The sequence below is a fragment of the Parambassis ranga genome, chromosome 8 (assembly GCF_900634625.1).
Source record: "Parambassis ranga chromosome 8, fParRan2.1, whole genome shotgun sequence".
NCBI classification, from domain to species: Eukaryota; Metazoa; Chordata; class Actinopteri; family Ambassidae; genus Parambassis; species Parambassis ranga.
In genome coordinates this window covers 950,822-1,058,905 of record NC_041029.1, presented here as the reverse complement: position 1 = coordinate 1,058,905, position 108,084 = coordinate 950,822, and the positions used below count along the sequence as shown (strand labels likewise).

At 41.2% G+C, this 108,084-nt stretch overlaps 2 protein-coding genes across 2 annotated transcripts; one reads left to right on the top strand and one right to left on the bottom strand.

Moving 5' to 3' along the window:
* Positions 1-28,757: 28,757 nt before the first annotated feature.
* On the bottom strand, positions 28,758-64,081 carry baiap3 (BAI1 associated protein 3). The gene is made up of 34 exons (XM_028412109.1): positions 63,912-64,081; positions 54,119-54,264; positions 49,234-49,321; positions 47,295-47,378; positions 47,016-47,123; positions 46,543-46,602; positions 43,722-43,788; positions 43,310-43,523; positions 43,107-43,151; positions 41,618-41,695; positions 41,103-41,208; positions 40,915-41,022; positions 40,740-40,832; positions 39,630-39,733; positions 39,435-39,552; positions 39,136-39,260; positions 38,322-38,412; positions 36,549-36,605; positions 36,352-36,449; positions 36,188-36,239; positions 35,928-36,079; positions 35,702-35,825; positions 35,030-35,170; positions 34,819-34,914; positions 34,355-34,570; positions 34,208-34,276; positions 34,041-34,120; positions 31,907-32,015; positions 30,009-30,080; positions 29,845-29,928; positions 29,553-29,673; positions 29,347-29,470; positions 29,068-29,273; positions 28,758-28,897 (listed from the first exon to the last, which is right to left on the bottom strand). The coding sequence occupies exons 2-34, from the start codon at positions 54,253-54,255 to the stop codon at positions 28,794-28,796; spliced, it is 3,531 nt and encodes a 1,176-aa protein (XP_028267910.1). The 5' UTR covers positions 54,256-54,264; positions 63,912-64,081; the 3' UTR covers positions 28,758-28,793.
* A 4,421-nt stretch (positions 64,082-68,502) lies between these two features.
* usp31 (ubiquitin specific peptidase 31) lies at positions 68,503-84,388 on the top strand. Its single transcript, XM_028411623.1, has 16 exons — positions 68,503-69,692; positions 69,962-70,096; positions 70,473-70,567; positions 70,660-70,752; positions 71,657-71,792; positions 71,979-72,126; positions 72,206-72,386; positions 72,468-72,579; positions 72,692-72,786; positions 74,634-74,711; positions 75,982-76,111; positions 76,481-76,600; positions 78,048-78,273; positions 78,350-78,508; positions 78,593-78,745; positions 79,870-84,388. Exons 1-16 carry the CDS (start codon positions 69,168-69,170, stop codon positions 81,348-81,350), a joined length of 3,867 nt encoding a protein of 1,288 aa, XP_028267424.1. The 5' UTR covers positions 68,503-69,167; the 3' UTR covers positions 81,351-84,388.
* Positions 84,389-108,084: the final 23,696 nt, after the last annotated feature.

Below are 108,084 nucleotides of genomic sequence, written 5' to 3'. Positions count from 1 at the left end.
TTAAGTCTGTGGTGGAGATTATGGAGTGATGCAGACCAGGCACCGGCGTCCAGCGGCTCTCATTTTCAGAGGGCAGGGAGGAAGTGGATATGAGGGTGGAAGAGCTCCACTTATTCACTATCAAGTAAACATTTACAATTTTGACCGATAGGAAGAACTTATCTCATTAAGTAAATAAAAAAATGACAAAGCTGCCTAAAATGCATTACCATTACACACGCTCACACTGATGATAACAAACAAGTACAATGTTTTGCATATTGTACAGACATGTACAGCAAGAGGACAGACACAGCAACCTCAACAAACAAGTTCATAATGAAAGCATCAGTATGGAGCCCGTAGCTTGTTTTTGTTTTGATTCTGCACCACACTGAGACCTGTCATCCTGTCAGACAGCTTCCTGGAAAAAGGCTTCCCATGTGGCAAGATGTGTTTGTGTCATCAGGTTTGACTGGCAAAGGCTGTGTGTGTGTGTAAAGGCTTGGTCATGTGTGTCATTAAATGTTCTGCATCTAGAAATGTAAATATTAAACTGTGAACATAGATGATGGTACTGCTGCTGCAAAAAATACAACAGTGGAGCATGGATTAATATAACAGTACTAAGCCTGTCCCTTAAGCTGACTGTGTGTTTGCCTGCCTGGACAAATTATACTCTGGAAACATTTTTGATGACAATTTTTTTGTAGTCATCTGCCATCTGTCTGTGTCCTACCATTTTTCTCCAAAGATTCATTAACCTTTTGGGCTTTGTGAGCCAAATAATGTCATAACCAGCGGTGATATTTCTTTATCCTGGCTCATGCTCGTATTTATGCTGAAATGAACAGTATGACTTGGCAGACAAGGGCAAACTGCACATCTGCTAAAACTGGAGCAGCCCATTTTACTTTAGCAATCCTGGATGAGACATAATAGCCATAATGGATCGTTTTGGGGTCATATACACACACACACACAGGTTTTGACATTAAACTGACTTGGTTAGGTTTAGTCACTAAAAGTACTTTGTTAAAGTGTGGCACCATCAGTAAGTAGCTATCATAATATTGCATAGGGAGTATGGGACCACCGATGTTCTTGTATTGGAGTTGTTTAAGAAGGTGATGCAGCAGAGCTGAGGTGTGCAGACAGCTGCTTCCACCCGCTGCTCTGATGTTAGCTCGTCCCCCAGCAAAAGAACGAGCGCTGACCTCAGGTCAACCTTGTAATGTATCCTTTTCAATAACATCCACCTCAGCCATGTGCTTTAACAGTAGTTTTATGGCACGTTCCTCGGATTTTCTTTGTCTCTCAAGGGAAATTCATTTGTTGGCTTTTGTCACAGAGTAGGATTCCAAAACAGTTCAGCGTGCAATGAAGCTTTTTAGTGTAAATGAAACCAGACCACTACAGTGACCTTCATTAGGAATGTGAGTGATTAAATAGCTTCCTTAATGATTAGATCATCAGACTGATTTTTGCTGTCATGTACCATTTAAATGCACCCACTCACATCTTTATTGTGTGGCGTGCTTGTTTACAGTCATGCTTTTACAGTATACATTAGTGCATATTAAGGATATTATAGCATTGTGTAGCTAAAGCTGATCTGATGTTGCAGGAAGTTCTGCAACATCCAGAAAAGAAGTATTTTTTTATTAAATATTATGTATGCACATCACTTCCTTGTATATTCAGGTTGTTATTAGAGCTGCTGAATCTGGAAAGTCCATTCAAATCCTCTTGTACCTAATCTAGGTAGGAATGTATTGGGTTTAAACATGCTAATTGTATAACAGCCTTGCACCGTTTGTTTTTAGAAATAGGTGAACAACATAAAAATGTAAAATAACAGATAAAATATCCTACAATAGCCAGAGAGGAGTGTCCGTGCAGCAGGTGATCTGGCCTCCAGGACTCCTGCCTCATAGGCACCCGTGCTCCATTCTGCTGTGGCCACAAGCCAAGATTATTCTGGCTCCACCAGATGCAGCAGCGCCACTGGACGGGCACTGTCTGGCCCTGATGAGCAGATCTAACAGGGATTAGCGGGCTGTTGTGGTGGATCGGCAAGAACAGTGGGAGGCTGTCCACACACAGCTGTGTGTTTGTGTGTTTCATAATGCTCTGGCCTCTGGTCTGTCTCTGGCTTTGGCTCCAACCCTGAACCACCTTTCCCTCCCAGTGACCTCACAGTTCAGGGAGCTCTTGGACTGCAGACAGCAGGAACTCCTAAATTTCTGGAACGGCATGAAAGCTTTTAAAGAAACATGATTCTCCCTGAAGACTTGTGTGTGTGTGTGTGTGGGGGGGGGGTGCTCAGACAAACACTATCATCTGAAAGTGTTGCCGTTTCAGCAGCTAAAGTTCCTCAGGATTTATACTTTCCAAACATTTGACATAAAACAGTAAAAAATGCAGTAAAATATACAAAGCTGCTGTTGTGTACATACAATGTCTGATGAATAAAGAGTCAGTGAAATTCTGGGCTACAATTAGCTAATCTCCTCATACAGACAGAAATCCTGAAGCTGCTCTGAGCTGTTCCAGCCCTCCTGCTGGCACATTCATTGTTTCTGAGCAGGTAAAGGCCTGTGTGTTTATGTCCTTTCAGTGACTGTACTCATATTTCTGGCCCCCATAGCAGTCATTGTTAGCTGGTGACAGTCTCTATTTACAGAAAACAATCCCCACGGACAAAGAGTTAGTGAAAATGTCAGATGATAAATGTCTCATAGCAAAAAAAGCAGAATAAAAAACAGGCCTGGGTTAATATACAGTATATGAAATACAGCTCTGCATTTGTCATAGTCTTTGCAAGTGTTCGAAACAAGAACATTCCAAATGTCATCAAGGGAAGATTGGCTCACTATTGGAAGTCACTTCTCTCATCCGACAGGTTGTTGCTTTAATTTACATTTATGCTAACAGAACATAATTGCCTGACATATGACATTATGTTATGTTTATACTAACAGACATATGATTGTATTGCCCAACATCATCCAGACATTCGCCGATACTTCTGCAGTAAGTCTTGTTGGAGGTACAGCGTGGGTACAGGACTTTCACTAATGAGTCCAGAATTTGAATCCCCCGACACCAGGGGTTAAGTATTGTTAAGTATTGTTTTTGCCTATAGCTAAGTTTTGTTTTTTTTGTGGCTGGAGTTCAGCATACCAGCCTACTGGTTTGTCATTAAAAACAGGGTTAGGAGTTAGGTGAGGATACTATTGTGCTAATGGAGTTGCCGCTGGTGAGATATGCACACATGTTCCATTTTCAAGGACTGAAATATCAACCTCATGATATATTATCTTGGTGAGGACTTTCTACTATGATGTCTAATGGCCTGTGTGATTTTTATCAATCTTAAAAGACCATTGCATGACACACTATGCAACATGGATCTACTGTAATAAACTGTAGTACGACGTCAAGTTTGATGCGTGCACATTGTACGATGAACATTCCCTGAATCGCAGGTGATCACAGGTTAACAACATGTGAGGAGGAGGAGGAGGACATCGACGTGAGTGACAGGTCGTAGCAGTTGTCACTGTGAGACAGTCATCCAAAATTTCTGACACCCCTAGAATTTTATCTCGGCTTATCTTTGGTTGCAAGACGCTGACAATGGAACCTGTCTCACAGTGCGACGTAAGACCACCGTTTTAGAGCCACGACCAAAGATATCTCCACGATTCTTAGCGGATCATTCTTAGCCTAGCATGGACCTCTTGCCACACCTCTTCCTTGCCTTTCACAGGCACTGGCTCACATCTCACTGGTTGGTTGTTGGATAATTGTGATGCAGTGTGTGATGATGGCAGATGCTAATATTTTGGGGCCTATGTGCAATAGAAAAAACAGTAAACTGGGTAAAAACAAAACAAAAAAAGCACCAGACAGAAACAATAGCTTCTAGACAATGGTACAAATTGTCCCTCTAACTTGCTGTCATGCAATCACTCTAAGATAATATACAAAAACCCAGACAAACATGATCAAAGTAGTCTGAACTTATTTCTGATTTATGTTTTTGACAGTGTTTTTTCTTCTTCCTTCTTTTTACAAACACATTTCCTCAAAGACTTTCCCAATAAATTGGAAGGTGGAGCGGTCAGAAAAAAAAATTGCTGTCCTTCTAAACTTTTTCTAGAAGGCCTTGGTCTGCACAAAACCTTGCTAACAATTCTTTGGATTCAGTGTCTCCCTCTTCTCGCCCGTTCTGTGTGTGTGTCTGTGTGTTTGATGTCGTGGCTTGGCTGTCCTCTAAAGTGTTCCTTTCAGAGTGGTTACTTTGGGCCTCATTTTGACTCACTGGCTGTCTGCCTACACCCTGTGGTCTACCATCCACTACAACAACTGCCTGTGTGTGTATGTGTGTGAGCACTCTCATTCTTCGTGTGCACCAGTACTGTAAATTCCAGTCTCTCTTATATGCTCCACTTTCGATCTGCAAAATAGACTTGTTTAGTCTGGAGATGTAGGTGAACCATAAAGACGAGCCCCTGGCTGTCAGCCGAGCAACCAGCAACAGACCTTCAGTCAGCTAGTGTGTTTCATCCTCTCGTCTCCTCTCGTCATCCAGAAGCATATGGTATAATGCCGTTATCTCATAAGCCTATTAAAAGAATGTAAAAAACCTGCTCATTACTTTTTAATAACATCCATACCCTTTAATCACAGTCAGAGCTGCATTTGAGTGCAGAGCTTATCTGGTTAAGAGTGTACTTTTCATTCACTTAGTCAGATAATGTAGCTTTTCCTGCATTTCCATGTTCCTTCCAGGAACAGAAAGGCCTTTATGTGAGAGAGGTCATTTTAAGTTCTTTGTGACAGGTAGTCTTTAAGGTAGGCTGAAATAGTGACTATTTACTGGATTCATGTCTCTTTTTATTGCTAGGTTCACACATTGAGAAAACTGCAATTAAAACTATGGTTAAATAATTTATATTCCATGATCAACTACAATTTTATGTGTCCTCTTCCTAAATGAATTCTAATGAAACCAAATTAAAGTGCATTTTTGTAAACACAACACAAATGTCCACCACTTGGGTTTATGCCATGTTCAAACTGTGATGAATAGGATTTGACTGCATTAAAATAAAAGAAGAGAAAACCTTAGGGATGACAGAGCAATGCTCTTCTTCATTACTTTTGCAGGTTCTTGTTTGCATATTTTAAGCTTTTGTAGTGCCTGTACCCCAGCACATACAGTATATATATATTAATGATTTTCACATGAATTGAGATCTACACAGGCAGCACTCAAAAGGGGCTGTGCAACTGAAGTGCTCCTGGTGGGACTTGAAGTCACGCTGAGGACACAGTACAATGTAACACAGCCGAACATGATCAAACCAACCCAGCGGGATCCTGACTTTAGCATGCTAGAGTGCTAGAGGAAGTGTTAAAATGCTTATTCAAGACTCATTTTTGCAGATGTGTTCAGAAGTGCCAATGACTGCAGTACCACGAGTGGCCACTTGAAGCTGGCTCTAAAAGTGAATTGGTAAATGATTCATATCTTCTCATAACAAGGCAAGGATTGAAGTTTCATAAATCAAGTAATTCCTGCTGGGGCTAATTAACTTAGCCTCATCCACACTTAACCCTTATATATACTGTGGACTTTTATTCTAATGAACTTAAGACTAGTATTTTCAGACTGAATAACTTGCATATTTATGCCCCCTTATCTAAATCAGCAGCTGTAGTCATCTGAAATTCATGTAAAATATCAGACCAGGCTTCACTGAATGCTAACTTCCACAGCATTGTGACTTTGCAACTCTGAAAACAATGTTGGTTAGGAAAGTTTGGACATGCATGTTTTTCCCTCTTGTTCTTGTTTTAATACAATAGTTTGTGGGGTTTTTTTTGCCTCAGGTAAGTTGGTTACCTCTGAAGCCAATTCTAGAATGTGTGTGGACTTACTGGAAGAGAATCAGAGTGACAGGATCTCTTTGAACAGAGAACAAAGAGCCCATGGACCTCTGTGTTTATGACTCTGGAGTTTGTGCTGCGAGGCTGTGAAGAATTGAACTGGTGTGGATGTTTGTATAAGGTAACATAAGGCAGCAGGAGAGGAAATGCTAATAATCTTTATGGGCAATAAACAGGACATATATCTTTGGGCTGATAGATGCACGTGACCTTTGGAGTGATTTAGTTACACAGGGTAAGGTTGATGTCAAAAGGTCCTTTAGAGTTCCATCTTCCACTTTTCAGCCTCTCAGTGGTCCATTCAGGGTGCATCCAGGTGTCAGTGACATGTTGTAACTTTATCATCATGCTGGTATGTCCTAGTCATTGACCTGTGTGTGTAGAAACATTTAAATCTGTTGTGATCAAAGGTGAGGGCAAAGCAGGAGGCTCCTGCCACAGACCTTAATGGAGCAGAACACCCCAATGTTTTCCATTTTCTCCTTCAACGCCCAAAAGCTTTTTCTGCCACTACCAAACCTGATGAGATAGCACTGGGGCCTCTTCATCAGGGCACAGTGGCAGATGCCTGTGTGGTGCCTTTTTATGGCAATGGAAAATACTCAAACAATCATTTACAAGCAACTTAAGAACGCTTCCCATCAACTTCTGGAGTTCGCACAACTGTAGTGCATATTCGATTTTTCTACAGACAACATATTACATTTATTGTTAAATATAGAGCTTTACATGCAGTTCTTGTTGTAGCCTCTGGGAGCTGGCTGTAGGAAGATTAAATAAAATTGAATCCCCATATGCCTCTATGTCAAAATGTTAAGGCGCAAATGTGTTCACAGCCTGCTACACCCTGCTAGATAATTTCCCTGTTCACGTCAACTTTGTGTTACTTTAATTATAATTAATGATACATAATTATGGGAACGATCACTGAGTGACAGGCGGGTGTTGACTCCATTTATGCTCCACCTCTTTGCTGTTAGTTGGAATAATTGGGAGTTTTTCAAATGCTGTCATGATATTGTAAGCTCCTTCCACGCTCAAAACTGCTATATAGAAACCTATAGAAGGCATTACAAAAGGTCTGTCCATATTCATTCTTTTTTTTTGTTTTTTACAGCATATGGTTTCTAACTGTTTTTAGTGTTTTTTTAAATATTTCACACAACATGGAAATGCTGTGGTGATCACACAGAAAACAAAGAGCAGGCTGTTTCAATAAATTTAGAACTATATGCAAAATAACTGCAGTTCTTGAAGTGGCCACTTGAGGGTGGCTCCAAAAGTTTTTTACATAAACTCAATGTTAACAGCAGAAAAAAAGACGTTTAAAGCCTGTGTATCTTCAGCATTGTACATTCAATTATGATGAAGGGTAGAGACGTAGGCCTGAAACAAACTGTACGTTTTTTCACAGCCTCAGCAACCATTGTGGTAGAACGTGCAGTTTGCTTTTGAAGCTAGTGGTCCTGCCTTAACCAGCTGCTGTTACGATGCAAAAAATCAGCAGGGCCACACAAAAGCATTGTGGTCACTCTTCACCTGATGACAAAATTTATGTCACATGGACCCCTTTGATATATAATACTACCCTTTGCATTGTACAGTGATCTTTGGTACATGGAGGGGATTGTATGAAGTCCACATGTAGCATAATCAAAAAATGGTTTATGACTTCTTGTTGTGGTTATATGGCTCATGTTGAAACTTTAACACGAAATCAGGCAAAAACCACAGTTTCTAAGAGATTTATCTTTCTACACACTTGTGGTGTACCAAATACCAAAAAAACCAGTGGGGGGATCTGACTTCAAAATAAAGCCACATAAGAAGACCACATGTACATGTTGTATGCATGTAAGTGTATATATAGCAATAGCTCGAATAATGATGTCTACCACATAAACTGCATCAAGATACACCCCTGGGACCTGAAATAAGCTGCATTAGGGTACTAAAGACACACATAATATAAACATCTGCTGGGTGCTTGATGTCTACGTTGTCACACCACCTGTTCCAGCACAGACCAGAGAGAGATACAGACCTTGCATGCAGAGAGGTGTTAATTAAATCAGAATAAGGAAGATGGATTATTGTTCAAACATGAAGAAAAACAAATCATGTGTACTCATTAGAGACTAGGTGGACCAGCATTAGCTTTTGTACAAATTACACAATGCTGCTTGAACTCACATGAGGATAAAAAGGAAAAGAAAACAGTATCAGCTGCTCTGGCTTAGTTAGATGAAGGACTAAAACATCAGCAGGGCTGTAGGGAAATCTTTGGTTACCACGCCCCAAGCCACAATGACACAAATACCATAAAAACAGGAGGTTTATATTACATTTCACTATTGTGTTATGAACAGTTTAATATAGTGAAAACAGCATGCATGACAAATGGGTCAATCAGCCCTGCTAGTTTTTTGTCAATAATATGACGGTCTTCTGACCCTGATGACTAAAGACTGATGTTTTCCAGATTGTTTTTGTTTGTTACACATCAACAGCTATTTCCGAATATTCTGACGTGATTAAATGAGGTGAAAGCAGGAAGTTGCTGATCCCAACAAACTACCAGTGAAGCCAAATGCCAATTTTTGTTCAAAGACTTAGTTTTTGGTAATTAAGCAATCTATAGTCATTGTTATGTTTGGAACATAGCTTTGTACTAAGCTAAGCTGTCACACACAGACAAGGTAGTCCAATAGACTGCAACTAGACGGCGCTAGTACCATCACTGTTGCTGCTTGCAGCTACTCATAATCTAGATTGGCAAATATCATCCTAATCATGTAGTACATTGATGTTTGGAGAAAACGTGTGGTAGTGTCATGTTTTGCTGCATTTGGGTCAACAGCTTGCTGATTAAACATTGTATTTTGAGTCTAATGTTTTGGGTCATATTTATGCAGAAATGTAGAAAAGTGAAATGGGTTCACAAACCCTTAAGTACCATCTCATGTGCACGTTTGGCTAAGTTCCAGTTGTATCATTAATCACCAAAGAACCCCTTCAAGTGTCAGCTTTCAGTGTGAGGGGTGCTGGAGGACCACTCATTCATAGGACTCTCACCCTGGACTCTTGCAGTTGAATTCTGTTTCATTTTGTCCTGCTATGTTTTACTATTTTCCATACCTGTTTGGTTAGGTTTTGGTAGCAAATACTCTTAACACTAAACACTCTTACACACTTAGTAAAAAAAATGCTGTTTATAAATAAATGCATTACGTTTTAAGTCACTGTAGTTAATTAGGCTAATCACAATATGTCTGAATTTTATTGTCACAATATGACTAAAACTAAGCTATGACTAAAAAACAGTAGTTGGCTGTGGTGGCCAAACACACTTAGTGTGCTGTTTTCAGAGGGGTGCTGTCTGCATGGGGCTCTGTGCCTTCCCTCTCTCTGTCCAACCACACTGTGGGTCTTTCAGGCTCCCCTCTCAGGGCCCCTTTCCCTCCAAAGCCCTCATACTCTCCATTGTTCTTGTGGTTTGGTGCTTTGTTTGGGGGTCTTATCACCAGTGCAGACCCCTATCATGTGTATAAACATGCAATATCCAGTATGATATTAAGCAGAGCTAATGAATCTACAGGCCGTGTCATTACATATCACTGTGCTCTCTTTACTCCCAGGACATTCCCCACCCATTGCATGCCAGCAGCCCTATTTATTGGCCCTTTTAATGCATTGTGGGAGGTATGTGTGGAGGTAGAACCGGGGGTTGGCTGCCCTTGTCTGGGAGGTTTGTTTTATGGGAGGTCTGCATTCACCGCACTGGATTTTCTATTAGATGATTTTTCCCACACAGAACTGGATTCACTGCACTGTGGAAGCATACTCCATTGTTCTTCTGCTCTTCGTGGACACATTATTTATGTGTTTAAGGTGGTAGAGGGATGACTGTGTCAGCACAGTGAGGTTATACAGAGGTGGGAATCTATGTTTATAGTCCACACATAGAGGACCTCGGGTACGATCGCTGCACCACAAGGGTGTCATTACACAGTTTTTCTTACATCAGCCACATTTCCTTCACACCCAAAAACACATAACTGCAGTGCAAACAAAGAACATGTCTCTCTGTGCTAAAAATCATCACCACAAAGTTCTCCTGGATTTGTTTGGGTGCCATTTTGAACTTGAGTCACTCTGCAGCAGCAGAGCCAGGCTTCCAGCTTAACCAGCTTGTAGAAGAAAGCCTGAATAAACGCCTGGGCCTCACTGTGCTTTCAATCAGATAAGAGTAAGTCCAGGGAGCAGGCATGGACTTCCCTGAGCATTCCTTTCGCTGCTACACACAAGGCGGCTTTTGTCTTTGCTTCATATTTGTGGCCCATATTCTGGTAGCAGTTCAGGCTGCGTGCTGTTTATTAGATGTGGAAACCTTGTACCTAACTGGATCATACAGAAAGATGTTGTGATTAAAGCCCGAGTCCCCTGCATGATGTGGCATCAAAGGGCACAGAGGTTGCACAAAATCAGTTCTGCCTCTACACACTGCAGCAGAGTTTCCCCTCTGCAAAGTATTTTTGGTCAGGCTTGCACTTTAGGAACTTCATTCAAGTGGGGTAAGAAGGAGTTAATGTTCTTTACATAATGAGGAACAGTAGTATCATCGTTCCAGGGCATTTATAAATCTCTGTGTCTGGTTACATTAAATTCAAAGTGAGTATGCTACACTGACAGACAAAAAGATGATTTATATTATAGTGGTTCATGGGAAGTCCAAGCTTCTTTTATAGCCTCTAACAGAAGGATTAAATACATGCAGTGCTACAGAAGTGTGTCACACATTCGTTTTAGTTAAAATACAGCAAACAGTGGAGTTTGTGGTTAAAACAACATTTTGCAAGTGGAACTGTAGCAGGCAGTGTAAGGTGTTTTATAGCAGCAGTATGTAAAGGTCCTTACACCTTTACATACTGCTACCAAACTGTAAGATTTGTAGTGTAAAAACTACACTCAAAATGCAACAAAAATGCACTAGTGTACTTATGCCACGGCATGCCTACGCCATATGCTGTGGTTCTCTGGTTGTACACCAAATGCATCCACAGGCAGTTTATTCTGTGTCCGGTGGTACTGCTTCCCGGAAATCCGACACAAATCCACAGAGACCAGACAAATCTTTGTGTAAAGTAGAAAAAAAGATTTCGAGCGTAGACAGGCAGCACATTATAAGCTCTAAATAAATCAATCAATACAGTTGAAAAAAAAATGTTGATTTAAAACAAAAATCGATTGACTTCTTGAGTGTATAGGACCTGATCCCAGGGCTGACAAAACAGTATCTGCAGTAATGGTCAATTCTGCACAGCAGTGGTGAGCAGAATCAAGTATTCAGCATGTTAATATTTTCCTATAACAAATACATTATATTTTGCATGGATATCTGTCAAAGTTAGCATGCTAATCAGCTAGCGGCAGAGCAATGTGACATGAGCTCATTTTAAATTAATTGCTCTGGGATGGAAACCTCTTCCTGCTTTGAGTCTATATGACTCAAAAAGATGACCTCACATCCTTGTTTTAACTCTGCTGATTTCCATAATGTAAATCCTAAATGTGCAAAACATAGTTCTGCACAAGTGAAGGTCCCATGGAAGGTTGTTAATCACTATCGAAACATTTATATTAGCACACTTTGTGGAGCTGATGGATTCAAGGTCAGTGAAAAGCGTTTCCATCCCATTCATTTCTGATGTCATTATGTTGGCATTTGTTCCTCCAGAATTAGACCTACCATAAATAATACTTCATTACGTCTAGTGGCTTGTTTACAGGTGTTGGCTCAGTGCAGAGTTTGATGTATGGCTCTTCAAACTGGTTTACGCCGCGCTGTAATTCAGCCACGGCAGATATTTATATTCAAAATATAATAAAAAATATCAATAAAAACCTTTCTGAATGTGTGTGAACTTTAAATCAACAAGCACATTGATAATTGGAGGCTTTTTTAGAAAACAACGTAGATGTTGTTAGCTCCTGACAAGCTAGCTACCTGAATGACAGAGGATCAGAGATATATGGCCTATGTGCAGACACAGTGTTACAGCAGGGGGTTCCATGAACCCACCAATTTTAAAGAGAGCAGTGCATTCTGGGACAGGATTTTGCTGTTGTATAACAACCGAAGGGTGTTTCTAGGATTTGAGTGAAAGAGACGCTGCATGTGTGTGTGTGTGTGTGTGTCTGATCTGATATGTGTGAGTGTGTGGGTGGGTGAATAGACTTGATCAGATAAAGTACAGTCTGTCTGCTTATGGACTGATTTTCTGTGAGGTATTTGCCATAGAAGATTTGGGCGCTGTGCACACAACACTAGAGTGTGGTGGCAAAAGAAGTTAGTGTATGTATTTGAAATGGTCTGTGTAAAATGGAGCATTGTGTCTTTGTGTTTTAGAAGTACTGTCAGATAGTTTTAGATGACAGCGAGCGCTGCTGCCATGTTAGGGCTCAGCCATGTTGTTAGTGCAATCCAGTCAGGAGTATAGGATGAGACAATGCTGGTGTTGCCAAATAGAAGGCATCTGGATTGTGTTTCAGCCCGCTGGGGCCTGGTCCTCAGCAGATGGTGCTAGCCAAACAAGCAACACTGATTAGAACCAGAGGGGCGGCCCTCGCACTTATGTGCACTCATTTCATGCATGCCTGTCAAAAGACCAGTTATAATAAGAGATACCAAAGAGAGGAGAGTGCTTCTACGGGCTTCATTTATTGGTGAGAGCTCCTTCTGATTTTTCAAGGAGGGACCTTGAAGAATGCATGTGCAATGAATCCTTTTCATTTCTGCTTAGAACAGAGGCAAGTCATTAGTATGCATGTTACGAAAGCAATTTGGGACAGATGGTGTTGTGTAAACAGTTCATCTGAACCACTAAAACATCTTCATCAAGCCTGCCAGTAAGAACAAACAAGTACAAGGCGACAGCAGAGTGAGATGTCGCCTCACAGCAAGCTGGCACACACAGACTGAGTGCACCCTCGAATTACCAAGCATTAGCTCTGGATCCTTGGCAAAGAGAGGTGGGGGTCTACAGGTCTACTGGAATACAGCATGGCAGGATTCTTAAAAAAAAAATCACCACATGATGTGCACCTGATACAGAAACACTCTGCAGTGCTCAAACCCACAGTGGCCACAAAGTTTACTAGCTGTGTGGGAGCTGATGCGAGCAGACCGCAAGTGTTGGCAACTGACATGGTGGTCCCCGGGACTCCGATGCGACATCCATCAGGCTTAGAGCCCATGTTGAATGGAGGATTTGGCTAAAGCCTGGCTAGGTGTAGCACATGTTGGCATGTTCAGGGCCATATGGTTTACTTTGCAGTAAACTGTCGCCTTCAGTGGCATCTCTGTTTATTGGACACTCACAATTACTAGCTCCAGCCAATAATGGCTATGTAGTAACTGCAGATGATAAGGGATCAAATTAAAAATGAACAATACAATATTTACAATTATGATAAAAAATATTCAGAATTCTCAGATTAAACTTCCAAGCAGAATTCAGAGTAAAAAGCTAGAATTCTTGGTATTTTATTTTTTAAATACAATCATTCTGAGTTTGAAGTGAGTATTCAGAATGTAAAGTTCTTAGCTTCAAATTTGGAATTCTAATGTAAAATTCTGAGTTTTAATTAGAACTCTGAGTTCAAAATAAGAATTCTGAGTAAAAAGTTAGAATTCTAAATTGAAGTTAGACACAAGGATTGGGGGGGGGGGGGGGGGGGGTTCTGCCACATCCCTAATGTTGAGCTGATGATGTATATTTATCTTCAGATGACAGAGTTGGAGGAATGTTCCGCATACAACACAACTATATAAAGGATCTGTTTTCATGGGCTTTAGTTGTGTTTAGACTCATGTAGACTCATTATGTACATGTTTCAAAACAAACAAGCAAAGTTCTCCAGCTCAGCCACGTCTTAAAAGGAGTCAGTGAGTTGTCTTCTTAATTGCTCACCAACGGGCTCTGAAAGTTAATGTCAAGATCACAGGACACAGTGAACCAAAACATGGAACAGCTGAGCCAGTTGTGAAACACTGTGTGGTAGGACAGAATGATAGGATAACATTTTAACAGCTGCTCCTGTCCATGAAAAAAAAAAAAAACACACAACACAAGTTGAAAGCGCCAACACCCCCAATACCCGACCCCCCACCCCCACCCCCCTACAAAACAAAACAAAACACACACCCTTTCCCTTGTTGTACCAACCCCCTCTGCCACACATGAGAAGAGGGGCTGACATTATCCACTGTACCCACAGGCCACACACCTCTCCTCTGTGTTTCTCACCCTTTTTCTCTTTGGGAGAATTCTTGCAGTCCATTCCCACAGCCTTCATCTGAGGGTCCAGTCAGTACAGGACACAGAGCCTGATACAGCGGCACCTCCCACGCAGCCAGCTCTGAAGGTGGGAGGCAGATTCTTTTCATCTATATCACAACTTTATTCACTATATTCACGAAGCTACACACACACATTAATCTGTTTTTTAATCTGTTTACACTTCATCACACCAGCCTTACTCCACCATCCAATAAATCCACACAGTGAAAGAGGGCATGAGATCCTTCATGTGGACTGCCTGGACGTCTTCCAGGGAAACTCAATAGCTGGCACTGAAAAACACGAGCACCCTTTACAACATTCACATGTGTTTTCTGGAATATTTTCCGTAAGCAACAGAGAGACAGGAGAGGAAACACACTGTGTTGAGGTCTGCTTCAGTGGCCAAGTGTTTCTACATTAATCCAAACATGGGATTGGAAAAGGAGCTGGTACAGAAGGTGTTTCTTGTTGGACAAAGTTTAGGAAGTGTGAAAGTCTGCTGACCTTGAAATGAACCGAGGAGTTTTCAGCCACAGTGACTGGTCACATTCTCCTTCTTTCAGTGCTGGTGGCCATGGATACAGTCGTCTTTGTTAGTTTGCAGCCATCAAAGACTTCAAAGACGGAGCTGTGAACGCTTTGGTTTTTTGCGACTGACCACTTGACCCTCAGATGCCCCACTCGTGGAGCGCTGTGATAGGAAATGAACTGAAGATTACACCGAACACAATCAGTCAAGGGATAAAAAGGGGCTTCACACCAGAGGATATTAGCCTTTGTACCAAGAAAAGAAAAGAATACAGTGGCCACTCGGAGATAAATACTAGGGTGGTGGTCCTTCACATTCAATTAATACTGACTTTGTGTGGTATGGCAGCCACTTTGAAGGATTCAGACTGTTATTACTTGCCTCTGAAAAGGGCAGTGGTGACAAGAAATGAATAACAATCGGACTAAACAGCTGTGGTCAAAATGTCACCTGTAATGTCACTGATGCGATGTGTGCATGCTTTGATTAGCAGTGGATACAAATCTCTTCCTTTTGATGCAAACTTCACCTTCTTTGTGACCTCTGGATGTAATTAGAGGGGGATGTACTATATCTGTTACATCTCCCAGAAACAGAAAAGGTCTGCTGTGTGTAGTTGTAGTAAAAGCATAACTGTGTCACAGTGTATGACTAATGCCATGAAAAATAAATACAGTGCCGAAGGAAAAAAGTTCTGTTTCAAGTGTTTTATCAATGCCAGATTATTGGCTTGAATCCAAAAAACAGTTTTCCTCGGGGCATGCCATTTTGTTCAGCTGCATTGCCAAAGCAAACACTGTGGTGAAATATTCATTGCAACGATAATAATAAGGCAAGCACACAAGAAAAAACAGATAAGACTAAAAAATATGAAAAAACCCAAATTCTCTTCATGAAATGTCTCACCAATCGCAACTATTTTGCAATGACTTGCTGCTTGCCCTTATTTAAAAGTAACTGTAGAATCTTTTGTTGATACTCGTCTGGTTGTCACATGCTACATGTTCTGATTGGTTATTCAAATGTGTCCAGAAGCAGTATATTCCGCATCAGTTTGTACTACCTCCTGGAAATCGGCCATGACTCCTTGCCATATAAGATAAGATAAGATAAGACAAAACTTTATTAATCCCGAAGGAAATTCTTGTGCCAGAGGTATCAAGTTACATTGAATGCAGTTAAGTACAGAGTATAAGAGTATAAGTGTCACTATAATCCAAATCAGAGTACAGTACACAGTATGAGCACAATATATGATACATGGATACAGATATGGAGATGTAAGGTGCTAAGTAAACATAAATATAGACGTGGAGGGAATGACAGTGATGCCTGACATGATTATCTAGCACTTCTCCCTACAGAAAGGGGAGGAGTTATACAGTCTGATGGCCACTGGCAGGAAGGACCTCCTGTGGCGTTCTGTGCTGCTCCTCGTAGTCTCAGTCTACCGCTGAATGTGCTCCTGTAGGACAGCAGTGTGTCCTGCAGGGGGTGAGACGTGTTGTTACGAATACTGAGGAGTTTCCTCAGTATCCTCCTCTCTGTCACCTCCACCACAGACTCCAGCTCCACTCCCAGCACCGAGCCAGCCTTCCTAATGAGCTTGTTGAGTCTGTTGGTGTCGGCCGTCTTCATCCTGCTGCCCCAGCACACTACAGCGTAGAAGATGACGCTGGAGACCACCGAGTGGTAAAACATCTGCAGCATGGTCTGGCAGACGTTAAAGGATTTGAGTCTCCTCAGTAGATACAGACGACTCTGTCCCTTCCTGTATATTGCCTCTGCGTTTGTGGACCAGTCCAGTTTGTGGTCAATGTGGACACCCAGGTATTTGTAGCTGTCCACAATGTCCACGTTGGTACCTTTGATGCTGACCGGGTTTGGGAGTGTCTGGTGCTTCCTGAAGTCCACCACCAGCTCTTTTGTCTTTGTGACATTCAGCTGCAGGTGGTTCTGTCCGCACCACTCCACAAAGCTGTCCTCCACACTCATATACTCCGCCTCCCGACCTCTGCTGGTACAGCCCACAATGGCAGAGTCATCCGAGAACTTCTGCAGGTGGCAGGACTGTGAGCAGTGTCTGAAGTCCGATGTATAGAGTGTGAACAGGAATGGAGACAGTACTGTGCCCTGGGGTGCCCCCGTGCTGCTCACTATCATGTCCGAGATGGTGTTCCTCAGCCTCACAAATTGTGGTCGACCTGTGAGATAGTTAGTGATCCAGGTGACCAGTGGGGTCTCTACCTGCATGTCCAGGAGCTTCCTATTCAAAAGGGCAGGCTGCACGGTGTTAAACGCACTGGAAAAATCAAAGAACATGATTCTAACAGTGTTGCCTGCCTCCTCCAAGTAGGTGTGTGCTCTGTGCATATATATATATAAACATATATGTTTTCGGGGTGGGACTACTTGTCATGGTAGCTGAAAAAAGTGGTGGCACATTTGTCCCTTTAAATTTATTGCCGCACCCTAACTCAGCATAGACGCAGCAAACAACTAGGAGATTAAAGGTGAAACGCAGTTACAGTTGAGATATACTACGGTACATGCCCAGTCACATAAAGAATACTAACACCAAAAGCTGTTTTATTATTGGAGTTAGTTGCCTTGTTGTGCATTTAGTCGTTCCATATATCTAATTATAGTATTTAAAGGTAGGAGATTTCATTCTGATGCACTTTTTGTTAAATTAGTGTAACTTCTCTTAACAATCCGATAGCAACTAGTTAGGTAGTTTTGCATTAAAACGAAGAATATGAATCATCTGTGGAAGCTATAAAATGCTAAAAACATCAGCCAATCCTCCGGGTGGACTGACACCAAGATGCCACCACAATTAGTTTGGTTGCCCAGCAACCAAACTCTTTGCCAATTGGTCTTTGGGAAACACTGGCTGGGTTGGCTGTCACATGTGTGGCTTGATGCATATCGAAGAGATGGCAGCCATAAAGAAGGTCTATATAAGGAGTTATTTTGTAAATAAACTTAAAGTCAAGTTCACTAATGAAATTAGTTGATCATAATAATAATTGTTGGAGTCTTGGTCCCCACCAATGTGAAAAGCAAATCTACGCCCTTGCAGTAGACAGGTGAGTATTTATTGATAACAAAGTAACAACCAAATGTAGAACTCCCGAAATCACAAAATGGTGAGCTGACAAGGGGACAAGACAATTCGGCAACAAAAGGAAGCACAGGACTTAAATAGACAAAGAAGTCTGCAGCTTCTTAAGCCCCACGTACATGTTAATTCCTGCCATGCAACTAGCAGCAAAATATGCTGGCCTCCACTCATTTTTAACACCAAGGAAGGAACAGTTAGTCTTTCTTGATGAAAATGTCACAATTTCCACAGAAGAAGTAGAAAACCAGTTGAGTCGACAAACAATGCTTCCAATCCTGTAATTACTGTAAAAACATGTACACAGATGCATTCCATTGCAGGCACCCTGGTTGTCATCAGTACAGAGGAGTACAATCATGAACTTGACCTATTTTATAACCATTGTGATTTCCCATAGACACTGTTGCAGAAATAGCCTGGGATGGATGTGCGTGTTTCAGACCAACCACAGTTACAGGACTCTCTCTGAAGGAAGAAACCAACTCTGTTTTTATTTAAGGCCCAAAATGATCATCCTTCTCAGACATCAAACTAACCTCCAGTGTGAGCTCGTCTACTTTTCACGCTCGGTTTTTGTAGAATCGCTGTCTGCTGGTTTCATCATTTACCAGCAAAACAAGATGTCCAGTTATCTTAGATAGCCAACAACGATGAAGCGATCAGGGGGTTTGAAAGGGAATTAGAGCAGCTCCCCTGGGCTAATAACACAGACTGGAAGGAAATCAGATGCTGTTCATGTGATCACAGCTGAGGTTATCTTAAGTCCAAAAAGGGCATACTGTTCTTTATGTATTGAGGCAGTGTACATTTTTGCAGAACATAATCTACTTTGTACAACTGTCATAAACAATTATATAGAGCTCCTCACAGCTTGCACCACAATGAAGAGAGATGAAGTAAAGCCTGGGAGCCAAACTGCGATGGCACCAGCAGGGGAGGAGCCAGACAGCAGGATGTCTGCTTTGTTAGCTTGTTCTTTTAACTGTACTGCTCTTGTGATTCACCATCCACATGCACATCTTTGTCTTTAACATCCGTCCCTACTTTCAGACAGAAATATGTGGTTAACAATGAAGAATATGTAAAAGATTTGTTTATTGTGTTTTGGAACTAGCTTAAGCTAATAGCTAATACAACTTTTCAATGTAATGTGTATTGTGCACATGCACATTGGAATAACCAGTGTTTGTGTTTAACAGATCAACCATCTAACAACCAACCTGGTTGCTTACTTCAGCAAACCTTCTTGCCACAGCTCACACTGATGTGCCATCCTGGATGAGCTGCACTACCTGAGCAACTTGTGTGGGTTGTAGACACTGTAGGCACTGACAAAATGCAAAAGTGAGCAAAACATCAGGCAGAAAGGATGGTGCTACCTGTATAAAAGACACCTGTCCACATAAGCAGTCAATCAATCCAGATTCCAAACTCTTCACCATGGCCAAGACCAAAGAGCTTTCCAAGGATGTCAGTGACAAGACTGTGGACCTACACAAGGCTGGAAGAGGCTACACGACCATCACCAAGCAGCTGGGTGAGAAGGTGACAACAGTTGGTGTGATTATTTACAAATCGAAGAAACCTGGTACCTGAAAATGCCTGGAAATGAAACAGAAGCCAAACGTATTTTAAACCAGAAAACCAAGGATTGTAACAAAAGCAGGACAATGCTATGGAACTCAAAGTTAATGTGATTGGATACAGATTGGCAGCTCAGAGACACACAACACAAAGTGGATTGTTTGAAGTTGAGACACTATAGAACTCCAGGAGTGTAAATATAGGAAGTTCTTGATGAGGAGTGAGCATGAAGATTTCCTCCTGGCTTGAGTCATTCGGTGTCCACTCGTCACCCTTTGCCCTAAGTGTCACATACTCAAACTGACATAAATGCATGAGGACAGCAGCTCAAAATAGGATATTATACGAGGCACAGGAAAGGCATAGTGACCGGAGCAAAGGCATTTCTGTGGTCAGCAAAGTAAAGGCTCATGTTTTATATATCCACAAATGAGTGTAGATTAGCAAAGTCCTGTTGGCTCCAATCAAATGAAAGCATTAGAAAAGTGTCCTCATTGGAAGAACACTCACTGATTCTTATTCATGTACATGGAGGCCTGGCTCTGCCAAACCTGTGGTTAAAGCTGGGGTTTGGGTTTCCCCCTGTCATTCATTTTAATGTAACCATACTGTGAATTGTGTGTAATTGTGCTAACTGAAAATGTCTGTTGGATCGTTGCAGAGAGTGCCCATATTGATGGACTGGGACTGGATGACTCACTGTACTTGGATAAGCAGACACTCACAGTGTGAAGCTGAAAGGGATGGTTCTGTGAGTTAAAAGGCTCAGTAAGTCACTGGCTTTGGCCCAAACACTGTCCTATTTGCATTCCTCAAGGGCAAGCTGTCCAATATTATCTCCACTCACTCCAACAAAGGCCCCTGAAGCCACAAAGGACTTGCTGTGTCGGCTTCTTCCACATCACGTTTGCTTTAGAGGAGAAGCCCTGACTTTCAGAAAAGGCATGATCACTCTGACAGCACGACAGAAGGATGCACCTGCACAAAACAGGTGGTTATGTCCTTATAGCCTGCGAGGAAGCTTCTTTTATGCACAAGGAAAGTTCTCAGGTGCTGCCAGGAGAAGACATTTATTATGTGCTACCTCTGATGTAATCATATTTTCCTCTGAAATCCAAAACAGTTTTCATTCCTTTCACTCTTTGAAGCAAGCACATGCAGGCACATACATGATGGCGTGGTGTATTTGAATGAAAAATCCTCCCCCTCCTCCACCTCCTTCAACTGATGTATCTGGTGTCAGTCTTCATGAGGTGCCATGTTAGGAAATCTGTAGGTGTGAAATCTTACATCTCAGAAGAAAGTGGGAGAAATTATGTGTCTGTGTGTGGGGGGATTCCAGACTGAGCTGAGCATGGGGAAAGAGGGTGGAGGGGGTGATGGAGGCTCTGCAGTGTAATGTGTCTGTGTGGAGGATTACGGTTGTTTGAAGGGAGATAAGACATTGCGGGATCAGTGCACTGTTAAATGTATCTCCCAGTGCCAGCAGAGAAGCAACAGTAATGCAGAGACTCCGCCAACATTCCCGAGGATCAACACCAGCAACACACACACACACACACACACCTCTCCTCCTCCTCCTCCCTCCCTGATAAGGGAAGCTCACTTCAGACCCCTTTCAGACTTGTGTAATCAAACTGGCTCGAGTAGGATTCAGGCCGAATGTTTGACGCACATGTTGTATTTAAATATTTCATTTTATTTTATATATGTACTTTTTGTAGCCACTTGTAGGCACTTCACCACATTCAACTGACAGTAATACAATGATATTTACAATCTGCATAATTTTGTGTATAAATATATAATCATCCTTATGCATCTCTAATTTCCAGCTGAGCACACTTACAGGATTTTCTCTTGCAAAGCAAAGTACGCACATATGTTTCATGTCCATTTGTCTCTGCAAATGATCCCACTGGGAAACACAATCTGACACTGCAATCAGAGACACTGTCCAGTCCCTTCATGGAGACAGATGGGTCTAAAAGAGCATATGGGCGATAAGGTCTTGATGTCTTCCAATGTGCTGTAATGACAGGGCTGTAAATAATCCGGACCGCCTGCATAGGAAGGATTTGTGAAATTATGAGGACATCTAGTGGTAAGAAGTAAATCGAATAAAAATCCCTGTCCCCTCACCTTCCCTCTCATGTATGCTGTCACAAAAACACTACAGACAGCTTGTAGTTTAGTGTCTACAATAGAGGAGGGAACCAGGGAGAGGATTATTAACCTGTAAGAGGCTCCCAGCTGCATAGAGACATTAAAGGAGCTGTCACAGGCACCAATAGATGTAGTGAGTGCAGGCGCTGACTAGAGGGCATGATGTGTGCATTAGATGACAAGGTCCCCTCCACACCTGAGCCAATTCAACACCCTCCTGTCATCGCCAGGCTTCCAATTTAAAATGTATCGACTAGCATTCAGTAGTGTACGGACACTCACAGGCACTCATGTCCTCCAGGCCATCTGTGAGAAATCTTGTCTAATTCACTATCATCGGAGCTCTTTGATAAAGGTGGACAGTAAAGTGTGTCACAGCAAGGTCCCCTGGCCTTGTAATCTCACAGTGGACATAATGAACACTACTGATTCTCAGTGTTTGCAAGTGGCTTTTGCTGCAGAGCTGCTGCTGTGTTACAGGATGTGTTTGATCTCCAGGCGGCCGCTGCTGAGGGGAGGTGCAAAATGAAAAGGTCGAGAAAAGCTGGAGACAAAGTATGGAGGGTCGGAATGTGGGAGATTGATGGTGAGGACGATGGCACTGTGGATAAGGTGAAGTGGATGGATAGGTCAGTGTCAGCCTGTAGCCATCTCTATACAACAAACACACCTGCCCTGCCATGGATGCACTTGACATTAACAAATCAATCAATAATGAAACAGATCCATGTGGATGTAATTTAGAAGTATTAAATATAAGAATCAAAGACCATTGTAAATGGAACACCTGTGGCCAAGTGAATTGCACTCAGCGCCTTGGACATCAACAATCAACGTGTTGCACTCCTGGGGTTTATTCTGTATTTGAATAGATTGAATACTAGTAAACATCACATCACATCACACTGTATAACTCCTCCCCTTTCTGTAGGGAGAAGAGCTAGATGATCATGTCAGGCATCACTGTCATTCCCTCCACTTGTCTATATTTATGTTTACTTAGCACCTTACATCTCCATATTTCCATCCATGTATCATATATTGTGCTCATACTGTGTACTGTACTCTGATTTGGATTATAGTGACTCTTATACTCTGATACTCTGTACTTAACTGCATTTAATGTGACTTGATACCTCTGGCACAAGAATCTCCTTTGGGATTAATAAAAATTTTTTAATCTTATCAACTATTAGTAGAGCTAAGAAACAGCTAGCTGGCTAAGCTAAGTTAATAAAATACCTTCAAGCTTGCAGAACATGCCTAAACTGCCCATTTAGCTTGTTTGTAAATGATCAGCTAAAACAAAATACTAAATCAATACTAAATCAGACCTAAACACTAGTAAAATTATTGTTAGTTCTGAATTGGTTAAGAGCTGGTATAAAAGTTGGTATGGGGGTTAATACTATGTTAAGTTAATAATAAAAATCAGCTGGTTGTACTGGGTCTTAGGAACGATTACCATAAAAAGTGTTTAATCATCTCTTGCTGCTTTCATAGGATTTAATTATCTGAGCTGCAGCATGTGCTGCAGGTGTGCAAAACTCTATAAATGCAGATGTGTGTGTGTGTTAACACAATGACAAGAGAGAAAGACGTAAACAGGGGTGTCAGAGAAGCAGCTGTTGCTGCACATCAATCAGAAAGACTAATCAATCCATTTCAAACTATTTGGAGCTCAATGTTCTACAGAGTGGAAAACATCAAACAAAGGTAAGTATTGGGACATTTACGTTTGGTGTCATGTGAGTTTCTCACAGATCCACCCACTGAGGTCCTCAACCACATATAAACCTGTATTCCCCACCACTACAGGTAGAACTGATGAAGCTGCTTGAAGGAGTCCAGTCCCAGTCGCCCTGCTTCAAGATCTTGAATGATAAAGTCATACCTGGAACCATGACTGCAAGTTATTGCTGCTAAAGGTGACTCTACCAGCTATGGAATAATGGGTTACATGTGTTTTTCTTGTTTGCTAGAAAGAAGTTTTATGTTGTTTGTCTGAGGTTGTGTTGATTTTGTGTTGTTTTTACACAAAAACAGAATTGAAAACATGAACATTTGAACATGACTGCAGCCAACACATCAGTAAGTGGCAGGCTATGCCTATCCAGCTAACTGTGATGTACCATTGCTTAGTACTGGCATTGAGACATTTACTTATGTATAAACAGTTTATTAAACATATTATGACATGTTTCTGCTTCACACGTTTGTGCTTGTGCCAATAAAGTGCAAAAAAGCTCAAATTTAAATACAATCTTTATTGTGGTCATAGACATCTCCCAAAGGTATAATCCAATTAACAGCAACACAAGCATTTTACAATTCAAGGACAAATAATTCACTTTTACGATAACAAATCAAAAGTATTTTGCCTCTTGCTTATTTTTCACTAGCTGTTGCCTCTGAACGGCAGATCACATAAAACTTAATTGATAGAATACGTCATGGAACCGAGCCGTTTCAGAGACTTCTGTGAGTTCAGTTACTTGTACTTCATCATATTTTGTGGAAATTGAGGCTTTTTTTAAACAATGGACATCGAACTCACAGCTTCTGTAAATGAACACAAATACTGTTACTTCACCGAACAACTGAAGACTTAAATGCTTTTTCTAATGTTGAAATAATACTATACTATAATATACTAACCAAATTGTCTGTCTAAGGACATTTACAATACTGACTGAGGAAAGACATTTTTATAATAACAAACTTTATTTTCCCAACGTTGAGAATCAGGAAAATTTCATGTAAATCTGAATCTGTAAATTAAATGTAAATTGCTGTTACAAAGACGTAACTCCACATCATGATCCTAATATCCAAATATCCAAATAGTTATTATGAAGAATAGTAATGGATTATAATGACTGATTTTCCTTTGTAAACATCAGGCCAGAACTCCCGATTTAAAAAATACTGAGTTAAAGCCCAACAGAAATCTGCCGATATAATACTCACTGATACACAGTGCTGCTTCAAAGTTTTTAACCCCTTTGAGAATTGTCAATATTTCCGCAGGTATGACCCAAAACATCAGCTGATTTTACACCTGACAGTGGCAAAAGTGAACCCAACCAAACAAATGAAACAAAAATATTTCATTTTGTCATTTATTTATTAAAGAAAATGACCCAATGTTACATATTTGGAGTGGCAAAAGGACCTAAACCTCAGGGACTAGCAATCTATCAAAACGAATCAGAATCCATTTGTTCTGAGGTGTTTTCATTCAATGGAAGATGAAGACAACAGTGAACTATCAAAGTCTCATCATCACAACCTGTGTTTGTGGAAGTTGGTATGATCAAAGGACGTTTCTGAGGACCTCGGACAGACACTTGTTGCTGCTCCTCAGGCTGGAAAAGGTCACAACTATCTGTAAAGAGTTTACACTCCACAAATCCACAGACTGTGTACAAATGGAGGAAATTCCTCAACAACCTCACAACCATGGTGTGCATGGCAGATCTGCAAGAAGAAAGCCACTGCTCTTACAAAAAGAACACTGCTGTCTGTCTGCAGCTAAAGTAACACGAACAAACCAGAGGACTGCTGAGAAAACCTTAAATGGACAGATGAGACCAAAATAGTTATTTGCCTTAAAGGTAGGAGCTCACCCCGAAGCCACGCCTCCAATCACATGGACGCCATCACCTGAAGACGAGCTGCGGTCTGTGACTTCGGCCATCATGCACATACCTCTCTGGTGCACAGAGCAGGAAGAGAGTGACAACCAGCCAATACTCTGCGCAGGGTCGTCTGATGTTTTTAGTGTTTTATAGCTTCCACAGATGATTCAATTTCTTCGCTGTAATGACAAACTGCCGAACTAATCGGTTGCTATCGGATTGTAAAGAGAAGTTAAACTAATTTAACAGAAAGTGTATCAGAATGAACTCTCCTACCCGACCTTTAAATGAGAAGCTTGGTGTTGGGAGAAAGTCTCACTTGCCAGCATTGGTGGAACAATGAATTCTTAATCATCTGTGAGCTCAGACAACCATTACCTGCACCATAACTGCTGCACAAGGTTTCACATTATGCTGTGGAAAGCAAAGATTCACATACTTTTCCCTAAATAAATAAATGACAAAGTGAAATTCTTCTGTTTCATTTGTTTGCTTGGGTTATCCTTTGACTTCTCTTCTCTCCTTCTACTGTTAGGGCTTCAGCTGATATTTTGGGTCATATTTTTGTAAATAAATTGACAATTTGAAAACCTCTAAGCAGTGTTGTATATAATAGCATAGGTGTATATTAGCTAATAGTTAAAGTGTCAACTATAGCTTCAACTACCCAGCAAGATAGCTAGCCATATTAACATTGGATATCCACCAAAATATTGGTATTGCTCCCAGAAATATCGGTCAGGTTCTACTGACAATATATTACTATTACTTTCGACCCCTCCTATATTCAGTAACAATCTGGTAACAGTGCAGATGGTGGATAATGATTAACGTCAAGGACCTCTAAAGCTAACTCTACCTGAAAAATCTTAAAAAGAAAAGTGCTGTTCAGGTGGACTAAGAGAATCCCTCGCTCCGGTTAGGTAAGGCTTCTTAAGCAACTGAACACTCCCTGTAATGCAGCACACTCTCCAGGCATAGATATGTTTTTTTAATTTTTTTTTAGTGCTTCATCCTCACAACTCCACAGGGTAACGACAAAGCACTACACAAGCAGCTACTGTAAACCTACATCACTATCAGAATGCTGTCGGTGTGAAGAGTTTGGTGCTATGTTGTTGGTGCTTGCTACAGTGTTAGTTCCTCACTACACATCTGTTAGTATGTGTTAGTATAGGCGTCTGAAGGTGCGAAGGAAACGGCAAATTTAAATCCCTGATGGGGATTGTGGAGGACTAAAATGACTAAAATATTGATGTTTGATTTTGAGGTGCACCACTCCTTTAAGATCCTGACCTTTCAGTCACTGACACAGCTTTGGGAGACTGACAAGAGCTAGTGTTGAATTATGCTTCAGGCCAATGAGAGATGCTGCAGAGAAAGGCCCCTTAAGTGCAATTATGCCACCGCACAGGTTTATTATCCTTTTGTCTTTATCTCAGGAGATCGGGCTCCAAAGCATGATAAAAAGTCTGGAGTTCATCCATGCAGAAAGCCAATGATGACCCTGCATCTGTGGAAAGTTGGGATAACAAAGGCTTTGTAATGTTTGATGGTTGTTGTGAACTCTCCCAATACTACACAAGCTCATTAGCTGCAATTAGCTCAGTGTTTCCTCTGAAATGTTTTTGAAGTTCCCACATCTGGACATAAAGCCAACCTCACTGTGGCATGTACTGCGTTGTGTTTGGGGTCTACTCTCTGCCTTTAAATCATCAGAATTTCTTTGTGTCTATTCACAGTCTGCGTTAAAGCTACAGTTTGGAATGACTGTCCCCCCTTTCTAGCATTCAGGGAATTTACACATCACACTGTCAACCTACGGATGCACTCGCCTCTGATATAGCACAGTACATTATATAAAATATAAAATTATGTTACTCCAGGACTGTAAACCTAAACCTCCTGTTTAGCTAGATGCTAAGCTAACACTGGTGAACTTGGTAGACCAGCCCGCATGCCAGTGTTAGCACTATCCACATAACAGAGCCATTTTCTCAGACAGAGAAGTTAACACTGATTAGCATAGTTGTGAATTACTGATCCCAGTGTGCCTTATTTTACCTGTATAATAAGATTATTGTATTATATAATTTGTACTAACTTCCTCTAAAAGCAGACTTTCCTTTTATCTGGCCCCTAAAAAATGATTGATGTACATGTTGCTATGGCTACAGGCATGCAACAAAGCAGGAACATTGTGACGGACACGAGCACTGTGTCTGAAATCATCCCCTAATCGCTACATAGTGGCCTACATAGTGTGTTGGTCATTTTGTAGTGTTGGCCAAATGTATAGAAGGTTCATCAAATCTCATATATAGGCCCTCATTATATCCCACAATGCATCACAAAAAGTAGTAAAATTGTTGGTCTCATTAGCATTATGTACTGTTCTCATTATTTGGATGGCAGTGATGGAGCATGTATTATGCAAAAGCAATGATGCAGTCAACACCTCGAAGAAAATGATGCAAGTAGTGTCTAAAAGCTTTCATAATGATGATAGGCTCAAAGTTACTTAATGTCCCTTATGATGAACTTCTCATGTAGTGAGGCAGTAGTAAGTGAGTGGGTGATTTTAGACAGCCCAGCTTTAAGGTTCTGGTATGCTGCAAAACACAGATGTTTACCTGCCACTAAAAGGCTGAATCAGTATCATTTGACAAAGACATTTAGCTCTGAACTCTAAATTCTGTTGATCTTCAGGTTATTCTTTATATATCGCTCGGACATGAGAGGGGAGTAGGTTCAATAAAGCAACACTATCTTTGGCCTCTTCAATGACCCATCACAAGCTTTGTGAAGAGCAATCTGAAAAGTTGAATGAACCCGAGCTGTGCCTGTGTGTGCCTTGGGGCAGAATGAGGCCTCCCTGCTGCTGATCCGTCTAACTGGCCTTAAAACAGAGTGCAGCTCCCCAAAGCAATGTCTTACTCATAACAGTTTGTTGGTTCGCAATAGCCTATTATGAAGTGGATCAGGCAATTAACCTCCACAGTGTCTGTGAAAAACGTGAAAAGTCTCTGAACACCTGTTAAACTCCCCTGCAACTATTGAGCATATCTGAGGTATAGATTTCGACTTTGACTGATTACTATAGGATATGTAAGCTACTTCCACAAAATAGTTTTAAAATCTATCATATCAAAGATTATACAACAAAGATAACATTTACCTCATTACAAAAAATATAGACTAGTAACATTTAGGAGGAACTATCCATTCAATTCTAAAATATAATTTAACAGACAGCATAGGGGTGCACAGTGACAGGATGTTCATCTCCCAGATAGAAAACAGCCATCTGTCTGTCTTCCTTTTATCTTTTCCTTTTGGTATAATTACTGAACAAACAATACATTGGAAAAAATGTAAATATTGTAAACATTGTACCAGTACAAAAGCACATGTTGCAAGACGTGGTCGGAAAACACCAAAACAGGCAGCGCTGACAGCTCTCACTCCTCTTCCATTGACTTCTCAATCTCCTTCAGCCTGCGGACAAACTCCTGAGCCTCCCTGTCTCCAATGCGGGCTTCCAGCATCCTCATGATTGGCTTCTCTGGAGTGGGGGACAGCAAACAGACAGACAAACAGTTTCCACACCTGACACAAAAATCTCAAGAATGGCTTTTCATGTTGTATTAGAGAAGTAATTGGAAACCCAGACCTATACCCATCTGGTCCATCAATATTACACAAACAATTGATACAGCCTGGAGCTATATGTACCGCTGGGTTTACTGCGAGACAGGTGCAGGATGACAGGCTGGACGCTCTTGCCGGCCGCTGAGGCGTTTGGCCTCCCTGGCCAGCAGAAGTCGCTGAGAGGAGCGACGGCTTCGCCGGCGAAGTCGTTAGTGGACAGCCAGTCATAGTCCATCACAGTGAAGGTCAAACAGGCAAACCTGTGTCGGTACTGTTCAGGACTGACGTGGCTGGAGGACAGAAACAAGGCCAATGAGATGTATGTTGTGTACAGGGCCACAAAGAGAGGGAAACAAAACTCACAAGTAAAAGAGTTCATCGAAAACTGGGTGCAGCGTCTTGAGTTTGACTTGTGTACGCTGACTCTTGGCCAGAGGAAAGAGGTGGTGAGGACAGAGCTCCACTATGACGAAAGGATCACTCAGTCCTGAGAAAGATAAGGAAAAGTGAGTGACAGTTAAAAAGTACCTTAAAAAGCCTGCATTAATTTCAGCCTTTTGCATTTTTACCATTGGCATCCAGTGCAATAATATCTGCAGCGTGCAGAATCTCCACAGTCAGTCTCTGCTCCGGAGCATCGTAGTAGCACTTCACACTGATCCGACCAAAACGTGTGTGTTTGAGTGTTTTCTGCAAGAAACAGCACGTTTATCCCTCAAATAAATGACACAAATACTTAAAGCTGCAGCTTTCCAATCAGAGGTAAAACAAAGACAGTGTTGTGCTGTCCAATCGATACCACTCTGCCAATTTATGGGGATAAATGAGATTGTCAGTCTAGTCTAGTGAGTTGAAACGCACCTGGTGGGAAATCTTCTCCAGATAGTACTGTTCAATCAGCTCAAAGGAGGAACATTTATTCAGCCTGAGTTCCTCATCCAATACCTAAAAACAGAATCAGAAAGGGAGAGAGATGAATCACATGCTGGATAAGAGGACATAAATCTCATCAAAAGACATCCCACCTTGTAGTCTCCGCTCTTCATGTCTTCCAGGGGAAGGCCTTCTCCCTTAGCATGGAAGAACTGCAACAGGGTCTGTACAATGTAAGGTAAAATCATGGGAATAGAATAGCACCAGTGATCCAGGGACCCCTGAGGTTTTCCCACCTATATTTGTGTTGTACAATCCGTTTGACAGAGTTGCATGCTTCATGCACCTATGGCACACACATGGTGATTACTCATAGCTGTCTCGCAGCTTACTAATATGTTGGCCTAAAATTTGAAATCTTCATCCCAGCTGTTCGATATCCATCCATCCATCATCTGAACCCACTTTGTCCACAGGGTCATGGGGGGCTGGAGCCTAACCCAGCTATCTACAGTCCGTCACAGTGCAACATACACAGACAAACAACCTTTCACACTTACACCTACCTACAGTCTCCAGTTGATTGTAACAAGCACATCTTTAGAATAAATTAGCACAGGAAGAACATGCAAACTCCACACAGAAAAGCCTCAATCAGAATTGAACCAGGATTCTTGCTGTGAAGTAACAGTGCTAACCTCTGCACCACCACCCACTGTCAGATATCACAATATGAAATAAACAGTAGCAAATTGTTTTCCTTCTAAAGGTGGGGGATCCTTGGAACGCCTCTATAGATAGACTGTATTGTTCATGTTAACTCACACGGCACCACTGATAACTCAACATAAATTATCCCCAGTATGAACACTGGATTAGGACCCACAAAGGTCTCTTTCTCACCTGGAGAAAGATGGGAGCACTGTGAGGATCATGTTCATTGATTTTTCCAGTGCGACCATCCAGCCCACTCTCCTGGGGGACAAACTGGTGCAGACAGGGGTGGATCACCCTTTCACATATTGGATACTACTCGACTAACAGACCACAGTTTGTGAGGGCTACAGGGCTGTGTGTCTGACGTGGTCATGTGCAGCATGGGAGCTCCACATGGAACTGTTACTTCCTTCCTTTTTACACTCTACACTACAGACTTCAATCACCTCTCACCCAACTGTCATCTACAGAAATTCTCTGATGACTCTACGGTAGTCGGACTCATCACAGACGAGAATGACAGGGAGTATAGAGGACTTATCCAGGACTTTGTAGACTGGTGCCACGGAAACTGTCTCCAGATCAACATGGGTAAAACCAAGGAGCTGGTGGTGGATTTCCCTAGGCACAACTACTCCTGCCCTCAGTGAACATCCAGGCAAGGGCGTAGTTTTAGCATGCATGGAGGGGACGTGTCCCCACCAATAATTTGGTCCCCAAGCAGATTCTCATTGGGTGCAGGAAGGGTTAAACTCTGTTGGAGTCATAGGTCCCCACCAATGTCATGCCCCTTGGCCATACCCTACGAAAATTTGGAATCACCAATTATACACTGATGACACCTAACAGTACCTCTCTTTAACCTGACAGTCTCTGACTTACAATTGACACCTTCAGTTATATTATGCATTAAGGTGCCATTAACAGTCTCTAAAGGCACCTATGAATAAAATGTATCATTATTACTATTAAACAGTATGAAAAGAGAAATGTGATCTGTCTGCCAAACTCTGCCTACCTGTGTGGCATGCCATGACTTTTCATGCAAACCTCTCACGTCCCCTACCAGCTGATTAATTTGGCAATACAATACACAGCAGATTTTCACATTGTCATTCACAAGGCAACTCACTCTGGCACCGAACTACTTCATGAATATCTGATGTATGCTAACGACTGCACGACAGCAATCACGCAGAGATAATTAAAGAATGCAGATAACAGCAGTGATGATGATCTTTACAGAGCAGACAAGTGTCTTTAAAAGCTTCTTTGCAGACACACAATCAGACTAGAAAGTAGAAAAGCGTGTGCGGTGTAATGACTGACTGACCTCCACTGTGTACTGGAAGCGGTTGTAAAACTCCACCTGGACGCCCCTGTTTTCTGTGACCGCGTCCAGGATCATCCGCAGGAGCAGCTCCCACATGCATTGTAGAACTCTGGCAGGCAGCAGACACAATGAGATGCCCACACATATGTTTTTATTTACCAGCTTTTCCAATTACATCCTGAACCCTCACTAAGCCTTATGCATGTTTTTAAAGCTACCCGCTTCATAATGAATACTTTGTTGTGTAAGTGCTGAGGGGTGTTATTATTGTAAGGCTTACATTGAGACACAATCACAGCTTACACCTGCTGCTGCTATATACATACATATATACATATATATATACACATATATATATATATATATATATATATATATATATATATATATATACATATATATATATATATATATATATATATATATATATATATATATATATATATATATATATATATATATATACATGTATATATACACACACATATATATATGTATATGTTTTCAAATATGATTTAATAAGGCACGCTCCCATACACACTAAGTGGAAATCATTGTCAAGAAAGTGGCACAATTATGACTCAGAATGGGAATTAGCTACTTAACATTCACCCTGCTTAATTAAAAGCCTGAAACATTTTACTACTGTGACACTATGATAATGAAAGTGCACTTTTATTACAAACTGTTGTTGTACTGCTAGATTAAAATGTCAAGTCTTTGTGCTTACTGGTAACATATATGCAAGAAAACAAGGCCGTTATACAAGGATCCAGGTATGTAAATTAGTAGACAGATTGAATGTATTGTAATGAGTTCCTACTTTTCTAATTTTAGGTAGAATTAGGTAGATGTTTATTATGCAAATAAATGTATAAAAAATCCATCTGTTCATGCACACATAACTATGTGCTCAACCAACGGAAGTTGTGCGTGTGCAAATGCGATCGAGTTAATACTGTGCACAAATTTGAGCAACCAATGAAAGCTGTATGCACAAAGACAGCCTGGTGTAGGTTTAGGTGATGCAAGCAAACTTTCTGTATGTGCTAGAAATCGAGTAATACCCACACCACAAAAACGGTGAGAGCTCTAGTTCCCTGTGACAATAAGTTGGTTGACTGATCGATATAGACCAAAATATACCCATATATATCCAAGTACAACATAAATATGTCAACATAGGTGTGAGAAGCTGTCAGTAAATTCATTGTAATTTTAAGATTAAAAAGCCTGTGGAGCAGTATTTACGAGTTGAAAAGGTAAGCATAGTAAACCTAGGAAAGCTTTATTGCTCACCATGTTTTATTCATGTTTGGGGTGCATTAGCATCACATTTGGTCAAGATAATATGAGTGAATCTGTTTTGATCTGGGATAGATTAGTTATGGCTCACTTCACACTCAGATTGTGGAAGATTCCTCACTGATGTAATTGTTTCAAAGAGGAAATGTCCCAGAGGGGGATAGCATACATCCAAGCTATAATGTCATTCATGTCCATGTTACATTTTAGTGAACAGAATAGTCTGGGGGGAAAATAGATTAAATTTCTCCAAACTTTCCAGACCTGAATATGGCTAAATCTAATTCCATACAGTGTAGGAATGTTGAATTATTTTAACATCTCTATAGTTAATAGAGATGATCAGACATCATCTTCCCTGTCATCGATGCAGCATCTTCTTTTAACAAGAACAAGCCCAGGAGTTTATCAATACACGCTGCATACACTGCACTATATTTGCTGTGCATCCAGCCTCTTCTTGTACAAGATGCTGGCTTTGTTGAGTCACATTAAAGTGCATTTTGTTTGCATACAATTGGCACCAACAATATATTAAGATGAAATAAAAAAGCATATTGTATGTTTATAAGATTCTATGAGTTTTTAAGTCAAAATCCAAAGCAAGGAGGAGCAGAAGAAAACAATTTACATGTACACATTTATGTCTTCTTTTCAGATACATAAACACTGTTTACATTCACATAATGGTCCATTTAATTAAGAAACTGACCTTACTAATATGGCAGTGATTTTCATCACTACTTTTTTCCTCCTCTATATCTATGGCATTAGTATTTAAGCTGCAGTTGTTTTGCCTTTTCTTCAGTAAAATAAATGAGTGTCTTACCTGGCCAGATTTTCCTTTACAAGTTTGTCAGTAAGGATGACCATAGTGTCTTGTAAGTACTTCATGAGGGGAGACACAGCCTGAAAGAACCCATACATTACATAAACAATAGGGATGACACACCTCTGATAAAGGGTTTAAAATGTTGGACAAAAAGTGCTTTTTACGTCGTCGTTGTTGATGGAGTCTGGAGACAGGCTGATGTGCTGGATATACCTCCGCAGCTCAGGCAGCATCTGCACAGTAACAATAAGTTTGTTGGCCTGAGGGTGTCATGTGTGAACGTCTGTGAATTTTTAGACCTGTGTGTTCACCTTGTCAGTGAGCAGTGAGATGAGGCGCTTGGCCTCCCTATGCAGGTCCAGGTCCACGTTGAACAGCTGCCCGTTGAGAGCTTTGTAGACCTGCTCCTTCCCCTCCACCCCACAGGACTCCTCCATGGCCCGCTCCACGCCTTGCCAGTCCAGGTCACGGGGCAGGTGACCCAGGAAAACCCGCACATGCTCCGTGTTGTTCAGGGCAATGCACAGCTAGCGCGAAAGCGAGGAGGAGCAGAAGAGGAGAAACAGAGGAAGGAGGTGGAGAAAAAAGTAGGAAAAGAAGCAGGGCTACAGAGAATGGAGGGATGGGGCATAAATGATTGATACCAGGCTTTGTTTTTGTGTGTACACATATCTGCTCTCCTGCTGAGCCCTTTGTGTTGCCAGGGAGAACACTTGCTGACATGTTTGACGTCAATGCGTGCCCTCCTCAAGTTCTGCCTTGCTACAGGCAATACCTGCACTGTGAAGCTCTTGTGGTCTCGGCCCAGCTGGTTCCTCTCAATCTTGCGTGTCATCATCTCCGAGTAGCACACAGCCTCGCTGCAGAAATTCTGCCGTGGATGAAAATCGCTTGGTGTTACTTTGCATGTGTTTACTGTAGACCTTCTCAGTGCAGGGTTTGTATGGGTGCCGGATATGAGTCTGTGAGTGTGAAGTGGCACTCACGTCTGTCAGACGGGTGACAAAGATGAAGGCCCCCGCAGAGTCTGGCCAGGCCAGCTGGTGCCAGATCTCGCGTACCTGGCTGAAGCAAGCTGTCACTTCCACTGCTGAGGAACTGTGTTTGGCTTGCTGCACAGGCTGGAGCTGCTCACACAACACACACACAACACTGATGGAACTTTACTGACATCAATAAGTCTCTCTACAGTGAGTACAGTTACAGAACATTAGCAGGAGATCATTTAAATGCTGTGTTGTAAGACAGGCCTGTGAGAGGTGGATGATCAGACCAAAATAAGCTGTGGGCTTTAGGCTGAGGGTAGGACTGCCCACCAAAGTGTAAAAAAAAGAAGGAAGAAAGAAAGATGTAAATAATCATAGAAATAGAGAAATAAAAAAATACACAAACACTTATGTGAATAAGGAAAAGAAAACAATGGAAAAATGCAGACAGCTCAAAACAACTAATTAAAAAATGAGAAAAATCAAGTTAAAAAAAAATAACAGAAAGAAAGAAGAAATAAAAAGACAATAACTAAAATATGACTAAACAAATCAAAGAAAGACATGCATAAACAATAATCTATGACAAACTACTAATACTACTATTACATTCCAATCATATCATAAACAAGATTATCTTCACAGTGTTGTATATTGTTTGCAGTGTCTCACCTTGTCTGTGTCCACTGCTTGTCGGATCCTGTCACAGGATCTGTCATGAATGATCTGAAGCCACTTATGAATGGAGGACTTGAACCAGTTATGAAAGCCTGTCAGGGCCAGCATTTTGGCATCCCTGCAAGGACGGACAGGACAGAAGGACGACAGCAACCTTCTTTAGTAGATTCTGAGGAGAACGATGCTGCTATATGAACATTATCATTAGAGTCAAACTGACTTGAGAGGAAGAAACTCCCGAAAGCCTTTGAGGATTTTCAGAGACATGTAAAGTTCAAAGATGGTCTCTCCCATTGTCTGAGTCAGTCTGGAGCTCTCCTGCTCCAGAGTCCCACACACCCGCTCCATTGCTACATTTACATCATCAGCTACCTGTCAGATCAAACAGCGTTAAAGTTCCAGGGTTAAAGTTGGCATCAACAATAAGCAATGACTTCGCGACGGTTGCCAACGACTTTCACTTCACTTTCAAAGACGCACCTGTTTTTCCAGCTGTCTGTACGATATGCTGAAGAAGTCTACTTTCACTGCGCTGTGACAACAAAGGTTGAAAAGACATCACTCCAGGTACTAAACACATCACCAGGACTGTGACAAGCAGCTCAACATGTGTGCTTTTTATTTAATCCCCTGAGATGTACAACCTGTAGAAGAGTTTGTTGTAGATGTTCTGGGCTCTCTGCACGTCTGCACACACGCCATCAATCACCTGCACCAGCTTCTTCAGCTGCTCCTCCAAAGTCTGCATAAACATGCTGGCTATCAATCCTCATGACACAGTCAGTACGATGATTAGAACTAATCTATAATTAGAGTACATAAATCATCATTGTAAACTTACCCCATCCTCTGGTTTATACTGAGCAATTAGGTTCTCGTACCACTCAGCTGTTCCTTTCTGTTCAAATCAGAAAACATGGGTTAAAGGTTAGCATTAGCATTCATATGTAGATGTGCTTTTTGCCCTCTTTGGCAGCTATAATTGCAGGTCATCAGTCTGCTGTAGTGTAAATATATTGCATTATTTCCTCCTAACCTCTCCTCGCTATCAAGATATCTGCTCGGTGATGGAAGAGGTGTCATGTAGCTTGTGACCTCATTATACTGACTCCACATTAAAGGTTTTAAATGCACACACACAACTTATGTGGAGTCATGCACCAGTCAGACACCACCAGAGAAAGTAGGTCAGCTAGTTGCTGGTGGATGTCTCCCCAGAGCAAGATATAAAGGACTCCCTGTCCAGAGTAGTACAGCTCAAACCCGTAAGATATCTAAAACCCTACTAAAACACAAGTCTTTCTATTGGAATTTTGTTCATGAGTTGCTAACTTCCACATTGGCCAACACGTTTACAAAGCCAAAGAATCATTCTTGCTGAACTCCACTTTCCAGCTGTTTTGTGCAGCATTAAACTGACAATAAGTAGTAAAACCTTAAAATCAAGGCAGACAGTAAAAAGAGGGTTCATTATAATATTAAGATAAAGAACAAAATCAGGAAATTGTGTAAAAATCAGCATCAAGTGTTCACACATTCATGTTCTGCATCTTTTGTAACTGCAGCTGTAGTGTTTGCTCTGTTTCCATGTAAAGACAGTAACAATATTACAGTTAAAACCTGAACAACCTTCTCAAAGTCTTTCATTGAAAGATCTTGGCCAGGAATCTCACCTGGAAGAAACCAGTTTTGGTAACAGAGATTCTTGATTTTCAAATTGCACAGCACTGTCAAAAGTCAGCCCTAGATGTTTAGTGGCTTGTTGGTTGTAAGCCCAGCAGCACAGTCATCCAATATGTGAGGTTGCCATGCAAGTTTTTCTGCTAAACAGGAACTGTACAGATTCTTACAGACTTACCAGAAAGTAGGGCTGGGCAATTAATCAAAAATATATCGAAACTGACATTTATGCCCAGTAACCAATGCAATGTATGTGGTGATTAATCATGTGTTTTGTGGTGCAGTGGGATTATCAGTGGCTTGGGAGCAAGAGGTCTTGGGTTCGAACCTTCGGCATCCCGACACACACACACACACACACACCTACACCTTTTGGCGCCGGGCACAATAACGGATGATCGAGGACAAAGCGGCAATTAATCGTGGTTTTGATTTCAATGCAATATCGCCCAGCCCTACCAGAAAGATATATTTGGCTGTCATCTGCAAAGTGAAAGTACAGGTTGTTCTTTCTAAAAACTGATCCCAAAGGCAGCATGTACTAACATGGAGTCTTTAGAGATCTCACAAGAAAGTGGGGCTGCAGGTGAGGAATATCGCCCCATGTGAACTGAGGAGAGGGACGACTGACTCTGGAAGTGCCACAACACTAGCAGCTTCTAATGGAGGTCTCATTCCTGCAGCACTCAGGAACACTGCAGGAATGAGACCTCCATTAGAAGCTGTTGGCTTCTCCAGTAAAAACAGAAAGCTTGAGTCAGATTTAGTATTAGTCAGCTGTGGCATAATGAGTCATCAACATTTTTAATGTTATTCCTGAATAAAGGGATTCCTACAATGTATGTAATTTCCAGGCCAGATCCTGCAGCACTCTGTATTTGTTCTGATACAGCACAGCACCTTTAGTTGCAGAACTCACTGCTCTCGCTGTTACCTTGACAGCTGTGGTGATGTCCAAATGCAGTTCATTTCGAAGAGGACACACAGTCTTGAATGCCCGCATGTTTTGCATGTAGCCAAACCCCCTGATGAGACAGCAAACAGCCAATTACAATACCTGTACATCAGTAAGACTTAGAAATAAATAACTATAAAAGCTAAAGCATAGTCATTTCAGTCTATGCAGGAGAGGAGAGATACAACTTTAACTGCTAGGTGAGTCACTCTGTGTGTGTTTCTCAGAAAAAAATGTCCCTTGAGGTGCTGATCACTGGGCAGAGCTTGACTTCTTACTGCAGAAGTTTCTATAAAAAGACTCCTCCAAACTCTGATAATTAGCTCATTTTATACGTGCTCAAACGTCCTCCTTCTGTTTGATGGTAACCAGGAGCGAGGCGTGAATTAAAAATTAGAATGTGTGGATTTCCATGAGATTCCACGAGAGTGAATATTCATGGTCTCTGTGAAAGTTTCACATGTACAAAGAAATGTTACTTTTTACATTTGCACATGTCCTTTCAGATTTAAATGACTGTGTTATGCCCTCTATCAATGTGTATGACAGGATTTTAATAGTGGGATGGTTTCATACAGTAGTATAGATACTGTATAAGGATCAAAATGTGCTAATATGCTAACAAAATAGGTGCTAAAGTTTTAGTATGCTGGGGAATAAATATCCTTGGACATGAGTAATGAGAAATGATCCAGTTATTTCTGAGCATTAACCCAACACAGAGTGTGAGTCTCTGTGTGTGCGGTGAAAAGGTTGGCCGCAGCAGCGTGATGTGATGGCGGTGTGACTTTACCTCAGCATGAGCTCGTAGCGTGTAATGGCAGCGGCGCTGGTGCAGGGGAAAACCTGACGCATGTTCTTCATCAGGCACAGGCAGTGCTCTGTGTACAGCCTGAAGCTGTCTGACAGCTGCCTCTCCTGGACACAGGAAAGCTCTCAGTTATAGCTTCAGCTGTGAGACATTTTTGGCTGAACCAAAAACCTTGATGAATGTCAGTGAGGAGCTGTGCTAATGAGGTGACTGTTCCTAGATGATGAAAGCTTTTTGTTTTTGTTTTTCCATTACTGGGAGGTGGTTGGTAGAGAACCTACCAGGTCACCCCTCACGGCGGGAGGGTCCCACTCTGCATCGATGGTCCTCAGGAGGCGCAGCAGCAGGGAGTAGCACACCCTCTGGGTCCGATGGTGGCTGCTGTAGCACTGCCAGCGGCTGCGGGAAAAGTACAACGTGCACCTTCCACCTTTCGTATTTGATTTGATCAATGTTATTGCACCATTAATACTCACATAATTGCCTGTTGGAGAGGTGAGAGATCAGTTTGCACAGCATGGTGAGTTAGCACAGTCCATGCTGGAGGAGAAACCTGCCCATTCCAGTTGTATGGCTCTCTCTATAATCACAACCAGAAATGTGATTTTAAAGTGGAACTAATCTGCAGCTACTGCACTGGTGATGGTGCAGTAAATACCTTTACAACAGCAGGAGAGCGCCATTTATATCCTGTTCTATATATATTATATATTACGTTTTTGTTCAAAGTTTTCCAAAACACAGTCATGGTAAGTACATCCTCTCCAAATTCTATGGGTTCACATCACACTGTGTAATTATTTATATAATGAGGCTAAATGGAGAAGCCCTGCATCTATCCCATGATTCGTTGCAGTGGAAATTTGGTCTATTGGTCTACTGCTGTGCTTTGGATCATTGTTCTGTTGTATGACCCAGTTTCCACCAGGCCTTAACTGTCAGACAGATGTCCTCACATACAATACTTGGGTATAGAGAAGAGCTGATGGTAGACTCAGTGACTGCAAGGTGTCCAAATCATCAGCCTTGCTCCACTATGACTGACACTTGTTATGGGGTGTTTGTGCTGATATGTTATGGTGCTGTCCATTACGGGAAACAACTCCACTGTGGTTTCATGTGTCCATAGGACATTTTTCACAAGTGTTGTGAACCTCAGTCCTGCGTCCATGTGCCACCCTTCAAACAAACAAACTTGTTCAGTCCTCTTCTTGTGCTGTCACATGAACACTGAGCATGCTCAGTGAGGCCTGTAGTGACACCATTGTTCATGTCTTTCCCTCTTGTCATTGTGTTAACACACACCTGAATGCTCCAGCAAAGAGGTCCGTTCACCTGCTGATGATCAATTCATCGTATCTACTATCCGGTCCAATAAGCCTAGTAAAATTACTTCACATCAAACTCAGCATAATGAGCAGCAGTTCTCTTCTGCGATTACACATTTTCTGACACTATATATTAGTTATTATATATTTTGGTAGATGGCTGACTAGCTATGTACCTGTTAGCACCATGCCATTAGCTACACCTGTTCACCTGCTTATTAGGCGTGTCTAATATTGGTTTTGGTGCAGAGAACTGACCTTAACGTGAGCGTGCTCGTACTCCACAATCTGACTCAGCAGTTTCTTGTGAATAGAGACGTTTGTGTCCTTCTTTGACAGAGTTGTGTCTCGCTGTGTAGTAAAATAAATATGACACACACGTTTTACATCATCATACATACTGTTCTACAAATGATAGCTGCACTTAAACTACCTGGCAGGTGAAGAGCTTCAGGATCAGGTGACATTCTCCCTGAACTTTAGACGCACTTGATCGCGGCTCGAGCTTGAACCATGTGTCGTATCCGACAACAGGGACTTCCTGCAGAAATGAAACCGGCCTGATTAATGACACACTTCAAGGAGAGACTTTCTCTGTGTATTTAGTTCATCTCTGCTTACGTTCAAAGGGATGTTGATGCATCCGAGGAAGTCGTCGGCATTCTCCTCGGACCCCGATGATGCAGATCCATTGGAACGCACAGATTTTGCAATCTGCTTAAAATACCTGAGAAAATTGCATAATTTTCCACACAGGGTTTTGCTTCGTTGGTCCCTTGGCTATGATTGACATTCTCAGATTTTCATTAGATGTGTCTGCTATTTATTAGTCTCACTGTGACCCGGCTGAACTGCTCTGTGTGCACAGCTTTATTGGCTTTTCTGTGAATTGCCTTTCAAAGGACAAATGATCCTGTAAAATTAACAAGCTTGTGGCAGCTTTTTCGACAATTGTAGATAGTTCAGATGAATTCATTCACGAACTGCAACTTCACATGCAAATGACCCCTTTGATTGACAGACTGAATGACTCATCTGTTTTTACTAAATGGATTACTTAACAATTGTGCCCCAATCAGAACCTGTCAATCAGCTGCAGATGAAAAAAATACAAACAATTACAAGCTTTCTTCTACCTGCCCATCCCTCGAAGTCCGCTGACTTCATTGAGCTTTTTGCAGGCCTCAGCAACAGACACGTCATCGTCGTGATCCCTGTAGGACAGGAGATCATTCACAAGTTATTTCACCTGCTCATTTCCACAGGCTTCATTACCACTGGTCAACAATAGATCCACAGTCAAGGCCCTAGGTAGCAAGGACAGCAGCCTACTCATCTTTTATCAATACACTTTGCAGCAGAGGCAGAACAATGTTGACAAAGCATGGACTAATCAATGGTCCGAGGTCTTATTATTATATCTACTACAGTGAATGTAAAAGATTCAAAAAGCTTGAGAAATATGCAAAATAATAAAACAAGTGAATCCTGTATTTGTTCTTTTGTTGAAAAAGGACTTACTAAGGATGTTTTGAATGTTTTATTCACTGAACTGATTCTTTCCTTTACACATGTTGCTAGTAAGTGTTAAATAAAGTAGGTGCTGCAAGCATGAATACTACGTACAGACGATTCTTGTGCTCTCTCCATGTTGTTGCTTTATGCGTGTCTGTTAAAAACTACCATATATTCTGGACTATAGGTTGCACCAGCCAAAAAATGCGTAATGAAGAAGAAAAAACCATAGATAAGTCGCCCCGGAGTATTAGCCGCACCAGCAGACCAGCGTAAATCACTACGTTTTTAGCGTAACGTTGCCTCTTGACTTCCTCTTAAGTGGTGCGGCTGCAGGGCATTCAGAGTGAGACACACTCATTTCAACAAGTCCTCAAGCAGAGAAATGATGAGCTTCACCGCACAGAAACTCCTATAAACATCCTATAAATGAGTAAAAGGCAGACTACTGTGCGCTCATATAGCTGTCTGGAATTAGCGGCATATCATCCACATGCATCACCTATGCCCGGAATGCAAAGTGTGGACAAGCTGGAGGTGGAAGAGAACCGTCAGGAGAGGAACAGAACAGCTGCCATTATATTTGTAATGGGACTTCAGGACACAAGGATAACTAATTGTATATTTTTTCATATATAAGTCGCACCTGAAAATATGGTAACCTACCAGCATGCTTTGCGTGCTGTTGGCACATAGAAGTGAACTGAATGGATCAGCCACATGGATCAACACCATTATCAGATGTGCCATCTGTTTATCAACATCCAGATATCCAATATCAGTAATGGATTCATTAAAGAAAATTGGATTTTTGATTGTTGGCCCAAACATATGAAGATGTCAAGATATTGATCAGATATTTAAGCAGATTAATGTAGAATAATCATCTAACATGGATATGTCCCCTGTAGCCTCTAGTCCCCACAGACCTCCAACACACTTGTGTGGAATAAATCAAAAGACTTAACTTAGAGGGGAGGGAAAATTATTTGACCCTTTCAAAAAGCCACTATGATGACCCTCCTTTCTGCTGCCATTATAAACAACACAAACCTGATGGATGTGTGAAAGCTGTCAATCAAATGTAACATGCTTGAATAAGGATCTTACCATATATCCAGATGTAAGAGGTCGTTGTGAACATCATCTATTTCACTAAAACAAAAACAGAACAAAATGATTAATGAAATCATCGTTTTCTTCATGAGTAACATTATCTGTTCTCACAGAAATGACACACAACAGATCAGTGTGAACCCTGTGTGTGACACACTATATCACCAGAACTTTGAGAAAGTTCGTCTTTTACTCACAACACAAAGTGCTCGTCCCACACCGGGTTGAGAGTCTCAGGTTTGACCTCGGTGACCTGGATGCACCTGGCGGGTAACACCTCCTTGGTGCTGGAGCGTTTCTCCAGCTTCTCCCTCCTCTTCCTGAAGCTGAACTTCCTCTCCTTCTTCTCATCTGTCTCGCGAGGACTCTGACCTACCAGGATTCCCAGCATGCAGTAGGGGTCGCTGTACCCTGGCAGGCCAATGTTTCACATATTTATCAGCCACACTGCTAAAACCTGCATGTGTCAGTCAAAAAGCCTTTCAAACTAAAGCTAAAGGAAGATGAATCATTTCAACATTTACTACTTATCAAAGTCTTTTCAATCTCATGGTATTGCTGAGAGCAAAGCTCTCCATCAGAAAGAATTTCATCCTTGAAAGTTCTCACCGTTTGCATCCTTGGCCATCAGATTCTTAGCTTTCATAACAGAAACCCTTAAGGAGAAACTGGCTCGCTGTGGAAGAAAGAATTTACAGACAGAGTTAATAAAAGAATTCCAAAACATTATCTCCAGCCTGCACTGTAGAGTACTTATACTGTGGAAGTCTCTCTGCACCGCCATTTCCAAAGGCCTCACAGGTTTTAACAGGATTATATAAGGGTCCCTGGCAGTCAGGAAAACAATCACACAAACTGAAGCTCTGATATGTAGCAACTCTAAAAACATCTTTAAGGCCATCAGTGCTCTCCAGTTGTGGCTCTCCGGGCCATGCTTTCACTTTATTACTACTGCAGAGTTCAGACTGTCAGCAGGAGAAAAGACCAGTACCTGTGGCTACACCTCTGAGGCTTTAGAGATGTCACTGAACTCTGTGACCTCTAATAAGATCCTGACTGAAAGAACAATGACAGTAGGTATTTACCGTGTCTTTCCCCCCCTTTGTATTACAGCTGGTTATGTGGACAATGTTTGTTTGTTTGAACCTCTAAAGATTTTCTAGAGTCCTGCAATGCAGCAGCATGCAGTCTTAGGCCCAATCCCAGAGGTGTTAGAGCTATGTGAGTAAATATTAAAAAACTCCACAAATATTACCTTTTTGATTTTTTACACACACATATATATATGTATATATATATATATATATATATACACATATACGTACACACACATATATACACACACATATATATATATATATATATATATATATATATATATGCCTTCTGCATTGTTGCCTTAGCTTGACTACCTGTTTTTTTGGACTTTGCTTCTGATTTTGCTAAGTCCCCTTTTGTACTGATGCCTGGATGGACTGTGTTCCTGTTTTCTTAGTTCTGCATTTGGGTCCTCTCACCTGGTTGTCACCTTACTGTTTTAACACAGTATTTCTACCATGACATTTTTTTAATCAGTAATTATTTTTGGTTGCACAAAGCAAAAACTACCAGGGTCAATATTATTAGCCCACTTAAGAACTGTCCTCTGTGTTCAGCCGTAATTCAAATCACTGTTATGCCATGATACTATGTATTCTATGCTTGAACTGAGTGACCTTGTAAACGTCAACTTACGCTTGTAAGGATTGGTAGGAAAACATTTGTAAGACTATGTAAAGAAAACTAGTGAGAGAGAACAACTGCAGAGACACTAGTGAAGGATTTAACCAAGTCTGGACCTGAAGAGTCAGAGAAGACAGTCACTAGAGTCCTGCACAGGAATGGACTGCCATGTTACAGACCAAGAAAAACCTAGCAGCAAAGACACCTCCAAGACAGACTGACGTATGCTAGAGACACACACTAGGATAGTGCCATGTGGTCAGAAGAAGCTAAACCAGTGCTCTTTGGTCACAGAGTTATGGAAAACGAAACCCTGACATAATTTCAACCAAATTTACTAAAAGACCAACATAGTGAGAAAGAAAGAGAATGTGCGAAATATTTAGAAGAAAGATATATTCACAGAGGGCTAACATTTTGTCTGACTGCATGTTGTCTAATCCTTTAAAATGTATACAAAATACAACAACAAACAAAACTCTTATTCAGCCAAACACTGTCCAAAAAAAGCATTACACACTCTAATATTTCATTGAACTGCCTTTAGCTTTGACAGCATCTTGACAACATTTGACACATTTGAGTCTGATGAATCCTGACATTGTCATCTTGGAATACGGCCATTCCATTGATGGTCATTCAGTATATTCAGCCAATATCATAAACGACCCGACCAACTGAAGCAATCCCAGATTATATCAGTGTCCCCACTAGGCATGACTTCATCCCCCCATCACTCTGGAACAGGTTCCATCTGGACTCATCAGACCACATGACCTTTCAATCCATATTTAATGCTCCCCAGCAAATTGAAGGCTTTCTTCCAAATAAAGTCACTGACAGGTGTTAGGTGCCTTGAGTTCTCCTTACATTGTGTGTGTGGACATGCTTTAACCATTCAATTTCTCCAAATGTTTAAGCAGGTGGGAACCCTTATGGTCAAATATGTTAGCACATTGTTACATAAGGGTTACTGTGAAAACAGGATTATCCAATCACATTTTGTAGTTTAAGTAAACAGAGCCTGGACTTCAAAACCAGTCACCAAACCATTGCTGTGGGCTAACTATTGACTGTAGCTAAAGTTTATCATCATCATGGAAGGACATTGAGGCTTGCTTGTGTTGTATTTTAGGATGAGGTTTCATTGAAGAGCACGCTAACAGCAAAGGACTTCTCTTCATGCTATCATAGTTTGTAGTTTTCAGCATCTCATTGTCTGTTTTCCTTGCTTGATGCAGGCCAATAATTTCGGAACACCCTTTCCAACAACCTGAGTCATGGACTCTGGTCTTTAGTACACTCCACAGAGTTCAGAACTTTGTGCAACAACATTCACTTTGCTCTTCTGGAGGTTTTCCGTAGTGAAAAGAAGAAGACTAGAAGGAAACAACAACAAAAACCCAGTTTTGCTGCAGACTGCTTTGAAATACTCATATTCGTCTTTTTCATCATTCCTTCCACCCTGACAAGATTCAGAGTTCCTGATGCACTGAAGCATCCCCACAGCATGATACTGCCACTGCCATGTGACCAAAGAGCTCCAGCTTTTGTCTCCAACTGTAAATCCACATGGTTACATTTTTTTGGCCAGTGCTTCAGTGTTTTTCAGAAACATAAATGAGTCATGATGACTCCTCTTTACATACAGAAATTCATTTAAACACATTGTGATAATTATTATCCAAGGATCGTAAAAAGAGCTCACCTTGGATTCTTGCACTTTCTGAAGAATGATGTCATGTTCCTCCTCTCCCATATCAAACACCTTGTAGAGAGAGAGATTGGTGTGAAAAGGCTTTTATGCAACAAGAACTTGCATTAACCTTTCATTAGTACTGATAGAAACACAGAAAATACTTCTAAAATCTACCAACATTCATTCTATCATAGTCCCTGGCCTGAAAGGGACACAAACTGCACAACTTGAAAAGAAGACGCCCACTACAGACACACAAAAAAGAAGCTACAGTCCTTAGTATGACATCATCAGAATGGATGTAATATCACAACTGAGCATTAGCACACATTGTGACCGGGCTTTGGTGTTTAATCAGTTCTGAGCCAAGAGCATCTGTTTAGATTCTTACAACAAAGAACACTATGTTTGAGGCTACCATCAGTGTTATGAGACTTATGCTCTGCTTTAATTACCAGACAGACAGACAGACAGACGGGTACCTTCCGCAGGTAAATAAACAGTTCATCATCACTCTTCACATGTTCTGTTGAAGGCACTCCGACTCTGTTGACCACCGTGTACACAGCTTCTTCATAAAGTAGGTCCAGCTACATGAAAACACACTCCACTTAATAACCACCTTTCACAAATAAAAGCTTATATTTCTTTGCCGTCATGCTTTCTGCTCTGCTGCACATCAATAGCGGGGATAAAAAAGCCACTACCGTGCCGTTATTGTGAGTTTTAAAATGTAATCCCAGCTGAAAACAGAAACGCACCTCTGTCCTGCTGATTCTGTCAGGGATAAAGGCCTGGTCCACATGCTCTTGGGGCGGCGGCACTGTGCAAGCTCCTCTCTGGCACTGTGAGGGGACAAAACCGGTTCAACAAAAATGTGCCTTTGACAAAGTTTGGTGAGAACTGTAGCTGTGTGGGACACAGTGTGGTGTTATTATTCATAACGAAGTTGTGTCCTCAGGTGATTTCTTTTAGTCAGTCTTTCAGAGCGGGAAGAAGTGTTCAAACTCAAAATTTGCATTAAAATACAGAGAGAACTGCTCCTTATTAGATTATGCATGCCGGTATTTCATTTTCTGTATTTTAGGTTATACAAAAGCTAATTCCTGTCAGCTTGTGTACAGTTTATGTGTGCATTCATAATATATATTGATTGGTCTATTCATCCAAACTCTGCCGTTTCATCCATTTAATTATAAACACCAACTTGTTCAGGGACTACAGGTGGAAATTAGCATTTTGCTTTAACCTGGCACCTTGCATCTTTTCTTCAACATATTGTTGTGCAATATAATTATACCATACCATTGTAATTGTGTAAATTAGCAAGAAAGTTATCTTGTTTTCTGTATTACATTTGTGTTTTTTAATGTGTTAATAAGCAGTAAGTTTTTTCTAAATTAATCAAATTATTTTGAAAATTGAAATAACAAGACAATTATTTAACCAAAGACTAAACTATATAATGAAAATATTAATAGAAGAAAAAATTGTTGATCTGAATTAACATTTGTGTTGATTTTCTACATTACATTACCATTATCTTAAAATTTAGAAAAAAAAATGTTTGTTTTTGTATTACAATCAATTGAAATCCTGATAAGTTTATTTTTTAATTTAAATGAAAATATCTGTCAACACAATTATTTTGAAAAATCTGGGAAAAAATTTGGGTAAAAGTGCCGTTTATCTGAAATATTAGCAAGAACCGGACGGAAAGAATGTGTTGTTTTTCTGACTTAACAATTAAATTATGCTGAGAAAAAAATCCAAATAAAAAATTTTGGAAATTTTGAAAGGAAAAAGTTAAACTGAATTATTGTGATATCTCCTGCATTACAGACTGTACTGTATGTAATCCTGATGCTTTCAATGACATATTTCCCAATATGTCATTTTGACATAAAAGCTGATGTTTAATAATAGGAGCTACTTAATGGATGTTAAGTATCTCTTAAATCCAAAGCAAACCACAGTGTAAGGCTATGGCATCTGCAAACATCAATATGTTTTCGAGTTCATACAGACCAGACTATGTCTGCTGATGGTAAAAAGCTCATTTCTACAGTCTACAGTATGCTAAGACCTAAAGAGCTCTCTGAACAAAGGTTAAATAGACTTACTTTATTTGAATAACTTCAGTCCTAGTTCTGAGACCTTGGAACCAAGTTGTATTGAATAAATTGATAAAAATGTAATTGTCGTGGTGGTTAAGTTTTAGTCTGCACAGTCTGACACAGGATCCTATTTGTAAAAAATTAAACATTTCCATTAATGTACTTATTTTTCTAACATGAAACTGAGGACATGGCCGTTTTTTGCAAAGGATTTGAAAATTCTGCTTGGCAACTGCAAAAAAAGTCTAAGCTGTCTATTTACATGCATCCATAATCACGAAAACAGTCTGTGTCCTGCCAATGACAAATATGTGGATGCTGCTTATGTTTTGATTATAATTCTCAGTTTGCTTTTCACTTATTTATTACTCTGCTGACACACAGTCATTGGGAAATGAAGTCAACATGTTAGTAAGGCATCAATGCTGAGCTCTGGCAGCAGGAGGAACTGAACATAGCCACAGACAGCAGCTTGTCACAGCTGAGCGTTTAACCCAGTCCTTCTGTCTACAGACGTCACAATGGTCGTGGTCGCTACACATAGCATGTTTAAGTGTGTAACAGCCAGAAAGGTGGAAGTTACCTCAGCCTGTGCTGCCCGCATCATGTTCTCCTGTTTCTGCAGGATGGTGTTCATACGCTCAAAGAACTCCACGCTCTCCTCCGAAATCCTGCCAAGAAGAAAAAGAAGAAGAGGGGAGCAGATTGACAAACAGTCTTCATCTCTAAAAATAGACGGGAAATAAAAAGTAAGGTGAATTCCATGCTGAAGTATGGTATACATAATCAGTCTGGTATCTGAATATTTATGGGTTGTAATTAAAAACAGCAGGATTCAGTGACATTGGTGTGATCACACAGCATCCTGTTTACAGACACTTTGGGGGAGTGTCTGTCAATAGACACGATCTGTTTCCCTTTAATGTTAAACGACTGGACTCCATCACCTGCCGTCTGGCTCTTTATTAGTTATCAAACACCATCTTGTTGCAAGTGTTGAACAAAATCAACATGTCTGCATGTTAATCTGGCGTGATGAGCAGGGCTGTGTGCAAAATGCAAATGATGTTTTCTGTTTCTTCCAGGTGTGAGTGAATCCCGGACTCCCACTGGCTTCAGTTGTCATGGTGATACGGGCACATTCGGAGAAGGAGTAGCTGGCAGAACACCTTGGGAATCCCCACCACTGCCTTCACCCCCACCTCTCAAATCTCTCAAGGGGTATCTTCCTCCTGGTCTGTATGGAAATCACTACCTCTGATGTGAGCTGTAGCAGAACTGTCAGGCTCAGCCATGCTGTCTGGCTCTTACCACCACCATCCCCACCCCACCCCTCTCCGGCTCCTGCCTCCTTCTTCATCTTTCTGCCAACCCCATCACATTATGCAGAAGAGCCGTCCATGGCGGGCTCCAACACCCTCCTTTATTAGCGTCATCACATCACAGCAGGAGTGTGGCAGCCCATCCCAGCACCCACTGACTCTCACCATGGTGGGGGAGCGGATGGCAAAACCCATGAGGTATTGATGGAGACTAATGGCAGCCATGCTGGGAGAGATAGTTGGCTGAGGATTTCTTTGGCATCAAGCTTAGTAGAAATTGCATAGTAGAATTTAGATGTACGGAATTACATAAGAAGGCAACCTATTGTAAACCAGACCCTCCAGTCCACTCTAGTGCTAACCACTGTGCCACCATCGCACTACTGCTCCTCCATTGACATGATGGATAATATGAGCAACTTCCTGTTCACGGTATATTTACAATAATCACATTTTAGCATTACAAATATCTGCTGCCCAGAAGTCAGTAAGTGAGTACTTAAAAGGCAGAAACCACAAACTGAGTCTAAAATCTGTGAGAGACTGCAAAAAGAAGTGTACAGAGTACAACTAAGCTTCATTTTATGGAAAGTCTATTAAAGACTCAACTCTCCACAGCCGTCTCACAAATTATCTAGGGCATTCTCCTATCCAGAAATCTGTCTCATCCTCTGTCAGTCTGCTTGAAGATTTGTCCAGTCTGTTCGTTCATGACAGACACCATGCTCTAATGATGCCAATACAGTCAATTTTGATTTGATACATCAATAAAAAAAACAAAAAAAAAAACAATGCTAATACTTCTCCCTCTTTCTCCCGCTCTCTCTCACACACACAGGCACACACACACCACCGGAATAACAAACTGATTTGATGTTGCTAGGAAACAGGCCCCTTTTTTTAAAAAAACTCATTTTATTCTAATTTGTTTCCAGAATTCATTCAAACGCTTCAATTATGTTTTCCTGTCGATGGATTAAATCAGAAAGAAAACATAAACAAAACCAAGAACAGCCTGAACTTCTATCCGAGAGATTAAACAGCACTAATTGAGAGTGTGAAGGTGACAGCAGCCTCTCGTCAAACTCCAATATAATATGGCAGTGCATACATAGTAATTAATATTGCAGACATCACTGTCATCTGCAGCATGAAAAACAATGTGACGTCTGTATGCTTTCTAATAAAATAAGATGATTTTTTTAATCTGACTCATCATGGTTGTCAGTGGATAATATGAGCCTGCGGTTCCTATCATAACGCAAGATCTCCATGACAAGGATTCCCCTCAATGCAACACACAGGACTGTTTGTTTTACTCTAATTACACATTTGATTGAGCAGCAGAACACTGAAGGTGAAAGGCTTCAGCGTGCAGATAAAATCACAAAAGCTCTGATTGCATCTCTCCATTCAATAACGGGTAGCAGAAAAAAAATCCCTCTCATGCCTCACACTACTGACAGACACAACAGCCACCTAGTGTGTGAAATGATTTCAAGCCCAGTTTTTGCTTCCTAGTTGAGAGGGTCAATAGCTGACTGAGGTCCTGGCATGTTTTAAAAACAGCCCAAGCAGAGCTTTAAAGCTCTAAAGGCATTTCAAAGCCGAAACTTTCTGTAAAATGGGTCTGGAGTGTGTCCAGTGGAAGTTGAAGAAAGCTGACCAGGTGAGATACAGACAATGACCAGCATTGACTGCATTTGCCGTACTTCTTGTTACTGTATGTGTGCTTCAGGGGCTTCTGTTTAATGTCACTCTACACTGAGTGTTATTCTACATTATTAAAAAAGGAGAACCTTGATACAGTGACGCTAACACAGTGAAGTCAAGTGTGAAATATGTGCCTCCCTGCTATTGACAGAGCTGGAATAAGTAAACAACAATGCTACACATTTCAAAATTAAATAAAGCCAATCCACATTCATGTCAGCCTGCACGTTTCCAGAGCCTTAACAACCAGCTCGAATAGAGGTGAAAACTCAATTTGCTCAGCTGGATTAAAAAGTTCATCTCCAGCGTGCTCGGAGAGGCTCAGCTCTGGGTCAACAACTAACGGCGGACAGAGCAGTCCAAAGCTACCCGGCCTCATTTGCAATATTCTCAGTGAAAGTGAGAGTGCAGGCAGGTCAGCGGCAGCCAGAACGGATAACAAAGAGCAACAGCCTGCCTCTAATGATGAGTGCTCAGGGTATGTTCATGTCTGGGGCTCAGTGGGAAGGCTGCAGCACTGAGCTGGCATGGGAAATGAGAAAAAGGTGAGATACTGACAGTTCAAATCCCTCTTTAATGAAGAGCACAGGAAGTGATTTGATGTCTAAAATGTGTAAGATAATTATAATGTGTTATCAGAAATGATTCAAAATAAGTCAACTTAAAAAGTCGTCTTTGGATCCAGCATTAGAATCTAAAAAAATTGATCAGTGTTCTCCCCAGCATCTGAGGTTATCTTCCACGTTAAAAATAGGCATGGTTGTCATTACAAGTATAAGTTCACATCGTGGCAGCAGCCTGCGTACAGGTTGCTATAGAAACCTCAGGTTCATACTATTACTTTTGGCTTCAGATGAAGCTTCAAAACAGGACTGGGGAAAACATGGCTGTTTTACCTGAGCCTAGAAAAGGTGAAGAAGAATGTGACTTTATATGTTGCAAGGAGGAAGGCACAGAACAAAAAAAGAATAAAAGAAAAAAGTAACACTACTACAACGTATGTTTGATTAACCACTACTTTAGATGCATGTACTGTGTCTGCCAATAAGAGGTTTAAGAGGAGTGTGTCTCCTTAAAAGGGGAGATGGATTCGTACGGGCAAGGAAAAAAATATACTTCTTCACCTTCCAATTGGGCAACTGCACAACACAGGATTGGACCTCACTCTTATCTTTCCACACAGAACTTATCGATGGCGACATTGTTCTCACCGTTTAGCATCTAATCTCGGAGAAACACACATAATCACCCTCTTCGCATGTTGTTGTTTGAAGCTGTTATCAAGCAGCCTTTACTCACATTACCACCACCTTCGGATGATAGCGTTGCTGAGTGGGTGAGAGTGCACCAGTTGTCCATGTTTTTAAGCTACATTTAGATCTAACTATGCTAGTTGTGTTAGCCATGGCTCCAACATCATCAGCAGACTACAGGCTACAGCATCAGATGCATACTACCTTTGATTGGATTTCACACTCGATGATTTCTGTTTTAATAAATAAACCTATCCAAATATTTTTAGTGTCTATAAGCCTAATGTTAACTTCAGCATAGATGTTGAATCAACCTCTGCAGGACTGATCTTTCCTGCTTATTCACTGACCACTATCAATATATTCAATGCTATTAAAATGGCAGATTTGTCACTAATGTGACCAAAGGTAATTTTTTTTGAATATGTAAAAAAAGTGTATAAAGTACTGTTATCAATATATTTTCAATGTAAATCAATGTAATTATTTTCTATTATTGTCTATTCATAAGAAATGTTTCTGTATCTGCTATGTACGAATCTAAAAGCCGCTTTTAATTAACATTCAAAACCTACACCTAATCGAGCATGCCCCTGATTTGATCACTTTATGACGCCTTCATCGTCAAATAAACAATGCTGCAATCATACACTGATAGAGACGTTTAGCCATCAGTGCCATGTGGTGTAAAGCTGATATACAAGAAAGCGGCATTTGCGATCCCCTCAGAGCCTGCCTGTGCATGTAATAGTGTGGTAGATGAGTCCCTGGGGGAGAGGCAGCCAGTGAACGGCCTTCTCACAGCAAGTCACAAATCTAGAATGAAATGCCATGCTATTAAAAACACTGTGTTTGACAAGAAATGATGAGCTTCAGCGGACGGCCAGCAGAAAACAAATGAATACCAGACATGAATTATTGCTTAAGAGCTTGTGTGGCTGTTTTCAAAAGTGGTGTGATTATCTTTCTGAGCTCCTAAAAATGACTCTCATTATCAGAGCTATTACTTCTCCTAAACGGGGAAAAATTGTGCTCGAATTTCAAGAAACAGCAGGCGAGGCGAGGTTTGACTTGTGTCTGACAGTAATGCAGTAGATATCGTGGATTCAAATTATTCATTAAACAGCAGCAACTATGAAATTAATTCTATACTAATGGTACGAAGCGTGCGGCGGCTCACCTGCGGGGTAAGGGGTCGGGGCAGTGTGTGAGGGGGCTGCTGGCGGTGGGAGGAGGAGGCTCCCGGCGGCTCCTCAGGGACTGGCTCCTCTGCACCTGCCTCAGCACACTGCTTTTCAGGTCCAGCAGCGTCGTCATTGTGTTTTACTGCCGAGAGGACACAAAGAGCAAACATCAACTGTCAGCAAGGCACAAGTGGAAAGTGACTTTGATTCAAGTCGACTGTGATAATATAACTTGCTGTACCTACAAATACCCCTGATTCAGAGACTTCTTTTGGTCCAGTCGGCTGCATACTCACCTCCGATTCAACAGGTGTGTTCTCTTGCTGTGTGGCTAATGCAACAGGGCATGCAATTTATCTTACACCTTTTAGTCTGGTCAGTTCAGAGTCAAGCGACCTCCACACTTAGGAGCAAAAAATGCAAATCAAGAAGCGGACAAACACAAGAGCTCTCTAATTAAATAGAACACGAGCTAAGTAAAAGCTCAGGTTTTCAAATTGCATGTTAAAAACTATAAGGTGACCTAAGTCCCAGAATATTGCATGTTGCACTTTCATCCTCTTAGTGACAAAATACACATTAAAGGCAGAAATTGTTGTTTTTAGAATGTTTGAAGTTACATTTTATGAATACATGTATTCATACAACTGTGCTGGACAGATGTGTTTTTATAATGTGCCTGATGATGCCTGTGCACTGGCTCAGTACGTCCTCCACCACTGTCTATACATAATAGAGAAAAAGGAACATTTGACACTGCATGTTTTACAATGGCATTTACCTTAAGAAAGCCTTTTCATGATTTGCACATAAGTGAGGATTGGTATCTTGCAGTACACACACGGTATAACAGCTTCAATACAGCATCATGACAAAAGTGAAAGAAATATGTTTAGGTTTAAAAGAAGGCTTGTTCATGTCTACAAGGCAGAAGAAGGATATACATGTTTATCAAAGAGCTTGATGGAACTGGTGTGAGAGGTTTTATCAAGAGTCAAAGACAAGAAGACGGGCAGACGTAACATTTGGAGATGTATCAAAAGATCTGAGAACATCTGCAGAGACACTAGTGAAGGATTTAACCAAGTCTGGACCTGAGGAGTCAGAAAAGACAGTCACTAACCCTCTGCAGAAAAGACACCTCCAAGACAGACTGACGTATGCTAGAGAAACACAGTGGGGGCAGTACCATGCTGTCGAGATGCTCGAGATCATCCAGAGATGGGAATCTTCTCAGGGTGAATCACAAAAAATAATAAATATGAATAAATCCAAATATCTTGAAGGAAAACCCAACATAGTCAGCAGCGAATCTGGGTCTTGTTTATAAGTGACTGCAGGCTGTTATCACACAAAACAGATAGAAGGGCTCATATTGTTTTCAAGTTTGGAAAATGATGCCGTTTCTGTGTACAAGTAAAAAAAATAACCCTTTCTTAAATAACACCAGTATTAACCAGAATGTGGGAAATATTAGAAAAAGAGTGTCTCCAAATTGTCTTATTCAGAAACAACAACATTTAAATGTGTGAAAAATTAATCAAATCACGATGTTTGTTGATTAAATACAGTTTTTCAAGGTAGGCTGTGTTTCAAGCATCTAACCCTAAACTAACCCCTAACCTACAAAAACACGACAACAAGCGTTCTTCTTTTAAGAAACACAAAAGTTTCCTAAATACAGCAGAAAGGCTTTTCTAAAAGTGACTTCTGACAAGCACTAAACCAATCAGCTGAGAATTTAGGCCCATTTGGAAGAAACTGCAGTTCCTCCCTCGGCCTCTTAGGGTTAGCTACCAAAGTAAGTCACGCTGCATACACATCCATGTTAAAATAATCTGCCTTTTCATTGCAACTGCACAGAATTTCAAACAATTCACTTTTTAAAAAGTGAATTGTGTGAAGTAGGTCAAGCAGCAAGAGTGCAATATAGGTTGCATACAATATCTCAGCTCCATTTCGGATTATTTCTATGTTATAAATCCCTGGTAAAAATCTGAGCATTTGTTCAGAAAAGTGACCATGAAATATAATTGTAAAACAATGAGCCCGTGTGATGACCTGTGAGGCTGTGTGACAAGAGTAAGTCATTTTTAGATCCATAAAGCCTCAAAGTCTCATTTTGGCTTCATAATGTTTTTCAAATAAAACTGGATCATACGTGCAATTTCCCCATTGTGGGACTAATAAAGGTTTCCTAATCTAATATGACTTCATAAGTGTCGCTGCTCCCTGTAGAAGAGCCATGAATATTATTCTTTACTGTACAGCCTCTTTATGATCTTTTTTCTGTCCACAGTCAGACAGGAAACTTCATTATGCAACTGCAGTATTTACCTTTTATTAGGAGCTAATCTCTTTAATCTCAACAGAAGGTTGGGCGACTATAAATACCTGTGATTTAATGTCTGAGTCAGTCACTAAGCCGTCATATTATTAACATACATTTTTCAACAGTTCCGATCATCAGCAAGTCTGTTTACAGTGCTGCTCATATTTTATTTCAAAGTAGCATAATAAGGATCTGATTTGCGCAGAATTGCTTAGCAACCCCTACGAGAGATAGAGGCTAGCTGTCAAACAGAGTCCACTCAACAGGATCCAATCACTTTTGCCTCTGCTTGCCCAATTTGCTCCCTTTTTGACATTGATGTGAAGTTTGTATAAATGGCTCTGTGAATCCACCTGGGTGACTGTGTGTCCTTTGTGAGGTTCCGACAATCAGTGTGCCGTGAACAGCAGAGAAAGAGACAGAAGATTTCCAAAAAGAGGAGTGACAAGGACATAACAGACAGACGGTTTGATTGATGGAGAGGTCGGTACAGACAGTCAGACACTTTTCACTCATTGACAGCCAGTGTTTGCTCATCCATGTGAAAAAGAGACAATGGATCATAGGCTGGGAGTTTGTTCTGACTTTTCCACCAACACAGGATTAGTCATTGTTATTGACAAATAGTAAGTGAGGACAATTAGCTTCTGCACTTGTGGGAAAAGAGCTGGAGCCCATTTTACTGATACAGACAGACTTCTTTCGCTCTCTTTATTTGGATGGCAGTGTCTGTTTTGAGTTACACTGCCAGTGGATCCAAAAAATGAAACATATTTGCCTGTGTGACTGCTATCATTTGGCACTCCAGGCCAACAGCACCCAGAGCAGCGCACAGTCGGCTTTCCAGCTCGGAGCGAGCCAGAAATTCACGGTACAAGTTGCACCATCAGCTGAGCCAAAGGACAGTGTGCCATCGATCCAGGAGGCTGACATCTGTTATTCGCTTGGAGTACCACACTTTGAGTGTGGATACTCCGTCTCTCTGTCAGATATAATCAAAGTGTCATTTCCTAAGACCACCAGAGAGAAACACTTAATTCCTACTATTTCTACTGTTCTTTCTTGTATGTCACAAAATGGCATGCATGAAAATTGAAAAGGTGTAAACAGACTAGTGACAAAGTTGGTTCTTCTTCTCCTAATTACCCCATGTATACAAACTTCTAGCTGTCAGTTTGCACTTTGGCAGCATAGACAGTATATAACTATGGACAAACCTTCCAACCTGTCACCTGTAGGTCTCTGAAGTGCCTCTGACCGTTGTGTCGAAAAGTGGAAAGTGGTCACCCCCACCCACATGGAACTTGCCAATAGTGACCAAAGACAGGTTGTAAACATGTTTTTTAGCTTCTGTCAGTCTGGCTGTTATGAATCAGCATGCACAGACCAAAGAACATACTTTTTTGGATTAGCCACCGGCAGCTAATGGGTGACATCATGAAGGGGTTTCAGCAATCATTACATGCAAAGTATGCACTCTAATTGACCTCTCAATACAAGTGTTGGTATCTGACAATAAGGTAAGAGCAGTAGATCTTTAAAGACCTAGAGGTTGCCAGGTGGGGCCTCTATTGGATTGAGACCTGGGGAATTTGATTAAGATTAAGAAACCTTTATTAGTCCCACAATGGGGAAATTGCAATGTTGCAACGGCATACAGACAGCAAGGGATAAGTTAAGAAAACGATATATACATTATAAAATAGACTACCAATAAAAAGATATATACATTATAAAATAGACAGTTTACATATTAACAGTTATTGCACAGGTGAGTGGAGGTAGAAGTGGTTTATAAACTGTAATAATTGAAACCTTTATTAGTCCCACAATGGGGAAATTGCTTAAGGCAGCCCAACAAAGAGCGCCATACACCAGTGAGTACACTGGAGGCTATGCAGGTAAAGTGTCTTGCCCAAGGACACACAACAGTGACTAGGGAGGAGTTGGGATTGAACCACCAACCTTCTGGTTATGGGACAACCCTGCTCTACCACTGCGCCACTGCTGCCCAATAGAGTATATAGTGCAACTAAATAAATAACAGTAAATAAAAGCACACTGTGGTGTGAGTATTGCACCTATCAGAAGTGTTTATTATACAGTCTGACAGCAGCAGGAAGGAAAGACCTTCTGAATCGCTCCTTCACACACCGAGGGTGGAGCAGTCTCCCACTGAAGCTGCTCTGCAGAGCTGACAGGGGGTCTTGCAGGGGGTGGGACTCATTGTCCAGCATGGATGTCAGTTTTGCCAGGACCCTCCTGTCACCCACCTCAGTCCAGAGAGCAGCCCAGAACAGAGCTGGACTTCCTGATGACTCTGTCCAGCTTCTTCCTCTCCCTCTCAGTGATGCTGCTGTTCCAGCAGACCACACTGTACATGATGACCGATGCCACCACAGAGTCATAAAAAGTCTTCAGGAGTGCCCCTTTCACTCCAAAAGACCGCAGTCTCCTCAGCAGGTAGGAGGCTACATCACGCCTTAAGCTCTTTGTTTTGTTCCTCAAACCAATCTAAGCTGTTGTTTTCTGGCAGGGAGCAGTATCCATCTAAAAGAGGCCACGAATGGTCTCAGTGAAGGGATGGACATGGTCCAAGTAACATCCACATGAATGGCAGGACCCAAGGTTTCCCAGCAGAACATTTTCCCCATCATCACTCTACACTTTGATGGCTAACTCTCATCCCATAATGCATTTTGGTGCCACCCACCCTGCTATCTTGCTCTGTGGTCCAGGGTGTTGACTTTTTCAACCATTTGAGCTGCAGCTGCTCGTCTTTTGGAGGAGACCGCACAGTCCAGCCTTCACTGCCAATGTGGATCAATAACGAGTGACCACTACAGGAAAAGGACACTTCACACAAGACGTACTTTTAGATACGATCTGTCGTTTAGTCATCAAAGCATGGCCTTTGTCAGACTCTCTCAGATCCTTCCGCTACCCTTTTTTTCCTGCTTTTGACTACAAAAGCAGGAAAAAGACAAAAACGTTTACTTGCTGTATAACATAGCCTCTCCTCCTGGCACACTGACAGGTGCCAGGAGGCTAATTGAGGTACAATCTATGGTTGTAGCGCTCGTCAGGTCCATCTACAAATCTGTCAAAGACAACAAACTTTCTTAACAAAATTGGGTATGTGTTAATGAAGCCATTTAGTGAAAACTGGTTTCAATATTGAAATAAAGGTTCCTGGAATTCCCTCGACTGGTTAAGTAAGATTTATTATCACACACAAAAATGAAAGTTAATCATTAAAGTCTACTACAGGATTAAATGCTTATTGCTTTCAGCTAGTTCTGGATGGCTTTTTCACCAGAGTAATTAAAGGCCTGCCCCAAATAGCCACCTGTCCCAAATATAAGTAAAATTATGATAATAATAATATAAGCTAAATTTTGCGATTTAGGCAAATAAAGGCCCGGGCTATTATTTGAAGTTTTACAGTATGTGTGTTGATGTGGTGCACTGAGTAATCAACAAAGCTGACAAAAAACAATGGACAATTAGTTTTTCCACTCAACTAAACATTGTTTTACATAACTAAGAAGTGACCATCTCTCTTCCTCCTTACCATCTCTGACAGTTGTGCAACAACAACAGTGAAATATTGAAACTATATGTGATCACATCTGAAATGATCAAGTCTGGGAGCTTTTCACCTTGACGAGGGAAAGAAAGGAACAGCTTGCTGACATGGTAGCACGTCTGTTATGCTTGAATGGGAAGTATTTAAGTAATGAAACAGTATGGAGTCATATATATGGTCTGTGTGCTTACCATGGTGACATAGTAAGCTTGTTATCTACATATCCAGCCACCCGTCAGAGCAGCCTTTGCAGCAGGAATGTCTGCGCTTTGCCTGTCCTTTGTTTTAATTGGACCAAACAGGATTTTTAAAATTCATTTCTTTATACATAATGTCTATTCTGGAGCAAAGTTAATTAAATAAGAGGCATACTTTTAATTGAATATTTGTCTTTTTGGTCTAGAACCCAGTGAAAACAAGCTCAAGCTAAATAAACTGGTTTCTACACCAGAGCCATAGATTGTGCGATTTATTATCCAATTAGTCAATAAATTGTTGTGTTAAAGTGCCGTTAGTCGCAGCCCTGAAGGTGAGCAATTGTTCCCTGCTACTTGCTCTATTGGATGACTCCTATTTAACAGTGTTACGCTCTGTTCGTGACATCTGTAAAAGGCCATGCAGCTGAAAATACCTAAGGCATGTTTGCTCACCGTGTTCTTTCCCAACGTCAAACTATGCAGTCACAGGCTGAGTACCTGCTCAGGCATCATATCACATCCAACCTCACACAGACGAGAAATGCGTGGACTGTTGACAGCAACAGGCACCGCAGAGCAGCTGTCTCCCAGGTGAACTCATTTCAATTATAGGAGTGGATCTCTCCCAGCTGGATTTCACTCCGTCTCAGCCGTCAACCCATAGTGACAAAATGGGTCGACGTGCCACCAATGGTGTGTCACCGGCTGCCAAGGAAACACTGTCAAAGCCAAGCAAATGCCTTTCTCGCTACACTGGTGGCGAAGTCATGCCAAGGAAGCACTTGCGCAACAGTGTCTCTCTCCTGTGAGAGCCAATGAGCCCGGCAGCCAAAGGCGACTTGCTGATAGGGATGGAGTCTCTATGGTAACAGCAGAGGAAAACGGAGCTGGTAAATACAGGTAAATGGAATTCTACAAAGGCTGAGAAAAGACCCTTGATGTTAGAATGTTTTCACCTTACAGCAAGTAGCATACACACAGCTCATACTATAAAGTGTGGCAAACACAACAATTCAACCTGTAGCACAACACTAATGTTTCAGTGTGTCATTGCTTATACATCTAAACTATTATTTATTTCCCACTTTTTAATGCAAGTCAAAAGAATGCAGATTAACCCTCAGAAGTACTGTAGGGTGAGTTTATCAGTTGAATCACTTTTTCAGTTATTGTGGGTTCATTGTTCACTGCAAAATAAACAGCACAATCAGGGCTATAAGTAGAAAGAATTTAAACATGTTTTGGTGCAGTATAAGAGCTGTAAAGAGAAAAACTAGAAAAAAATCTTTGTTATTGATTTTACAAAAATGTAAATACATTAGAATTCTGAGACATGTAGAATAAAGTGTTGATTTTTAGCTTGATTCTGGACAGAACTGTACATCACAAGCCTTCCATTTGTCATCACAAAGTTCAAAATTAGCAGTTCTGTCCAGGATGAATGTGTGCAAAATGCATTTTGAACCCAACATGGGTTTTGTGGTTCAAATGAAGTAATGCTATTCAATGCAAGTGTTGTGAACATTTAATTTTTTATGTAGTAAGTAACGTTTTTTGTCACCTTTTAAAGTTTAGATAGAGCAGTCTAACCTGAACAAGCAAGAAACTTTATACGTTGTGCATTTTTTAATCAAAGCTAATGAATAATTACTGATATCTGGATTGTTTGTTTGCCCTTTCTACCCATACCATAATACTTGGTATAGATGCGCATCAGATGATGGCTCACTTAGCAGTTGTTGTTGTTTTTTTTGATATGAAAGATATTGCATCGGCAACAAGCATTCACATACAACACGAGCAACTGTGAAACTTGCAGCAACCACACACAGCAGGGGGCCTAAAGGGACCTCAATGGTACCAGCTGAGTTTTGGCAGCTAGACTAGACACTGTTTCTGATACTCCTTCACGATCAACACACTTAAGAGCGTGTATTTAATGCATAATAGCCCTCTTAAGTCTCCTCAGTGATAGGCAAATATCTTCTCTGTGCATAATTTGATCTCCATGTTCCTCCAAATTCAATTTGCACACATAAGCCAGAGGTGATACACATTCAAATGATATCATATCTCTAAGCATATTATTTTGTAGTGTTACAAAGCACCTTTAAGAGCCTCATCATTCACCATCAATGTTATTATGCGTCTGGCCCTTAGGGACTCAGAGGCTAAGTGGATCAAACTGCCAGGTCCGTGTCAAAGCTTTCCACTGTATGCACCTGTAGATAACACACAATCAGGCTAAGAAACACACACACATATCCAGCTGTCTATTCCCAGACGCTCACAGTCTCTGTTGTCAAGGCACATGACAGGCTTTGGCTTGAAAATTGATTGCCTGAGAAAAATCCCAGGGATTGATGATTGGGAGTGTTTTGTAAAAGGGCATCTGCGAATACTCAAATCACTCACAGCCACACACAAAATACAAAAGCTCACTAATTATTACAGCACAGATAATACAGTCTTTGTCGTTCTGAGGGAAAAAAACACTCCAGCAGTAATCAAAAAATAGCAGCCATTGAGTCGCCTCCATAGTTTACACAAAAACATCAATCTAGACACTGCGCTACAATACGATGCTCTGAAGTCACACAACTGTTCACACAGGCTGTAATTAATGGCGTACTTCCGAACAACTGAATACTAGATTTGCACAGCATTTCCATAACCTTTCTGTTGTGTGTCTCTTTGAGCACGGGCGCAGGTTTCCTGCTGTATAATGATTCATTAAAGGACTTATCATAATTAAAGTGAGACTTTGACCTGCAGCTCCGGCCAGCTTCTTAAGGAGAGAGCTATGAACTAAGAGATGCACACAGCGCTCTTTTATATCAGTGTGCAGTTTGGTGCATAATAAAACACAACCCTTTTTATTACCCTTTTAATCTGCACATGTAATTATTGTGAAAATAAAAAGCACAGGTGAATTACAAGGCTGAGTGTGTGTGTGTGTGTGTGTGTGTGTGTGCAAAAGAGAGAGAAAGATAGAGAGAGACAGAAAGTGACAGAGCTCCTCCAGCTTCTCCAGAGCACAACATTGATTTCCTCACACAGCATGAAGCTGCAGTCAGCTGGTATCACATCAACACAACCTGCCTTTCAATTCTTAACTTATTATAGAAAAAGATTTAGCAAAAAAGTGCATTCAGGTTTGGTCTATTTTCATGACACATGTGATCTGTTGCACCCGGTTCTTCGTGTGTGTGTGTGTGTGTGTGTGTGTGTGTGTGTGTGTGTGTGTGTGTGTGTGTGTGTGTGTGTGAGCTTCTACAGATTGAGTTTCATAACCAGAGGCAGACAAAAATCCACCTGTCTGGTTTTTGGTAACATTTCACCAGAAATACATTTTCATGTGTGTGTTTTCAACTTGAGCCACCATGTCTAACACCTTAATGATGTGCAGATGAGGAACTTTTATCCATCCGACAGACAGCCAGGAGTATTTTTTAAGATCGATCCTCACTAGATTTTTAAATCACATCATATTTCATGTCAACAGAACTTTATCATTTGTTTAAAATGACTAAACACAGGAAATTCAGATCAACAGGTGCCAGTCCAGCATCCTCCTTTCCAATGACAACGTGCAGCTGATGCATATGTTCTTTGCCCTCGTATCAAGCAGCTCATTATTCCACGCTCTTAATTGATCAAATCCAGCTCACCTGCGTCTCCCGACAGTTTCCCCGGTGTGAAATGTTTTCGCTGCTGCGTGTCAGAGTTCCTGTGGACAGCCTCTGCAGCAGAACGCGGTCTCCTCCCGTGTGCGCGCCGCAACTTATGTCAAAATAACGTTTGGGTGTTTTTCTTGTGACAGACGACGGACAAAAGCTCATTTTAGTCCTTCCAAATGCTTTCCACAGATGCTCATCCAAATATGGCCATAGGAAGCGCAAGAGTACTTCACTGCCCTTGGCGACTGTCGGAAATGTCGCGGTAACGAGAATACCGCAATACATTCTCTAAAAGAGGGAAACATATCAGTGGATCAGTTTGGAGGCAAGAAGAGGAGGTATGATCAAAACAAACAATGTCCCAACACAATCCTAATCCGCATTTAATGGAAACAGAGACGTAAAAACAAAAATCAACGAGAGCAGGAAATAAAATGTGTAGGATTTTTCGGTGGTGCATACTTTGTAAATCCACTTGCCATCTATGAAACACTCAAATTAAATCAAAAGATAAATATATGAATATGCCCACGACATAAACCCTGCTATAAATACATACATGCAGCAAATATATTATATCAATATGGCACATTTACATCATGGCCCTAATTTTTCATTCCTGAAATGCAAATCAAGAGGTGGGGCTATGTTTAGACCTTAGCAGCGCTGCTAGAGATCTAGCCAACTATGTGGCACAAACATCTTTATTTCTGCATTATGTTCAGTAAAAAAAAACATGTTACATGCTGTAACACCAACATCTTATCTGCATAACAATGAAAATCTATGTTTCCCAGAAGAAGCATGTGAATAAATCTGGCATGACAGAACCCTGTAGGCAAACCCTTGTATATGTGGTGGAATCTAAAAACACTAGTATCTGTGAGAGGTCCATAATAATAGTCAGCTCCTATAAGATCTAGTGCCAGTTATAATTAGTTTGTATGCCGCCCAGCTCTCCTCCAAGACAAGGTGTTCCTGCTGCATGTGCCTGACTCCATCCACCGGTGGATCACTGACTTCCTGACTTGGGAAGAATGTGTCGGACACCCGGATTATCAGCACCGGTACCCCCCAAGGCTGTGTGCTTTCCCCTCTGCTCTTCTCCCTGTACACCAACTGCTGCACCTCCGGTCACCAGTCTGTCAAGCTGATTAAGTTTGCTGATGACACCACCCTCACTGGACTCATCTCAGACGGGGATGAGTCTGCCTACAGGATGGAGGTGGACCGTCTGGTGTCCTGGTGTGCCGACAACAACCTGGAGCTGAATGCACAGAAGACAGTGGAGACTGTAGACTTTCGGAAAGTACCAGCTCCATCACACCCCCTCACCCTGACAGACACCCCCATCTCCACAATGGACTCCTTCCGCTTCCTGGGTACCACCATGACTCGGAGGTTACGGTCCATTTGGACCAGAACCTCATGCCACAAGAACAGCTTCTTCCCCTCTGCTGTGTTGAACTGTAAGTAACACACTGCTGTGCACTGTCACTTCACAAGGACACTTTAGTATAGTCACTGCACAACGATGACTGTTTACTTCCATCTTGCACTACTTGCACACTAGTACCACCTCACCGATCCATGTGGTACCTGATACACTCTTACACTCTGTCCATATCAGGGTCTATGCTTGCCACTACAACCACCACTCATGCTCTGTTCTGTTCACTGTATGTCTGTAATGTCAGGTCAATTTATAGCCTTACTTTTAGATAACATTATTTACCTTAGTTTTATCTTATTTCATGTTAAGTATCATATGTTTTATGTATGCACCAATCACTAAGGCAAATTCCTATAATGTGAATCCTCTTCAATACATGGCAATAAACACAGTTCTGATTCTGAAGTGGGTTGATAGTATTTTAAGTGTGAAATGCAGTGTTCCTTCCTGTAACTGTGCTTTTTCAGATCAATTCCGATATGATAAACAACTTTTTTAACACAAAATTTGTTTAAAATCAAAATTGAATACATTTATTTCCATAAACACACAAATGTCTTCACATATTCTTTTATATATATATAGCTATATATATATATCGCTTGTGTGAAATTGTTGCCTACTGTGGAGGCACAGTCACCTGAGTAACACATAATGCAGGAGTTTACAGTGTGCACCTGAAGGCATCATTTGACTGTTGCTGAGGGATGTCGCCTAGAAAAATTCTCTCAGTGTCAGTGAGGAGCAAGTTCAGCTGTCAGTCAGTGTGGGGTTCATGTACTTTTTTCTTTGTTCGGTTTAATGAGCTCATCCAGAGATTTGACACAGTCGTTAGCCTCCATCTTTAATAAGTATGATTATCTTAGTGGAGTACCAAGACGCCTGTCAGTCTCTGACACCAAAATGTACATATTTCATGTTTTTCAGCCTTCTACTATATATTGTTACTATAACAAGCACACAGTTGTACAAGTGTAAGTAATGGTTTCAACAGCCACAAATCATCCACTATAAAGAAACATGATAATCCGATAAACAGAGGATTAAATTTGGATAAGCATACAAATAATGGCAAAGACCTGTAATTTCCTGTATGCTAATATAGTTAAATTAACTGGTGACACTTGTTTTGACACTATCCTCTATGTCTGTGTTTCATTGAATCACAGCAGTGCAGTACAGTAATATTTATGACATAACAGCTGAAACAGAGGACTTGGACCCCCCCCCCCTCTGGCTCGTGTGTTTGCTCATTAAGACACATGAACGGAAAGGACACGAGCACCAATGCTTTAAATAGGCACAGGAGCATTAATTATATGCTTGCAGGGGAGAGGTGCCTCGCTCTAAGTGTAGAAATGATTTCACGCATGGCCATTATTCCAGAAGGTGCAGGCAGGTGCCGGGTTGTAGTCAGCTTAAGACTGACAATGAAGTAGAGCAACAAAGTCATAAATAAAAGATTCATTCTGTGATTTACCTCATTTACAAGGAGTGAAATTGTGGAAATCAAACACTCTGTGAAGGTCAGAACAGAACTCTTAATCTGTGCTGTAAACACCAAGAACATTCGAACTGTGGAGCACTTCAATTGAATCCTGCCTTGACTTTCCCTGCTCAAAGCTGTTGCTAATTAATACTTGATCAATGGGTGGGTTTATCAGATTATGTGTGTGTGTGCACATCATGAGCAGTATCTGGAGTCTTATATCAAAAGCATCATCAATGCACTAACGAGGAAGAACAACAACACAACTACAAAAAGACCTCTCCCTGATTCTGATGCGTTTTTGACGTCATTTTAAGCTCTCAGCAAAATCACGCAGAAGGCTTTTCCTGTTGTTGACTGATAAGACACATGTGACTCTTTGCCTTGTTTCCATGGACACATCATTAGAGAACTTCCCCAGCTGGCTCCGGCTGCAAAGTGTTAATGGCAAATACGAAGCAAAGGATTTTGTGAAGACAAAAGCAATATGTCATTTCTGCAGCTTTGACATTACACAGAATCAGCAAAATATATCAGATTTGGTCATTTCATAGTATTTTTATCTCTTTTGTTTATAGTTCACTTTTTTAACTAATGTTTTTTTAACTAAATCTTCCTTTTAAGTGTCTTTCAAGACAAATGTTTACAAGTAATTTCAGATTTACATACTCAGAGGTTACATACAGATCAGTAAGTCAAAGCAAAGCAGGACATCAACTGCACATCTAGACATCAGTTTTTGATTGGATTAATAATTGGAAAAATGAGTTGGTATCAACAGTAGTAAAATGCTTCCGAGCCTTCTCACTGTACCACAGCCAACTGCAGCTAATCAAGCATGTGTGGTGGACTTATTTACTTGATGAATATTTTTTCTGACAGAGAGCTTTTTATATCAAGGAAAATGCTGTCATATAATGTACAAATACTCTCATATGCATATAAATTAGCATCAGCAAATATATTCACACACAGTCTTCTAACATTTTATTATATACATTATATTATTATCTATACATTATATTGCAAGACGCTCAGGTGATTAGACACATTTGTATTTAGAAAGAACCTCTGCGTTTCCCACACCCATTCCCATGCTTGTTGTGCCTCCTTCAGGCAGAACAGTGTACTGAAAGAAAACAAAATGGTTTCATTTTGGAGTTTTAATCATTTTTTTTTTTAATCTCTGCAGGTTATTTGAAAAGCTTCTTTGACAGAACAATACTTAAAAATGTTATATTTTTCAAGAAACTTTAAATTTGGTTTGTAATGGCAGACATTTTTTTACATGTCAGGGGATAAAAATCACACATGCGATGACTCCAAAACCGTGACAAAAAAGCACCAGAATACACTTTAGCAGGATCCCCATCAGTGGAAAGCAGCATACAGCAAATTTAAATCAATGATTGAGGGATATCATTGTTCGGATTGTCATAAGGAAGTAAGGAGGAAATTGCTGCTGATTATTGTGATTTATACCGTTTAACGGAAAGATTTGTTCCTTTGTAAATTAGTAGAAGTCAATTATTCAATAAAAAATGAAAACCATGCTGCTGCTGCTGCTCTCCTCCAGTCCAAGAGGTGGCGATAGTGCAGCTGTGAACTGGGTTATCCGCTTCCCAGAAAGCCAGAAGAAGAAGTAGAAGTAAGACGGCTCTGCTGTAGCTTAGCCCGAATGTGCCTCCAAATGTGCCAGAAATGTGAGGTTTTCTATATTTTTACATGCTCTTTATTTTGAATGTCATTACTGCAAACCATGGCGGATTATCGCTTCCTGCTGGACTTTGACATCTCGGTCGTAAAGGACACTTGCTGTTTCTGTCGCTGTTGTTGTTATTGTAGCTAGCGTTAGTCTCAGCTAATTTAGCTAACGCTGCTGTTTTTACTACGGCGTAACCGATGTCGACTCATTGCTGCGGGGCAGTGAACTGCAAAAACAACGTAAATCTGAAGCGAGTAGGGGACGCGAATAACGAACCCTGGGCAATGCTTATGTTACATTTCTCGAGTAATTAGGTAGCCGACCTAAGCTAGCGTTGTAGGTATCGTTGTGGAGGAACGCTAATGTTATTAGAAAAGTGAAATTCTAAGCGCGGCATTTGAGTAGGAACACCACGGTTAACAATGTTGTTAACAGTTAAGGTTAGCTAACACACCTAATGCTGCCCACAGAGAAGCTTTGACATTGACTAGTTGGCGTTATCGCTTTCTACATGTTTTGAAATGAAGCATCATACAGCCGCTGAGGTGGCTCTTGCACGGCGTAGCACATCTGTCTGAGCCGGTCTGTGAAGAGTTTAACATGTCTTGCAAAGCTGCAACCAAGGACAAGAAGTCAAGCTTCAGCAAGAAGCTGTTCAGGCGAGGCTCTGTGCGGTCTGTGGGCAGTTTCATGAGCAGGGTCCTCCGGACGCTGACAGCCCTTTCACACTTTGGATCTGAAGTGCAAACCGAGGATGACAAAGACGATGGAGGATTTTCCACTTTTAAATCTGGAAGTAAAGACGTCCCCATGGAAGATGGGGACCTGGGGGGCTTCCTGTGCGGGGAGAGAGTTCCAGGAGTTTCAGGTCTGAAAAACCACGGGAACACCTGCTTTATGAATGCCATTCTGCAGTGTCTCAGCAACACCGAACTCTTCGCCGAGTACCTCGTTTTGGAGCACTATAAAGAGGAGGATCTGGATGAGGACAAACCAAAGACAAATGGCCTGCATTTGCAAAAGAAGGGACCTCTGGCTCAAGGAGAGGTTACAGAGCAACTGTCTGGGCTTGTTCGGGCACTGTGGACGTTTGAGTACACCCCGCAGCACAGCAGAGACTTTAAGGTAAGTGTGGACGTTAACCAGTGTGTATCCTGATGTGCTGTAGATTTAGTGGTAAGACACTATTCAGGACAGCTACAATATGCACAAATGTCCCACTGTACGGTAGCTTGATTTATTTAAGTAAACAAGAAAGCATTACAATACAAGTATGAAAAAATATATACAAGCTGAAAATACCTATATGTATCTCCCACAGTGATTATTGTTTAATGGTTGTTTAGTGAAACATACTGTAGCTTTTCTCACTGTTTCCTTTCTGTTTGTTGCAGAACGCTGTGTCAAAAAATGCCACACAGTTCAAAGGAAATGCTCAGCATGATGCTCAAGAGTTTCTGCTGTGGCTGCTGGACAGAGTGCATGAGGACTTGAACACAATGAACCCCAACAGCAGGCCTGCTATCAAGGTAATGTAGAAAATATTGATACTCAAATTATAGTTTAGTAGTAAAAAAAAACACCAGTATTGACATAGTTGCTGACTCTCTAACACATGTACTACTGCATGTGCCACAGCCAGTGTAAAAATATTGTAAATAACTGAGTTGTAGTATCCTAAAGTAAGTGACTGTCTGCTATAGCCTGATATTGGCCAATAGTATCTCATATTAACAATGTATGTGTACATGGACAGGCCAGTAGTTAAATTCATTATCTAGATAGTTTTTCCTCGGTCATACACTTAATGCTAAAGCTAGGATTGCCTTACCTTGTTTCCCTGGAACAGTGCCTTGTGAACAAGAGTTAAGTGACAAATCAAACCAATAAAACCTGTTTGTACAGCCACCTATTGAAGAGGATGACCAAAGCATAGAGGGACCGTCTCCTCCCCTCTCCGCTGGCTCCTTTGTGCAAGAACTGTTTCAGGCTCAGTACAGGTAGGCTGTATGTCCTGTTGAATCTCAGTATTCTGACAGCATGGTCACACTATTGCTCTGCCATATTAAGACATGTTATAATTTCCCAACAGGTCTTCTCTAACCTGCCCACATTGCCAAAAGCAGAGCAATACATTTGATCCTTTCCTCTGCATCTCATTACCAATCCCACTTCCACACACACGGTGAGTGTCTCCGCCTTACACTCTTGTACAGGGCATGGAGCAGTCAGTTAACAGAGCAGCGATGACATGCTCTTTACATATTTGTGGCTGATATTGTTTTATTGTGTTTTGTCCCACAATCAAAGCATGCTGTGTTGATTTAAGTGTGTGTGTTGTTGCAAAAGGAGGAGGAATCTAACCTGATTGGAAGCGGTCTGTGAGGCGGGTGGGGGTGGAGGTTGTGGAAGAAGCATGACTATGCCTGTGAAATAGGAAAATAATAGACCTCAAAAAAGCAACTGTTTAAGAGATGACAAAGTAAAAGTAGAAAATGGTGGAAATGTTCATGAATTTCTCAGTTGCTAATTCACAGCAAAAATTGTCTATCAACATGTTAACTACTACTCAAAGATCTTTAACAACAGATTATTGTGTTTCCCTTTGGCACACTCTCGCTATGCCATATGGTTCCTTGATCTGTTAAAATTAGCTAAAGAAGTCTTTTCCGGTTTCCTGCTATGACCTCCCAGATGAGTCTGTGTTGCAAGGTTAGGTACCATCTGTCATTGTACAGCAAGTCAAGAATTCAATGGGTTTTATAGTCGATGTACAATTTCTGGCTTACCTGGTATTGCAGGCTCAAGAGCAGCAGGTTTCACTATGCTATACAAACATTTGGTAAGCCTTAAAAACAGAAAAGCCAAGTTACAGTTGGAAAAAAAAATCTGGAACCATGATTGCAAAAGGTGCTATTTTTTTCTTTGATTTAGTAACTATTTTGTTTCAAATAAAAGCACTGAGGAACAAATATTTTTTGTACAAATGGTTATTTACACTTTATGTTGGGTGCCCTTGTGGTCACAGTATAATAAAAGAATAAACCATGGCTCTAAGAACATTACTTGGGTTTTCTTCTTTTTGTCAGGCCCCTCTATGTGACTGTGGTCTACCAGGGGAAATATTCTCACTGCATGAGGATTGGAGTTGCTGTTCCTCTCAAAAGCACCGTCTACCGCCTGAGAGATGCTGTTTCACGTGAGACCAAGATCCCAATGGACCAGGTGCTATTCTTGTCACTTATCAGGGTCTGACACAGTGAGGCTGTGTTACAGGCACAATGTGTCAGCTCAGCGTTCCTAAAACCTAAAGCCAAGGAAAGGGCTGTATAACATTGATGAAAAATGCCTTGTGTGTGTAACAGCTAAAGAAAACACATTTTTAAATGGATTCTCTCTTTTCTTTTTAAGTTTGTTCTGACTGAAATGTACTATGACGGATTTCATCGCTCGTTCTGTGATGACGATGATGATCTGGACATCATTCAAGAGAGCGATTCTATCTTTGCCTTCGAGACACCAGAGACCTTTAAACTGGAAAACATACGCACAAAAAGAGGTACCTCGGTTGCTGTAGTCAGACATGATGAGGTGCTTTCGTCACACATACGTCACACATGTCTTTTTCTTTCTTACAGGGAGTCTTTTGGCAAACTTGAATCATAACAACTTAAAGTATGGGACAGAAATCAGCAGGACTCCATCTTTCATGCAAGGTGCCATGACGCCTGTGACTGCATCCCCCAATAAAAACCTGGGCCCGGAAAAAGTTATCCTTTTGGTGTGTAACAGAGCATGTACTGGACACCAAGGAAAAAGGTACTGTGACTCGGAGCATTTTATGTTTTGTGGTTTTCTCCAGTGGCTTCTTTTAGGTATGACAACAACATGCTTTTTTAGGTTTGGCCTACCTTTTGTACTGTACATGGAGCGCACTGTGACCTGGGATGCTCTTCAAAAAGAGATCCTGGAGAAAATGCGTCACCTTCTGAGGCCTGGGGTCTACATTCAGGTAGGAAGAAAAACATTCAGTCTGCCTCATATAAAGTAATTACTGTAAGGTGATGAATTGCGTTTATTTCAGTATTCAGATTACATAGTGAATAGATTGACTCTATGTGTAGGTTGGACCTTTCAGTCTTCGAGTGGTTGGCGTTGTTGGTATCACCTACCTCCTTCCCCAAGATGAACGACCACTGTGTCACCCAACTGTGGAAAGGTCAGTGCAGATATTTTAATGTACATCACAGTATATATTGAAAGTCATTTATACTCGATGTTTGCAAAGCAAGTGTGTATCCAGTGCATGCTTTTCCTAACATGGCCTTAGTGCAGGGGTGTCCAAACTACGGCCCGTGGGCCAACTGCGGCCGCAGGGGAGTGGAGCGGAGCGTCCCTCTCCCTGTCCATCGTGTCGCTCCCTGCTGCCCTCTCCTGCCCGCACCGGGCAGCAGGGAGCGATGCTAGAGCCGTTAGAGAAGTTAAAGCGACATGATGGAGAGAGAGAGGGACGCTCGTTGCTCCCTGCTGCACGGGGAGGCTGCGTCCTGGCCTCGGGCATTTTACCGGCGACTGGATAAAAGCAACTCTCCAGAAATGCGAACATTTGTAAACCATGACTTAGTTTGTGTCGTGTGAGCGGAGTGTGATAAACTGTGATGTTTTATTGGAGCAGCAATGAGCAGTCCGTCTTCGCTTGTTAACGTTCTCTGTTGTTAAACTGTCAGCTGTACAGAGAGACGCGGCACTTCTCTCAAACTGACTCCGTCATTCAGTACGCATCTGCCGTAAGGCACGTCATCACGTTTTTACGTCTCGTTGCCATGCACTGCAAACCTGTGTAAACATTAAATTACAGACCCTTTGAGATCAGCACTAAATGACTCCCACCTGGTCTACCTGACATTTTACTGATGTCTGCTGCTCCTAAACCAGACCTGCCACATAGGATCAGATCTCACCTTCACAGTAGAGTCAATAACTTGCCTGTTGCTCTGTTATCACAACCACACAGTGTCTGAATGTTTTAAATTTATGCTGTAAATTCAGATAACATTTACTGATCTGTCACCTGAATGGTAAGATGTTATTTTGTTTGCTGTGTAAGATGTAATATATTACAAAACAGCATACGCAGTTTTTATTGTTTAAAATAATGACATCGGGGACTGTTGGCTCTCGGAGAGTTTCACATTATCGAATCTGGCCCTCCTCGAAAAAAGTTTGGACACCCCTGCCCTAGTGTTTCACTTACCCACAGCCTATTTCATATCAGATGCCTTTCACCCTTTAAAGAGATTTCACGTTTCCCCTTTATCTACCTTCCCTTGCTGCTAAACCAACTCAGTCAGAACCAGCCAGGCATATTTGTGTAATCGGAGGCAGCCAAGGAAATGCACTCCTTCTACAAGGGATATTTGAACCCAATGTGTGAAATTAGATCAGTTTGAAGTTATTGTGACATGGTAGTTGACACAAAACTGCACAACATTTGGCCTGGCTGTATTTATTCTAGGTTGATGTCAGTGAAAGTGAAATAGGCTGAAACCAAAGCAAACACTCCATATATGCGTTATGTTAAAGACAGGTATGATTATGGGTATTGGGGTGAGGTCAGAATTACTTCTCCTTCATTATTTCCTTTACTTCAGTTCTATGCTGTTCACACCTGTGGGTGGAGCACATGTCCTGACATGATTTTCGACTTAGTTTGTTAAAATGCCAGTTAAACGTGTTTGAGTTATAACCTGCATGGTTTTGCAATAATAAAACAAGACAATGCACTGTGCTGCTACCTAAATGCACATCAGCATGTTGTTCCTGTCAATAAAGCCTTTCTATAAAGCAGTCCTATTTATATTAACCAATATTTAAACCTTTGAAAAATCTGCAAGTGTAAAGGATAAGCTTTACAGCTATGTTGGGTGCACTCAACCTCGAAAGAAATGCCATGTAATGAAATGGGCATTTTTGTGGGGCTCAACCAGAAAAAAGTTTTTTACACAAGCCCACAACTGAATATGTTTTTTATAAATGACACTTCTCCTGACATTGTTATCACTGCAGAGCCTACAAGTCCTGTGGACAAGGGGGACCACCACATGTGAAGATCGTGGTTGAGTGGGACAAAGAGACTAAGGACTAGTAAGTGAAACAGACAGATATAGAAATATTTGCCAGATGTCTGCGATTAGTGTGGTTTTGCATGCAGCAGACTTACTGAACATTTACCTTTTAAAAAAAAAAAAAAAAAAAAAAAAAAAAAATCCAGTCATGTACGCATATGTAAATGATTTTTGATTCATCATGGTGATTCCTAGTTTTGGCGGCCTTTGATTTTTCTGCTGTGTTGCTTATTGTAGCTGGTTTCTATGGTTCTGTTTAATACGCCTACATGCGTAGTGTCATGTCTATAAATGACTGGTATGATGTCTGACTTATTGTTGAGTTTATTATTGTGCTAATTCTGTTTACATTGATGCTTATATCAGCTGATCAATGTGCACTGTCCTAATTCAATAAACAAATAGATAAATAGATAGAATATTCATTACAATGATTTTTTCAAAATGATAACCTTTGGGAAACAAGACAATCATGGCAAGAAGAGAACTTGTGTCTTTTGTCCAGTAGAACACAATGTAAATATTTTAGTGTTTCCTCTGTGTTCCCCCAGTTTTTCAACAGTCTTGTTAGTGCTTTAAGTTTAGTTTCCCCATTGTACATTGTTACAAGCACTTGGTTGTGTGAAAAGATATGAGATGAACTAAAGTGTTACTGAAAGTTTTTGGAACCAAAGAATTTTAACACCTTGCTGTTTAACATCTCGTTGCATATGTCACACATCTCTGCACCTGCAACAGTCAGCTAAATGTGTGGCAACATTAGACTTCTTAAAATTGGGAATGGCCCCCAAAATCTATACCTCCTAGAAGTTTCCCTTAACTTCTTTGCCTTACTCTATTGGCTTTTGAAAAATAAACCTTAATCCTTCAACAGACATGATGTACATCAAACAGTTTTACACAGTCTGACACACACACGCTTGCTGTTATTGTCGCACTTAAGCCAAGTACTATATTTTGCGGTTAAGACACATGCCAAACTAAAGACTTCAGTTCACAACATCAGACGTTTATTGGCTCAGTTTCACATGTTAGTACTTGGCTGTTGATAATGTTTGCTTTGAATGATTCCTCCCAGTTCTTAGTTACCTCCATGAATAAGTTGAAAGCCTCTAGCTGTGTGCTGCACTGCTGGGTGCAGACGACTAATGTACAAACTACATCTCTGAGAATGATCAGTTATTAAGTCTTAGTTCTTAGTTCTAAAATACTTATAAGAAACAGTTGTGATGGTAAATCCCATGATGATCACATGCTGATGACTGGTGACTGTTCTGGTGTTCCCGCAGTCTGTTCGGGCACACTGAGGATGAGTATATTCCGGATGCTGAGAGTGTCTATCTGCACCGACAGCAACATCATCAGCCGCAGGCCTGCACACTTGCTCAGTGCTTTCAGCTCTACACCAAGGAGGAGCAGGTAACATTTTGACCGCACACATCGCTGCACACAGACACCTCATCACTGCACTGTCAGTAGTTTGATATGGGAAAATAAATCCTAGGCTGGCCTTGGCACATGTCAGCGCTGAAGTAGGTGAAGTATAGTATCATATTTGTCTCCCTGCTGTTTTTTTACTTTTTAAAGTTCAAACAGTGTTTCACTCACTGTGGATTTGATTTATAATGCTGTGCTTGGAATAGACTAGTCTGAGCACAGACCTACTTATACATTGTGGTTTGACTACATCTGCTCTAAAGGAGAATAAAGAGAAGCCTCATTCTGTGTGAGGCCTATTTTATAAGCAGTGCGGGTTGATGGCTGCCATTTGGTTTGTGTGTGTTTCAGTTGGCCCCAGACGATGCCTGGCGCTGTCCGCACTGCAAACAGCTGCAGCAAGGCCGAATCAAGCTCAGCCTGTGGACGCTGCCGGATGTGCTCATACTTCACCTCAAGAGATTCAGACAGGTATTTAAATGTACTTAGCAATAATTAGAAACAAAGTGATGCTTTTTTTATTAAGGAACAGATGATGTTATATCGCCGGTGTGAGAGAAGGGTATTTCAGCTGAGGGACTGTGTGTACTGTATGATATAACTTACTGATTTAAAAAATTAAATGTAATTTAATAGTCATGCCCTGAAAGTACAGCCTCCTCTGGAGAAGCTCACTGGATTCATTAAAGTCAATGCTAGCTATATTTTGCTCTACAGACATTTTTTGGGCTGATGGTTAGAATAGAATAGAATAGAATATACTTTATTAATCCCTTTGGGAAGGTCCCTCAGGGAAATTTGGGTACCAGCAGCAATACAACACTGACAGTCAGAGCAGGAGTTAAATAGAATAAAATAGAATAAAATAGAATAAAGTGCAGTAAAAAATAAAAGATAAGAGGAATGCTGTACAAACATTGCTCAGCAGCATAGATAGTACAGATGGATTATTGCACATATGAATTATTGCACGTGTGTTGTATCAGGCGGGCTGTACTCCTCCCTCCTTCTCCCCCTCCTGCCAAAAGCAGAGTTGTAGAGTTTGATGGATCGGGGGACAAAGGAGTCTCTGAGTCTGTGGGTCCTGCTCTTGGGGAGGAGCAGCCTGTGACTGTTCAGGCTCCTCTGAGCGCTGATGACAGTGTGCAGAGGATGACTGACATCGCCCACAATAGCCAGAAGTTTTCTTAGTGTTCTCCTCTCTGCCACTGTCACCAGGGAGTCCAGCTTCATGCCGACCACAGAGCCGGCCTGCCTGATAAGTCCGTCCAGTCTGTTAGCACACCTTTTGTTCATGTTACCCCCCCAACAGACAACAGCATAAAAACGTGTACTGGCCACCACAGACTGGTAGAACATCCACAGGAACTTTCCTGCAGATGTTGAAGGCTCCCAGTCTTCAGGTTGTGATCTGTAGCATGTCCAGTCCAGCTTGTTGTCCAGCCACAACCCGAGGTACTTGTCGAGGTAGTTGTCAACAATCTCCACCTCGTCGTCCCTGACGGTCAATGGACGTGGTTGTGGGCTGGACTTCCTGAAGTCGATGACCAGCTCCTTAGTCTTTGAGCTGTTAAGCTGGTTACAGAAGTTTGTGGGCTGTGCAGCTGTAGCGTGCACATTTTAAATATACATCAAAATGTATGAGAATGTAGGTTCTAAGATAAGGTTGTTTCCAAATTAAAAAGAGATTTTACATTCAAGACCATTTGCTGCTGAAAAGGTTCAACACCCAGAATGCTTTTTGTTTATATCCTTCTTAGCTTGTTGGCTGACCTAATCGGGATAGAAACACACTCACACACACATACGGCAGCCATGACAAAATAATTCAGCGCCTACTTTTTCAGGTCTGTTCTCAGCATGAGGAACAATCTAAGATGCAGAAAACTAACCGGCTTCTGTTGTGTCTTTGCTTTAGGAGGGGGATCGCCGGGTGAAGATGCAGAACATGGTAAGGTTCCCGCTGATGGGAATGGACATGGCTCCTCACGTGGTTAAGAGGAGCCAAAGCAGCTGGAGTTTACCTTCCCACTGGTCACCATGGAGACGGTCCTATGGCCTGGGAAGAAACCCTGATGACTACCTATATGACCTGTATGCTGTTTGCAACCATCATGGAAACATGCATGGAGGCCACTACACTGGTAACACAGTTGTAGCAGTTGTGTTATGTGCAAAAATCCTGAGAATATAAATGAATAAGTAACTTCTCTTCCACAGCTTACTGCAAAAACTCCATTGATGGTCAGTGGTACTGCTTCGATGACAGCGAGGTTTCACCAATAGCAGATGATGACGTGTGTCAGCAGACAGCCTACATACTATTCTATCAGAGGAGGACAGTGATTCCCTCCTGGTCTGCCAACAGCTCTGTTGCAGGTCAGTATTTATTTTTTTAGTATGTGGACAATGACAATAAAGGGGTTTGTTTATATTTGTTTATATCATTGCTTTTCTCCACAGGTTCCACTAGTTCATCCTTGTGTGACCACTGGATCAACAGGTTACCCGGCAGCAGGCCTGCTAGCTTGGCTTCTGGAGCCTCTTCTAGACGCACCTCTCTGGCTTCATTGGCTGAGTCAGTAGAGTTTCCTGGAGAACGCAGCGAAGATGATGGTGAGAGAAGGCTTAATGCTTAGAATGTAATACTCCCCTCTGATAATATTTATACTGGAATGAACAGAAAATGAACAGAAATTCTTTAAAATAAGAAACTTCCTCACTCAACTTAATGTAGCTAAAATTCCATTACTACAAGGGGGGGGTGTTGCCGAGATAAAGCAGAAAGAGGAATGACATCTGAGAGGGGTGAGTAAGATGTGCTTGGCAGATATGTGCTGTGGGAAACCTCAACTGCTTAGTGAATCCAAATCAAAACAGTTTGTTGGCATGTTTGTATATGGGTAGTTCAAGTGCAGGCCCTGTGTGACACAGATTGCATGGTCGGTGTAGTCTCCACAAAAGCTAGGTCCTGTTTTGCTAAAGTCAATCTACTACTGATTCACTGGTCACATGAAGCCAGCATCTGGTTTTGCAGAATCATTTGTGCACAGAAGATCTATGAAGTCTTACTTAAATATCATTTGATTAACAAATGCAGATGTTAAAGGCTTTGTAGCTCCTTTAGTCAGTCATCCTGCACCAACAAAGGATCACAGTAAAGTATATAGATAAAATCATTTGTTATGACCTCCAAGGAGCAGGTCTAACGCAAATGTTCTGCTGATCTAAATCCTTTTAGAATAGCAGAAGTAATGCTGTGAGCTGTTGATACTGTCAGCACAATAAGGAGTCAATACAACTTTTGATCGACAGTAAACTTTTTATTTGCAAAATTCAAGCTATAAGCTGCCTTATATCATAAAGCAGAGTTATTCACCTCCATGTACAGAAAAAAAAGCAAAGTTGAGCTGTTGAGAATAGGATTGCCTCTCTCTCTCATTATGTATCTCTCTCCCTCTCTATTTGGTGCAGTTCCCTCTCGGCTGTTATGCCTTCAGGTTGTATTCTCTTACAGTGCACATATCTGGCCTGCCTTTCAGATATTTGGAATTTGGTTCTTTGTTTTTCATTAGTCTTACTATTAATAGTTGTCTTTAAAATCTTCACCCCGCCTGTGTTCCCAGAGGGGGATATTAGAATTGACACCATCTCCTGATTTTGTTAATGTTAGGTCATGGAAGAAGAATTCTAATGTGGTTACTTCACTTCTTTCTTATAAGTCTCCCTGTTTTTTTTAGGAGGATTCTCTGTTCGCCCTTTTGTAAGAAGCATTCAGCGGCAGAGCCTGTCCTCCAGGTCATCAATTGCAAGTCCTCTAGCCTTCAGTGACAGCGGGATAAAGCCTTCCTGGTCGCTCTCTGCAAAGCTGCACATGAGATCCAACTCACCCTCACGTTTCTCCCTCGACTCCCGGTGTTCCCCTCCTCTAGAGAGGATCGGAGAGGCATGTGACGACAAGGTTTCCACGTCCTGTTTTGGCAGCTACAGTAGACATGAAAGATACTTCGGCAGCAGGACACCCTTGTCTATGATGGAGAGCAACTTCAGCGACCAGGACAACAACAAAAGGTTCTTGGATGTGATGTACTGCAGAGCTCCCACTCCAGTGGAAAAGAAGGCCCCTAAAAATGAGCCTACTGAAAACAACAACCAGATTACAGCAATAGACCAAAACTTAGTACCCACCCAGGCTACTCCCTCCAAAGAACAGAAACGCAAGAGTAGTATAGGAGGATTCTCCTCAAAGGTTGACAATACAGGCTCCACAAAGAGTTCCAGCAAGGTGGAGCAAGAGAAAACCTCCAAGAAACGACTGTGCTCCACCCATAAGCCTCCTGAGATGTCTTCCAGCACACCTGTAAAAGGCAAAAAGGCAAGCAATACTAAAGAGAAGAGTGTAAATGCTAAAAAGAGCCCCTCCACAGCCAGCGGAACTCCCTCCAAATCAAAGGAGTCAGCACAGCCCCCAAACGGTACACCACAACACAAGCCATGCGTCCGCTCTACACTTCAGTCCTCAGCTTCTCCCTCACCAACTGCAAAGAAAAACTCCAGTGTCTCAGAAAAAGGCTCCACAAGTAGCCGGAAGCGACTCGTAGAAAGAAGCTACAGCAGGGATTCTATGCACACTAGCCCTCTGGTCGACAACCTCCGAGGCAGCTCTGTAGCCCGTACATCACTTTCAAAGAGCGGAGAAAGCAACCGGCTGGAAAGGAGGTCTGTGAGGAGTTCCAGCAGCAGTTCTTCTGTCACAAGCCTCCGTTCACCTAGCATCTCCACCAGAGATCTACAGCGCAGCAGCAAATCAGAGGAAAAAGGATTGTCTTTTTTCAAGAGCGCTCTCCGACAAAGAGAAAGCCGCCGGTCGGCTGATTTGGGAAAAAGCTCTGTGCTCACCAAAAAAGCCTCAGAGAGGACATGCAAGCAGAACGGACAAGTCAAGGAGACTGGCGCTGATGCCGGAAAGACAGGAGATGCAGTGTCTTCACAGACATCTATAGAGAACCATGGCGGTGAGACAAAGGCAGAGACAAAAGAGTCTTCCAAACCCGCCAGCTCTCTCAGTCGCACTCTGTTGGGCAAGTCCAAGTCTTCCACCTCTGAAGTAAGTTGCAAGTCTCCTTCAAACGGGAAGAAGCCTCTGGAGAGGATGGCCTCTTCCAGAAAGCTATCATCCAGCATGTCGTCTCCTGCACGAACAACTCAGAGGCCTCAATGATACATGGGTAGTAGTTTTATTAAACAAACACAATGCAGCTAATTTCTTTGTGCCTAAGTTTCTATGAGCAACAGATGTATTTCAGACACATGGTTTTGATGTTATGGTTTGGTTGGATTTGAGATCGAGATATTACACCATTTGCATAGAGTGCCAATGGTGAGTGTATTCTGAATTCTCAAAGTCCAATACTGCAAAATAAGAGTCTAAGAAAGAAGCTAACTATGACATTAAAATGAGCAATAACGCAGAGTACAGGTTTTCACAGATATGAAAGAGTTTCATTCCGAAATAATTGTGGCTGATTGATTGGTGATGGATTGTTTTTACCCTGTCAGATTGGCCGTTGATAAAACAACCTATTTTTCTCCTTACATCTTACACATTAGGCAACAAAGGTTCTAATAGGGCTACGGAGGAAAATGCATTACACCAAGTAGTAAAATCTACACTGAGAGCATCTGTGATTGATACTTACCTGTGAATATTAAAAAATAGTTAAATACATAGGTGATAGCAGGCCCTGGACCAAAACAGAAACTCGCCACAGAGAATTGGTCTAAAATTAAGGATGCTTTTCAAGACTTTATTTTTTCTTAATACTTTTTTGATAGAAATGTATTTTATTAATGCTTTTTCCTTGAGGGTATGGCGTGTTTTGGAATGAAACCCTTTAAATTCAAAGTATATAAATATATGTAGATGTGTCTGTACAGATATCGATAGAGAATATATAACCCTTCTTTTCTCTCCACAAGCAAGATGAAAATAATCTTAAGCGCCTTTCAATGCTGTACATGGAAACAGAGTAGTCTTCTACTGTACGTATGCATCACTGAGTAGGAATGTTTTGTTCGCACTTTGTATAGAGAAAGTAGTAAGAGAATTATACTGTTGTTATTCCGAGACATATCGTAGAGTCAACAGGCCTTAGATTTGAAATGGTAAAAGGGTACATTCATCTCAATGTTTCAGGGGTCCTGGCCCCTTCATTACACCTGGTGCTGTAACAGGCCACTGCTCCTCTGGCACTGATACTTCTTAAATGCTTAGAACTGTGACCACACACTTCAAACCTGTTGGCAGAGTTTGTCCTAACCTGTGGTACCTCATTGGAGAACATTATACATTTTTATTGTTTCTTCATCAGCCTGAATCCCAATATTAAAATGAGCCATGTGATGAATAATAGAATTACATTTATATTGTCTTAGAGCAGTTGTTCTCCAAATATAGACATGGATGCTGAACTGCATGGCATTAAGCAGAACATTATCACTTCAGCTGTCACAGTGCTCTCTGGCCTCGAGTTAGAAGCCCCAAGTGTAACGGCAATACATTAGATACCAGCATAGTGGATGTTTTTTTAAAGCGTGAATGTGTTATGCCTTTAGTTTTTACTTTAAGAGTTAACATATTCTTTAAATTATAGATCTGCAGGTTTCTCTCACTAGTGCATCTGTCAGGTCTACGGTGGTTCTCAGATGGATTCAGAGGAAATGTCTCTTAATTTAAACAGCTGTGTGTTATTTAAGTGGTCTGTGCTGGGTTATAGTCGGATGCTGCTGCATGTTTTACAATCATGCATCAGTGATTGTCACTTACAACAAGCCATCATTAACATTTTTGTTGGCGGATGAAGTCATACCTGTAGCTTGTAGCTATAAAAGGAGAAATGACAATGCAAACATTTAAATTTGTAGTTTTATTCAGCACCCTTGCTGTTAATTGTATTCTTTCAGTAGGTTGAGTGAAGTGCTGCAACAATTCTACCATTTATTACAGGCTGAAAACCTGTAAAGACATTACAGTTGCCCTTGAATACATCATGAGTGATGTACATTTCCATTAGAATAAAATACAACAAAAAGTAAGCTTCAAATTGAGGTAAAATCAAACCATCTATGTGTCTTTGTTTAAAGCTGCTGAGGACTCAGCACACTTCACATTTCACACTTCACAGATTAACTGGGAAGCTTGATTCACATGTAACCACTAGTCACATGACAAACATTTCCTACAACAGGTTTTCTGCAGTAAATGGAAAACTGGCTGGAAGAGGCAATAAAATACAAGATACAAATATTAAAAGATTTATAGCACATGGACATCGTAGGTTTTCTGCTGTTGTTGCACATATTAATTCTACTAAAATGTCCCATCTTTAGAAAAATACCTCGGCCATCACAGGTCATAGAAATAACACACAGCTGTTGGAATGTGCTGGTCTTTTTCTGTAGCTGCTCTTTTCTACTTCACATAATGATCTTATCAGGAACCTGTGCATGGCACTTTTGATAAAAGCAAGACAGTTGTATGTAAATGTGGCTGTTATTGTCTTGTGCACCTGTTCTAAAGTCTGTAGTGTGTGTTTTTAGAGCTCGATCATTCCATTACACTCACATGTCTGTCCATTTGTGTGCTTAAAAGTATATTGGATTATTAATCCATTCATGTAGCCAAACTGAATGCATTAGGATGTGACGGCCCTTAATCGGGTGTTGTAAACAAGGATTAGCAGACAATCATAAGATATAATCTATAAATGGAAACGTGAGGTCACATTGTCTCTTAACTAAACCTTCTTTGTAGCAACTAGAAGCTGCAGCATTTTTCCATGGTCGGTGGTTTCCCTTCATAAACAAGTCTACCTATTTTGCCTAATCATTTCATTGATTGATCATTTAGATCAAACAAATGTCACCACTTACATTACCGCTGTTTTATATATATAAATATATACTTTTTTGTAAATTTGCCACTAGTGTAAAAAAAAATGAGAATGACTATGGAATGCAGTATTGCATGAAAACACTAACGCATGTATTTTATTACCTATGCAAGAATCTGCAGCTGTGTAAAATAGAAAGCAACGCATGGCTGATGTACTCCATCGCTTCATTTGCACACCATCCTGATACTTACAAACTGTAAAGATAGACGGTACTCCATCAAAGGATTACATTTAAAAATGTAAATATATTTAATATCATTGCTGTTTCGGCATCCTACCATTTAAAAGTTCTTTTTTTATTTTATGTCTTTTTTTATTATTGCTTTGATTTCTGCTGATCTGTGCTCTCTGGGTGCTCTTGCCTCACCGGTGGGTCTTTCTCACTCTAATATTGTCCACCAGCAGAGACAACACATACATACATGTGAAAATCTCTACGTGGTCACTGAATAGACTCATAATGCGTGGATGTATTGTGGTAAAGCCTTCCATTATCCATTTGTGAACCCATGTGGTTGCCATGTTCAGCCGCATCAAAGATGTGGTCATCCTCTAATATTAAAAACTCAAATAGATATACATGTGTAGCCAAATGCAATAAATACATATGGTAAATGTATAGTTTTATAATACAGTGCTTACAGAACATCAACATATTCAGCTTTGTAGTAACATTGTTTTAGGCATGAGGTGTAATTTATTTTTCAAATAATTTTTTTAATTTTCAAATGAAGAGAATCTGCATTGATGCAGATTAATGTGTGTGATCATTACTGTAGTGCTACAGTGACAGCTGCATGCACATTATGGGGTCTCCTTAATAAAAAAAAACAGGCTTGAGGGCATTTTTCAACACAAACAGATGATGCTAAAACCTTTCAGAAGCCTTAAAGTGAAACCTAACTGTAATGACCAGTTTGCATCTCACAAAATTAGGAGCTGTGTAAAGAATGAATGTCATTGGTTCTCATCTGAAGCTGTTATTAGAACACTACAGCATGTCTCCTTTACTTTTGTAAGCTTTTTGTACAATACACTATGTTGCATTAACTGCTCCATGTTCATGTGTGAACAGACCAATATTTTATTTTGCCTTTGTTCCAGCAAATGCCTGTTCATGTTTTATGACATTCAGTAGTTTCATTATACTGTGTCAGTCTTCTATGTTAATTTATTTTTTTACTATCATATATGCACTTTCCATTTCCTGCCTCCAAAAGGACAAATGTGTATATACTTTGTTGCAAGTACAAAATGAAAAATCAGATTAAAAATATTGAAAGTGTTAAGTTGTATTGATTTGTACACTAGGGGGAGCCTTTCGCTAACAAATTAACCTTAAGCACAGAGACACGCTGACACATGACTTTGGTGTGTTTGTGTTTTACTGCTCAGATGAACATGTAAGATGTGCATACTCTTCATTTATAGGCCCTTTTTTCATTTCATAGTTGTCACAGAATGTGCTCTACCAACACGAGGCCCAGTGTGCAGGTGCTGTCTAAGCTTCTAACACCCCCTCTTATTTCTTTTATCTAGCTGTATTTGGCACCAAAGTGTATAAACACACTAATCTAGTGTCTGTTGTCTGGTGCAGACAGTGTTTCATCTGAGATCTCAAGGCTGTGCAAAACGCAAGTGGCTTTAAATTTCTGGACTGTTATAATTTCAAGTTCTAACCTGGAGGCTGGATGTAGAGGTGCAGATGGAAGCGCATATAAGGAATATAAAAAGCAGCTATGTTAACCTTTAACATCTTTGACTATCAGCGATGTCAACTGAGATCACGCCATGATGTTGACTAGATTGAGAAATCAATATTAGTCAATACTTAGATGGAAACTTTGAATATCTGACTCAAATATATAACGATGCGTACCCACATGTGCAGAAACTACAAAACCTTCTGGTGCAGCATCCCATACACAAATACAATATATATACTTATTAAATGTAGACCTATAAAGTAAAAGCATACATCGGCATGACATTCTGACCACTGACAGGTGAAGTGAATAACACTATTATCTCTTCCTCATGGCACCTGTTACTGGGTGGCATATGTTAGGCAGCAGGGAACATTTTGTCCTTAAAGTTGATGTTAGAAGCAGGACAAATGAGCGAGCAGAAGGATTGGAGAGAGCCACATTGTGATGGCTAGATGTCTGGGTCAGAGCATCTCCAAACTGATCTGCAGTAGTCAGTATCTATCAAAAAAGGTGTAAGGAAGGAACAGTGAACCAGTGAAAGAGTCATGGGCGACCAAGGCTCATTGATGCCAGCGGGGAGGGAAGGCTGACCTGTGTGTTCTGATCCAACAGAACAGTTACTGTTGCTGAAATTGCTGAAGAAGTTAATGCTGGTTCTGATAGAAAGGTGTCAGAACACACAGTGTATCGGTTTGTTGCGCATGGTGCTGCACAGCCAGCATGCAGTATACCCTGATGGCTGTGTCCTCTTTCAGCAGGATAATGTGCCACAAAGCACAAATGGTTCAGGAATGGTTTGAGGAGCACAACAACAAGTTTCAGGTGTTGATTTGGCCTCCAAGTTCTCCAGATCTCAGTCCAGTCAAGCATCTGTGGATGTACTGGACAAACAGGTCTGATTCATGGAGGCCCCACCTCACAACTGACAGCACTTAAGGATGTTTCAGTGCTCCTCCGAGCAGCTCATCAGTTCTGAACTGATTCTCTCTTTTATCATGGCCCCTGTTAGTGGGTGGGATATATTAGGCAGCAAGTGAGCAGTTTGTCCTCAAAGTGGATGTTAGAAGCAGCGTCATCAGTTCACAATATATAAATATCGAATGGCTCCCTTGTGCACAGTACATTGCAAGGTATTGTTGATATGACAGCTTCCCGTAAGTGAGGCCAAAGCATCTTAGTGTTAGTAGTATAGTATTATAATAGTTAGCACCTTAGCAGGTCATAAAAATGAAAATCCAAATATGTTTTAGACATTTGCTCACCTTTTGATACATTTGTATTTAATTAGTTCCAAATTAGGTTCTAATTTCTAGTTCTAATTAGGCTAAAAAAAGAGAAAGTGACATAATGGTCAGCAATCAATGGTGACACTGAAGTGGGACGGTGTTTTGGTGGATTTCTTTTCTCTCCACCTCCATTTTCTATAAAATGGTGTCAGTGGCTGCGTCTTGTGTCTTCATATACAGTCTATGGTTCTTACATGTCTGTTGATTTTCTTGAGTAACTGTTCCATGATTTACCACAAACAACCCATCAAAAAAAATTCCTGTTGAATAAATAGCACTGGAGTGGATGGTCAGCTCAGCCATCTTCTGCCCCTCTGCTTTGTCATAAGTCATTGAAAAAGCAGCTGTTCAGCCATAGCTGCCTGCCTACATTTTCAAGTACTCTCTTTGATTGTCATCAGCACATAGTTTTATGCTTTGAAAGGGACAGTCAGTCAGCACTTGGCCGACGTCCACCTCATGCATCATTTCCTGGTAGGCAGAGGATGCAGCCTCCTCTTATTCTCCGCCGCTGACTCCTCACGATAATATCAGTCTCCCATATATACAGTGGAGTTACTTTAGCAATTCGCCTGTGGGTTTTATCTCCTTTGTCCCCTCTTTCTGACTCCACCCCGGAGAGTGCAGCAAAAAATCAATAAGAATCGATTTTTGGAGGGAGGTTGGAATTCAGGGGAGGGGCCAAGGGAAGACAGAGACAGAGCAGTGCTAGCTGAGAGGTGCTGGACCCAAAGCATAATATGTATGTGCTGGCACAGATAAAAGGTCACCAACATGAACCTGTCTGTAAGTACAGATTATAAAGTGTCTAGGCTTCACAGCTACTGAGGACTCACACAAGTGCGTGATGTAAATCCATCCTCTACCAATTAAGTGGTCTGTTTCACACAGTATGTTTGTGTTCTCTAAGACCAGTCCCTCACAGGGTAGACAGCAGCAGACTTTTTCTACAGAGAGGCTGAGCTGTTGATTCCTATTGCAGGATTTGTCTGGGGTCAGCGTGCCTGACAGCTTGTAGATTGATAGTCAAGATCTTTCCCAGGCGGAACAGTGTTGGACAACATGAGCAGTGATCCAAGCAGCTGCAGATGTGCTGTATCCTCTGCTGTGTATGTGCAGTCTTTTTTGGGTGGAGTCCTGGACACCTCCATCAAGATGAGAAGAAATTATAAAGAAATTCTCTTTCATTTCCTTGCCTTCTTTATCTATTTTTTTTCAGACAAATGAGCAAAGATTAGCACTGAGAGAAATCCTCACTCTTCCTGATTTTGATCTGAGTGCTGACTTGATTTTAATATAGATGCTTGCACACATGGACATCCAATCACAATGCTGCTTACAGAGCCCTGCTGATTTTTCGTCTTATGAAAACAACATGTCACATTCAGCTGGTGGGGTCATGCTTCGTGCTTGCTGCCTGAAAATCCTTGTCGACATGGCTGTGAATCCCAGGCGTCTCTGCTAACAGCGCGCAGTATGTATTACACATCCTGCTCCCCCTGTTGTTATTATGGATGCATGACCAGAATTAGACAGGTGTAATGACCCTTTGTACAGCTCAGCAGATTTCCTCTGACAGCACCTCCAACTAGCTCAGGCTTACTGTGATGTGTTTGGCCACATTACCGTCACAGAGCAATAAAGCATGCCTCAACCTGTCACTGAGCTGCCCTGTACCTGACTGCATCATTTGCATATGAGCAGATGTATTTCTAGGATCATTGTACACCTCTTCATCTTTGTCTAGGGAAACAGATCATCAGACAACAAAGTAACTTGCACAGATTCCAGTGATTTTTGAGCACAAAATGGATGAACCTTCCATGATGTCCCCCATAGGTTTCTAAAGAATAGAATAGAATAGAATGGAATATACTTTATTAATCCCTTTGAAAAGGTCCCTCAGGGGAATTCAGGAACAGTAAGTTCCCATACTGGGAGTCAAACCCAGACCGTCTGGGTGAAAACCAAGAATCCTAACCGCTAGACCATATGGGAGACCGGGCAACTCCAACTGTCTTCATGTTGGCAGCAACCAGACTCCGAAATGATTTTTCAACAAAAATCATTCAAGTTGTGCCACGATGATTTCTATTCTACATAATTGTTTGACAACCATCAGTCAAGGAAATCACAAGTAAGACTCATTAGCATTAGCATCATGGGAATCAGATTTCCTGATATGTAATGTTCCTGTAATTCCTGGAAAAATACAGGAAGGAAATACAGCAGGGTTGTCCAGTAACCGGAAGATTGGAGGTTCAATCCCAACTCCTCCCTAGTCATTGTTGTGTGTCCTTGGGCAAGACACTTTACCTGCACTGCCTCCAGTGCACTCACTGGTGTGCTGCTTGGCAGCAGCCTTAAGCAATTTCCCTCTGGGATTATTAAAGTATCTAAAATGAAATTAATAAAAATATTCATCATTATATACTGTATATGTCTGTTTATTATTAGTGCCTATATAATGGTAATAATAGACATGAAATAAACATGTTAAGTAGTAACAGAAATGATGTACATTGTAAATTGCTGGCACCTACCTCTCCCCTAAAAGTGGTCCCACCCTCTGTACAGTCACAAATTATGTATGTATAAGTTACGTACAGAGACGAAGACATTTTGTTTTGCATCAGACTGTAAATAAGCATATTTCTGTTGCTAAGTCAGACATTTTAACATGGAGGAACTGCAGCTATTTGAAAACACACACAAAGAGTAAAGCACATCACTTGCGTTATTAAACAGAATTGTCATATAGGGAAGAAGATCTACACACTATGCTTCTATGCTCTCTGTCACACATTGCATGTGATGTAACACTGAATGAATGTCATTCACACCAGAGTGCTAAGTAGACTGATGGGTCTTACCTTTTATCTTCCACAACAGGTAGAAGTAAAAATCAGTAAACAAGGATAAAAATAAAGCTACAAAAACAGTTCCCAGAACATTTAGTTTTGTCTTAGTCAACTCATCATCTTGAAATGCAAATGGACATTTTTTTCCTTAGGTTAGGTAGCCTGCATGCCAGAGGTTTACAGTTGTTACACAGTTGGCAAGTTTGTAGATACGTAGGAACATGTTGTGCTATTTAATGGTCAAGGTGCAACCTAACTAGCTGGAAAATGAAGGCACGTTGGAAGTGCTACAAAGTGCAGTTCTTAGGTGGTTGTTCTTGTCAATCCCAATAGACCTCCATGTTAACATTTCCCAGTTTACCAGTGAAATAAACATGTTTACAGCCTGGTACAAAAGCAGGTCCACTTTGTTCAACTTTGAGTGCAGTAAGAAATAATGTGAAATAAGCAGCATGAGCTGCTTGCAGAAGAAGTGGCAGGGAAATCACAGACACACTCAGCCAAGAACAGGCAAGGCAAACAGCAGGACAGGATGGCTACACACGGGGGATCTTCAGCCCTGATTTTGGGTCCAATTCGATGCTTGTTACAATTATTTATCTGATAAGTTTCAAACGTGTGGTGTCAATATGATTATGTGCTCCTGATTGAGTCGGAGCCTTGAAATGTCCCCAATCCTGAATCTTGAAGGGCAGATGACTGGAAAGCATTGTCACCTGGATGTTGCATGTTTTTACAGCTCAGAAACATGACAGCAGCCAAACACAACAAAACTTTACATGTTCTTATGGAAGACACGTGTCAGAACAGCTGGTGAAGACGTCAATCATCCTTCATCCATGTCACTGATTTATTTGTTTAAAGATGCAATTTATTTACTTCCTGGTCGCCTTTTTGACACTCCACAGCCAAAAGTGACTATAGACATCAGGCCAGAGAAGGTTGAACTGTAGAAAGAAAGACGAGGACCCACCTAGCTATACCAGCTGACCTCTAAGCTAACCTGCACAAAGTTCCTGCTAACTTGGTGCTAATTTAGCCTATACTATATATATATGTTATATATGAGTATATATATATATATATATATGTAATTATAATATGATTGTTGCTGTATTTACTTGGAATTGTATCGCGGTGTATCTTATGTGTGCTATGTGTTACACCCACAAGTGGTCACACCCCTTAGACAGTCACAAATGGTAAAATGATCAGTAAAGACCGAAACAGTTTTTGTACCAGGCTGTAAGCATGATCTGACATTACAGAGTTCTACTAGAATTGACTCTTTTTCTTTACTTCCTGGTTGCCATCTTGGGAATATCATTCCAAATATGGTATATATTTGGAATGAGAGGGCGGAGCCAAGGAAGATGAGGATGGTACTTTTCCACCAATGCAAGGGCACAGCTGTTATACACAAAATAAGAGTTATGGCGAAAACAATGAGCCAAGATAACACAGGAAGTGCAATAACAAACTTAAAATAGGACATTATAAAACCATGGATCGTGACACCTGTGACATCATCTTCTTCTGAACCCACTTTGTCCTGCTCTGTGCACGGCCACGGGGGGCTGGAGCCTATCCAGCTATCTATGGGCAAGAGGTGGGAGAATGTGCAAACTCCACACAGAAAGACCCCAGCCAGAGCCGAACCACGAACCTTCTTACTGTGAGGTACTAACCACCGCGCCACTGTGCTGCCTGGTGACATCATTCTGTAGTTTCTTTGATACCAGCAGACTTATAAACGGCTTTCTTATCCTGACATCAGATGTTCTGTATTTATGTGCACGTTTTTCACTGTGCTGCACATTATTGGATTTGGATAAGAAATATCCCATAATTCTTAATGTTATGCTTCTCTACAGGAACAAAAGGCTTGAAGGAGCCATATTTTAAAGCGGCTCAGAGCTCATGAATCCTTTTTATCATGATACATGGTTTCATGAGCAGCAGCGGCAGCTAATACGAATATATAAAGCCAGATGCCCCCATAAGCTGTTTCACCATTATTTATTTATGAATGAATATTCTCCAGTTGCACTAATATGTCTCTGGGCTTATAGGAAATGGTCTAATATATTTGTTAAGCTTGGCCTGGGATTTTTTATTGCCTGTCAAATCAGTAAAAGTAACGCTTCGTCATGAGGTTCTGTTTTGGTTTCCTTTCACCTCAGTGCTACACTGAGACAGGTTGGTAGCAGAGCCAGGAACCAACAGATGTTTTTATGATTATGATTATGATTATGATTATTATTGTTATGTGGCGTTCTAAACATTTCAAAAAAGCACAAATGTTATTTATTGCACGTGAAGTGTTAAAGAACTAGAAAAGATGGAGATTTAGTACAGCTTGGAGTAGATTCGATAGGAAGACTTTTGTGCTTTACATAACAATCTCCAGTGAATTCTGGTTTAATGTAAACAAACACGCAAACAAAGTGGCTCCCTGCGGCTTGAGATGTGCTTATTTATTCCAGGTTTCCATGCGTCCTTCAAATCTCTCACTTAAACACAAGCATGAACACACAGCGGGCAGCGCACAGACCCAGAAGGACCGAACGCCTCGTCCTCGCCGCCTCTTTTTTTTCTTTCTTTCCTGTTAAAAGATATCTTTTAAAAATTGAAGTGAACTGCAGTTTTTATGGCAACGACTCAAATTTCCCATGTCACCTAATGGCCTTGTGTCGTGTTCATGACAAGTTTAAAAAAAAAGCCAAGCTCCTCTGCTCTGCTAATTAACAGTAAGAAGAGACACCATCACATTCCCCAGAGTCCCCTCTCACCAATGAGAATAACAATGAAGCGAGCAGAATGAATTATAGATCGGTCCTTACTCTGAAGAATAATTCCAACGCTTTAGTACACAGTAAATTTTGGTGACCATTTAAGGCACTTTTAAGCTCTTTTCAGTGCCCACAGAAACTGACTAATGAGTGTACTCACAGAGCTGTAATGAGTCAGCCAAGCGTTAGCTTTAACCAGCACTCCAAACCAGAGCGTTGCTGCTGCAGCTTTGTGTGTTTCAAGCTTTCAGTTTTCTGTAAGTTGCTGGCTGCCCTTCTGAACAGCCTTTCTTCACGGATGAGAACTGCTAGAAACCCTTGATATATTTGTGATTTAAAGCTATGATCAGTTCTAATGTGAATATAATTAATATAATATAACATTCATATACTTTAGATAGCATTGTCCACAAGATAAAGACAGGTTCAACACTCGTCAGTGAAGCAGGATTCAAATAATTGCAGTTATATTAACACATTTCCCAACATGCATAGTGTCATCTTGACCTATAGCTGAGAGTGGCTGTGGCTGAAATCACCACCTACCTACTATATACAGACCCCTAAATTTTCGACATTGTGGGCTGTACCAGCAGAGGTCGGGAGGCGGAGTATATGAGTGTGGAGGACAGCTTTGTGGAGTGGTGCGGACAGAACCACCTGCAGCTGAATGTCACAAAGACAAAAGAGCTGGTGGTGGACTTCAGGAAGCACCAGACACTCCCAAACCCGGTCAGCATCAAAGGTACCAACGTGGACATTGTGGACAGCTACAAATACCTGGGTGTCCACATTGACTGCAAACTGGACTGGTCCACAAATGCAGAGGCAATATACAGGAAGGGACAGAGTCGCCTGTATCTACTGAGGAGACTCAAATCCTTTAACGTCTGCCAGACCATGCTGCACTCGGTGGTCTCCAGTGTCATCTTGTGCTGGGGCAGCAGGATGAAGATGGCCGACACCAACAGACTCAACAAGCTCATTAGGAAGGCTGGCTCGGTGCTGGGAGTGGAGCTGGAGTCTGTGGTGGAGGTGACGGAGAGGAGGATACTGAGGAAACTCCTCAGTATTCGTAACAACACGTCTCACCCCCTGCAGGACACACTGCTGTCCTACAGGAGCACATTCAGTGGTAGACTGAGACTACGAGGAGCAGCACAGAACGCCACAGGAGGTCCTTCCTGCCAGGGAGAGGAGCTTGATGATCATGTCATGCACCACTGTCATTCCCTCCACTGGTCTATATTTGTATCCATGTATCATATATTGTGCTCATACTGCGTACTGTACTCTTATTTTGGATTATAGTGACACTTATACTCTTATACTCTGTACTTAACTGCATTTAATGTAACTTGATACCTCTGGCACAAGAATTTCCTTCGGGATTAATAAAGTTTTATCTTATCTTATCTTATCAGAGAGAATGTTTAGATAACATATGGGGGCTCTGCGATGCTCTGGAAGAGTTTGTTCCTGTTCCAGTTCCTGTTGGTATTGTGCACAGTGTGGCTGATAAAGACTAGCTGGGCACACTTCTGACTCGAGCCCGGCACACCTCACAGGTGACTGTTAGCCATAAGGAAGTCCTGGCAATTGTCAGGGACTGGGGTTTACCTTCCTTAGGAGGACTGCAGCTGGCTTGAACTGTTGAGTTGAGTGACTGCAACTTGGCAGTGGAGTTCTGCGGCTTCATTGTAGTGCTTTAGTTGTTTTGAACAATGAAATATGTGTAGCTGGATTTTCCTTTTGTGTGCATCTTCAGATGATTTGTGATTGAATGTGTGATCTTCTCCTGATCAGCTGCACCTGGTCATCTGATGAGGCAATAAGGATGTCCTTCCTCCACTGTCTATTCTCTCTCTCAGCCAGCAGGAGCAGAGTCATAGGGGCTTTTAACACATGGCTTCTTTATTTTAGCTTCATTTTTGAAATAATGAAACTGTTTTAAAGTCAAAGTAACATTTAACTAGAGCAGATTTGATGTGCTTGGTCTGCACAAAATGTACCGATATCCTGTGGTATTCTGTTAACTATGTTATTTAGACAATACCTCCCCCCTCTTTATTGCATAACATAGAGAGAGCTTAGCCCCACTAGCCCATCTATACCAGGAACCATTTGAGCTGGTAATATGTCAGGGGTTGTTGGTATGCGGTTGCATTTAAACCTGCTGAATGTTTTTACCACTACCTGCTAATACTGTGCTTTACAGGTTGGACAGGTTTAGGTTGCTCACAAAGCACTAGCTCCCAGTTAGTTGTCATGAAGATGGAGCAATGGATCAACTCAGTGAACAACAGTGACTGCATTTTATGTATATCAGAGCTATATAACAGAAATAACAGCAGCTGCTTTCTAAAGAAAAGCTATTTTCAAAAGATGTTCTCAACTGAATTTGACTTTTTTTATATTTTATATGATATGTATCACCCTTCTCTCTGTTCATTCCTGACCTCAATATGAATGCTTTTATCACCTCTATAGACCTGAACTGTCCTATTTGTTCATTTATCTGCTGATGAGAGATGAGATGAAGCCCACAAGAGCTGGAGAGCATTCACCGCAGTCAGCTCTTCGTGAAGCGGCAAACGTCAGCTTTGACTTTGAAGCAAGCTCCTTAAGTCTACCTCTATAATTATGATGTGAGGAAACACATTAATGAATAAAATATCAAACTGTGCCTCGAGTATGTAAACTTGAAAACCCAATGGCAACTGGTGAGCATCTTAAAAACTCTCCTCTTTCATGCATTTTTAATTGGTGGTAAAATAAAGGGAAAGAGAAAGAAAACAGACTAAAATGAGCTCCACGAAAAGTCTTTACATGTAATGCAGAGGCAATTTACAGCAATTTACTGTGGCTGGAATGCAGAAGCCTCCTCAGGCGCCTCTTTTATTTTCATAGAAGATTCAGTGACAGTAATGAATCATAGTTAAGACCATAGTGCAGTGTAAGCTCGCAGTTTATTAAACAGTCAGCAGCTCATTGCTTTTGATCCTTGGGAGTGTCATTGTAATAGATTACAGTCCAGCAAGTTGATAGTTCTCAGACCCCTCCTTCTCTTTGTATTCCTTCCTCTTCAGAGAGAATAAAAAAGAAAAAAAAAACAACAAGCATAAAGACCCTAGAAGCCACGTTTTGGAATGTGTATGTGGTGACCTTGGCTCTTGCTTTTCTCTAGAGTTTCCCTGTAGCTGTAGGCAGGAATTTAATCATCGCGTTTCTTTTTGTCTGTCGCAGGTCCACTCCGACATTCCGCTGAAGGACGAGGTATGTTTGGAGAGAGTTATCAGGTGGAACACAGAAGCAGAACACTTTCACACTTTCCCTTGGCTGCATCGTTTATCATCAGATGATTGATACTTATATCTGCTGCTGACATGTTTCCAAATTCTTCTCAACATCTGCTATTAAGCAGAATGGGTCCACGTGGTTGATTAGTGCACGCTGTCCATATTGGTGAGATCTGGGACGTTGACAGAGGCTGGCACAATCTGTGGTGTTGACACTGAGGGACAAAAATAGTTTTGTGTCATGAATGTATAAAGTCAAAAACACAACACAACATCAGAGTACATGAAAAAGTTACTTTTTGTCATAAAAGAGATTTGACATGCATCCACTTTGTCCTGGCATACAGTGTTAACAGGTACACATTGGATAAGTCACCAGTCTATTGGTGGGGCTCACAGATCCAGTCTCAGTATCTATATTATCTAGTTATTAATAGACTGGAAACCTGAAGACAAATATTGAGAAGCCTTACAAGTATCAATATACATCGATCAACCAATACATACCCTACCACTAGCAGGTGAAGTGAATAACAATTATCTGGTTGCCATGGCATGTGCTGATGTCACAGATGCTCCATCACATAGTTGTATACAGTCTCCATTTTTGATACACTTTGTATGATGCTTCAGATGTTTCTATAGCAGGCAGGGGTGCCATGCTGTCTGTCAACACATACACTAAAGATGAAATGATTGCCTTTACTGTGTAAGGCAACTTGTATGGTGCAGTGTTTTCTTCTTCTTCTGTCATTAAAGGTGTGAGTAGACTTTGTGAATTATTCCACACACCCGAATTATCAACATGGCAACTGTGACTGCTTCATTTCTCTCTCTTGTTCGAGATCAACTTTAGTTCTTCAAGCACTTGGCATGACCTGCCATTGTGATGCAGTAATGGCACTGTCTAATCTCTGATCTGTCTCTGGTTTCATTTAGCTGGCTAATTGTTGCTGCCATCACTGTTGGCTATTAAAAAGCAGTCATTGTACATCTGTGTCCTGTTGAGCAACTTGGCTATAATTCACAGCATGGGAAGGTATCATGCATTACATAAAGTTGACTATTGTCCACTTTAGCTGTGCAACTAGCTACACTGCATTTAGGTGAATCCCTCCTCTGTTCATCCATCTCCTACCCATATACATTCAGACTGACTTTAAGTGAGTTTTGAAATTTTGCTTCCTAATTTTTAATGCTTCCTTTTCTTATCTTTTCTTTTGTTTTTTGTTGTGAAATAATTTGGCAATCCAAACCTTTGTAATGTAGTTCCCAATGTGGCACAGATCTTTAAAATATTTCCATGTGCACTAGCTCTACTATATCATTTTCAGCCCTCTTTTGTAGTGATGGAAGTCTGGATACTGCACACTTGCTTTAATTGGCTGCACTGTGAGCACACAGTGCCTTTTTAACTGAACTTGCATGTGTGAAACAGGCATGTTGCAGCCACCAGCTGCCTCTCTGCTTCCATCCTTGGTAAGAGGGATCGAACACAGTCTGGGACATAATGTGTCACAGGCTGCAAAGCACAACACTCAGATCTGCGTGCTGAACAATGAGGCGTCTGTGTTACATAAGATGCCAGGTGCTACTATTTCCTCTGTTCTCCTGCAGCTCTCTCCCTCAGCACGAGTTTTCCTCTGGTGATGTTCACGGCGGGGGGATTTGGTGGCTGAGCTGGTCCCAGTTGGTCAAAGCCTTAATGGGAATGTGTAGCTTTAAGGTTACATTAAAATCTTACGCTTATATTCCTATTTTAGGGATGTGCATGTTTCATCATAGAATAACAGCAATAAGGCAAACACAGAGACAGCCATTGAGTGTTAGTGTGAATAAAACATCAGCTACATGCCTGAAACTTAGTTAGGAGTACATTTATTGTGATACAAATAATTGGAATGTGCTTTGACATGTTAGCCCGCCTGTTAGGGGGAAAGAGCAGGGGGAGAGGTCCTTTGAATCAGATGTCCCCCTGGGTCTAGAGAGCCTAGAGAGGAGACCTTGAACTGGCATAAACTGGTGGTGCCTGGGGTGGAGGAGGGTTGCCAGAGTCAATCTGAAAGGCAGCTGGAGGAGAGACGAAAGACTTTCACATTTTTTTTTGCTAAGCCATGATTGGGTAGGTGAGGGACGGACCGGCAGCTGATTGACAAGGGAGGTGCTCTGTATTAATAACCTGGCCAGAATGGGAGGTTAAAGAGTGGGAGAGCAAGAGAGAGGGAGAGTGAGAGAAGGGTGAAGAGTGAGATATCGGGATGCAGAGAGAAAAGACTGGTGAATGGTGTGTTTTAATCAATGATAAAGAGATCAGAGTCTTTCTAATTGAACTTGTTCTAGGAGCTTCATTCAACACGACACAAGATTTGACAGTTTTTCTGAACTGTGACACAACCAAAACAATCAAAGTTCAAATAATCAAGAAAGCTACTGTAACAGCAGTTCCTTTGTGCCTATAATGCACCTCACTGCTCTCCTATACAGCAGTATAATCACAACAGCTTTTAATCTGTCACTGCTGTTTCCCGTTTTGTTTTGGTCATCCTGGGTTGGTGTTTCCTTCCCTTGTGCGTCTTCCTCCCTTGATTGTCCGCCCCACCCTAATTCTGTCCACCTGTGTCTCATTACTTACGTCACCCACGGTCTTTACTGTGAACAGCAAAGGTGGCACAAACACAGGAAGTTCGTTTTAGGCAAATACAATGTAATTGTTATGTGGAGCAGTTTAAACAGGACCCAAATGCAGACACAAAGGCAGAGGTAAGAGAATGTGAGCTTTTAATCCTAAAAGGCGAGGTTTAAACAAAGTACAAAATAAGGACAAAAGGAGAGGGAAAAACAAACCAAACTCAACAGAGCAGATACACGGGAGGACTCAGAAACACGGAGCAACATGCAGGAGACTAAGGTAAGCAGTCCTAAAGGAGGGGAACAAGAGGAAGTAAAACTCACAGGGAAACACAAGGGAAACACAGGTTTTCCAATGAAAACAGGGAGGACACGAGACAGACCAACACGAGAGGTCAGAGACCGGACTGGAAGGAAACTATACAATACACTTACACAAGAAAAGTGAATGGACACAGCGGCAGCACGGGGGACAAGAATCCACACAGATCACAGAACTAACACAGGAGGACGGGACAAGAATGAAAACTAACAATGAAAAACCACAATGTCAACATAACAGAACACAAGATAATGAAACCATAACAGTAATAAATAGATACTGTTAAAAGCACAGTTCAACTAAAGGTAGCTGGTTACAGCTGCCTTCTTTTATTTCAGTCTTGCCATTTTATATACGTTATATGATATTTTATATCTTAGTGCTTACAACGAGGACTTCACAACACACACTAAAAAAACACAGAATATAACACGCAGTAAGGAGACAGCCTTTGTGTTAATATACAGTTTGTGCTGTGTTAGTGTTGTGTGTTGTTCAGTAGTGTCTGTGTGAAAAGGAGGGAGAGGGAAGAGAGCAAAAAATAAAGCAGCAGACACAGTTGTTCTCCCACGTGGTTATGAAACATAAATAAACCAAACTGTAAGATACGTCACAAGTTATCCTTTGGTGGCCTATTTTAGTGTGGGATATTGATTTCTGTTCATTACATTGGTTCTGTATTACTTCCTGACTGGCCGAATAACAGTCGGTGACCCAGCGTTAAAATAAACCTGTGTGACAGCCGTGTTATTTTTATTATTATATTTTTTTAATTATTATTATGGCCCCAGCAGAAAAAAAACCCAAAATACTTACTGTAGAGTGTAGTCTGTTTCTCTTAACACACAGTAAGGCTAGACAGACAAATATAACAGATACATTGGTGGAGACCAAAAATGGAGCTACAACAGTAACTGTGAAAATAATATTGCTACTCCCAGTTTGCCATGTGGTATCAGTCTTGCTCACATCTTATGGTTGCCAGGGCATCACCAAGGGTATCACTTTAGAGTCAGACTTCCACGTTAAAGACAGTCTCTAAGCACAAGAAAAATGATGCCATTTTTTGGTTTGGTAGAACTTGTTACCATGACAACCAAGATCCAAACTGTGATCAATTACTAATCCTAACCTAAGTTTTGTTACCTCAAGATAACTTAGCAAAGAGTGTTCCATAACATCATGTGGCAGATGAATGCACGATGAAAAGTGTCACACTGTTGTGTCTACAGACTGCAGTCTTGCATGGGGTCTGCCAGATGTGCATTGCATCTGGGTGTGGTGCATTGTCTTGATTAGAATGACAAGGAGATTCAGCCCCCACTTGACATGCAATAAAAGCACCTTTAATCAGTGTTATCATATCCTGAACCTCCTCTGCCAGGTATTATCAAACCTACAGAGCGAGAGAGAGGACAGTCACTTCCATGCCTGCCTGCTTTGCTCAGCATAAGGATATGCGAGTGCAATCTAAAAGCTGTTCCACTAACTGTGACAGAGCGTCTATAAGCCCTGTTCCTGTGGGCATATAATTTCCCATTTCAGCATATTGGCCTCTTCTGTAATTAATCTTAATTTAAGGGCAAGAGAGGGTGTTATATGGAAGCATCAGAGATTGGTCTGCTGTCAGATTGGACCGTGCTCCGGTCTTTTAATAAAGGAGGAATGGAACACAACTGGTTCTCATCTGAGGAAGCTGAAGAGGCTGTAGGAATGATTTACAGTTCCTGTTAAGATGCGACTGCTTGCAAAAAGTGACAATAAGTTAGTTTAAGACCCGCTTTCTAACTCTTCTAATAGGACCATAGGCAGTGATTGTAAAGCTTTCTTTCACCATAGTTTATTGTATCATAAATCACCACTGCTTTCATTATATTTTTCCCCCAAGAAAAGTGAGAAATATATATTAGAAACAGATGATTAATGCCACAACAGAGGCAGTAAATAGCAATATTATAATTATTATATGTATCCACACAGATGACAGGCATATGGCTTTGGCAAGGAGAAAATGGTTGTTTAATGTTTGCTTCCCAAAGGAACCATTTTTAATGTGTCACTATAGTTTGTTAAATACTAAAGCACAGAGGTTCAAAAGTGTTTAACCTAAAGGGTAATCAACATTAACAGATGTCATTATGCACATCAGAACTATATCTACAAAATGATCCACTACTCCACCAGCAAGAAGAAACTAGCATTGAAACGGACATTAACACACTAGCTGCTACTATGGGCCTTATTTCAATGAGCTGCATTCTCATCTCAGCATCCATAAACATCCATAAATGAATCCACTCCTCTACCAACTAGTATTAAAATGGACATACACACCAGCTACCATGGTGAGACTTATCTCACTGAGCTTCAAATTTTATACCTGCAAAAGCATCATCAAATTGATCCACTCCTCCACCAACCAGAAGTGACACTGTTAAGATAACTGTTAGCAAACTCGAAAGACTAAAGTTCAACAAAAGCTGAGCTTTAATGAGTCTCTTACAAATCCCAAAAACACAAAAATACAAGGAAAAACAAAAGAATCCAAAGGAGCAACAGAAACTAACCAAAGCAAGGCAGAGTAATCCACAACGTACCTGTCAGGGGATTGTCGTGGATGCGGACACAAATGCTCAGGCACAGAGCGGTTAAAAAATAACAACAGTCTTTAATTATGCTGACAAGGACAGTACCAGAGTCAGTAACAAAAGATCACCACAAACTGTGGGAGCAAGAGCCAGGCTTGAGAAAGCAGGCTAATCAAAAATCACAAAACAAGAGCAAGGCATGATGCATATAAATTACCAGAGAACGAGGCTGAAAGCTATGGGCTGGCGAGGCATGAGAGATGAGACTAAGACTCACTAACATACCAAACAAACTGACACCTAGTGAAAGGGGAACACACACTAAATACACAGGGAGTAGGGCAGACAAAGGGGCACAGGTGAGACACATTAGGGAGGAGCAGGTAATCAAGACACCTGAAACGAGAGGAGGTTCAGTGATTTCAAAAATAAGACAGGAAGTAAAGCAGGAACTAAGGCAAAGCAATAAAATACCAAAATAAAAGCCCTGGCTCAACCTGATTTCCTGACAGTACCAGGGAATTTGAACGCACTAACGTATGAGGTCGATTATTCCAGTCCTTGAAAACCACTATGTTTGTACGTGCTGTGCGCATGCTGTATGTGCTAGTGAGGGCAGTCTTCCCTACCATGGTAGCTAAAGGTTGGAATGATCAGAACAAAAAGATTTGCGTTGTCAAACGTATTTAATGCTTGACCTGACATTACCTTCTACCTAAACTTAACAATGTTTTGTAACACTTAACCTTAACCAGTTGTTTTATCCTAACCTTGAAAATCTACTCCTCCAACCTCCTTATTTGGACTCATATGACTCAATTGGTCCAATGCTTAGGTGATGCTGGCCCTTGTGTTGCATTCTGGCCATCCAGCCTAAACATGTGTTGTGTCAGGGGGATGTAGTTTTCAACCAAATGTAGTTTAGTTGTGAAGATGTGTTGGTTTAGACTTGTCATTTTAGGATTAGTAAATGTTATTATCTTCTCATAAACTCACCTTTTTATGCTCAGTGTAAGCAGATGTTTGACTCATCTTTATCAATCCAAATCAAATTTCTACTTATGACATTTAATAACTAATGCATCAGTTGAAGAGTTCAATGTGCTATATTAGATATTGAGAGACTAAGCACATGGAGTGCAGCATGTTTTTCTGAGAAAAATATGGCCACACGTGTTATGTCATATCAATTTTCTATTCACGTGTGAACTAAATGGATGAATCTTGCATGAAACATGGCACGGCACTCAGGGGAACCGTATAGTCGAACATGTTTAATTGGAGCAATTTATTCATTTAAATCTCTTTAAAGGCGTAGTCTTTAGTAAGATTTACCGTCACAGCACAGGAGATGCAAAAGAATGCTAATGAAAACAGCAATTCACATATGGTTTAAAAAAGACTGCAGGGATGCTTTGTTTTTATCGCTCAGTGAGGACTCCTGCTTCAACGTGCATGATAATGAATGTATTTTTTTTAATATTACAAAGATTATTAGACTGATCCTGTCACAAGACAGCAGCTCAGATTTCCACTACAGTCTAAGGTTCCCTGCAAAATCCCTGTGACGTGTTTCAAATATCAAGCAGCTAGAAAACCTAGCAGTAATTGTGCATATTTGCATTGATGGGATCTCTGTTATTTCACTTGGATGATGTGCAGGGTATGTTGTACAGGAGATATTAACTTCTCACCTCACCCTGTCTGTATTAACCCCCCTCATCTGAAGTTCTAGCATGAGCTGCCTCACTAGGTCTATTCCTATTACCTGCTGCAGTACAGATGAACATGTACCTCCAGTTCCCACATTCACTATAAAAACATATAAGAAAACCTTTGTTTGCAGACTGTTTATTTCAGTTACTGATGACTGAAAGTCAACATGTCTGCCTTCATCTGTCCAATCATTGGTAACAGACAGGCCTGAATACTTTAGAAGATGTGATGTAAGGCAATCCAAACAAGATAGGCCCTTTGGTCTAATCAGAGTCTTGATTGTTATTGATCTTCCCTCCATTCTGCAAACAGAGGTTCAGGAGTATTTTTATCATTTCAAAGTAAAGCAGCCTTTCTGCTCTGACTGGTTAGGTTCAGCAAAAAGGGATTTGATTAGGGCAACAATATGCTCTCTGATTGGTTTGTAAGTTCACATGGCAGCAGTTTTATTAAAGTGATGAACATCATCGTACTCAATGATGACTAAAGAGAGTTTTAGATGAGGCTGTGATGTGAATTAAAAGCTGCTGGAGATCTATTATCTGTTGGGAGTTTGCTTTAAAACTTCTGCATCAGATTACTTTTTGAAAGGGCTCTTTTTTGAGCATCAGATGTTAAACATTCTGACAATTTGTGTCTTGGTTTTGAAAATTCATAATGTAGTCAGCTGCTGTCTCGGCCTTATGTCTTGTAAAAATGACAGCCATTAAAAGTAATTATTGTGAATCCATCAATTACAATTGGCAGTAATTAGCAGACTATATTCAGTCCAACAAACACTTTGCAATTAGTCCATCCTGCAGTGTTTTACAAGAAAAAACAACGTCCCTCTGCAGCCTATTTCCAACATCAAGCAAGTCGGTTTATACATCTAATAAATTATAAAAGGGATGTTGCTGCTTCTCAGTTCAAAAGACTTCTCTACAATACGCTCATCTCTATATAATATGATATGAACTCCTTATGAAAAATCAATGAACAACACTGCATAGCTGTTTTTGTGGATTGTATATGCTCTACAAAGGTATTAGCCAAAAACATCAGTAGATTTGAACACAAGTCCTGAAAGTGGACAAAGAAAACCTGGAAAACCCGTAAAAGTATGCACCCTTTTTCAGTACCTGATGTGACTTCCTTGTGCAGCAATAACACAACTAAACATTTCCATAAACTGCCGATCAGTCGTCCACACCAGCTTGGAGGAATTTTAGCAGGTTCTTCACAGCTACAGTCTATAATGTTGGTGGGTTTACTCACACTGACTGCTTGTGCCAGGCGTTTCCACAAAATTTCAATTGTATTAGGTCATGACTTTGATCTTTTTTTGTAGAACCACATTGTTGTCTTGCTGCATGGCCCATGTTGTACCTCCAAAATGAAAAGAAGCATGCGCTCATCTTCAGTTTTTATTCTTCATTTGCAACATGCCCTCAGCAACTGATACAACTCGTCTTTAGCCAGACATTAAAAAAACAAGAACAATGCTCTTAAAAGGGCCAGCACTTATATTATTTCCCCTGGAAATTAAGGCAAAACCAATAAAAAAAAAAGTCGTGAATCTGCTCTCATGAAAACAATACCCAAAATCACAAAATAACAGATTTCTTCTTCTTCGGGGGTCATACTAACTTAAATGAGCACTATGATATAAAAATAAACCTGAAACATAAAATAATTATTCTGCTGCGTTACACCCACTTTGTTTTGAGATTCAGCTCACAGACTGATGTTAGGACATTTTCCTTTAGCATGGAATAGAGGAAAAAGTTCATAAATGCTACAGCTCAAAATGTATTGTATTGTCCCAGCTCAGGCGCAGCAAAACTATAATACTACCCCCACCATGCTTCACTAATGGGAGAATGTTATCACACAGTGTAAGGCTGGAATTGTGCATAGGCAGTCGAACAAAGAAGACACTGGAGCTCAGGCAGACTGGTGATCCAAGATCTTGAACATGCACAAGAGTCTGTTACAACATGCAATGCAAAGGACAATGAGTAACTAAAGTCACATCCTTATATAGGTTAAAATATATAGCATACAATAATTTGCCATATCCATCCTGACAATCCTATGAGCCTAACTTACAACCTAGTCCCACATCCATATAATATCTCTATTATACATCTCATCCATGTCCATTTAACTTAAGGGCTCCAAGTTAAACATCTGGGTGGCCATGTAGGAGGCCCCTTGGTATGCTTCTGTAACAAAGTTAATGATTCATTGTTCTGTGTTTTACTTTAGGCAAAGTATCTCCTCAGTTAAATAAAGGGAACACTAAACTAACACATCCTCGACCTCAATTATTCCAGTTGAAAATCTTTCTTCATTACATAGTGGAATATGTTGAGAACAAAATTAAGAAAATGATCAAAGTAAAAGGTTATTATATGAGTCAAAATGAGGCTTAGTAGTGTGTGTGGCCTCCATGTGCCTGTATGGCCTCCCTACAATGCCTGGGCATGCTCCTGATAAGGTGGCAGATGTTGTCCTGAGGGATCTCCTCCCAGACCTGGATTAAAGCATCAGTCAACTCCTGGACAGTCTGTGGCGTTGGTGGATGGATTGAGATGTGCTCGGTTGGATTCAGGTCTGGGGGATGGGCAGGCCAGTCCATATAGGTACAATACCTTCATCATGCAGGAACTGCTGACACACTGCAGCCAGATGAGGCCTAGCATTGTCATGCATCAGAAGGAACCCAGGGCCCACTGCACCAGCATATGGTCTCACAATGGGTCTGAGGATCGTTTGAGCAGAAACATGCATATTACTGGCCTGCTGGAGGTCATTCTGCAGGGCTCTGGCAGTTCCCTTCCTGTTCCTCCTTGCACAAAAGAAGAAGGGTAGCAGTCCTGCTGCTGGGTTGTTGCCCTCCTACGGCCGCCTCCACATCTCCTGGTGTATTGGCTCACATTGATGTGTCATCCTGGATGAGCTGCACTACCGGAGTAATTTCTGTGGTTGTAGACAGCGACTCATGCTACCTCTAGGGGTGACAGCACTGAGATAATGCAAAAGTGAGCAAAACATCAGGCAGAAATGATGAGAACAGAGAAATGGTCTGTGGTCAGCACCTGCAGAACCTCTCCTTTATAGGGGGTGTTTTGATAATTGCCTCATTTCCACCTGTTGTCTGTTTGCACAACAGCAGCTGAAATTGATTAACAATCAGTGTTGCGTCCTAACTGGACGGATGATTTCACAGATGTGTGATTGACTTGGAGTTACATTGTGTTCTTTAAGTGTTCCCTTTATTTTTTGAGCAGTGTATACCATATTTCCAGACGGAGTATGCGCTGTCCACACAAGCTGACAATCCATCTCCATCATCTCTTGTTAAATGCAAAATAAACCTACTGTTACCAGATTCTTTCATTTAGTCAGAAGACATCTTACACAGGTCACACTTCATCATATCACACAGGAAAACAGTGTGTTCCCTTCTCCAACGGCAATGCTTCTAATTTAAGATTAAGATTAAGATTAAGATTAAGATTAAGAAAGATGAAGAAAACCTTTATTAGTCCCACAATAGGGAAATTGCGTTTTTGCAACAGCAGTTACAGAAAGTAAAAGATAAGAGAGAAAAGATATATACATGATAAAATAAACTACCAATAAAATATACAATAGAATCAAAAAAGAGTTTACATATTAACAGTTTTTGCACAGGTGAGTGGAGGTAGAAGTGGTTTGTAAAAAACTGTACATAGTGCATCAAAAGAAACTAAATAAATAACTTATTGTACACTGTGTTGTATGAATATTGCACCTATCAGGAGTGTTCATTATACAGTTTCACAGCAGCAGGAAGGAAAGACCTTCTGAATCTCTCCTTCACACACCGAGGGTGGAGCAGTCTCCCACTGAAGCTGCTCTGCAGGGCTGACAGGGGGTCCTGCAGGGGGTGGGACTCATTGTCCAGCATGGATGTCAGTTTTGCCAGGACCCTCCTGTCAGTCCAGAGAGCAGCCCAGAACAGAGCTGGACTTCCTGATGACTCTGTCCAGCTTCTTCCTCTCCCTCTCAGTGATGCTGCTGTTCCAGCAGACCACACTGTACATGATGACTGATGCCACCACAGAGTCATAAAAGGTCTTCAGGAGTGCCCCTTTCACTCCAAAAGACCGCAGTCTCCTCAGCAGGTAGAGCCTGCGCTGGCCCTTCCTGTACAGTGCGTCTGTGTTGTGAGTCCAGTCCAGTTTGTTGTTGAGGTGAACACCCAGGTACTTGTAAGAGTCCACCTGCTCAATGTCCATTCCCTGGATGTTCACCGGTGAGGGGGGGCAGAGTGTCGTCTGCGAAAGTCCACCACCATCTCCTTGGTTTTCCCTGCATTGATCAGGAGGTGGTTTCGCTGACACCAGTCCACAAAGTTCTGGGTCAGTCCTCTGTACTCCGCATCGTCACTGATGAGACCAACAATCTCAGTGTCATCAGAGAACTTCTGCAGCACACAGCCGTCAGTGTTGTGTCTGAAGTCCGACGTGTAGAGGGGTACGTAGAGAGGTACGTGCATGATGGCCGAAGTCACAGACTGGTTGGGAGGCGTGGCTCCGAGAGAAAGGGGCGTGTGTTTACTTTCAAAATCTGGCTGACTCACTGAGTTTTCAAAATCTCCTACCCTACCTTTAAATCAGTCCAAAAACAGGGAGAACAAAGGCGAGCTACTGCTAACAGAGCTGAGGACTAAGGCAAAAACAAAGTCTAAAGGCAAGCAAAAACACGACGGAAGGAACTAAGGCAAACCATGAGGAAGAGGGTAATCCAGAGGAGGACAAGACGACAAG

Excerpts from the sequence above, each read along its gene's own strand:
- baiap3 (XM_028412109.1), bottom strand. The coding sequence starts at position 54,255 with ATGACGACGCTGCTGGACCTGAAAAGCAGTGTGCTGAGGCAGGTGCAG. Across the intron at positions 47,124-47,294 it reads ACAGAATCAGCAGGACAGAG|CTGGACCTACTTTATGAAGA; the intron begins GTGCGTTTCTGT and ends GTTTTCATGTAG. Across the intron at positions 41,023-41,102 it reads GCATCAACATCCCTTTGAAC|GAAGTCCCTGTTGTCGGATA; the intron begins GTAAGCAGAGAT and ends TCATTTCTGCAG.
- usp31 (XM_028411623.1), top strand. The coding sequence starts at position 69,168 with ATGTCTTGCAAAGCTGCAACCAAGGACAAGAAGTCAAGCTTCAGCAAG. Across the intron at positions 71,793-71,978 it reads CCAAGATCCCAATGGACCAG|TTTGTTCTGACTGAAATGTA; the intron begins GTGCTATTCTTG and ends TTTCTTTTTAAG. Across the intron at positions 72,787-74,633 it reads TGTCACCCAACTGTGGAAAG|AGCCTACAAGTCCTGTGGAC; the intron begins GTCAGTGCAGAT and ends TTATCACTGCAG.